The sequence below is a fragment of the Argiope bruennichi genome, chromosome 8 (assembly GCF_947563725.1).
Source record: "Argiope bruennichi chromosome 8, qqArgBrue1.1, whole genome shotgun sequence".
Taxonomy (NCBI): Eukaryota; Metazoa; Arthropoda; class Arachnida; order Araneae; family Araneidae; genus Argiope; species Argiope bruennichi.
Genome location: NC_079158.1, coordinates 117,179,134 through 117,289,057, shown reverse-complemented (window position 1 = coordinate 117,289,057; position 109,924 = coordinate 117,179,134). Strand labels below are relative to the sequence as shown.

The window sequence follows — 109,924 nt, the reverse complement described above, 5'->3', positions numbered from 1 at the left end:
ATGGATGTATGGTGAAAAATCCAATAAGCTCAGTAACGGATAACGATGCTTTGTGAATGGAGATGAGGAGGGAACATGGCTTGAGTGGCGAGGTGTTCATCGTAGGGATTAGATAAATGCTGGCGTGGAGTGCGCGCAAATGACCGACCTAAAGAAATGGCATGCCACCAAGACACTGGCGTGCCATGAGTATAAATGGCCGACTTATGATGCAACATTCCGTATACTTATTAGATTCTGCTACGGAATCCGATCTTGAAGACCAAACTTTCGGTTTCAAGGATGTTTCTCTGCCACCAGGTCTGGGAAGTCTACATGTGTACATCTAGAGATTACATCTTTTAGGTTGCGAGTTCGAACCCCGCCGGCCGAAGATTCCCCGCATGCTTGGTGGCTGACGCGCGTTAAATCTGTCGTGGTCACAAAGTTCTCCATGTCGAGAGTAATACCACTGGGGGTACTGGATCAGGGGTGATCGTTCTCTGATTCAAGTCTAAATTACGATCTGCGAGTAAATGATATGTGTGAATGAAGTCCGCCCCGTAAAAAGGGTTGTGACGAGTGTGTAGCTAAGTCGTTCTCTTGGCCCTAGATGGCGCTACTATAGAAACAAGAAGTTCTCCCCCTCAGGCTAAAATCGGCTGTCTTCGAACAGCGGGCTTGTCCATGGCAAGTGCCATAAGAAACAACATGTTGCATGTTTATTTCACTGTAGTATCATTGACATTTCTCAACGAAAATCCCAATCAAAAATTGTAAAATTTCCAGTAATTCATTACGGTATAAAAATTAACCGTTATTCTTTAAAACAAAAACAAAAAAAAAAAAAATCTAAAAAGAATAAATAACACAATTGTACAGAAATGAATTCAAAATCTAGTCAGCACATTTTTTACTTTTTATCAAAAACAGCATGTATTGATAAGTTACATTTACACGAGTCATTTTCGTACATAGTCATATAAGGTAAAAGGCTTCAGATGATGCTTCCATTATTGAAATATAATTCAAATTTTTTTAAAAAATGTCTAAATTTGTGAAAGTGAAATCTGAATAAAACAGAAGAGCTGAAATCGTACTTTAGAAGATTTTAACACAAACAGAAAGGTTGTTTAGTGCCACATTTTCATTCACAAAGGTAGACTGGATTTTAGTTACACTATTGCAATGAGCATCAGAAAGTACTAATGTTGAATAACACTGTACAAAAAAGCAGTTATTTAGGATGAAAAATTGCAGGTTTCGAAATTTTAAAATTCTACAACACTGAGAGAAAGGGAAAAAATTTATTATTACAACTGATGGTCAAAATAAAATTCTACAAGAGAATTTTCACTCTCAACACTTCCTGCTTTTGCTTGCATTCTTCTTTCTTTTTTTAAGCTTTATATAAGATCAAAATGATGGATGGTTGGAATTAACGTAATCTTGTTCACAGTACTGTAGAAAGAAATAGCAATCATAAAAATAAAATAAAAAAACTTGGAGGTATATATGAGTAGCAGAAGGAGAGGTGGGAGGAAGAGATCAAGAGACTTAATAAAAAATTATTTTCTATTATATACACTTAAGTGCTTATTTTAATAATTTTCTACTTTTTTAGACTTTATAATTCCTTATTATAAACTACCAGATGGTACCACACATATGGAATTAAAAATTTAATTAAACTATTTGATAATTAGGTTTTTAAATATTAAAGTATTATTTTAACATTACAAAATTTCAGAACTAATACATCAAAAAGTGAGAGAAAAATTGAAACAAAATTTTATAATTATGGAAGAAATAAAATTAAATAAAAATATGTAACGATTTTTAAATTTTTTTAATTACGTAAGATGATCAAATATTTGGGCGTTTATGACAATACTTATCATGTATCCCAAATTTATACCATTTACAATAAATTATTTATAAATAACTGAATTAAATTTTTAACAATTTTTGAAAAAATTGAAGAAAACTCATGTCTTTATGATCTAAATTTATCATTAAGGTTTGGTGTTTTGAGGACCAATGGTTTTTCTCTACAGAATTATGAATAAAGATACTTGAATCTTAACCATCCTTTATTTTTAAGAATGCAAAGAGTAAAGAATTGGGCACTTACATGGTATCTTATTGCCTTGATAGCAAATTTCCTATTTTGATGATGTTGATCAATACGGAAATAAAAAAGAAAAAAAACTAGTAAGCCTATGCGCTTATAATAGCAAAATCATCTTACTAACTCATGCATTCATTGTAAAAGGCACTTGAGCACCTTCAAAAGTTCCAGATATTTTGCAACATTTCTATTCACAGAATATATCTGTTGATTTATGACAAATAAGATTCCCAAACTGCATCCATAAGGACCACAGAATTTTATAAATGCAATACATTATAGAGAAAAAATAATTGAACTACAGGAGGGGGGCTCCAAATGAATTTTCCCCCCTATATCTCATAGAAATATTGCAAAATTCAAGAACAGTTTCAAAGATGTCCAATTAAAGGCATGGGTAGTAAACATACTATGTTTAATCTACATTATTATTATTTACAACTCTTATCTTCCAAGTATTGAATTTTTAATTTATTATTAAAAATAGTTTCAACCTAATATTTGATTCACAATATTTTTCCCAAACCAAAATTAGAAAAGTTTAAAACAACAACTTAGACAACAGAAATAACACATTATCTCAACATGTCATAATATTCTGTTATAACAATATATCTTATATAATAAATTTTGAAATGATCAATTAGTATTATATTAAATTATGTCATTATTCTTTTAATAAATTAATCATACACAAATTATTAACAATGAAGCACAAAAAAAGTAGCTTAAAATTGAATAATACTCAAATATTTATATTTTACTCTTTTTTTAATACACATTTCTAAAGCTTGAAATTAACTTTTTTTCTTTAATTCAGATATTTTTCCATGATATTTATTTCATTCCACATTTTAAGTACAAAAGAATGCATTCTCACAGACTTCTATAAAATATTCATTTAACAGATTAAAATGAGTGATCACAGACTACACAGACAATAATATTTTTCTATATCAAAATATTCTGTAAATGGCAGTCAAATTCAAGGAATTAATGCACTCCAATACCACTCATCATTTAATCTAATACATGCTTGCAAAAAATGTGCTCTGTTTTAACTGGTGTCCTACCATAGTTATTCTGACTATTTTATAGCTTAATCATTTCTGTACTAAAAATTTACCATTCAGCAATTAAGGAAACATAAAAACTGCTTTAACAGTAGCTAAAATTTCAAACTGATATAGAGCTGAGAGAGGTTTGTAGAAATTCTAATTTATTTATTGCATTATATTGAGTTTAAATAAAGTTTTAATGGTTATACAAGACTTGGATTGTATTTTAACTTTGCATTTAACTATTATTGTTACTTACAGAAAGCATTTTACTATTAAAAGGGATGAATAATTTTTTTTCATATTTTTAGAAAACATTCAAAAAAAAAAAAAAAAAAAAAAAGTGCAAGAATTTTAAGAATTAAGAGAACATATACATATGTTCCTTCTTAATATATCATTCAAAATTAAACTGTTTATATTTATTTCTGAATTATCATAATTAAAGGGAAATACATTTTAAATGCAACATTTTGGAATTTCAAAAATATTTATTCGATGATAATTTTTGTTGAGAATTACATACGAGATCTCTTAACTTTGTAACAATTCCAATTGTTAATAATTAATAATTCCTCTTCAGTGTCAAGTTATTTGAAAACGTTATAAATGCAAAAAAATACAATCTAAAATTTTCAATTTTATTTTTATATTAAATGATACTCACAGAAAAAAATTGCTGTATAAATGACAATACTGCCATTTTATAAGACCTAATATTATTAAAACCAAAAAATTCCACACTGCTTAAGAGTTTTAATTTAGTTTGAGAGTATCTGAAAAATCTTCTGTAACTTGATAAACAAATGCATTTTCCCCCCACTATTCACACTTTTAACTCGCCTAATAGAATTCTATCATTCAAATCTAAGTAACTCACCATTTGAAGGAATAAGAGGTTATTCTAAGATTATCTTTATTATTTAAACGGCTATCAAATCTTAAACAGTTTAAAGTAATTCTTTAAAAACAGATTTTTAAAAGTCAATGTGTGTCCGATATATGGATATTTCATATCAAAGCTTAAATCTTAAAAAACAAAGTTAATATGGAATCACAATATATTAATTTATAAAATTTTGAAAACATTTATGAACTATATAATGAAAATATATTAATTTTTGAATCAAAATTAAATTGATCTTTGTTCAATTAGCAAAAGGCAAATAAATTTTTTCAAACACTATCAATAACAAGCAACAAAACAAAGGATAAATACAGAGGCCTACAGTCTTTAATACCATAACAAACAAAAGCAATTATATCGATTGCTCAAATCAATCTCAATTTGCATAGATGATTTACGAACATTGTCTGATCACTTCATCAGAAGACACACATGAGGCCTATGTTAACACATCCACAATTATGAACTTGGTTAACTTACATACATATACATTTCATCATGATTTTTCTAAAATACAAAGATATTGTGGATCATTTACAAACCTTTCCAGCTTAGCTTATACATAAAATCGAAATAGTATTAATCTCTGAACAGCAGATAATCGCAAATTCTCAAAGACACTGCAATGGTAAACTTGGCACAAGACTTAAAAAGCATAGCTGCAGAAATAACATTTTGTTCGCGCCTACCGGCAATCGTCGATTAATGAGCATTATCTAAAAATATAGCTCAAATATCGAACACCAGTTGGTGGCATATTATATAAATACAACAGAACAATGTTCTGAAGGCTTGCTTCAATTTTCCTCATTAGAGGATGAAGAAGTATCAGAATGAAGCATTTTTGATTAATTATTTGAATCAATGTCATAACAGAGCTGCACAATGGGCTTTCACCACCATCTTACAATCTTGAGCAAAGAAAAGAAAAGGAAAAAAGGTGATATTAAAGATCTTATTTAACAAACCTCATCACCATAATAAAATCCAGATATTAAAACCACACGTTAAAACTAAGCTAATTTTACAGACACAACAATCCTCAATTTTTAAGACCTGTCTAATTTTGTTCCAAAATTCAATTCATTAAAATTTCATCAGAAACAATTCCAATTAGAAACAGCTATTAGATTTCAGAGTGTTTTTTTTTTTTTTTTTTTTTAATTTTAGGCTACTAAAAAATACTGCAAAAGTAAAGAAATTCTTTGTGTCATGTCCAGTATTCCCCGGCATCATATCTATTGCCACCAATAAAATCAGATTACTAAGACCGTGACATAATAGTTCTAAAACTTAAAAAACCTCTCTTTCTTATGCTGAAATGTCATAAAATCATAAAACGATTTCATAACCCATCAAAATGAATAATGATCCACTGCTACAATACACATGTGTTGTTGCATCAAAGGATTAATAAAAACTGATCAGGCATGCCTATGAGATAAATGACCAATGACAACCATAAATACTCCCAAAATTTCTAATGAAAACTAAATTTTAGCTGTCTGCCCAAAATAGACTACTGAAGGTTCAAACTAAAGTAGCCACCAACAACCTAAAGGAGTATTTATGACTAGCAAACAACGAAATGACAACTGAAAATTTCTTATTTAGAATGCTTGTTAGTATGAAAGCATCATGTTAACAAAATTCCATGAAATGTTTAATGAAATTAGGAACTATAAAAATGTTCATAAAGGAATGAAAACAAAATTCAACAATCACAAAATCAACTATCCTTACAAGTAGCACTTCCCTCGGTCACAAATTCATATTCAGGGAAATAAATGTTACCTCATAGAAACCAAATCATTTATTTACATATATTAGGATCATAATATGGTATTAAAATATTTCATCAAACAACCTAATGAAAATTTCAGCCAGGAATAAAAAAACATTGAAAGTTTGAGATTGTAATTTCAATTTTAATATATGAGGAGCACAGGTATTTTTTAAATAAGAGAAAAGAGGAAGGGGGGAATTCGACAAATATACCACATTCTAAAGACTAATACAATGTTAAAAAAAGCAGGGGGTGGCAAAAAATCAACAATTATAAATAAATTACAAATACAGACTAAAACAAAACATAACAATTTTATTTATACAAGAAAACGGTGCAAAGCATGATACTTATATGAAATGATGACAAAATCTAAAATGCTAGGAAAAAAATTTTAAAAACTAAATTTATTACATAAAGAAAAGAATGTTTTTTTTCTTTTGTTTTAACATTCATATCCTACAGATTTTAATGTATACACTACAGATTTTAACTTTTCTTAAGAAGTGGCCACTGTCTTAGAAGCAAAAATGTCTTGCATCAATATAAAAACTATCATAAGGTAAAACTATAAAAAGTCTTTATGGTTTTAAACTTTTTATGGGTGATTATTGTCACATTTTAATAAGGTTAGAAACTGTATCATTTTTTTCTGTACATAATAACACAGATTTTAAAATTTTGATCAAGAGAATAAGTAGAATAAAATGTAAAGACAACAGTCAAGTAGTTAAGTCTTATATCTTTATTAATATAATTTAATTATTGCAGTTGAATTTTAATAGGCGCTTTACACGGAGAAATGATCTCCATTGTTTTATTTGTTTCTACAAAACAATTTGTTTCAATAGAAATAAATGCATTCTAGAAAATATTAAAGTTCAAGTTTAATTTGTTACGAAGTGATATAACCAATAAGCTAAAAGACGATGGCTGACATATAAAATACATAAATCTGCATGTTCCAAGATACATCAAATGTGCATGATTCTCATGCTAGAAAAATAATTTGAGAAATCAACTAACAAAGCTCAACAATAAAAATTTCCATTTATATTTTTTAAATGATAGACAAAAGAACAATTTCTCTTTAATGGAATATATTGAAAATATATGGTTTTCATTTCTAAATTCAAAACCCTCAAAAAATTTTGAATAATTTAAAAGGAAAATGCTCTAAGCATATTTTTAGCCATTAAATAAGGAGTGAATTTTAAAATAAAAATCCTAAAATACTCAAAAATAAAAATTACTATTACAAGAAAAGCCTGATGAAATTTTTTGCTGTTTCAATAAATAATGAACATTCTTCCACTGATTAATTTTATTACAGGAAGAAAATTAAAATCTAAAGCATTTTCCACATTTATATGGGTAATTTTTTTTTAGTTCACACTATATGATAGAGCAAATTTAATATTTTAGCCAAAAGTTGTTAAATTTATTTTTGGTAATCCAATAATTTCTTGCAAACCCTTGACAAAAACTATAATTACAGAAATATTTTCCATATCTAGGAATATTAAAAAGTACCTTGATTTAGCAATATATGACTAAATTTTATGCAATTATTGGTGTTTCAACTCCCCGAGTCCATTTTAAGCATTCAGAGAACCATGCACTAAACAAATGCAGCTCATGCAGGAATCCTGTAGATTTAAATTTTGATTCTTCAAAGAATTTCCGAACCTAGTGAGAAATTTGTCCTTCGAAAGCATAGACTGTAAAGATGGGAGAAAAGCTATATTAAAAGCATCTGCATTGATTCTGACATAAATAACCTAGACATTATTACAGTTCCCTAGAGAGTCGTCATTAGAAGAGTGACTAAAGAACAAGAATTGTTCCAGAGTGGAAGGTGCACCATTTTCAATTTGCTAGGTGTCGTCTTTCTTCAGGATGTGATTCGGGGTAACATGCTAAACAGTTTAACAATCATGGAGACAAAAACAAACCACAGCTTGCGAGCACCGTCATAGCGCATAAACACTAGCTTCCACATCAGGAACAATAACATAAAATGCGCTGCTTTTGTGTACATGTATATCCTAAAAACAAAAAGAAAAAATTGTCAACATTCCAAATACAGACAAAGGTAATATATAGAATGCCTCAAGAATTTTTATCCAATTTCAAAACTATTACATATACTCAAGTTTTAACACAACTGAAAAGAATTTAATGTTCTCCGAGCAACTGTACTAGTATAGAGCCATTTGAATCCTCAAAATTCTTGCATACTACAGCGAGCAATCTGGTTATGGTATAGAATCATTTACGATTGACGCAATTCAAGTTTTTATTTCTTCCAAATTTAGTGAAAGGAGTAACATAAATGTAATATTTAATAAAACCTCATAAAAGATCATTAAAAGTTAATTAAGAGAACAAGCTGGAAATGCTGAGCCATAAACCCACCTGCTTATTAGGAAATTCTACAAAAGAAAAAATTATGGTGGTGCTTATATTTATGTATATATCAGCCTGAGTGAAATGCAGAACCATAATTAATAGGTTGCAGTTATGGAAAAAGCTAGTTTTAGCATTTCTAAGTACATGCAACTAATTAAAAATCTCTTCAAATGGAAATCAATCATAAGCTGGTTGTTGATTTTCAAGGAATACTTTACTCATGAAATTTTGAACATTGTTACATCTTGACAATTCACAAAAATTATTATGCCTTTCAGTTATGCCTAGAAAGTGTTTAGGAACAATGAAATAAAATTCTTTAATGCTTATGCATGTTGTTTACTTGTGATCAACAGTTGCAATGTTATGGCATTTAGAAGAGCTTAGAAATAATTGAACGTTTCATGCAATAATGTTGCAACTTCAACCAATTCCAATATTCTACCGACTTTTAATACACGAAGAATTAAATATTTAACAGGAAATTTAAATATAATTTCATAATTTATTCAAGAAAAATTAAAATAATGATGTTTCAAAATTACTAGCAGGTTTTTTTTTTTTTTTTAAATATAGGAACGTTTTTGCTACAACTTATTTAAACACTTTTTGGCAAATGTTTCCTACTAACAGTTAAAACATGTACAGCCTTCTAACTTTTTAGATGCCTTATATTTTTTGACATTGAATAATTTTAAGTCTCCAATGCTTGGAAATCTAAGTTTGTTGACAGCATCATATGAGCAGAATCCCCCCCCCAAGATTTTATGGACACTGTTCGATATTTTATATTTTGTTTTGAATATTCAAATAAACCAAAAACATGATTTTTCATTAAGTTCAGAGATATCTTTTAGTAGATCCAAATATGATCCTGTGTATTTTCGAACCTGTGTATTTTCATACCATGATCTCCAAGTATGCATTTAAAAACAGATGATGGACATGCAAAGCTATGATCAAGATGATTCATTTGGTAATGGAATTATAGTTCACTTGATTTCTAACAGTTTCAATATTTGTGATTACAAATGCCAAAAATGAAATCAATTTTGCACATTTAAAGCCAATTGAGGTGACAAAGACGAGCCATTGTTCTTATATTCTATTCTGTTGCACAAAGTAGTATACTATACTATATTACTTCAATATTCAGTTTCTATACTTTGAAATATTTTTGTAATATATAATTTAATTTAAATGATGTCCTCAATTCTCACAATTACATTAAATATTATACTTAGTGTATGATTTGAAATTATGCAAAGATTTTAGAATAATTCCAGATACTACTAATCTCTTAACAAAACACTAAAAAGGTGTTCACCTTTTGAGACTCTTCCTTGCCATAGGAAGGGAGGAGAGATCTTCCTTCAAAAGGAACTGACGAATGCCTAGGATGTAGTCCTCTAGATACGTAGGCCAATGCAGAGCCTTAATATCGAAGTTGAACATCTACAAAAAAGAAAAAGATTACATTTTTATAATATACATGTTGTCTTTCAGTTGCCAATTTAACTATATTAAATAAATTTCTTTAACATTTTTACAGTTTTTCAGGAAAATTCAACAGATATCTCTTACAGATATGGATTTAATTAATAGATTTTAAGAAAGCATTCTATACTTTGATATTCATTTTTATTGCTATTCTTTCATCTTTTTTTTAGCATGTGCTGATCTCAAAAATTCTATGCTTACACTGGATTAAAGATTTGATAAATTCAAATATTAAAATGATATACATATATTCATATTTTCAATAATACAATAATGCAACAAAATTTGAACCAAGAAAAAATATATATATATTCTGCTATCTAATTTCCTGAAGTTATCTATTTATTTGGTCTGTCATTGGTTAAAAAACAGAAGAAGCTAATTACAACTTTTTAAATTCAGATTCTTCAATAATTTGAATTTTTCCTCCAATCTCTTGAATTTCCTATTTAATAAAGCACTCATGAAAACTAGTTTTGTTTAAGTTGAATTTAATTCAAAAAATACAAGTACTGAGTCTAGGCTAATATAATTGATAGTATTCTTTTTAGAATTATTAATTATATTTCTATTTTAACAATTATCAAAAAAATACTTGGGACAAACCCAAATATTTATTATCATTTAATTAAATATAAATTTGCTTATTTTTCTTAGCAACTTAATTTATAATACAATTTTAAAAAGAAATGAGTAGTTGCTTCAAACTACTTCAAAACCAATTCAGTCAGTATTACAAAGCAGAATAATCTGATACAAAAGTATTATGACAATATAACCTAGTTTAATGTCCTGCCTTGGCTTTTTTTTTCATTGAAAACATGTATTTTACCCCAGGCCCTTTACCCCATATAATGGTTCACATAACACTGACAAGCTGTCATGTTCTCCAATATTAATTACATGAGTAAAACATTTATCTTCACCCACCCATCAATCACTGTTAAAAATAAAACCATAAATGCATTGTCATCAATACCTTGTCCAAAGAAACGAAATCTCAATTTGGAATCATTTGCATCGGTATAAGCACAAGCATAAATACCCACTGAATACCTGGTTTCATTACAATGAGAAAAGAAATGTATCAGTTACAAAAACATCTCATACAATTATCAATGCCGATCTGTATTTGATACAGCAAAGCTGGGTATTAATCCAAATTTACAATCTAATAAGATTTGTCTACATGAAAGAAACTTTTTTGAAATAATAATTTAAGACAAAATAAATAATAATAAATCATTTATCATATTGTATTCAGTTTATGCATTATATTTTATATACTGTCCTGATATTTGATGCAATGTAAATTTCTACCTAATAATAAAAATGAATGCGAGCCTGCCTATATGTGTCATAATTGTTGTATGAACAGGCATTCTTGTGGACTACAGAAATTTAATGGAATTCATGCTTCTGTGATGTGCATTTCCCTAATTCATATGTAAAATTAATTGCACATCTGCTATTCACTTAATTGTAACAACTAAGAACATTTGTTTTCCTATGACTTAAATAGTTAATTTTTTAAATTAGCACTATTTAAAAATAACACAAATAACAAGCCTAAATTATAATAATATTTGATGAATTTATATACCTATTTAATTGATAGTAGTTTTATTAGATTATTTTTCATTTTTATAAGTTAGTTTATAAATATTCCCAGTGCCACCAAATACTGAAATAAAAGAAAAACAAAAGCTTATATCCAAAAGACCAGATTACGATGCAGTTTAAAGACGTTCTTTTAAAATTTTTACAGTAAATTCTTTAAATAAATTATAAATGCTTGTAAAACATTATTTAATAGATATGGCTTTCTTGATTACATTATAACAGCCAAAAGTTGAATAACATTTTTCTGCTCAAAAAAATTTCCACAAAATGTACACACAGCATAAGGATTTAGATATGGTAAATATGCAATACAATTCAGAAAGTGATCATATAGTTGATGATCAACACAGTTATGTAAACACATCATCATCTAAATAGATTTCATTATTTCCAAGCGAGACAATGAAAATGAAACATTTGTTAATATATGCATGATAATTTTTTAAAATTATTGTTTAACAATTTATTTTAATTACCAATAATAAATTTTCCTTAAAAAATATCCAAAATTTTTGGAAAAAATCTCTAATTCATCATGTTAGATGAATGCCAGAATTCTACATCACAGAGCAAGTTTATAAAGGATCATAAAACAGGAATATATATATTCCAGTTTAGAATCATCAATTATGTAGGGAATAAGAATGACTAACTATGCAACTGCTACATTACATCATACATTCTCCTTTAAAGTTTATGTAATATGCTCTCATAATGTCATCAACATAATTTATTGATGAATAAAATAAATATTTGTTCCAGATAAAATTTTAGTAAAATAATGAAAATTTGCACTTGTAAATATCAAAAAACACCTAAATTTCCAGCTATATTTATCCCTGAATTTGCATAATATGGTTAATTATTTTTCTAGAGATAAATATTAGTATGTCAAGATTGTTTCATTAAATATGACTAATAGGTGACAGAATAAAAATTTAGATTTTAAAAATTTTTTAGCAGTACATTAATTCATTCAGCAATAAAATACAATTCTCCACATCATTTAGAGAGACATTTTTTTTTAATGGAAGTATATGCTAATTTGAAAGGCTTTAAAAATTTATTATTGTATAACAATAAGAGTGGAAACCCAGTGTTTATACAAAAAATAATAATAAAATAAATCTGCTTCTTTCATTCTTTTTTTTTTTTTTTTTTTTTGTATTTACAGTTAATTATATTTGAATATTTAAAACTTTTAAACACCATGCATACAAAGAGCCATGTCTAGAAATAAAATTGATATTAATCACAAATTACAAAATTTGTATTCACAAGCATAATAAAATTCCTAATACAGATATCAGCCCCATAATTGGATTATAACTAGCAAAAATGCTAGAAAAACTTAGAATCTGATAAGAAAAGATTTGAGAAAATCAGCCAACCTGTTTGTCTTCAGGAGCGACTTTCTCTAAGAGCATCAGCACATTATTACTGCTGAAGGCCCACTCGTGAGTCGTGAAGTACTCCAAGCACTGTATTGCCCTATGTAACTTCCTATACAGGGGAACGAGTCTAGAAAATTTTAAAAAGGAATTAAATGTCAAAATAAATAAAAGTGATATAATTTAAGCAAAGAAAAATTACATTGAAACCGCCCATTTCTGATAAATATGCATTAAATTTTCAAATTATATAAAATAGTTTAGAAAATTTTCAACATTAACATTTTTTAACACTAAAAGTGTTAATGTTATAAAATTATTTTACAGTATTTAAATTAACATTCCAAAAATACTGAACAAAAATAATTCAAGCTAAATGTTTTCAGCACTGATCAAAAGAAAAGAAAACTACAACATAACAGCTATTCTGTTCTATTCAAAAATTTCAGTATAAAAATATGTGCAAGTTAAAATGTTGTAGCAATAGCAACAAAACAAAAATGCAAAAACCAAATTTAGAGACTTCTATGCAAAGAACATTAACAAGTAAAAACTTTAAGAACAATGGGAATTTTAGCTGCTTAATATACGAAGTACTGAGAAATCACTTTTGACGACCCCACTGATATGCTGAAATTAGTGCATGCAAAAAAATGTCAATATTTTATATGAATATTATATATATTAGTAATCCCCAAAGAAAATTTTTTAATTTCTAAAGAACATATACATTATTTTAGGGGCCTTACAACTATTCTCTTCATTATACCAAGTATGTGCCAATTCTCTTTACCGGTCACCTAAAATTTCAGCTTTAATCTGAAGTAGGAAACAATTAAATTTCAATTAACTCAGTAATACTTAGTAAATCAAAGCATGTTTATAAAATATATTTCTTAAAAATTTTTCATGGCAAGCTGGAAGGAAAATAAATATTTCTCACTATCTAAATTAATTTTTTCAAATTTCTTTCAATCCTTATGCAAAAATAATGAAATATTACATATTGAAGCAAACATTGATAAAGTTGCTTTATTATTGATATTATTTAATTCAACATTTTTAGAAAAATTAATGTTTAATATTATCAGTATTGCCACATTTGGAAAGTAATCAAACGCATTCAAAAGAACTAATGCAGCTTCGGAAATCTAAAGCTGACCATTTTTTACATTATATTGCAAGTAAATATTTGCTTCTTTATTTTTTAAAGCTATTAAACCTTAATATATGTGCATTTAAACAATTTTAAACTAAATAAAGGAAATAAGAAGTTCAGACATTTTATTTATTTAAATGTGGCAATACAGATCTTGTTAAAAACAATCAAAGTCAGGGATTGACGAGTACTTTTCAGCCTGTATCTTCTAAGCAATTGCAACTATAGAAAAACTTTTAGTACAAAAGTTGTTCATCTTAGCAAGATGCTAATTTATCTAATTTAATTTATTTTTCTATCTATGATCATTAAAAAGGTAAATAAGGTAATATATAATTTTTGAATAGAGGATGTTTAGTGTTCTTAGAATCACAATCAATATAGATTTATAGAACTTTCCTAGAAGTTCTATCATGAGAATAATTGTTATAGTCTTTCTATAAAGAATTTACCTAAAAGATAATATATGCATCATTCAGCATCAATTTTTTTTTTTTTTTCCCCCTTCTTAAAGCTGAAGGTTTTGCAATATTTTAAGATTTTCTTTTTATTACTGGATCAATAAAAGTTTTAATATATTGCAATAAGAAAACAAAATTTCAAAGATTGGCAGTATATTTTTAAACATTTAATTAAATGACAAAAAAACAAATTAAAAATTAAAGATTACATATACAAATTAAAAAATGAAATCATTTTTAAATTTAAATCTTACCTGTTATTACTACAAAACTATATAAAAAAAAATCAAAATTTTTATTAAAATCATGCTTTAAACAAAAACCTACTAAATATGCAAAATAAATAAACAAAAAAGCCAAAAACATTCATACCTGGGCTATAAACAATAGAAGAAAAATCCAGAATAAAATATTTGTAATTACAAAGAAAATATTTACGTGAAACAAACTTAAACCTATTTTAAAAATTTATTAAATTCAGAGAACAAATTGCATAGCATTAAAAAAAATTGTGCAATAATATTTATCATTGTACTGAAACCAATGTTGCTTAAATTCTAATTTAAAATTGTTTTGAGATGCACACTTCTACTGAAGTATGCAAAGTTTAAAGTACAAGTTTTGCAACTTAAGATCCAATAGTTGGGCCTGTACATGGAATTGATTCTGCCTTAAAATTATTATAAGAAATTGAAAAACCAAATGTCTCAAAAATAACATTTTCAATGAAAATACAATGAAGCATGGAATTTATAAAGCTCAAGTGCAGATCTTTTTATTTTGCTTTTATATTATTTTCATATTAATCTGTCCATTAAAATAAACTATTTAAGTCTGTGACAATGTCTACTTTTGGAACTAATTTGATTATGAAAATAACTAAATCAATCAACTCATTTTCTTTTCAAACTATTAAATAGGACTTAATTCTGTGTTGCAGAACTTGAGAATTCCACATCCATGTAGGTGATACTTAAGAAAATTTTTTACAATTACATATTATGATTAATACTATATGATTACTGCATATTATGATTTCTATAATTTCAAATCATTGATATTTAGAAAAAAAATCATAAGAAGGTTTATACTCTATTAGAATATGTATTTTAAAATGCGATAAAAACTATAAAGTATTTTTTTTTTAGCTATTATTCAAGAAAGGCTAAAACTCATTGAATATAATTTTTTCTGTTCTGAAGGTATAAAAGGGGATAACAATTTTATAATTACTATTTGGAAAATGCTAGTCACCACTGACTAATAAGTAAAAAATTTATTTTGAAGGCATAAGGCTATTTTGAAACTGAACTTATTTTGAAGTATAATCAGATAATGTGGGCTATACAAAAAAATGAGGCATTTCTCTTTAGATTTTATAGAAGAAAAAGGGCATTTGATCTTGACAGATTTTTAATATCCATTACAACCACAGACACAGCAAAACTTTGATGGAATCAAACCAATTCAGATTTTCAAATCACTGTATATTAATCGTCCAACACAACATTCAATAAAAATACTCACTGAGGCCTGTGTCCAGTGATCACAGCAGCCAGATCAAGAGCATAGGCAGGAAGGCGATGGTAGAGCAACACACACATCTGGTTCCAGAGGCGAGAATCGGTGAAGCTGCCATTGGGGTAGAAGAACACACCACGGCTGGGGTGGCGTAGGATGAGGGGGATGGCCAATCGCTCCACCCCACCCCACGTTAAATGGTTGGTGCTGCCACTACAACAATTGTATACCAGGAGACTATTGGGTCTAAAAGAAATTGAAATTCTTAAAATTTTATTGTTCCCATATCATTTAGTACAAATACAATTAATAAGAACAGTATAGAAATTGGCACACATTTCAAACTCACACAAGTAATACAACATGCAATGAACAGGAATGATAGTCTTAAGAACTGTCAAATTTTTAATTTAAAATTAGCAGAAAATAAATAGAGAATCAAAATAAAGACATATTTAAAGTATTCTAATCCTTTTATTTATTTTTGATTTTGAAATGGTTCTTGATGCACATTTTCAAAGATCTACTATCTTATAATTGTAATAAATGTCAAATTAGAAATTGGGTTAAAAAACACAGGAAGGACAAAAAATATCAACTTCAGCATTTATCTAACTTTACCTATTTATCTAAATTTTATTTTAATATTAGCCCCTTGAAACACAGAACAAGTTAATTAAATAAACTTGTTTTCCTTACTTTCAATGTCTTTTCTGGGTTTTTTTATTATTTACACAACTAAATGACACACTGATAATGCAATGATTTGCAAATATTACAAATGCAATAATTACAGATAAATCTGCATATTTTCTAGAATTAAGTCTATTATTTTATCTTATTTTTTATTACAAATTTTAAATTAGAAATAAATGCAAAAGTTCAATGAATGAATAGAAACTTGAGTCTAGTTAAAATCAAAGACATATAAAAAATATATTTATAGATACATGTCTTAACTAATGACAAACTAATTTTTTTTTTCCAGTAGGCAATATATTTTAAATAAGAGGAAAATAGAAGAAATAAAACTTAATTTCATTTTTTAACCTTGAAAGTAAATTTTAAGAAATTATAGTTAAATGTCCAGAAATCTAAACCTTACAAAGGACAATCAATTGTTTAAACATCAAATTTAAATATATTGAAATAGCAATGTTAAATTTTCTACTTATTTTTTAAATTAGGCAAAAATTTTTTACCTGTGAGTGGCAGTATACCAAGCAACAGTGATGACTAGATTTATTACAACATCTACAGGTATTAGATCAGCTATACTTGACGATTTACAATGCATAGAACGTAAAATGCCTTTACTTGTCTAAAAAAAATTACAAAAAGATCATAAACATTTGGAAAGTTGCATCAGTTTCATAAAACAAGCAACAGCATAATACAGTATTTACACAGCTCATTGAGAAAATATTTTCTTTTCCAAAACTGCCAGTACAAGAAATATTTGCAGAGTTTTGTTTTTATTCATTTTAACAAAATATATACAAGCTGTATGAAAGCAATGAATCTAAAAGATGTGGTTGACTTAGATCATCTTAAAAACCTAAAAGAGCAATTATCCATGCCCGGATATGAAAATTATTTAAGTCTGTGATTTGCTGAAAATTTATTTTTTAGGTGAATAAGAAGTTATCTTAGGCAAATAAAATAAAATATTAATCATGAAATTACAGCATACTTATAGAATCAATTCAAATAAATCTTAAAAATCACATTTAGTTTATCACATAATTTATAGCTTACTTAGAGATTATTTAAATTTAATATATGACACAAATGTTTTTTTTCCCACCAATCCTCCTTTTTAATATACAGTAATCAGCAGAATTAATTTCCTGGAAACTTTTTTATATATTCCTTAATATGCATGTTACCCCCCTCCCCCTTCATCTGAATGTTGCAGAACTTGGAAAAAGTGATGAATGCCACTAGATTTACTCCCCTTCCCCTTTTCTTTATCTTTCTTAACTCGAGAAATCAGATTAGGCAAGAGAGAAACTTCTTTCAGACAACTTCTTTTCAACCTAATTGAAACAAAATTTGATAAATATATAATTTTTAGTACCATTTCAAATACCAAAATTAATTTATCCACATTCTTTCATTTACATCATACTTGCATACAGTCTAATAACATAGACCAAAAAAGAGACATTTGTTGATGAATTTAACACAAAATTTGATACCAATTTGACACTTCAAATTGCTAAAACTACATATAAAATTTTATCCATTGAGTTTTTTTTATATTTTGTAGTTATGTTCAGTTGCACTCAAATGGATTAACTATCAACAGATGGATTGTATCCAAAATCTGAAAAAAAAAAATCTATTATTTAGTATAAACATCATACATCAAATTTCATCCATTTAACTCAAAATGTTTTGAATTGTTGTGTTCGCAGACAAAATTCCAAAAATTTATTTTTTGAATTGGGAGAGAAAAAATGCAATGATTCATCAAAGTCTCAAGGTCCAATTTTTGGACAATTACAACAATTTGCATACAAGAAAATAAAAGTTGAAAATTATTTATGCTATATATCGTATGTATTATTTATTATTCATCTAATTATGACATGCAACTGCACTGAAATGAAAATTAAATATATATGTATATATACATAAAAAAAAGAAAAGAATACTTACAGCAACTATAAGACCAGTGGGTCCATTAAAATTATCAACCCAACCCTGAAATTAAAATTATAAAATCAGCAAAATGGATCATTTTTTAATGCATTTACCAAAAACTTATTTGATTGGAAATAGCTTTTCATAATTTCCTATTTGTTATAATGAATGAAAAAATTAAATATATTTCTGTAATAACATTCCTTTTTAAACAGGATTAATAACAGAAGCAAATTTTATTTCATTAAGTATCACTAAAGACAAATTTAAACCCATTTTTAACTTTTGCTTAAGTATTTAAGAATAACTTAAAATTCTATAATGCTACCAAATATAAAACACATAATTTTCATTCATTGTTGTAGTATTGAAAAAATGCAAAGCTGTCAATAAAACGGTATGTGAAATAAATGAAACAAAAACTCCTAACTGACAATGATACATGTAATTATTTTTTAATGCTTTCCTGGGTCAATGAAGCAAAACCTTTCATATTATAAAAATAAATTAAATACCTTCAGTTTAGGTAAATTAACTTATTTCTTGATATGCACAAAAAACTTTATTTCATAATAGTTAGATATCATATATGTTAGCACTGATTTTTTTAAAATTCTATATCAAATATAATTTTCATTAAAACTTTTGACAATTTACATGGAAATACTCAAATGCAATTAATACGCAACATGTTCACTGCCGTTTAATATCATACTACTTCCGTGACTTTAGAAACAAGTTAACACACACATTTTAATTTTTTTTTAAAATTCAGTTAAAAAATTATACAGCATTGTAATAGCAATTCATTAAATGAGCATTTGTTAATTGTTGCATATTAAGTTTAAACATGCAAAATTGTTACAAATATAGTCTAACTGAAATCACTTGTTAGACATTAGTGATTATTTTATATATTTAGTTAAAAGCATTGCAATTTATATTCATATTTCTCAAAAATAAATGATGCAACATTAATTAATAATTGGTAAAAATGTAGTAATTCGATACATAGAAATAAAAAGATTCAAACAAAGACAACAACAATTCAGTATCAGAACTGAGAATAACTGCTGTTGAAATTTTTTCAATTCTCAATAAAAGCATTCTTTTTAAAATCGGAATTTATTATTTTGTTACATTCCTTAAATTTACTATATGGATTCATAAAACCTTTGTTGAAAAAGTATACTTGTTTTATAAGATTAAAAATGCTTGAGAAAAGTAAATCAAATACAATAAATCATTTTGCATACAGGAAAAGGTTCTTTCCAGGCAGCTGTGACAATGGATGGTCGCACAATGGCAACTGGCAGGGCTCCACTCTCTTCCACCAGGAGTGTCTCTGCAAGGGCTTTGGTATATGTATAAGTATTGGGACGACCCTTGATTAGATGAGGAGTTAGAATGCTCACAAGATCCTCATCCATCCATCTGGAAAAAAATGCATAAAAATTTAGAAACAGATTACAGATATTTAATTACAGCATCTTAATTTTTGGGAAAATCATCCATCAGTATAATTTGATAACTTATGCAATTGAATCATAATATTTGATTAAATTTCTGAAATAAAAGTATTGTGTAAGGGTAAAATGAAAAAAAAAATGGACAAAATTTTAAACCATTATCGAATTGCAGGAATAATATCTCAGAAGCAATAACTGTTTTCCAAGTTTCCACGCCTAAGCAATATAAAGATACTTGGTGCACATAAAATCTGTTATAGGCCAACTCCATATGCATAGCAGATTTTAGTGGAATGAAACTTGGACCTACAATCCTCATTGAGGTTTATATCATGCAAATTTAAATTGTTATACAAATAATGTATAATCTCTATAAACTTTCTTAACTCCAAATAAATCATATCATGAAATTTGACCTATAAATGTTATCAACAAGACCCTCTTCTTCCTCAAAAGAGAAGAAACTACAAATAAATGAAAAAAATTGAGATAAAAATGAAGCAAAGATATATACTTCATTTAGAATTATAATAATTTTTTTTTTTTGCATTTAAATCAGAAAATTTAAGAAAAATTCATAATTCTATCTTTATTATAAATGTTAAAATCTGGAAGATGGGAAAAGCATTCTAGGTCAAAACTAAAAATATTAAAATTCAACATACTGTTCATTTTTGAATACACGCCAAAGTTTTAAGTACCAAAAATCAGACTACCTAATTTACAGAAAATTGGTTAATGCAGATTTCTAATAAAAAAAGATGAACACAAATCTTCAGTTTTTTTAAAAATTTTGTTAGAATGGGGGGGGGGGAGCTAACCCTCCCTTCTTTACAAAAAGGACAAATACTTTTACAAAAACAGCAAAAAAGTTTCATTGTAAAAATTACATCAATTACCAAAATGAAAAGAAAAGCAATAAAGTAAGTTACTGTAATTTTAATATAACTTACTGGATGGTGTCGATAATCTTCTGTGGAGGCACAGGGGGATCGTAGACCACTTCATCAACTTGTTCCCGATCACAGTTACAATAGGCTGTGGACACATGGATCAGGGCCTAAAATATGTAACCAATGAAAAATGTATTCAAACAGAACAATAAAATTCAAATTCAGAACAATAAAAAATTACCATTCACAATTTTAACCATTTACTAAACTTTCATTAAGAAAAGCAAATATTAAATTATCAAAGAGTATTTAAAGAAAAGCTCATAATCCTAATTTATACAAAAAGTACAGCTTTCACATGAAATGAAATTAAATGCAAGGATAATGTTTTTTCACTAGAATAAATTCCAATTAAGCTTTTATTTATAAATATTTTTTCTCAACCAGATTTAATATAATAATAAACAAAATTTCATAAACTGCTTAGTTAAAAATTGATAACACTATAACCCCCTGTCATAATTTTTAAAAGTTGGAATAGTGGTGTAAATTGTGAGAAAATATTAATATTAATTACTACTTAAACTTAATCTGAAGGGATCAATAGAAGTATTATAAATGATGAGAAAATATTAGGGTAATGCACTCACAAACTTTAGATGAAGTTTTTGAAAAACATAGAAAAAAATTTTTGTAACTATGAAAGTTACCTACCTCCAAGTGAGTCATTTTATGGCACAATTCTACAAGGCGCCGTGTTCCTAATACATTCATATCAACAGATCGCCTGAAATTAAATGCAAATATGCTTTAATTTAAAATTTACAGCTGATTTAATTTTGATGGTGAAGACAAATTATAATGAGAGTAAGCTTCCAAATGAATTCAATTTATGAAAATTTGACTATAGACACCAATATAAGAAAATGATTTATCAATTATTTTCCAGGAATATCTTTAATCAAATATCCAATATTTATAATAAATTTTATTTAAAATATGAAATATGGATTGTTAAATGAACTTAAAGAATGAAATTGTTTCAGATAAATAGTAAAACTAACAGACAAAAATATTTATATTAAACATCTTCATAAAAAAGAAATTCTGAAATTAATTTTTTTTACTCATTTTCTGATATGCTAAATTCTTAAATTTTGTACAACTTCATATTCTTAATAATACATCATGTTAATATCTTCAGAATTTATTCATGATCTAATTAATTGAATTTTGACGTTGCATCCTGCCTGACATTACTTCATAAAGAAATGAGAAAAATTCATTTCAGTAGTTCATAAGATACATAAAAAGGTAGTATAAATATAAAAGTATAAAATAATTAAAATAAAAAAAATCATACTTTTTATACACTAATAAAAGTGTGTTTTCAAATAATTTTTATTAAATTTAAAAATATTCTCAAATATCATTCAAGCATTATTTTCAATTTTAACCCAAGCATATTTTAATAACTATTTTTTATTATTTTCATTACAGAATTTATTCTCACCCATGTGTGGCAATACCAGGGGTGTTTGTGGGACCCCAAAAAATCCCCTGAAACTTTTACGGACTTACTACCGACATTTTGGAGTTTCGAGAAGGGGGGGGGGAGAAATGAAAAATTACAATTATGAAGTATTGAATGACCTAATTATAAAAGTTCAACGAATTACTTTTTTTGCAAAATTAATAACCATTAATTTTGCAAAATTAAGACCTTTGAACCCAGGTCACGTGATCGCACATCTGGCCGAACGAAGTCTCTCCCTTTTTTTTCTGCCGCGCCTACTTGCCGAAAAGAATCCAGAAGAGAATGTCCGAGAACCGGGGGAATGAGTCATAACCTGCAATAAGGAAAGAACAAAAAAGAAGTTTTTTCCCCCTTTTCACGCATTATCACTGCCTTTGGAGAAAGAAAGGAAAAGTTTTCACCACACACACTGACCTTGCGTTTTCTGCTTTCAAAGTAAACAAAATTACCCAGATCAAAATAAATAATTCCTTATTATTCCTACTTCCTTTAGAACGACGATCCCCGGAATTTCCGGGTATCGAAGTTCAAAATCCCCGGAATTCCGGGGTTTCCCCGGAGCACAAACACCCCTGCAATACTAAAAATATATTTATGTGTGTTATTGTTATTAGGTAACTTAGAGAAATCTTTTTAAAATATAGCTAAGATCATTGAATCAGGCCTAAAATACTACCTTGTTATAAAGTATTCAAATCTCTTAAATTTTTTCACATGAAGTGATGCAGTTATTAGAATGTTATCCACATAGGAAAATGAATTTCAAACATAAACTAAAACAACTTCCTAATCACTAAGAGGAATTAGCTTAATCTTATTTTTTCATAGTATCAGCCAATTCAGTGATTTGATATGTTTTAGCACATATATAAATTTGAGCCTCAGGCAATTGTAAGAAAAGTCTATGCATTAAAATAAACTAATTTTATACATATATTATTTTATTATTTATATATATACAAAATAATTATTAGGGGGAAAAAACTCACTTGAGGGGTTCATCAAACTTGACAGTGGCAGCTGAATGAAAGACAATGGAGACAGTGGATATGAGCAGTGACTGGTCAGAGGCACTAATACCCAGTCCAGGGAGAGTCAGGTCACCATGAATAGGAACCAGTTTGGAAGTGCATCCGGGTTGTTCCTTCTTTGCACGCTCAAAGATCTGCAAAACAAATGAATCACTCTTATTACTTATTATATCTATTTATGAAGAATTAAATTGACATTTTATCCGATTTTGAAAAATTATAAAATGAAAAAAATTAAGGCAATTATGATCAGGTAAAGATAAACAAATTTCAAACTAAGTTCAATTTAAAATCTATTCACTACAAAGAATATTTTAATATGAAAAGAGGGAAAAAAATAAGTTAAAAAAATGCCAATATATATATATAATTCCTCCTATAAAACAAATATTACAATGCTTGGAAAAAATATAAAAATTAAGGTAAAAGTAAGGAAAACTTTTTTAAACTACATTTTTTAAGTGCTAAATATCCAAACATTTATTGAAAAATCAAATATCTACCATAATCTATTTATTCTTTATCTAAAAGAGAGGTGGCAGGTACGACAACTATTTATTAAGAAAATTATCTGAACCGAATTGTTCAATAATAAATTATCTAAGAAGAAATCAAAATTCTCAGTTATTTTCTTTGAGATGAAACTTAACAAGCTAATGAAAAAAAAAAAAGTTAAAGTACTTGTACAAAGCCAAAATATACAAATTAATGGAATTCAGATCATCAATTTATAATTTGGTTACATGATTCAAAATTTAGAAATGTGGATTTTTACAGTATAAGCAGATTTTTTTTGAAATTTATTTAAGATTGCCATGCCAAATGGGTCTAGATATTGATATATAGAAAACATTTCAAATATAAGATGTCCTAAATATATGCATACCCATTTTGAACAATTAGCACACAAAAATTAACTAAATGGCAACTCCATAACAGAAATAGATTTATACTTATTTAAAAATTTCTCATTTGTCAAAAATGTTGGAATCTTTTTTTTTTTTTTTTTTTTTTTTCATTGTTCAAGATTTAGAAAAATTGAGAGATTCGAATTTCTAGCCTGCAGTTTGATAATGCTTTAGGTCAGATTTTAAAAAAATTCATTAAGCTAACAAATAAATTTATTTAAAATTACATAAACTATATTAGAGCTAAATATTAATAAAAGAACTTTCATTTCATTGTATCCATTTAATTGATAATTTGTGACAATAGTTCATATGTAGTGTAGTATATTTACAGGAGATTCTTGTTCCATATTACTACTTTCTAATTAAAATGTTATGTTGTATCTACTTCCTCAAAATAATATTTAAACATAATTCTTGCCTTTTTTTTTTAGATAAAAATTGCATATTTTATATCCCTGTTCTTTATATTATTGCAATGAAATAACATAACAAATAGGAATAACAAAAATATCAATAAGTATATTACATATGATAAAATTCTGAAAAAATAATATTATATAAATATAATATGGTTTGCTTATGCATATTATAATATTACAAGGTTAATCTATACTATTCATTCTTGTATTCAAAAACCCTCTGTGTTTTTGTGCATGTGTAAAGAGGCATTTATTAAATTAAAAAAAAATTTTAAAGTGAGAAGAGAAATGGACGGGAAAGATGTTTACACTGAGCAGCAGGATGAAATGGGAATTTTTTGCATAATTAGAGAGGAGTAACAACTGCTCATCTTTATGTATACACATCTTTAAAAAATGCAATTATTGAAAAGTGCTAGTATTAGGCTTTTCAGATAAACAGTATATATAGATAAGGGAAAACTTGTGCATGTGTCTCTCGGTTAGCAATTAATGATAAAATTATCATGAAATATACGAGGTGGTTATAATTAAAGTGCAAGTGTTTGAAGGACTGTAAAAGAAAAACTACTTGAAGTAAGTTGAAGAAATTTGGTGTATGTTATATTTACAACATGGGGAAATGAATTACACAATAAAAGAAATTAGTTAAACTTTTTGTTGTAGGTGGCACTTTTTAATGACAATATTTTATACAATATAATTATAAAATTTTTCTTTGTTAAAATATGAAATGCGTAATGTATTATAATTTTTGTCCAATATGGGATCCTTCAAGTCCTATCAAATAATGTAGATGCAAGATAGTGTGATCCACAGCAGCACCTAATGTTTCCTGCTGGATTTCTAGGACATCTCTAGTAATGCTACTTTTTAAAGCAACAATAGAGTTAGGTTTGTCCTTGTAGACACGATCTTTTAAATATATGCACAGCCATAAATCGCAATTATTCAAATCAGGTGAGCGAGGTGGCCCCGCACTTTGGAAACATCTGCTAACTATACAATCCTCACTAAAAGTCGGTGAAGCAGTTGTGTAACACAATGAGAAATGCGAGATAGTGCTCCATCTTGCACGAATATTGCTGAATCGTGGCAGTTTCTGTCTTGCGAAGTAGGGATCACATTACTTTCTAAAATTTGAGTGTAACTAGTGCCTTTTATGGTGTAGCAAACTAAAATGCTGGTGTAAGATTTTCGGGGGGAAGGGGGGGGGAGAACCAATAATAAAGTCAGCAGTCATACCACATCAAACTGCAACAAATGTTGAATGCAAGGGTTTCCCTAAAACAGTATGCAGGTTGGATGAGCCCCATATCCTACAGTTATGGGTGTTCACTTATCCGGATAAAGTAAAATACGCTTCATCAGTCCACAAAATCTTTCGAATCCATGATTTGTCATCATCAATTTTGGCAAGAATGATGTTGGCAAAATCAATTCTTTGTTGTGGATCAGCTGGTTGCAAGTCCTGCAAAATTTTAATTTCATACAGCATTTTAAAATGTAGCACAAGACTTTGCGTACTGTCGTCCATGGTTTTGATAAAGTCCTTGCTACACTTCAAGCGCTTACAGGTCACTGATCCACTAACCCTGAATCAATTGCTTCCCTAATCTCTTCCATACCTTCCAGATTCACAGATGATCTTCCTCTAGTTCCAGAGAGCACTCCAAATTCTTCTGTAGCTTCAAATTTATTAATCATTTTCTTTAAGCCATTCACAGGCATTGGTCCTTTTCTCAAATCTTTAAGACGACGATATTCTTTCAAAGCAGCACAATAATTGCTATTCTTTTAGTAATAACATTTTACTAACAGAGCACATTCTGCCTTTGACAAAGTCATGACTATAGCTTAAAGATACATGACTTTTATCAATAACGATTTTAAAATTGAAATTAAATATGAATTCATTTTGACATAGTACCGAGCAAAAAAATGTTTTAATAATCTACAGCGTCATCTATTGCAAAAAAATGAACTAAAATTTTTTTTATTGTGTAATTCATTTCCTCGTGTTGTAAATATAACATATACCAAATTTCTTCAACATACTCCAAGTAGTTTTTCTTTTACAGTCCTTCAAACACTTGCACTTTAATTATAACCATCCTGTATATCTTACAGCCACAAAAATCTACATAGTTTGACCACAAAAATCTACATGCATTGTGTCATAATGGTGACTCAATGCACCTCAAATCCTGCATTTTGAAATTTAATGTTTTTTTTTATGATTTTTTTTTGCACCTATTTCCTCATTATATGATTAGTAACTAATAATGGCAGAAAAAAAATTCTTAAACCTACAAAAAGAGCAAAAAATCGATGTTCTAAGAAAGTTTATTTAAGACCTTTGACAAAATATACTAAATTTTAAAAATGTTTAAAAATGTGTAACTTTATTTGGAAAATCATAAAAACTGAAACTAAATTTCTACATTCAATATTCTACTTCTATTATTGTTTCATATTTTTGAGAACATTATTAAAGCATTTCACTTTAATTAAAAACACGAACAATCAAAATATCTTCAATAATGAGTAATTAGTTAGAATTCACCTGGAAAATTGCTAATTATAATTTAAGTTATCAACAACTACTATGACTATTATTGCAACTATTATTGCAATTGAAGATACTCTTGACAACTAATAGCAGATACTTTCAAAATTTCCATTTGAAAATTTATTGTCTTTAAAAATACCGCAGCATTGGAGAAAGCAGAAATGGAACAAAATGGAATAGGGTCTAGAGTCAAAGATCATGAGAAAAAAAAAATGAAGCGATATTTGCTACTATAAATTGTATCACAGGCAGCGTCATGCAAGTGTTGTTAGTAAATATTATATAACAGCTACAAGGACAAAGAGCTATTGAAATTCATGCCAAAGGCTTACTCATCAAAAAGTGTTTAAATACATTCATTTTAAAGCCAATCAATTCAAGGCTTCACAGTTAGTAAAATACAGTGAAAAAAATAATGCACTTGGTAAAAGACCAACCTTAGTTTTTAGCAGTTCATCAAGCCTTTGCTTGGGCTCTTGTCCTTCTTTTGGCCTTAGGAGCAAATAGATAGTCTTAGACTGGGAACAGGATCTTAGAAGCTTTTCTACAAGAACCTAGCAGAAACAAACTTTCCGTTAAAAAACCAAACAATGATATACTTTTTTTTAAAAAAATTTCATACACTGCAAACCTAAATTTGAAAAATTACATTTAAAAGCTACTAATTTTTCTTGCAGCCCAACTTATATTTATAAGCCTAGCATATATTTTTTTAACCAATTCCTTCCAATCAATAATGCACATTTTTAATAAATCATTTCAGAATTTCCCCCAAATTTCAAATAAATAAAACTGAATACTGAATTCATTAATAAACAAAAAGACTGAATGGACTGATTCTGAAGCTTAACTATAATAATGCTATAAAAAATGCACTTTAAAGGATAATAGGCCAAGAAATATAATATCAGAACTGTTAGCACATCACAAAATGTTTATTATATAAAATGCAATAAACATTTTTTTAAAAAAGCTAAAACCATTTCAGCTTTCTAAAGCAATGGAAGAAAATGAGAGTTCTGGAATCGCTTTATAATGATAATCATTCTAATTATAAACAATAGTATATCCACTAAATATCATTTTTTTACTATTGTTTCTAAAAAATTTTTAATACAAATGTTAACTTGATTAAATTTATAAATAATGAACCAGAGATAAAAAGTATTAGCTGTCATGATTCAAAATCAGATTTTCACCAATAATAACTTCATTTCTTTCTTGATTTACAATAAAAAGGTAAATATTTACAAAAGGATAAATAAATTTTAATAAAAATAACATACATCTGGGAAGAGTTAGTAATATGAACTAACCATATACCTCCAAATTCTTCACAACATTCAAGAAAAATATTATCACAATATATTTTTATAAAATTACTGTCTACTAAATAGTTGATTCTGAAATAGCGATACATAAAACTAATATAAATTTTCAATTAAAAATCCTTCCAGATAGAGAGGACATTAAATTTTTTTGAAAATTTAATGCACTAGTTTAATGTCTGATAAAAGTTCGAACAAAGAAAAATTATCTAGAAAGGATATTTGAAAATTATAAAAATAAAACAACAGCATTCAGAATAGAATTTTAAATAGAACCATCCATGCAACTTGATTTTTAACACAATACACAAGTTTTAAACATATGTAATCAAAACAATGAAAAATAATAAATTTAGAAAAGAATAATATCCAGAAAATATACATCAATCATCACTGACTATTCAATAATATTTTTTTTTGTATGAATTTGCATGTGTTTATAATAATTTGCAAAAATCTAGCTTATTGTAAGGAAATAAGGCAACAGATATATCCAAAATTCTTCTTGAAAACAGAGAAATACATTCCCATAACTTCTGAATCATGCAAATTTAAAAATAGAAAACACTTTTCAGCGGGGTACCTTTCCCATGAAGCCTGTAGCTCCAGTGATTAGAATGCTCCTTTCCTTGTAGAAGTCAGCAATTGGTGAAGAACGAGTTTCAACCATAGTGGACATACCTGGGGGAGGAAAAAAAAAAAAAAAAAACACCACATTAACGGCCAGTAGCAATTGCTGAGAAAATAAATTTTAGAAATTGATATTTTTAAAATGGTTTACCAAAACAAAAGAAATCTAAAAATGTGAGAAATATTAAGACAACAGACAACATGAAAAGGAGATTCAGTATTTCACATTTACAGCCGAGTCTTATATTATATATGTATATATAGAAAGCTTTACATTTATCCATACATAAAATTTCTGATACTGATTATATTTTACAATTATAAATATGAACTTCTATAAAGAGTCAAATAAAAATTATCTTTGAACATTAAAATAGATTAAGAAAAATAGTGGTATTAAATTATTGAATTTGTATGCACTACTGAAAATCAGTAATACTAACTATTAGGAGATTTATTTTCTTTCATTTTTTGATTAAAACAAACTCGCCTGCCAATGCCAAACTATCAAATTCCAATAAATGACAAAAATATTTACCACTGGTCTGCCAAGTAGTGAAAAAAATGAAGAAAAAAATAATGTGTAACAAAAAAAAAGAATTATTTCCTTTAGCCTAAAACAATCATTCATTAAAAAGAAGTCTAAAAGCATATAATCCCATCAAAATAAAAATATTTATTTTTAAATCTAATATTTCATTACCATTATATGATATAATTTTAAAACTTTGGAGCTCAAAAAAAATTCTAAAATTAAATATGCTTGATTTATTTTTTATTACCTCCATGTATTCCAACAAATTAATAAGTTAAAATATAAATGCTACCAATAAAACCATTGAATTTTAAATTATATTTTTACTTTTCATATAAAACTGCTTATATAATGAGATAAAAAATACAAATTTAATAAAATATAGTATATTATAGCAAATTATTTTACACAGTGAAAGAATTCATCATGAAAAAACAAATTATTTTATGGCTTCAATTCATTTATATTATTTAAAAGGTTTGTCCAATAAATAAAAATGTGCTGTACTTACTAAACAAAGCCAATCAATAATATTCCACACCTTGAAGTGATTATATGCAATGTTTCAAAGTTAAACTAAACTGACTAGTTGAAACCGTTCCATCTTGTCTATACTGAAATAAAAAAAAATATTTTAAACAAAAAAAAATTTCAATTTCTGTCACAACAATTTAGCATGACAATGTAGAAAATTCAAACAATGTCATACAGTTACACATCACAAATAACTCACCCTATACAATTTTAAATTCACAAAAATGCCATCTTTTTTTTCTCTCTCTCTCTCTCTCTCTCTCTTTCTCATAAAATGTGATGGTGCAATATATAATGTGCTTACACTTATTTCTTTAAAAAACAAAATGTGGAGATGATTTAAAAAGAACAAAACAAAATTTGTAAACAATGTAAATCACAGTTTTAAAGATTTCTTACACTGTGGTCAAATGATACATTACAGTACTTTGGGACGTAATTATTTTTACACAAAATAATAAAATGATTGTAAAATGATTCTTTTGTAATCTTTATTGTTTATATAATATGATTTCAATCCTCTCCCTTTAAATTAGCTCTGTAATTTTTATATTGGCCATATTCTAGTTTACATCTCTGGCATTAATACTGAAATGAATAGCAGGCCCAATAAGTTATCTTGACAATTCGTAACATCACTAAGTTCGTTTTTTCCCCATATTTTGTACTCCGATAATTAACGCATGCATGGTAGAAGGCCGCGGTGGTCTGAAGGTGAAATCAGGACTGGAGGGATTCCAGATTCTTAATCACATTCCACCAAAAAACTGATGAGTGAGCGCGTCGCATCCGTTTTACATCACATCGTAGAGGTCAAATGTCCTCCAGTTAGTATGGTGCTGAAGTTGGGAGTGGAAATTGTCAGCTCAGGTGTCGTCCTCGTTCATCTGATTGCTACTCAAAATTACAAGATCTATCCCAAAATATCCTTGGTGGAGCATTTTTTCAAAAATAAGCGTTAATATAAACTAAATTGATGACAATATGTATATTTTTAATGATGGTATTACGATAGTACATATCTTTTCTTTTTTATTTATGTTGACACAAAATTTAAAACATTGAGAACTCCTTATGATAGAGATATACAGATGATTTCATGAATACAAAATTTTACACAGAACATTCCAGTGAATTAAAAAGGATTTTAAAAAATCCTGACGTTCGTATACAAGACATTTCGTATTCAAAAAATATATAAATAAATGTTCTATATTTGCATACAAAAATGTATCAAAGGTCAATTAATAGAATAATTATAGAACATACAACCCAATGAACAGTGGTTTTTAGAGCTTGGAGAGAGCTCTCGGCTTCGAAGTTGAAAGACATTTGGCTCGATATCTGAATCCAACAAAGAATTGTAATGTAAAGGTCCTGGGGTATATTAAATCAATGTGGGTTAAAATTCTCTACCCCACTGGTGTATTATAATACCAAAAATCAAGATTATGCTATCTGACCCAAAATAGCCCTCCTGTAGCTTCAAAACAGGGCAAATATAACTAAAATGATCTAGACAAAGATTCTTAAGAAAAAGAGCAATTCCGCATGCGAATCCCATATGAATTACCGTTCGATAATAATTAGAGCAGCACTTCCCATTTTCTCCCCTCTCTAAACGGAATAATTAAAACAGACAAACGATATGCACATTAAGTAAAATAAAATCTTAAATTTGGCACAGCACATATAAAAAAATACGTTTCAGCAAAAGCAGTAGGCAAAGTTTAAAAATCTTTGTCATGTAGAAATCATGTTAATTAACGATTCAGTTTGCAGAAAACCTATAGTAAGATTCATGTAAACAAATCCTTTCTTTGCTAGAGCGTTTAAATTTATTCACAATCAACAAACAAATCAGAAATATCCATAATTTCATATTCAAAAAAATGAGCAATCACACTAGTTTAAAGGATTATATTATAAATTCAACAATCTCAAACAAAATCTGGTGATAGAATTGTGGAATATGCAAAAATCGTCTGCTTATCCATGGCGAGACTAAACATTGTTTATATTTAACCATTTCCACACCAAAAAGAAAAATCGCCAAACGATACAAATAAGGTCACTTACCCCCTAATCATAACTGCTGAATCTACAATCTGACTCTCTCTCGTCCCATCCGAGGCATCAACGCGAAAGAAAAATTCGAACTTCGATCTCGAATATGAAGTGGTTCGAATATAATCGGCCTCCATTCTTAATAAGCCCGATAAAAGATTTCTTAGCACACACTTGAACCTTGACCCCCGCATTCAAAGAAACAGAGAATGGAGTAGCAGAAGAAAATGTTAAAAAGTTTTATTCTTTCTTATTCCAGATAAAATACTCATTGATTGATTGATTGATTGAATAATTCAAACTAACTAATCAAAATGAAAATAACTTTGAAATGCTTGATAACATGACAATAATCAGCAAATAACACCAAAGATATCTAGAATGTAGATTGTTATATAGTAAAATAAGATTGGAAAGATCTCATTCTGTATATTCACTATAATTTAAAATACGACAATTTAGTTGCAGTTTTTATTACAAATAAATTATAACTATTCTAATTCTTCAAATTTAACGAGATGGAACAAATTTATCAGGAGCATATTATTGGATGCATACATGAAAAGTGTGCATACGATAAATTATCTTATGCAACAGTTAATTAGGATTCAACTACAAGCAACAGTTGAATCCTAATTACTATTCCATTCGTAACTGGAGTTTTGATCCTTCTGCCATAAAATGCATATTTTGTATTCCAAAAATAGCAAAGATGGTAGTAAACATAAGATGCCAAGTGTCAGGAGTGGTCTTCTAAAACTCTCTCGCACTCTCTCTAATGAAGGTGATTTTGTATTTTAGATGCATTTTTTTCCCCAATCGACTGAAACGAAAATTTGACACATTACAACAATTGCAGTCACAAAACCACCTACCAAATCTGATATTTTAAATCACTGCGTTTTTGAGTTATCGCGTTTACATGCTCCTGAAGTACAGATCGATAGGCATTCAACCCTTTGTTGGATTTGACTTAAAATTTGGTAAATGTCCCGAATAAAGATACTAAATTTGTGTACCGAATTTTATCCATCTGGCCTCACTTCGTTTTAACAACTTATATTAGAACAGCTGGGCAGACTGACTTCCTCTGAATAGATTTTGCTCAAAATTTGATAGAAATCTACAAATTTAGTGTAATGACTCTATACCAATTTTCACCCGTCTAGCTCAAATCATTTCTGGGTTATCTTTGTCACGTTTTCATTTCTCATTTTCATTATTCTCGAAATATAGACAATGCTTTTTGGAACTCAGGGATTTCTAAAACGTTGGAAATTCATCCATATCTCGAGTCCGAATTTTTTGACGATTACAATACTTTCTCTATACTTCGCACATGAGAAAAAAATAACATTACCATTATTCTTTTTTAAATCATGATTTAAATAAATAACTTTTTTTAATAAAGTGAATCATCACCATCACCTTAAGACGAACATAAAATAAGACCGCTTATTTGCCCCGACTAGCGTTTCAAGTTTGGCAAGCGCTAAAAAAAACTAAGGCTTCTAAATGCTGCTAGTCCCGAAACGCAAAATTTTAATGAATTACCTAATGATGAGTAACTAACATATCATCCGTTTCCAAGACATTGAGTAGAATTTATTAATTAAAACGAATTAAAAAATCAATTCAACGGTTTCATATTTCCTTTATCTGAAGCAGGTGTATCAATGACAATCATTTTGAAAATAAGAATGAAATGCGATTTAATTACATATAATAAGGCCCAGAAAGTGGGGGGGGGCACATTCTCAGATTTGCAGGAAGGAGAAAAAAAAGGATGACCTCGAGAACGCAAGCAGTCGGAAGCAGTCGAAGAGGAATTTGCTCCGTAATCGCATTCATCACATTCCAACGCTTCTTAAAGCACTTACAATAATTCATTTATTCATTCATTTATTTAAACATGGGAAGTACACTAGGAGTACCAATAATTCACTCCAGAAATGCGAAGAAAAGAATCGCCAAAGAGATAAGAAAATGCGGCTATTTAGCCAGTTAAGTTCAATTCGGGACTTCCAGCTCAAGGGTTCTCGACCTATAACGCATGAATAGGCATCCCTTTAAAATGTATACATAAGCTGCTCATTATTCCGAAACTAATGGCAAATACCTATTGCTTTAGAAATATGTTCTACATAATTGTATAAAATATTTTTTTTTATGTTGGGGGGGGGGTAGTCTTTATATTTAGATTTACACAAACACATTTTTTTTTTCAAATGGCAACACTTAATTTCGAATATATATTCGAATTCTCCAAGTTAAAATAGCTCGAATGTATATAGTATTTCGTAATTAAGAATAAACTGTTGATAAGTTATAAACAATTAAAATTTTGAGCTCCAATAAACATCAAGGCATAGTGACAATTTTATTTCACTTTAAAGTACTCGACATAAAGTCAAAAGTTATGTATTTTAAAGATATGAATTTAAAAATTAATAAAAAGTACTTTTATAAGTTGAAAATTTTTGAATAAAAACAAAAATTTTTATGCCAATCGAAGGAGCTAAGACTAAGTATCACTGTTCGAAATCTTATTCGCTTCCGTCAGTTTTTTTAAAGGTATGAAGAAAGAAACAAAAACTTTCAGAGTACCAAAATATAATCTTTGTTTTGGGAGCATTTCAGCTTTACAATAGTAATCTCTGTTGGGACCAAAACATCGCTAAAGTGGGAGGTTGTTGTCTTTGTTGTTTTGCTTAGATTTTATATATATATATATGTATATATATATAAATGTGAAAATAAAAGAAAACGTCGATACATGTAACAAATTCAAAATCTTTTGCATTGTAGGCGAAGTTTGTTTAGATCAAATAGGTCCCGATTATAACTGTAGAAATAATTTTTGAGATCTTTAAACTAATGAAAAAATAGCACAATATCAAAATTTAGTCTATGAATTTATACAGTGTTAAATAACGAATAAAACATTACTGAATAAAAAGAATGAATAAAACATTATTGAATAAAATACAAAAGACGCAACACATAGAATATCGATAGATTGAATGCAGTGTCACTAGACTTTTAAAAAATGAAACAAACGCTTCATTAAGTCTTAACTATAACAAAGTAAAGAGAACTAAGAATATAAAATATTCTTAGTTAATACTCTTTTTGATAAAATGAAATTAATCATAAAATAATTCTTAAAATTATTTAAAATATCGTTTGGTAGAAATCGGAAGGTGCAAATCAAAAGCATTATGCAATTTTCTTCAATTATAAAAGGAATAGTTCAAGAAATATGCATCTTAATTTTCAGTAGCTCCAAAAACTTTTTAATTTAAGTTTGTTTTAATAATTGCCAAACTCAGAATATTTGATTATACTAAATAATATTTTTCAAGGATATTTATGCCATAAGTATATTTATAATATGCCTTAAGTATTATTTATTATAAATAAATATGCAAAACAAAAACATGCATTTCGGATTTTTATTAAGTTTCAGCATTCCTAAGAATAAACTTTAAAAAAATCTTTCTCAAACAAATAAAAATGTAACGGGTCGACAAATTTGCTTTCTTTACATATATTAAAAGAGACCTTTAAATATTTTTTTCTCTTGTCTATATCCACTTATTCAGAACCAATTTGCTTAAAATCTTATATCTGTGAATTTCTCATTTTTCAAACTCAATTTATGGGAGGGTTGTGATTGGAAACTTTGAAGATTGAGCAAATATAAATAAATTGATTATTCTTATGTGAATGCAGATGGCTTCCTTTTAAAAAGAACGTATTTCCAAGTTGAATGACATTTTTTAAAAAATTATGAATAAAAAGAAGGTTCTAGATACATTTTTTTTTTTTGACGAACTATATCACTAATGATAAATTGTATTGTTTTTTGGTGGTGAATTAAAAAAAAAAGATTAAAAAATGCAAAATGATAACACTTGACTTTGTTTTAAAATGTATTAATGATAAACTTTGGTTATGTTTATTTTATTTGCCCAATATTTTTGGAAAACTAATGAAATTAACTGTAAAGAGTAAACATCCAATATAATTATGTTTATTTTATTTGCCATTTTTGGTAAACTAATGAAATTAACAGTAAATAATAAACATTCAATATAATTCTTTATGTGATAAAAGAAAGTGATTCTTGATAAAAACTAAAATACATAATTAAGAACGTGTTACCTTTCATATTCTAATATTCACTACCAACATTAGAAGATTTGTCCAGGAAAATAATCTTATTAATCGAGCAACTAATCGAAAATATTTTTAAAAAATGCGTAAAAAAATAGTTTTATTTATACTTTCCTGACAATTCAGAAAACGATAATAAAGATAAATAAAATAAAACGATAATAAAAAAAGGATGGATAAGAGAATTATTTTCTATTTCGGATGCTGTGTCATATAATATTTCAATTCAAAATAGACATCCATTCCCAGATACTTTATGTAACAGAAAAAAGACATTTTATGCAATTTTTGGTAGAAGAGATGATATGAGCATAAATAAATATATTTCCGTCAAAGCGACAAATTTTAATACCTTTCAACACATCATATCTTTGCGAAATCGTACCTTCAACCAAAGTATTAAACGAAAATTAATGAAGATAAAGCCAAACATATAAGAATTGGTTAAATAAGAACAGACTCAATCGTTATATATTATCAGATATTAATTTTATCTTTACTTAAGATAAGGATGACTTCTCTATTTTTAATTAAGATTAAGATGCCTGTGTTGGCGCAGGCTATACCATCTAACTAAAGCTACTAAAATTTGATACATATAGTTGGACCCCGATTTAACGAACAACTATTTACTGAATATCTCGATTTAACGAATTTTTCTTTTTTTCCAATTAAATTGAAGGAAAAAAGGTTATTTAACGAATAATAAAACCCGATTTAACACATTATTTCAATAGCCGTTTTTTGTTGTTAGTTTGGGTAAGAAAAATATTGGACTACATTTCAAATAACTGCAAAATCCACATTGTCTGGAGCAGAAGAGTAATAAGTGCTTGCAGATGAGTATGTCGCGCGAGTTTCATGTGGGTAGGATTAGAATTTCTTTTTCTTATCGCTCCCCTCACCATAACACAGAGAAGTGAGCTTATTGGACACTCGATTTTTCAGAACATTTGATTTCTGAAACACTATGAAGCATAAACCTTTTCCTTTAAAGAAAAGCTCGACATTTTTCGCGAATTTGCAAAAAACCTTGAAATCTCCACGTCGACTTAGTTACAATTGTTAAATAACGAACAAAAATTTTAAAACGCATCTATAGAGTGTGGTGAAACATCGCAGTAAATAAGAAAGGCCCTCTTCTTTCTGTTCTTGAATCTGAACTATTGAAATGTTTCAACATAATTTGTGCCAACAAAATACCCATGATTAGACACCTAATAAAAAAAAAGTCCTCCAATTTGTCGAAAAGCAAATTATGAAAGAGTTCTCTAAATTCGATGGTTGGATCGGCCGTTTTAACCAGTTAGCTGCAGAATTTACTTAAGTCCCTCAAGTCTCACTTTTTAAAGGCAAGCGAAAAAGCATATTATGTACATGCCAAACCCAATACAACTGATTGTATCGCAAATTTTGCATACAAAAAAATCATAAAAGGAAATCTAATTCGCTTTATTATTTATTTTTTTATTCGCATAAAAAATTACGCATCGGTTGTAACAAAATGTAGATTTAGGCTGACGAATATACATGTCGAACGCAATTGATTAAAAAAAATACCTCATACTCCAAAAGAAAGTGTTAGGGGAAAAGGCTCATGTAAATGAGAATGCAGAAGACGAAAGAAAAGTTGTTTAACATGATTGAAGGGTATTTATTCGCTAACCAAGATTTACAATGCAGATGAAACAACATTATTTAATGACTTACAAGCGAGCAAAGACTTTGCTATAGAAATGAAAAATGCTTTAGCGGGGAAGAAATGAGGATTATAATTTTGCTTGCGGTTAATGCAATTGGAACCGACAAATTGAAGCCATACGATATAAGAAGAACAGTAAAGACGCGATGTTTTAAAAACGAAAAAACCTTACCAACAAAATACACAGCAAACAAAATATACTGCATTTTTTTCTTCTCTATTTAGACTTTTCGGCATCTTTAAATAAGTATATAAAGATACAAAAGAAAAAAAAATTCTTTTATTTATTGATCATTATCACGAACATTCTCCAATTTTCAATTTAAAAAACGTCAAAGTCGTATTCTCCACAGAAAATTACACGCGTTATTTAGCCAATAAAGCTTGATATGATTCGTTCTTCAAAGTTAATTATAAAAGTTAAATATAAAAATTAAAAATATCGTAGGACGAAAATGCGGAAAGATGAAAATGTTTTGGATGCTCTATACTTTGTGAAACATTCTTGGGAACTAATTTCTAAAAATACAACTGAAAAAAAAAAAAAGCTTTCAGAATGCGAAATTTCCAGACCCACAAGTGAAAAATGATGAAAATAGTGAAGAAGTCAGCTTTCCATTTGATCCTTCAAAGTCATATGGGAAGAAACTGCTCCTCTGACAGACAAACAATTATGTTACACGAGATGATGGATTGTGCTAGTGAAGTTAATGAAACTGTTGATTTATCGGAACCAGTAAATAATGATTCTGATGCAAAAATCGATACTGAGAACTCCCATTAAAATCGTTACTTTTTCTGATACTTTTATATGGTTTGGAAACTGAAAACACTCTAAAGTAGCAGGATGTAAATGACGCATTTTATTCTCTCTATAAAGTTGAAAAAAGAATTTGAGTCGGAAGTCAAAGAAATTGTCAAACATCATTCAGCACAAACTTTCGAATTTAAAATTAAAAATTGCATAATTATTCGCTGCATTTTTTGCTACTGAATAAAAAGTGTACTATTTCTAACAATGGATATTTTTGCGTGGCTGCGTTTTAGGGCTATTATATAAATATAGAATTTTCATTTTATTTTTGTTTTGTTTAAAGTTTAATCACTTCCACTTCAATTTCATGCTCACAAATTTTTAGGAGCTGACAGAAAATTAGAGATATACGTAATGCAATGAATAGAATGGTTTAAAATTTCTATTACAGCATGAAAATATGAATCAAAATTTAAAACTTAAAAATATTTTGCTGAAGAAAAAATTAAGTTACATTTAAAGTTAGTTCAGTTACCAAGTTACATTTTAAAAAAGTGAAATTACAAATTACATAAAACTGAACATTTTAGCGATAATTAATCCCGACGAACCAACTGGTCACCATAGACAGCTAGTCAATAATAAATCTTAATATTTGCTATTACGTATTTATTATTCCCAATTTACTACAATATATAATATTCATACTTTATAATGATACACAATTTTGAATGATTTATGTTTCGATTTTGAATACTGCAGTTCAAATCCATTGATTTTTTTTTAATCGAAAAAGGCTTTTTTTTTTTTTTTTTTTTTTTTTACGATACATATATTCTTATTCATAATTATGTAGAACTAAATTTAAAGTTGGAAACTAGGAATCAGCAAAAAAAAAAAAAAAAAAAAGATTTCTTGAAATATTGGATTCTAATAGGGTTGAATGTTAAGTAAAAAATTATGAATTGAATTTTCAGTTCGCGCAAGCAGCCTACAATCTGAAAGAAAAAAAAAATGACAGACAAATTTTAATTTAAAAATCTGCAGACAATTTTCTTAGTTTTAATAAGAACTAAATGTTTCATTTTAATAGTCTGATAACAAAAAAATTATTTAAGCATTTATTTAATTTATTAAACTTAACATTTTAAGTTCGAGCACTAATGCTAAAATTTTCGCACTTTCGTGAAAAATTAGAATTCTACTAACATACAGCATTTTATTAAAAGACAGTCTGTCGATAAGAAATGGACGTCTCACAGTAAAAATGGGAATATGCCATGATGATAGAAAAGGCAATGTTATCTTTCGGGAAGCCAAAATAAAATGAGACTGGTGAGCGATGTGTTGGTTGAATCACACTGGTGAGAGGAGTCGGAGTAAAACTATCAAATACAACTGATGTAACTGCAATAAAAAAAAAAGATATTGATTTCAATGAATTGGAAGCGATTGATCTTCATAAGCACAGCAACAAACGCAGGGTAGAAAAATTGTGTTGTCATCCGCAACAAAGAAGTTACCTTCAACGCCCATTGCTGAGGTTCATTGACTTCAACGAGTCAACAATTCAGACATTAATGTGAATACTTCGGATAGATGAGCCAGTTTTCTATAGAGAATTGGAGAAAATACCTATAGTAAATTCCGAAGCAATTAAATGCAATCAAAGCATATAAAACTGAACTTTGTAAAAACCAAAATTGTCTTCCAAATAGTATCCGAACAATTCAAACAGAACAATGCACTCCAAACCTGGCTGTAAGAATTCCTGAAGCTGATTTGTGCTGATATATGTGTAACAGTTTCTAATTTCAGAAACAAGATCTAAACTCGAACTCAAGATAGTTATAAACATATGTCTGACATTATATTTCTGTCGCCCAACATTAAGAGATATCAATCTATGAAATAACCCTTAAATATATTTTGAAGGTTGTTCTAACAACAAGATTTAGCCCGATAACAAAGAGGAACATCGATCCTGCGATTGAAATGCGTTCTTCAGTTACCCAAAGAACATTTTATTGACACGATAGTGGATGAGAGACAAGAAATCAAGAGAATATTAAAAGCAAGGACTCCAAATCCCCAATTTGTAACAACTTTTAGATTCCCTTGAATTCTGATACTATGGACAGCATTGAACTGTAAGAATGGCTAAAATGTAAACTATGTACCGCTTCAATGATAAACTATTTCGTCAGTTACGCAAGATAAAAATTCTTTAAAATTCTCCCGGCCATACTTTAGCCATATTAAATGCGTCAAAGTAATTACAAAATTTGTAAGAAAAGTGTGTGGACAGATGGTTACAATATATTACTAATATGATTCGCTCTCAAGATCCAGCGTCAAATATAATTTTAAAAAATTGTATCTAAAAGTCAATGCGACTACATTGACATAATTTAACACACACTGACTGATTTATAAGAAATAGGCGACGCTTGAAATGCAATCACTAATCGTGATCAGTTGTGGGTCATTTCATGAAATAGTATAGAATCGGTTAAGAATAGCAAAATTATGCTTTCTTATGAATGTAGAATGCATAAAATGATTAACATTAATTAAATTTCCAGAAAGCTACACTTTTTAATTTAAAATAAACTATATATCTATTTGCAAAATATTAAAAAAAAAATCGCCAAAAGTCTAAAATTGTTGGGCGAATTCAATATGTTAAAATATCCCGTTTTTGTTAAACAACTAAAATAAAGTATTTAACAGGTATTAAAAAAAACAGTCATTTGTATAATTTTAAAGCAAAAGTTAACTGGGAGTTTATGTATCTCCGAAATTTAGGCCCTTTGTACAAACAAAATATAATTTTTTACAGATAAAAGCAACTTAAAGTAAAAATTAGAATTTAAACAGCATTTTTTAAAAAATTACAAAACAAGAAAAGTAAGCCATAAAAAAATTATGCATAAATAAAACATAAAAAGAAAAATTTAAAATTATTTAGTTTTTTGATAGGCATTCATTCACATTGATTATTATCATATTAAAAAGAAACGTAAAGTTCAAGATTCCGTAATCATATGGATAAGATATAGTGTGAATGATTTATCACGTTAAGCAGCAACCACACAAACTATTGAACATTGATTGCGCAAAATATTTAATGTCTTTAACCTGTAATGTAAAAAATTTGTTCCTGTACTTCTGATAGATAAGCAATGTTATAAATGTTTACATTTATTTTTCTCTCCCTCCCACCCCCCTTTTTTATGCTAATTCATTAAGAAAATGGTTTTTTTTTATTTATAAAACTCAATTAAAACAATCCAATTCTCTTCATTATATCTTATTTTGTTGAAATTTGTGGACCCTTAAAAATCGAACGAGAAAAACTACTAACACCAGCCTTTTAGAAGTAAAAGAATATAATTTTTTTTTTCTGAAATTTTTAATGAATTTATTCTTAATGGAGAAAATAATTAAAAATATAGAAATTCAAAATTAAATTGTAACTATGTAAAATTAAATTAAATTGTAACTTAATTCATTATTAAGAAAATTTGAAAGCAAATACATAAACACAATATAGATACTCTCGTTGTTAACAAGGTTGTTTGATATCAAAAATGCATGTTAGGTGAACCTACATTAACCGAAACAAAAAAAAAAAAAAACTTGTAAAAGAGAGAGGAATACATTTAAATATACTATCTTTTCCACTTTGTCATTTCTGATAACTATTAATAGATGTTTTTTTTTTTTTTTTTTTTCAAAAGAGAAAAAAAAAATATATCTTTGTCCAATAAACTTCTTTCAGCTTTATGATGCCTCTCTAACAAAAGAATGTTACTTTAGGTCGTTTGCTTTTATTTGAGAGATCTTAATACATTTAAAGCCATAGATTTGCTTCGCTTTCGTACAATTATGAATTATTATTTTTAAAATCAAGAATAGTAAGCCAATTTTTTCCCTTTTTCAAGATAATCAAAATCTCATTCAAGATGAAAAATCTTTTATTAAACCACACCCATAAGCAAATAATATTTTCCTGTGTTAAATTTATCAAAATGTTGAACCTTTTTAGCATGACCATGTTGTCTTTTGATAGAAATAATTTCCATGCTGAACTTTTGATAGAAATAATTTCCATGCTGAATTGTTGCAAGGGAATTGTTAACAACTTCTAAAGAAGGACGTTAACAGTTTAGTCTACTGCGATAATTTAACAGATAACATGAATCAATGTTAGCCAGACCTAGCTGCGTTTTGCTCTTTCATAATATGCGATTACATATATGAATAAACAGAAGTAAGCAAAAAATACACGCCGATTTCAACACAATCTGCAAGAACGTTATTTACTGCGAGAACGTTATTTCGCCGTTTCACACTTTATTCCTCGACAAATGCACTCGCCTATCTGAGGTCGAATGCTAGTCAGCGAACTCAAAGTCGCGCTCTACTTGCATTGTGGTTAGCTCTATAAAACTTCACCTCAGAGTTAACAAAACTCTTTTAGTTTAATAACTACCATTCGTTTATACGACCAACAAAACTATTACAAATATCTAAAATCTATCTGTTGCTGTATGAGTGTTCTTTACACCATTTTAATCCAACACAATGCGCAATGGATTCCAAAATGTATTTGGCGTATCCGGCCTAATGTGGTGGAAAGGCAGACCGGATAAGAAAGCCGGATAGGCCGAAGTTCTGTGAACTCATTTCTTTGACCACCAATACTAGAAGGCAAGGTTTTTATACCAAAACTCACTGTTATAATACGTATTTTCTCACTTATTTAATACTAAATCCTCCATTTATCTCAAGCCACATAGAATGTGAACGCAGTCGCAGTTGAATCATAGAAGCCGTTACCGGTAACATGCCGAGTTAAAATAGAAGTATCTGTACCGAATGAATGGTGGTGGTTAATGGAGAGCCCGCTTCCAGAGAAGCTATCTCCTGTAGTGGCGAGAAGTTGAGGTAAAGTGACTTGGCTTTACATGAATGCCATGGGCTTGCTATGTTCTTTGGTGCGAGGTGGTTGAAGTGGAACTGGCTCTACTCTGCGTAGCAGAGTAGAGTAGTCCCCTTCATTTAATACTAAATCCTCCATTTATCTCAAGCCACATAGAATGTGAACGCAGTCGCAGTTGAATCATAGAAGCCGTTACCGGTAACATGCCGAGTTAAAATAGAAGTATCTGTACCGAATGAATGGTGGTGGTTAATGGAGATCCCGCTTCCAGAGAAGCTATCTCCTGTAGTGGCGAGAAGTTGAGGTAAAGTGACTTGGCTTTACATGAATGCCATGGGCTTGCTATGTTCTTTGGTGTGAGGTGGTTGAAGTGGAACTGGCTCTACTCTGCGTAGCAGAGTAGAGTAGTCCCCTGATGGAGAGGAGTATCTGTACCGATAGTTTATATATATTTATATACTGCACTGCAGGTTTCAAGAATTTATTAGAGAAAAAGTAAGTTAAAGGATATAAACTGCATACATTTTAACATAAATTCTGTAATGCTTAACTTAAATGCACGAAACAAACAAAACATTAACGTAAATCGTAGACCTAATTCTTATGAAAATTGACTCAAACGATAAATGATTACAGATGTGAAAAGGTAACCCTAAGAGATAAGAGTCAAAACTTACAATTTTTAGTTTTTGAATACTGTATGTATTGAGCAGCGGCAACAATCGAGGTCCGTTACACACGGATGAAAATATGAACAACGAGCAGAACGCTGCTCTTTTCATGTCACAACTAGTATTTTGCACACAACACGTAAGAAGATCGTAACAGACGCCCTTTTCCAATTCCTTGGCAATGTTGCCAATGCAACGCCTTGCCTTCCTCATTTAATTACGATAAAAGAAAACTAAACCGAATAGTTGCGAACCCGATATTCGAGAGTGTACTGTATTCTAATTTTTAATTATTCCTGGATTAACCAATAGTGATGATTCCAGGAATATATATCATATATATTCTACATCACAAATTTTATCTGCAAGGCAGTTTGACAAACAATACTTTTTTCTAAGTTCCACCAGGTCTTGGGTAATCATTCTCTTCTACCGCCCACTCTAAATCAAGAAACTCTCTAGTTCAAATGGGTGGGGTGAAGTAAAGTGAGCTTTCGTAGCTTATTTTAATTGCATGAGGCGGAAAAGAATGCGCCATTTCCACATTCCACTCAAGAGATGAATAACCACAACAAAAAAAAAATCTTGGTGCATCAAAAGAGACGATTTCAACTCCAGCAAGTAGAACTTCCTTTATACTTGAGTGATCGTCACACAAAGACATCCTACATTTAAGGTTTATACTTTAAAGGTCAATTTTCGAGAAATAATTTCAGTTAAATATAAATGAATTAAACAATTGAATCAAGCATAACTTTTAATGCGATATTTAAAAAAAAATTAAAAGCAGAAAAAGCATTTCTATGTGGTTTAATTCATACATGGAGAGAAAAAGCACGAAGACCTTGGAAGATTAAATTTCGCAACCAGGCGAGTCGCTTATTTCCTGGTAAAGCTGTGATAGGATATAAAAATTTTCTTTAACAAGGAACTTTTTCTCGCTGTAAATTGAAGAAGACACAGAATGAAGTCATCAAGACTATTCTAAGACCACGATGCTCTGGTGACCACCACAATTTCTGAAATGCGAGAAGCGGTCTGTGAAATGATTTCAAAGATCCGCATCAAATCTCTCCCTGCTGTTACAAATTAAAATGCAGAAATTTAGTGCGGAAATACTGGCTCAGAAGGCATCCTCGTTATCTGAATAATTTTGACCACTATTCAAAATTAGTGGGTTCCTCTGATTAACCACAAATTACTTCGAAGAGGAATTTTAATCTAATAAATCAAATCAATCAGCGAATAATTGCCGCAATAGCAAACAGAATAAAAACTGCGTCTTTTACCGAAAATTTTATTGTTCGTCTTTTATTGAAAATTTTATTGATTGTTTATTGCGCTGCTGTAGAAAATTTTGACTGCAGTACAAATCAATAATGAACCAGTTTCTAAATTTAGCAAGGTTTAGAATGCTATAAAAGTTTCGTGAATTTCAATCCTTATTTTAAATATTATTGCATATTACAAAATTAATTCGCGTGATAATTATGGCACACACAGACACACACACACACACACACACACACACAAAAAAAAAAAAAAAAAAAAAAAAAAGAACATTGCAACATTTGATAGTTAAATAATTGTGTATCAATTTTTTAACTCTGGTGAATTTTGGAATACTCTGAACCAACGATATCAGATAGAACTGTTATTGATTATACATTCCAGAATGCCCTGAAATGCTCAATATCGCAGATGAAGAAAATGAGGACATATGCATATCAGAAGGATAAAGAGCAACAGGAGGTGGGAAAGGAAGCAATGTCAATAACTCAGCTTTCATTACAGCATCAGAAATCATCAGAGTGAAGACCAATCAACGATAAACAGTCATTTTTATCGGCCGACGATCTATCAATGGGTGTGACGACTTATACGAGCCAGTTTGGAGTACGATAACTTAAAAATGAACTTTACGTCGGCACTTAACGCGGGAAAAATCACGCGCCAACCACAAAGGAAAGGCAGAAATTCTGTGATGGCCTCAGCCAGAAGGCCACAGAGAATCTTCCGACCAATGTACATAACGTCGGGAAGGGAAGATTCAATACGTCGAGTCTAAAAAGCGATTTCTGATACAAGAGTTCTCAATCTTTTAAATTTTCTAAACACACACACACTCCATCATAGCAATCTTTTCTGATCGAGAATAAGAGCATCCAAAATAGAATGTTTATAATCAAAAAACAAAACATTTTAAATTTTATTAAATTATATTCGTAAATAATAGTTTTATACCATACCAATTTAAACATACTATATATTACAGCAGAGAGAAAAATTTTATCATATAAAAGCAAATACCAATATTTGATGAGGATTAATGCGACGATTGAATCCATTTCATTCGAATCCATTTCGAAAGACCCAACTTTATATACAGTGGCTCAAAAAATTGAGAGTACACCTTACTTTTACTTCATAAATCCGACTTTCAATATAAATAACACATTAACGGGAAATGCAAACATGATTTTATTTTTACACATAACAAATGGTTTAATTTAGAGTAAAAATAAAGAAAAATCAACGAAAAATTTCTAAATTGAATATTTTCAGAAGCATTTTAAATAAACATACACAGAATTTTGCCTCAAAAAATTGAGAATACACCAATGAAATTTTTGCAATATCACGCATAGAAATAAAGTGTCACTATTAAATTGCATGTCTTTTGGCTCTTATAATGGCCTCTAAACGTCATGGTACCGATTCGACCCATTTTTGGTGGTATTTAAAGATATTTTACCCCATTCTTCTTGCACCACTTGTTTTAAATGGGTTTTGTTTCTAATTTTGTGTTTTTGAACCCCTTTTTCGAATATGGCCCACGAATATTTCAATAGTATTGATGTCGGGGTACTGTGGTGGTGTGTGTAACTGCTATTTACAATGAAAAAGACACCATATTTTGAAGTTACGTGTACTCTGTTTTGGGTCGTTGTCTTACTGGAAAATGAAATTTCCATCTAAACCCAAATTTTTAGCACTTTCCTTTAGATTGCTGCGAAGTATATCCAAGTAAACCGTATCATTTATAATGCCATCTATAAAAATTAAATTTCCTACCCCGGATGAAGCCATATAACCTCAAATCACCATGGAATCACCATCGTGTTTAACTGTAGGACGTAAATTTTTTGGATACAAAGCAGTATTAGGCTTTCTCCATACAGTAAGATGGTTGTCACTGTCAAAAATGTTGAGGTTTCTTTCATTGCTAAATATAGATTTCTTCCAAAGGTTATTGGTCTTCAATTGATGAGTTTTTGCAAACTTCAATTGCTTTTTCTAAATTTGCAAGCTGATGAACGGTTTCTCTCTAACAATGCTACTTTTATATCCAGCTTGTTTAATGGCATTTAGCACAGTTTCAGCACTTACACTTCTGCCTATGATTTGAAAAGTTTCTGCAACAAGTTGGATGAACCATATGGTAGCAGCAATCTAAAGGAAAGTGTTAAAAATTTGGGTTTAGATGGAAATTCCATTTTCCAGCAGGACAACGACCCAAAACAGAATGCACGTAACGTCAAAATATGATGTCTTTTTCATTGTAAGCAACAGTTACACACACCACCACAGTACCCCGACATCAATGCCATTGAATATTTGCGGGTCATACTCGAAAAAGTGGTTCAAAAATACAAAATTAGAAACAAAACCCATTTAAAACAAGTGGTGCAAGAAGAATGGGGTAAAATATCTTCAGATACCACCAAAAATGGGTCGAATCGGTACCATGACGTTTAAAGACCATTATAAGAGCCAAAAGACATGCAATTTAATAGTGATACTTTGTTTCTATGCGTGATATTGCAAAAATTTCATTGGTGTATTCTCAATTTTTTGAGGCAAAATTCTGTGTATGTTTATTTAAAATGCTTCTGAAACTTTTCAATTTAGAAATTTTTTGTTGATTTTTCTTTATGTTTGCTCTAAATTAAACCATTTGTTATGTGTAAAAATAAAAACAAGTTTGCACTTCCCGTTAATGTGTTATTTGCATTGAAAGTCGGATTTATCAAGTAAGAGTAAGTTGTACTCTCAATTTTTTGAGCCACTGTATATTAAAATTTCAAACTTAAGTCAGGTGCAAGTCGGAATCAGTCATATTTTTCTTAATAAAAAGCTGAAAAATCAATTTTATGAAAATACTGTACATTAAAATTATTCAAAATTTGATTGCCTTGATGGGTTCATCTTCCCTTTTTTTTAATCAAAAATAAAATTAATCGTTTTATTCAATACTACGGAGCTGCTCAGAATCCTATTAACGCTCGCCAAATCCCGGAGGATTGCATCACAATCCTCTAGGATTTACTCGCTTCGCTCGTTACAATGTGGAAGCTGCGTCCTAGCACAGTTATTGTAAAATAATTATAATGGTTGAACTTAATTCATTAGTTTATAATTCCTTAATTCAAATCGGAACTGAATAAAGTATTTTTTATTTCAAAATGTTCCTTTTCTTAATTTTTGTAAGTATTTAGAAGAGGACTTGAAATTGGCAAAGAAAAATATGAAAGTGCAAAATAAAGGAGATAAGAGTTTCAAAATTTATTTAAAGAGAGTTCATTAAACAAATTTAGATTTAATAATAAAGAACTTGCGTGACAGCACAATTATAAAAAAAAGTCAGTTTTGAGAAACAATAAAAAAAACCTAAACTGATATCCTTTCGAAGTCGTCACTTTCATCAACATAGAATCAAATTTTTGAGCTAAAAAAGGTCATTTTTGTTTAATGAAAATATTATGAAGACAAATGAAGCTAATCTAAAAACATTTTAAACGCTGTACGAGAAGAATGTAAACCTGCTTTCCAGACTTACAACATGCTTCCAACTAAGTAATTAATCAATATATCGATGTCTCTTAGAATTCATTATAAAAATTATAGACATTTAAAAAATTAATAATCACAGGTAAAAATATAAATTACATACTAAATCTACCTCATAGATTATATGAATGTTCATAGAACTTCTCTATGAACACAACTGTACATCTGTTGTCCAAATGACCCCTGGAACAACTTCACTAAACACACTTCACACAATGAGTCCCAGTATTAGTAAAAGTCTTAGTGGCCATCAAAAATGCCAAATGTACATGGGTTTTCCCCCCTTTCTTTTAAACCTAAATGGCGCATTATTCTCTGATGGAATGAATGATATTCTGGGAATTAGGAATGTTTCTTTTGAATATGATATGATAATATTTCAAAATAGAAATTTCAAGTAGAAAATAACTTTCGGTGAAAGTAATTCAAATTTCTATAACACTGATTAGTATCAACCTTTAAAAATTAAGCCATAAATAAGTAACAGAACATTAAAAAAGCCGAGGCGGTCATTACAGAAGACATGATGATTACAAATCACCCAAAATTATTCACTTCATTGTCTTCATTTGGGTCATATGACAAGTTATTTGGTCAGATGCCCTGGTTTAGAGCAACAAATAAATCGATTATACGAGACATATTTATCATGCAAAAGTGTACATCTTTTTATTAATGAAGATATTTTCACTAATCGGCGGACAAGAAACAAAGCAAGGAAAGATTAATAATGATTCAAGGATATTTTTTTACAATTTACATGAATACTAGTTGAAAAAGCTTACAGCCCTGAATATAAACAATATGCTATTAAATACAAATAAAATATAATTTATATCAATTTCGAGTTGTTTCATAATATTCTTCAAAGAGAGTGACAGGAACCCTTCGAACTATAAAAAAGTACATGACAAACACAATAGCGATAAATCAATAATAATCAATAAAATCCTCACACCTCAATACATTCCAAATATTGTTCTTCTGTTTTATTTATCTTCCGTTCTTGGACTTTTGGCTAATCTATGCCAAGGTACCCTCAAATTCTAGAAAAAAAAGTGGTTATTCTATAAACATTTCATCTGTACTAGGTTACGTCTGCAAACTCTGTAAAAGTGTTTTCTTTGCATGCATTCGCCACTTGCAGGGAAGTACGCCGATGACTTCCTTATCAACTTCATCCACATTATATAAATATGGAATTCAACTAAAAATAACCATCACTATTTGTACTTTAAATATATAAAGAACTAAAAACTGTATAACTGCCAAGAACGAAAAAAAAAAAATAATGACGTGCAACTATAGTTTCTTACAACAAGTATGTGTAAACACTCAAAACAATCATTCAAGGAAGCATTGTCTGAAAAATGCCTTGAAATAGTGTCATTCCTTCCATTCTAATCTCGGTGCGCGAGTGAGTGGATGGAGGGTGGCAAGGAGGGAGGGAGGTAAGCAGGATTTCCCATTGTTGAGTAACGTCTTTTATCTTCGCGCAAGAAACGGAAACCGGACAACATCTTCGGTGATAATTCCAGACCTTGAAGGTGGAGAATGTAGGTGAAATATCGAGCCTCTTAATCAGATTCCAGACAACTCAGACGATAGATTACCCATTCATTAGTCGGCCTACGCCCGTTCTTGGAACCGGAACGTCTCTTAACAGGTTCATTAAAAATCTGAACCGGAAGAGTGAATGTTAATTGTAAGAAAATCTTCCCATCATAGTTATTTAATAAAGAAAGTGATATTGAAAATTTAAATATTAATGTAAATTGTTACAGAGATCCATATACTAAAGCTGCATTATTTGATTACGCGTTATACGAAAAAACAATTTAACAGCTACATGCAAGGTTTAACGGCATTTAATGGCTACAAAGCAAATACAAAATGTTCTACGAGACACACAAAAAAAAAAAAATACAGAAAGGCACATTTTAAATAAAAATATATACAATACGATTACAAAAAATATAAATATTTTTATTAAATAAATAAAATAAATAGAAAGGTGAAAATATTTTTACCCCTAGCTAGGTAATTCCATAAGGAAATAAATAAATCCTATTTCTTTTGAATTTATTTTTAAGTGGCATTCAGAATTAAAGGGAGGGGGGAGTGTATTTTGTTTAAGAGTAATTTTCTGCGTAGAAGTTATATATAAGCAAGTTGAATGCAAAGGATTACATTGCCGAAAGACAAAGATACTTTAAACATTGTTATTGGTGCAAATTAAGAACATTTGGTTACATATCATCTATGTCAGGGGTCGACGAATTTTTTCCCCTTCTCCTTATCATTAATAGCTATCTTTAGAATTACATTTATTAAAATGAAGAAGATTCGTACTTCTAGACTAAAATATTATAATATATGTTTAAGAATTGATTCATCCATCTTCATAATACTTTTAAAAATTATATATGCACACAAAAAAAAAGAAAAAAAAAAAAAAAGAATTTACTATCATTGCAATAAGCATATGTACAAATGCTAAACAAGTATCTAAACTAAAACAGTACAGATTTTGTAGTAATAAATGCTTACATTTTTTAATTCAATAAAATTAGAGAGAAAAATCATATGAAAATAAAATTAATATCAGTGAGTTCTTTAATTTTGAAAGTGGTGTAAAAATGGTTATCTGCGCAATGATATGCTCCGAAGTTCATTGAGGGAAAAAAAAAGTCTAATTTTCAATCATTTTTTTAATAATAAAAATTTACAAAAACTTTTTCTTAGCGGCTACCTATTATCCAAGAAATAATTATCTGCCAAATTTAGTAACTGTAGGTGCGAATTTTATTTACACATTTTTTTCATGCAAATCGCAATTTAAAGATAATATGCCTATAAACATTATCAAGATAAAAATCAGCGGAAGTAGTACTTACTCACATTAATGAATTTACGCGTTATTAACGACATGCCAATGGTTAACAATAATTAAGAAAAACTCATTAGTGTGCGATTATCGACGATTAAATGCTAGGAGGCATGAAGTTAATACACAAGTACCCAAAAACCAAATGCATATTTCGTTTTTTTTTTTTTGTTTTTTTTTTTTTTTTGTCCCTGCCCGTTTGAAATCAAGGTCATAGCATTTACAGACTTATGAAAGAATAAACCGGCAGAACCCCTAGACAGATTTAATTACAAATGTCCATATTTTAGATTACACATCTATGTACCAAATCCGTTTAGCTCCCTTTGTTTTATAGTTATTGAATTAACATATTCAAACAGGCAGACATCTCACTGTATAAATTTCATTCAAAATTTGACAGAAATCTACAAATTTGTGTTAAAGACCAAATATCAAACTTCGTCTATCTCAGAGGATTTTCTAATTCTTGTTCACAGATAGACAAATAATTACAATCAGCTGGAGTGGTCTTCCAAAAACTTTCTCACATACTCTCTAATAAAAGTATTATCCCAGAAATTGGCTTGCATGGCATTGGCGGACAACCGTTACGAAATAGTCACCTTTGGCATGAAATTGGCATTTTTACTGAATATCTTGTCATCCTTGGCGACATTTTCGGTGATTAATCCTTGGCATGCCATTAAAAATATTCGAAAATTGAATTTGATTTCAAACGTATTTTTCCCAGCCGACTGAAACAAAAACTTAACACAAAATACTTGTAGTCACAAAATCCCATACCAAATTTGATATATTTGAGTCGTTGCGTTGTGAATTATCGCGTTTACATGTTTCTAAAAGTACAGATCGACAGATGATAAACTCCAGGTTGGATTTGGCTCAAAATTTGACAGGTATCTACACTGCAAATGATAATTCTGTGTACCGAATTTTATCTATCTAGCTCTCTTCATTTTGTAGTTGTGTTAATTTATATGTGAACAGCAGGACAGACACTTTCTCAGAACAAATTTTGCTCAAAATATAATAGAAATATACAAATTTGGTGTAAAGGCCGCGTAGTCAATTTCATCCGTCTAGCTCAAAGTGTTTTTGAGTTATTTTTGTCACAGACAGATGGACACTTTTCCAAAAATGTGTTTTTCAAACTCAGATAGGTCTAAAACGTGGAGATTCATCAAAATCTCAAGTTCGAATTTCTTTGACGATTACAATATTTTCGCTCCATTATACGAGAAAGTAAAAAAAGTAAAGTAAAGTAAGTAAAAGTAAGTAAAAAAAAAAAAAAGTATACGATAAAAGCGGATGTTCTGTCCAAGAATTTAATACACATTATATTCAGAAGATATTTAATCTTTCATTAGCAATATATCGCTAAAATCGTCAATCAAAAAAAAAAAAAAAAACCCTTGGATGGAGGTTATTGTAGCTTCCTTATTTTAATTTTCTGTCTAACTGTACAGCTTTAGTTAGATCAGTGGTTCCCAATGTGGGTTCAACGAAAAAATTTAGGGGTTTCGCGTGCCAATTTTTCTTTGATTAAAAAATATAAGAATGTGTTTAATATATTCACATTTTCCTCGGAAAGTTTACAATCGACCTCCAAAATGTATGTTTTTTTTTTTTTTTTTTTTTTTTTTTTTTGCAATATACCGTTGTATGGATGTTTAACCGGGATCAAACTTTCGATCCTACCAATAGACGGCCATAGTGGCATATTCCAAACTTCTTTTCCAGGTTACTACTTTGTTGATTGTCTATGTCCCTTGGCTTCTTATGACCGCACCAGTTGATCCATGCAAAGCACGTTTCTATTTGTTTTCATCATAATCACTGACATGCCTGCATTGCATATTCTTAAATGACATCAATTAAATAAAAAATAAAAAAAAATTAAAGTAATGTGTAAAAAAATAAAAAACTGGATTATTGAAAAAAACTAAACAAAAACGGAGCCTTTTCACACCATTTCCAGTAGAAATACATGGAAATACGGAAGAATACACCGAAAGACTGGTAGGAGGGCTAGTTTGTTTATAAATAAAGTCGGTTAACCATCCATTTGCGCTAATGCTATTGTGCCCTTTTATTATTAACGGTAACTGTAATTCAGACCGTAAACAACGTTTCAATATCAAAAGAAATACCGTAATATCTAAAACACAAAAATTGCCCTTATAATGGATCGTTGGTTAGAAAATGGGTCGCTAAAGATAACTGACGTTGTTAGTAGAAATGCAGAAATCGCGGAATCTACAGATACAGGCATTCTGGAACCCGCAATGACATCGATTTCTAGTTCCGTGCAGCTACAGCCTCATTTTAAAATTTTGGAAGGTGGTATCAACGAAAAGACGTAAATATGATACTACTTACCTGTCGTTTGGATTTACTTGTACTGGTGACGAGGAGGCCCCAGATGCGGTTTGTTTGCAGCGATGGAGCAAAAGCAATGACAGGAAAAGTGAGTGGTTCTGTAGTACGCATTAATAATGTTGCAAAAAAAAAACCTGTAACAGTACTGACTGCATTCTTTACAGATATGCATTAGTAACAAAAAGGATTTCGTCGACATTTAAACCTGTTCTAGACGAAACAGGAAAGATTAATTTTATCAAAAGTAAACCATTGCAATCACGTATTTTCAAAGCCATGTGCGAAGATATGGGTAGTCTTCACACCACTTTACTTCTTCATACGGAAGTTAGATGGTTATTGCATGGTAAAATGCTTGTGCGAATATTTCAATTGCAAAAGGAACTGGTGGCTTATTTTATTGATCATAAATTTGAATTATCAGACAGATTAAATAATATGGCTTGGCTATCTACACATGCATACCTTTCTAATATATTTGGAAAATTGAACGAAATATGTTTGCAAAGAAAACAAGTCAACATATTGCAAACAAAAGATAAATTGGTTGCCTTTTCAAGGAAAACACAATATTGGATTTCAGCTGTGGAGCAAAATAACTTCTGAGTGTTTCCAGACGCTTAGTGATTTTCTCGAAGAATCTGAAGTAGATTTAGATATGGAAATCCGTGATGGTATAAAAACATATTTGTCCAGTTTACAGCAATCACTCAGTAGTTATTTTCCAAACCTAGAGAATCAAGATAATCACTAGGTACAAAATCCTTTTAAAATAAAGGAAAAACCAAAAAGGATTTCATTCCATGGATTATGAAAATTTGATTGAATTGAGTTCGGATACACAATGAAGCCAAATTTAGAACAGTTTCATTAACAATATTCTGGTCAGATGTATTCGATGAATATCCAAATTTAGCAAAAGAGGCTATTCAAATTACACTGCCGTTTGCAACCACTTATTTGTGTGAACCTAGGTTTTCAAAAAATGTTGCGATAAAAACCAAATACCGTAACAAACTTGATGCCGCACCAGATATGCGAGTTCAGTTATCAAACCTAACACCCAATTTTAAGAGAATCATGGAATCAAAGAAGCAGGTGCATTCTTCACATTAAAGATTTTCCATTTATTTTAGTTTATGTTTTGTATTTTTATTAATTATTTCTATGATGAATTGTTGTTTTTTTTAGTTTTATTTAATTCAATAAAATCTGAAATACCAAAATAATACTTGTTTCATTTAATATCAGATATTAAAATATCAGATAAAAAAATATTCAGGGTTCCGCGATCATTCGCAACAAATTTTGGGGTTCCACGACCAAAATAGTTTGGGAATCCCTGAGTTAGATCAAGAATGGAAATGCTAAAACTAAGTTTTATTCAGTTATAAATACATAACGGAACCAATTGGCTGACATCACCATACCGGAAAGAGTTCAACATTGGCGGATTTGCATTCACTTGATTTATAAGCTATCCTTTCATTTGAGGGCTTTTCCGATGAATGTTTATTTCTAAGACAGTCAATTTCAGTATTGCAAACGAATGACAATTTCTCCTGCACTAGGTCACTGATATGGTTTATTGTATACTCATTCGAAAGCTAATGAAATGTGCAAGTTCTTTGGTAAATTGAATGCATTGCAGCTAAAAAAAGTACATATTGTATTTAACATTAAAGATTTTGACGACAATATTTTGCATTTCGCCGGAGTTTCGGAGCTTGAAGCTCAGCTTTAAATCCAGGTATATCATCAAAATGGCGTCATTTTATAAGTTTTTTTTTTTTTCTCCTCAAAATATGTGTTTATTTTACGTGTAGGTCTATCAGAAATATTGTAAATTATGACTTTTTCCTGACTGGTATCGTGCACTTTATCCAACATAACTTGCAAACAATAAGGGATATATATAATAGGAATGCTGTAGCGTTTTAGGATCTACTCGGATTCTTCTATCATCATCTTTCGTTTGGCATATTTATCGTTTGGCATATCAAACTCAGCTTAAATAAGATAATTATTTTAAATGCAATTGCTGAATCATGACTGTCGGCACATCAATATAGGCTGCTTTTTAAATTATTTCAATCAAAAGGTAATTCACTTTAAACACCGAATTGGAGTCACAAATTTGAAAAATAAAAATCTATAATCATTTTAAAATCTGTTGCTTTCAAATGAACCGGTGAAATGACCGATGCAAGCGCATATGGCAACTTTTTATCTTGCTTATTATTCTGAATAAATTCCTTATACAGATCTAGTAAAAGAGAGTAGTACTATACTAATGTCCTTTTAATGGTTTCCATGCATGTTTTAAATTTGAGTATAGAAGAATCCTGTCCAAACTTAAAATTTAATTAGCTTGGAATGGGAATTTCGAACTACTGCAGTGATCAAAAAGTATTTGGAATGCTTCATTTAAAATACATCAATAGTAGATACGATCTTCAATATTTTAACAAACATTTTTACAACTTTCATAAAAACTTGGTAACAATCAAGAATTAATTTCGTTTTATCGTCCGAAAATCAATTTGTTTACAAAGAGATATGAAGGTCAATTTTCCAAAAAGGCGATTGTAACTGAATAAGGAATATGCATTAAAATTTATTTGCACAAAGCAATTCAAGCGACAGAAATATTGCGAAGTGTCTTTATAAATAACTGCTTAGCAAAAACAAAAATGAATCGAATAAAATTGAGTGAATCGAAGTGAGTTTGTCAAGCTCTGGAAAACCCTCCACTTCATCTTATTCTCAACATTGTCGATCAGATCAGAGAATTGGCGCTAGGTGATCATTTGACAGATTACCATGACGGAGCAGGTTCCTTTACAGAAAAAATCAAAAGAAACAAAAATTGCGGAGGAATCACTCAGACTTTACAGCAAAATGATAATGCGTCTTTCCCAATGCCATTATTATTCAATATATTTGAGAGATAAAAAATCATTAAATAAAGCTCCGCAAGTTCCCTAGTCACCTATCATTGCATAGTGTGACTTTCTTATTTCCATGGTAGAAATTCCCTCTTTGTAATCACCGTTTTTAGTCCATTAATTAGATAAAAGATCTTTCACTGCAAAGAAGATTAAAAGGAGATGCAATAAATTTTGACCATAAATTCATTTTATGCCGCCATTCGTAGAACTGTTCCTGACGCTTAACCAAATAAATAATCCAATAAACATCACTTCGGTCTTTGGGCTTAGAAAATAATGGCTGAATGCAAGATTTAAAATTTATGTTCAACTAGCTGATATATCAAGAGAAAAGTCAAAACATTAATCGCAATACTATTCTAATCTTTCATAGTTATATTTTCATAGTAATACCATTTATTCTGAACTTCAATCGTGAAATGAAGTTCAAAATGAATCATTTTATGACAGTAAAAATATACAAACAAGTCGGAAAGATTCGTACTCTGAGCAACCGAATTTAATATTTGATTAAATATCGAAAGTAGGTTACAAAGGACAAGAATTACAAAAGGTAAAGATTTATATGAAAATCCTGCAGAAATGAGTAGGATGTATGGCACTCGGCTAAATAACAAAATTCTGTAACTTTTAACTCCCTAAAGATTAGTACATTGGACTTATTTTATAATTATTTATTAAATTACAGCCAGTCACTCCGTTACTAAGCCGCATAAACAGGAATTATTGTGGCTGGCTGTAGGCTCATTAACTATCCAACTTTCGCGTAAGAAAACAACGGCCAACAAAAGTTTAAAGAATCTTCGAAATGTCGTAAAAAGCTAGAAATATTTTCCATCATTTTTTTTTAATTTTTAAATTTCCAGGTTATTGTAATATTGTATTAAAATTACTATCCATAATGAGTTTTCCTCTAATTTCTTTTCAGTGCGACACATTCAGTTATGTAGTGCTGAACTGAGCCTATTTTCCTACATAGTACAATTGGCTGGAATCACTTAACACAAGAAGCAGTTTATGGATAAATTGCGACCACCACAACCAAGTAAATAACATATCGTCGCTTACCAAACAGCATTACTTAACTTTATTTTCCTAATTTTACAAAAGGTAGGGAAAAAAAGGGAAAATTTTTCAATCATTTTTTTTTTTTTTTTTTTCACATTCGGCATGAAACTGTGGCTATGTGTTTATTCCAGATGTGCAAAAAATATATATTCATTATCGTTTACGAAAAATTTAGTTCCTTTATTTATTTGCAAATCCGGAAAACTGAGACTATACAATTTTAGAACATTTTATAAGCGACGACATAATTTTAAAACACGTCATTGCCACCAAGCAAATGACGAATTGAATTATCATATAAACATACATCATTCGAAATGAAAAAATATATGCAATTGCTCGACGAAAGAAAACACAGCATACCAATATCAACTTTCACAAAGGCTTTTCCCACCATCATTGAAATAACCATCTTCCGGATATCAATCAATCAATTTCACTTTCACTAGGAAGCTGGCGATATGACCGACTCATATCTCCTATTCTAAAATCCTTTACACTGGGTTTTCACGTAATTTTGCTTACTACTGAATTAAGCCTACTTTCCATCATTTATTTATATATTTACCTAAAAAGATAAGACAAAAAAATTGACTTCCAGATTTTGATGAGTTTAAATTTTTAAAATAGTGAGAAATGGCAATTTGTTCTAAATCTGCCCCTTAAAGATTTATTAAGAATATTAGAATAATGATATTATGTGTAGATTATGCAATGGTCAAAGGATGTCCATAAGTGCCTCTACTTCGCCGATCATTTAACGATGCGAGTGTTAAAAAAAAAAAAACTGCGACACTATTTTTTAACCGTTGGAATTTATCCAAACGGGAAACATATCATTAAATAAAAGCCTTGGTTTATATTGGCTTTTAACTGCAGTTGATTAAATTTAAAGAGCACGCATGCACACACATATACAGATAGACACAAAACTAAACAAAAATCATTTTTCGTTTTAAACTCCTACGCAGATTTCAGTTTTGAAATTAAAAATTGGAAAACGAAAAGTCGTACATAATACGAACCTAAGCATATAATATAACATGAATAAAGCGAATTGCTGTTATTTTGAAAAATTTGCTTTTCATCAGTCTTTTTCCTATTTGAATTATTCTGACTCATAGAAATAAACTTTCAACAGCGAAGATCGGCAACACATTTTTATGAACGAAACAAATAATGTATTCCAATGATTTTTTAAGCCAGGAAATTTCTAAATCATATTCGCTCCATTCCCAATTTTTCCACAAAAGAGATTATCCATATTTTAATTATATGATTTAAAAAAGCTTTTAAAATTCCAACAGTGCCACTTGAAATGGAAGTAAAAACATGTGCCTTAAATTTATAAAAACCCAAATCTAGAAAACCGAAACAAAAGCCACACGTGAAATGACTAAAAAGAAGTTGCTTGTTTAATCAATACTTGGTTCGAAATATGGTGTATGGAAGATATTTGATTAGTTTCCTCTAGGATAGTTAAAATAATCAAATAAAATAAAAATATCTAGAATTGGACCTATTGTAAATACTGAATAATTGCACACAAAACAAGATTTATCATATGTTCTGAAAATTTTTATTGAGACCAAAAAAAAAAAAAAAAAAGGGGGATAACTTGCAGGAAGATTAAATTATTCACTATAAATGACCAAAAAAAAAAGGTATTATTTTACTGCTTCCTCAATATCCAATATTTTTCAACCATTTTTTTTAAAGATATATTTCATGTTACAAAGAAAATCATATGTTTGTTCATAAGATTTGAGCAAATTTTAAGGCATCCAAATATGACAAAATCCTAGCTTCGCTAGAGAACCGAAGATTCAAGGTATGACTTCACAGCACGGTTGTGTGTTTACAGACTTTTTCGCGTTTAATCACGATTTAATACGTCAAGGATCAAACATCCTTCTGCAAGCGGAATTCAATGAGGAGTTTACGGCTAATGTATCGTCTTCGTCATCTGACCATGATTCGAAATTGCACGATCTATCCCAAAGTAGTATTTCTATAGCTTCAAAATGGGAAGTCAATCTAACCAACTAAACTATATCTTTTAAATCTTTCAGAATCTACTGAAGATCAACGAAGAACTAGGATGTTTCACATTCGTATCACATTGAAACTTAGGAAGTGAACTGTCGGCTTTAGCATTCGATCATGAACCCGAAGTCCCTCCAAAAAAGCCCCTTGCATAAGGGAAAACAAACCATTAATCTAATAAATCATAAATTTGAATCATCTGACTGATTCTACTATTCTACTCGACTTTTCAAAAATAAGTTACATCTGGAAGAGCATGAAAAAACATTTCGTTACTGAAATTCGGTTTAAAAAATTATGGATATCTGGATTTTTTTTTAATTATATAAATTCCTTCTACTTTCATCCATTTTTGAATTAAATAAGTTTTACTGAATAACGAAATTCACACAGTTCCTCCACTCAAAATTACCATAACAAAAAAGGCGGGAGGGGCAAAATTTTGAAATTCGTTCTGAAGGAAGTTTTTTGTTGGCACACCTATGCCTGCCTGCATGACAGATTTTCAGCAGAACTGGGATTCAAACTCACGATCCTCGTCAGATTTATCAACAGCTGTAAAGGAAGTAGAAACCTTTAAGCACGGATCGCCTGTATTTGATGGTAATAAATATGATATTAAAAATTTCCTGAAAAGAAATGGTAATTTTGCGGTATGCCTTGGCAATATTTACTGATAGTCTGCAATATTCTTATCATTTACTTTAATGAAGGTCCCCCTCCCTGAACTATTCGAGTTTGTATGTATGAAAAGCGATAAGAAAATTTTACTTAAAAACGTTTTCATGGTGACAGAAAATGTTATCAATACAACGTAACAACAACGTTATCATATATAAAATATTGTAAGAATGACGTAACCATTTTTCTTGTTACTACCGACTGATGGTGGCCCGAATTTAAATCACAGAAATATTTGCATGCAATCGGGGACTTAGGTGCACGTCATATTAAATATGTTTTCCACTAAATTGTCATTCTGAACTCTTACATTAATTTGCAGCAGATCATTATAAATAATTAAGCATAAAAAAAAGGTAAATACAATTTTCGATATCCATTTAAAAGTAATTTTAATAAATTAAACATAAATTTTAATAAATAATTGAAGTAAACTACTTATTATTATTTAAGTTAATTTTTATTATTCAATATCCTGAATTAATAATATGAATTTAAATTTACTAGTAATTGGATGGAAAAATTTATTTCAACCACCCAGAATGAAACAATTCAAACATAGAAATTTCAATACAAATTTGTTTTGTAAAAATATGAAATTCATAAACAATATTCATTTCCAATCTATTTTATAACCTTAAAACTCATCAGAACTAATTATTTAACACATTTTTTTTTTATTCCATTGATAAACCTGTTTATGTAAAACAACTCCAAATCATATATACGTATATATATTTTTAATGATCTCCATGCAGTTATGAACCTATAAATTCTAACTGCTAAAGAAGGTTGTGTAATTTTTAAGAAAAACTTCATGAATTATTCTTTAATCAAAAGCTATCAAGAATTATTTAAGTTGGATGTTTATTGATATTTTTATAAAATAACTATAAGTATATATTTAGAACATTACATAAATAAATCTTATGTGTATATATATAAGTAGAAGCATGTTTCTGGCAGGCAACGATTCCATACTGAATTATGGAGAAATATAAGTAACTGCATAAAATACTATACGACCTTTTCACAACGTTATGTGATATTCAGAATGAGATACATTATTGTGAAAGTACAACATGGTCAAACTATTTGAATAAAAACTTATTTCCATCAATTACCTAAAAGTATCCTTTTTATTTAAAATGGTAAACATTTTTTTTTTTTTTTTACAAACTAATTTTTTAAAAAATTTTGTGAATAAATACTCGAAATGCAACAACTCAAAAAAGAAAAAAGTACAATTTTTCTTGACTAACTTTAGTTAGTAGCAATCTGACAAACAATAAAAACATAACTGCCCAAATTGCAGATAAAAAATATTTGTATTTCCACGAATCTTGGAATTATAGGGGAAAAAACCATACATTTCAATTAACAGTATAATACAAAAACAAACCATACACAGCATACCAAATTCTTTTCATCATTTGTTTAAAATCAAATGCTGATCAATACATAAACTAATTTTGAATACATTACATTTATTATTAAAAACTATTTGACATCTATACATAGTTTCTATGTTTATTTTATGATTATATTTTTCAAAGTGAATTTATATTTAGTTTAAGCATGTCAATTACGTCAGTTTTTTCAGATAAGGCTAAAATTATATAAAATTTAATCTATTTTGAAAAATGAAATATTAACTATAAAAACGTTATAAATATAATCCCCCTTCCAATATAAACTATTAGCAAAAGCACATAAAAATAACCTTTTATCTAAATATATGTTTTAAAAGAATGTCACCATCTGTGGTGAGTAAAATGAATTCTTGAGCTCTAACGTTTTTAATCTCTGAGCATTATAACTGCTAGATGAGAGTGAAATTGCAAATATAATTACATAATAAATCTGGAAGTGTCAACTTTTTTAACACAAAATAATAGTTTATGTAAATTTAAGTAACTATGGGGGGAAAACATTTAAGAAAGAGAGAATACAGTAAAAGTTATGAAATTCTGTAATTTTTTTTAAAAACCGAAAAAAAAAACTGTATAAAATATATTATAGTACTTGTGTATTAATCATGTACAATAACCATAACATCTTTGACAAATTTTTTTGGTGATTAATCACATGCATGTAATTAATATAGAAGCTTCTAAATGATTATAATTTTGAAACAAATAACCTTCAACAACTATCAAAAATGAATCTGACCTTAACAACTAAAGAAAAACTTCAAACAATAAAAGTAAATAAATTGCAAAATAAACAAAAAAAATTAATAAATAATATTTTTGTTGCCTAAATCAAACATGACAAAGGTTTGAAAGAGAAAAAATCTAAACTTCATAAAATAATTAATTGTGAAAAGAAGTAAAATACAATTAGCTGAACAATAAAATGAATAGGTTTATACAAAAAGCATCTCAGATTTTAAAAACATTGTGAAATTATTACATCAAAAAATTAATCTATCTCCAGAAAAATAAAATTTTAATCCAAACATGCTGAAATCTGAATTTCCATTGAAATGCATCATGTCAACTAAATAAGTAGCTACTTTTAAAAAGATTAAAATAAAAAAAAAAATAAAAAAACTGAAAAGTCTTTAATTTCAACATGCATCAGAATCCAAACTAATGCTGAGTAAAAGTTTAAATTAATAAATTAAATCTAAAGCTACTAGAAAATAAAAAAGAAATTATTTGTTTTAACTTATATTTAATCTTAATCCTTATTCATGCTATTTGTTAACATTACAACAATAAAACAAATAGCATGAAGCAAGAGTGAACTATTTAAACTAAAAAGAAAATCTACCATATTTCAAAAAATTCTAATAAGTGTCAAAAAGGTCAATATACAAATTGTATGCCAAAATTTTAAAAACTGGTAATAAAATTAAAAATATCTCAACATTCATTCTAACAATTGGATAAACCCTCTTCAAAAATAAAATTTATTAAAATTAGAGAAAAGACACCTATTTAAGCACTATTTTAAACAACAAATTTTTTTTGTCAAATAAATTTTTAAGACGATAAATTATTTTGGTTTTATATGTTCTTAAAATGTAAATTAATAAAATTTTCATAACAGTGGAAATTTTGGTTACATTCAAATTATTATAAAAACTAGCTTTTTTTATATTATTTGAGAATAAAATTTTGAAAATGCAGTTTATTAGCTGACTAAAAATTTATCAGCACATTGAGGATACATTTTTCAAGTAAGCATAAAATGTTTTGCAGCCGATTTGACATTTCTGAAGCAGCTACACAACTAACAAAATTCAGATTTCTTTTATTTAGTTGCTCATACAACATCAATTTTTATCCTGAGAAATAAATAAGAGTATGCGTATTAAAAATAAATTCTAACCACAATATTTTTTAATTTTCAAAAGAATTGGTAAAAAGTCTTACATTGCTAATTCTATCAGGTTCTACTAAAACAATTTTTTTTTTTTTTTATCATTTATTAAAACTGGTTGGTATGTTAACCGAAAAAAATTCTGATGAATAAACCACGAAATGATTTTTTTTTTTTTTTTAATGCAGAAACCATCATGAAAGTGCTTTCGAAAAACCTCAGTTAACAGATTTTACTGCCTGCTTATACGATTATTAATAAGCAGTTACTTTTCGATGACATATTTTCTGTCAGCCTTTACCGTATTTGTAAAGGCTGACAGAATTAGCATGAAAGAAAAATTTTTTAATCAAATTTGAAATCTTTTCTTTAATTGTTATTATCGTTTCAATTATATTTTCTTCCAAATTTGAAAATGTTAAATGTTTTTCTGTTAATTATATTAATAGAAAAAAGCATGTTTAAACTTGGTACCAATTTTGTATGAAGCTTTCAACTGTGTAGGAAACTAAAACATGCTTTCAAAATTTGATTTTAATGCTAGATATTTTTTTAATTAAAAAAATTTGTGTATTTATTCTTATTTCTCATTTTCTTAGAGATCAGAACATAAAGGATTCTAAAAAAGTATGAAACGATTTATATAACAGTCACTCAAGTAAAAAAAAAATAGTTTCCCAGATTTCTTTCAACTTATTTAGAGGTGAATTTGCAGCTCATTCCAAAAATCAACGATATGCATTTAGTTACAAAACAAAAATGTTAAATGTGATGTTACAGTCGAGTCATAGATATTTATTAGTTTCTTAAATTTCTTATAATCCAAAAAACAATATGACAAAAATGAAATATTGCAAAAAATAATTACTTTCCAGATTTTTTTCTTTTTATACATGAAAAATATTGACACTCTTAAGTTGACAAACATAAAAGTGTAAACATACGTGTGATAAACCAAAGATTTTCATAATGTAAAATCAAATATTAATATTTTTAGGATTTTTTATTTTTATTTTCATAAACATTCTATAAGGAAACGAATGGAAGAACTGCTGTGATTAGTAAAAGATAAATATATTTAAAATGCTACAAAACACTTCATCCTGTTTATTTTAGAGTTAACTTTGTTACATTAAAATTTAAGATATAATTCTTTATTAATAATACATGCAGACATACACACACACAAAAAAAAAAAATCTTTGGACCACAAAAATAAATTTTTAAAGGACTTTCTAAAGAAGAGAAATATTTGCATATAAAATTTTTATTAACTCAAATACATATATAACTAATACATTATCAATAAATAAAATATTAATTTAAATTCATTAATAAAATCTAGTGTTGAGATTTGTGAAATTAATATAATACAGATATATAAACAAAAACAAAAAAATACTTTTTGCAGTTCATTAAAATTTTATTGTTAGTTGAAAATTCGTAATTGCAATTATTGATTAACTTAATAATATATGCACATTTTTTACTTTATAGATCTTATCTACCGCTTGCGCATTTTTCTTTAGACTTACAGAATTGTTATTAACTTTTTTGACAGCTTAAAATTACGAAAACAAAATCGAATTTTGTTCTCGTCTATTTCAATGCATTTCGAATTTTCGCCATTCGAATCTATTTCACAAATCATAATTCAAAAGATTAAGAAAAAAAGAAATCCTGCTATTTCAAATCCAAAGTCATTCCTGAATTTTCACTTTTTTCCTTTTCCACTGCAAACATTTCCATAAAAAATAATATCCAATTTTTCAAAAAATGATAAATAAGAAAATCGCAACGTTAAAACGAGCAATTCATAGTATTAGAAATGATAAAATAATAGCAGGAATAAATAAAAATTAATAGCACGCTTTTATATTAAGTAACATTTAAATACATAATTAATTGCACCATCAGTGATTTGATACCGAAAATTCTCTCTGCGGAAATTAATCCATGCTACTCGTATATTAAAATACACATGACACATGCTGACTGCAGAGAGTTAGATCAGCAATAAAATACTAAGTTTATCGCTGGTGCATTTAATAAATTATACATTTTATTACTATTTACATATATGTATAACAAGTTATAAATTATCTTAAGTTTCATTATTCGACCGGCTGGTTTGCCGCTATTTTAGGCTTGACACATGGAAAATATCTAACAAATATATAATTCGAATCCTGTTCAAAAGTAAATTATTTTTCTGAATTAAAATTACTTTACCTTTGTCCAGAAATAAAATCTTGCTTTCCCTTTGTAAAATAATTAAAGTAGTCACCAGCCTTTTCCATGAACAGACATTACCATACAGCCGTTAGAACCAATTGCCGACCGTAATGTTGTGTGCCTCTCCCATGAAAACCGAGATGCCAAATTCGCCGGTAAAAAGAAACCAATCCTGTACGACGCAGATGGAGATAACTGACTGCCGGTAATGGAGTGGTAGCTTCAAAAGTGAAAGGAATCAACTCCGCCTAAATTTCTTTCGAATTCTAAGATATAATAACAATTTAGTACCAAAAAAGAAATAGATTCGATTTGAGTAACTCACATAAAAGTTAAAGAATATGCTCATAAACTAACAAATGACATCTTAAACAAAAATTTGAAAAACATATTTGTAAGCCCAAAACCCTTTAGGTCGCTCAGACATAAAGGGAAATTGAGAATTTTCAGTTACACAATGTTATACCTAATGATTTTTTTACAAATTAATCGTTGTTTTTTGTTTGTTTGTTTATTTGTTAGCTGTGAAATGTAAAAGGGAAGAATAAAAATAATAAAAAAAGAAAGAAAGTTCTTTATTTTTATAAGTAATATGGCAGCCGGAAGAAGCATTCTGCTGTTAGATGAAAATCGCACTGGAACCCCGCAGAACTAACAATCGAACTAACGTGCAATGTTTCAAATGGTTTATAGATAGTTCAGAAGGCTAAACATAGGTGTAGTTAACAACAGAGGAGCAACTGATGTAAGTTTATTAATCGAAAAACATTTGATTACTTTATTTCAAAGACAATTATATAAATCCATCTTGCTGTTGTGAAAAGAGAAACCTTTAATGTCAATCAAATCGATCTACCAGGTTTATATCCAGGGTCTTGTGAGATTTAATACTGAGACATCTCTTGATTAGATTAAAAATTGTTATAAGATTATGAAATCTGTACAAAAAAAAAAAAAACCTACAAATTTCCAAACCCATGCATACACAAAAAGAGAAGAAATAATAATAAAAGTGCAGATATTTGTTTAAAAATAAATGCTATATTATTATTAAAAATAAATTTCAGTATGGAAAAGCATATACCGTATCCGATTGCGAATACTGCTGCATACATTCGTTTCCATTTTTATACGGTTTTTAATTGCGTATCAAAAATATGATAATTTTCTCTGACAGGAAGAATGATTCAATTCATTAATCGATTTTATAGATTGAAAAATAAGAAATGGATATATTGAAGAAATTAAAACAAGGAAAATAAGGTTCTATTATTCTAGTTTTCATTTTATATTAATTTTATATTATTATTCCAGTTTTTCTTTTATATTAATAATAATATGTTAAAATTATTTCGATAAAACTAACTAGTGTAAGTGTTGGGTTTTTTTCCTTTGTATTAAGGATTTTATTTTTATTTTTTTCCGAAGTCATCATAGACACTTAAAATATTATTTGCCAACGGATTCTAAAACCCTCTGCGCTTCTGCGCATGCGTTAGGATGGTTTTAATTCGTTAAAATAGTAATGAGAGAAAAGATTTAAAGAGGAGATGTTTACATTTAACAATAAAATGAATTAGATTACTCGGACTAAATTAAAATAAAATAATAAGGTCAAAAAAGACGCAATACTAACATACACGTGAAAAAAAAAAAGTGAACGAAAAAGTATCTATTACAGCGGGAATAAAGGTCAAATTCCGGAAATGTGCGATTTCACTTCTTAGTGAGATAGAATCGTCGAAAAGTGGTTGTCTCAGGATACTGAAACAAAGAGTATAAAAAATGACTGATGACTCACTCATTAAGGTTGCAGACCTGCAGATTCCCTACCCCCTCCTTTTGAGATTATTTTCTAAAGTTGCATTTTCACTTGCCATTCTAACTTTCAATGTTTCAATGTTCTATGCTTTTTTTTTTTTTTTTTTTTTTTTGCTCTGAAAAACCAATGTTAACTTGAAGAAAAGACAGAAAATGACCAACAAAGGAAGAGATACGCAGGGAGGAGGATATCCTCCGGCAGCCTCTCAGAGCCCAGTACACATGCAAATATCATTTGAAGATTAAAAGTAATATTTTAAATTTAGATGAACCAGATACGGCTAAAAGCATCGGCAAATGATTTTGGTTTATTGAATATTCATTTTTTAAATTATTATTACTATTAACGGTGGGCCTTCTAAAAGAATGTGCGCATATAATTTTTTAAAATGTTATTTGGATGAAAATTTTTATTAATTGTACTAATAGTCAATCAATTCGGCAATTAATTAAAAATTTAATCGTTAGATCAATTGTCATTAATTATTACATGTAAAAAATGGAGAATGTTGCAAATGTATAAATAATTCTATTTTCACAGCGTTCTCTTTCAGCATTGCTGAAATTCTCCAAGCAGGAAACCTCAGTATTAAATTTTCACAGCCAAATTTTTTCTTAACATGTTAGTTATATGACTGCAATGTAAAAAAAAGAATTATTTTACTCCCTATGTTTCTTTATGATAGAGATGACTCATGGACTATTTTTGGTTTGAATATCTTCTTCTAAAAGTTGCAAAAGAATAATAAATGGTAATTTACAGGTAAAATAGTATTTTTTTTTAAAGTTCAATATTTTTATAAATATTTTGGCATCACTCGTAATTTTATATGGCTGTGAAAAATATTTATCTTTATTCGCATTGCCTATTTGTCACCTTCGGAAATTAACTTGTTCGTCGATAATATTTTTTTTTTTTTTTTTTTTTTTTTCATTTTTATTGATTCTCATATGCATAGTTTGATATTCTTGGTTTTGTTAGCTAATTTGAAACTTCGAATCGCAATACACATTTAATCCCATTATTTTTCAAACCTGTTTTGATCATTATTTGCAAAACGTCTCTAATGGAGTTCGGTACTTGTTCGTCTCTTTTAATTTCTATCTGCACCTTATTTTGGCACCAACTTCATTTTCTTATTCCACCAGAAAGATATTAATGAGACTTCCAAAATTAATTTTTCATTCAACAGTATGTTAACGCAATTAAAAAATGCCAATAAAAGGAATTAATCGGATCAACTATAAACTTTGAGTATATCTGATATATTTTCTAATATAATATCTTAAAAGAGTGGTTTGCAGATTACATGTGAAATTATTTAAAATATGCGGGTTTCCTAAAATCCGCACTTTGCTAAAAAGTTTCGAAATTTGTTTTATTTTTTTCATTTAAGGGCTATGTATTTAGCAATTCAAAAATGTTTTAACTTCATTTTTACGATTATTAGATATAAAGTTATAGTATAAATAATAAACCGGACGTGAAACTTTTGAAACCAGAAATGGGCATTTAAAGACCTATGAAATTGCAAACAACTAAATTTAACAACCATTTTCTTATTCTCAAGCAATATATTTTTTTAAAACATAGATTCGCTTTATTATTATTATTATTATTATTATTATTTTATCTGTTTGTGGGAACTATTTTTACTTTCTCTTATGCATGGTATAGAGAAAGTATAGTAATCGTGAAAAAGATTCGAAATCGAGATTTTGTCGTATCTCCACGTTTAAGACCTCTCTGAGTTCGAAAAACACATTTTTGGAAAATGACCGTCTGTCTGTCTGTGACAAAGATAAATCCGAAACGCTTTGATCTAGACGATTAAAATTTAGCGCATGATCTTTACACCAAATGAGCAGATTTCTGTAAAATTTTGAGTAAAATCGGTTCAGAAGTCCGGCTGTTCGAATATAAGTTAACATGATAATTACAAAACAAAGAGATCTAGATCAATAAAATTCGACACAAATTTAACATCTGTAATGTATACATATGCCAAATTTTGAGCTAAATCCACCTAAGAGTTCCCTGTTTGTCGGTCTGTTCTTTCAGAAACATGTATACGCGATCATTCAAAAACGCAGTAATCTATATATATCAAATTTGGTAAGGGATTTTGTGACTGACTACAAGTGCAGTTTTGTGTCAAATTTTGGTTACAATAATTTCTAGAAAACATGTTTAAAACACAAATTCGATTTTTGAATGCTATCAATGCATGCCAAGGACTGATCGCCAAGGATGACACTATAGATTCTGGAAAATTGCTAAATTCACACCAAAAGTTAAAATTTCGTAAATATTGTAAGCCAAAGCCAAGCAAAGCGTAGTCTGACACGACAAGTTTATTATAGAGTATGTTAGAAAGTTTAGGAAAAACCTCTTCCGCTGGTTTTAAATTTATATTTGAGTTTAAAAATTGAAAATCCATATGTCATAAAATGGCTGTATCTCAGTTGTTTCCATTAATATTTTATAATTTTTATATTAAGAAGCAATGGTGGAATACTGTAAAATATGTGAAATGAATATTATAGGCCAAGTTTTTTTCTTAAAACAACAAAGAATTGTTAGAAATTACGGATATTCTTGGAATTATTTAGATTTTTCGGAAAATCACTGGCAAAGCGAGAACTGTAATACATAGCATATTATGGAAATAGTGATTCTACAGCTCTTTTCGTAATGAAAAATACTTGCGAGAAAACAATATTGAAATGATAATATATAAGACGTATACAAAAATAAAAGAGCAGACTCATTTCTCATAAAATTAAATGAGATTACTTAAAGGAAAAGATCCACAATAAACTTAGAAACAAGTTGCAAGTCCAAAAAAATGTCCTCGAAGTCTAGAAAACAGGCAATTTACTGTAATAGCAGTGTTTTTCTTTTCTCTTGTTGTTGTTGCAATCAAACTGGTAAGATTGATATATTTACACCAGTAAACAAGATAAATATCATAACACGATGAAAAGCAGTTTTCAAAAAAATTCGCAGCTGGAAAAACAAATCAAGTCAACTTACTCAGCACTTTGCAATAAAAATTTGTTTTGGAAAATCATATGATTTTACAGAACAATAAAAAATTTTTAACAACTTCTTATGGATTATTTTGTCAAAAAAAAGCTTTAGTTTAGCTGAAATGAATTAAACAGCATATATGCACCGTTCTTATTAAATTAATGATGTAAAGATGTATAACCCATTCTCAAGATTTTTGAAACATCGAATGATTCGCTGATCTTTAAAAAACTACATTTGAATTCACAAAGAGATGATTTAGGTATAGAGATGTCAGTCATTTCCTATTAAATATAATACAAAAGCAATATATAAAACTAAAAAAAATAAAATCGACTTGAAATTAAGAAAAAGAAAGTTTTACCTGCAAACATGTCGAATTTTAATATTCTAAGGAAATAACAAAATTTTTTGTTTTCTTTAAAAGCTTTTAATATTTTCCGTTATTTTCGTTTGCAGGGAATATCCTTTCAGAAAATGGTTATTAGATATTGAAATGAAATTTTGTCAAAATGTTTTGTTTGTTTCTAGCTATGAATTAGAATCTAATCTTTCGGTTCATATTTGATTATTTTATCTAACTTTCTGTGAAAATATTCAATAGTTTTTTTTAAAAAAATTGTGAGTTTCTTGCAAAATTGGGAATATTTTTAAAATTTTAGGAGTTATAGGAAATTTTTTAGTTTATAACACAGCTAAATATATTAATTATGTATTTTATAAAAATAATTGAAGTATATTCATTAGAAATTGCTAAAATATCTTTGGTGTAGCTGCAAATAATCATTAAAATTTAGCTAAAATTCTCTTATAATTTCAAAAATTAATAAAATTTCCACTGAAATTTCACCATAATTCTAAGTTTTATTCTCCAATGTAATTAAAAATATGCTTGTTGTATTAAAATTTTATAAATTTCAAAAGCAGTACTCCTATGATAGGCACATATTTTAAAGAAAAACTTTAAAAAAAAAGCTATATTATATTACCAAAGAATATTAAAAAATAAGCAGAATCTTTATTCCTTAGTTTATAAAAATGAAAGAGAAAAAGAGAATTAAAACTTCATTTCAATAAAGATGAGATTTGTAGAAACTATGCATACAAATATTTTTAAATATTTGTTGAAATTAGAGGAAAAATTGTACATCAATTAAATTATTTCCCTAAAATTGATATTTTATTTTAAAATTCCGTATAGTATGAGAATCAATTTTGTGCTACAATTTTTATCAAAGAAAAATACTAAAATTTCGCTTACTTTTAGTTAAGGCTTTAATATGTGTGTAGGTAAAAAAAAATTCGAAACACTGTTTCCAAAGGTCTACCTTCTAGAGCATCGAAACACATAGATATTAATAAAGACGAATGTGCGCATGCGTGTGCGTAATGTGTTATCTGTGTTCTATAGATCAATATATATATATATATATATATATATATATATATATATATATATATATATATACCTGGAAGGTTAAAATGTGTATCTTGAAGATATTTTGCTTAGAAATTTTAAATAAATTTTTAATTATTTAAAAATTAAGTTGAATTTTGACATTTTATAACCATTTGACGTTCTATTATTACTGTTCTCAAAAAAGTTCTGCAACTTTAAAGAAATTTAAATAGCATCAGAAATATAAAAAATTAATTTTTAAAACATACTTTTATCAGTTACTAAAAAGTAGAAATTTTCAAATATTCAGTTTTAATTATTATTTTTTTACTCTTTAGTCTATAATTTATTAATAAATAGTATGGAATTCTGAAATTATTTTTTTCTCTCAATTTCATTATTTGATCAGGTCATCTATATGGAATAAAAATTAAATTAAATTAATCTTTTTAAATTTAGTAACTGATAATTAAATTTTAAGTTAATTTGAAAATTTTTAAATGATACATAGTCATCCAGAGCTCATTACAGTACAAATTCTAAAACCTCTTGTATATCCAGAAAGAAATGAAAAATCTACTACAAACTTACAACTTTACAAACAGATAAATTTAAATAAATGTGTATAGTAAAAAAAGTATTAAATAAAATGTTAGTTTTTCTAAGAAATAATGGAAGTGAATAATATTACATTCTAATAGCAATTTGATTCTTCTTAAAAATTTCTTAAAAGACACTCACAAGTTCAAAAGGAATATTTAGTTAGTGGCAAAGTAAAGACGCACACAATTGAGTATCTGTTGAAAAAAGAAATCGGTATCTCGAGTTCATTTTTAAAGAAAACTCATCAAAGTTACAAAATTATATTCAACGAAGTTGTTTACGATCGACATGATTTAAATAGTTCACATAATGGAATTCACAATCTGAATATGTGACTTGTGAAGGTTGTAAAGAACTCTGTTTAGTTTAGTTTAGTTAATTATTTATCTTAACTTCCCGTTTTAAAGCAACACTAGGGTTATTTTGGGACGGACATGGTAATTTTGAACCGCGGTCAGATGACGAGGACGACACTTGTGCTGGTACCCCCCCCCTCCAAACTTCCACACACACTCGCGGGAGGAGCAAATTTTGTTGCATTGCCTTCGAAATATGAAAGGGACAAAATCTTGTCATTAATTACTTAAATAATTACCCATATTGTGTAAGTCTTTAGAAAAGTAAATCAAAATCTTCACTAATAACAAAAAAAAAAGGATGGAGTAATTGCATGTACAGGGCAGTTCATTTGATCAAGAATATCCAAATTTCAAATAAATATACTTTAAAAGGCATGTGCTCCTCAGAGCTATATATATATATATATTAAACTTTATTTAGAAGTTTGTTATTTAAATATTGAACAAGATTTTAGTATTTTCAAATACAAGGTGATCAAGAAATAACAGGAGGTGTTTGGATCCCTGTAGCGTATTATGTACTGGACGAAATATAACAAAATTTGGCCACCATACACATTAAAGTATACGATTTTGGTTTATTAAGAAAAAAAATTAGTATCAAAAAACGTGAAAAGAGGAATCCGGGCACTTGCAAGTGCAAAATATGTGGAAAAAGAATACATAACTGCCAATGGAAACAGTAAATAGCAACACACCAAATACGAATGAAAAACATTTATTATAGCAACTTATAAATTTTGCTCAAAGTGACCATCAACTTGATGTTCCAATAATTCCAATGCGGTACACGAGATTTTCGACGGTGGCTCGCAGCATATCGGCATTTATTCGTCTAACATGTAACGTTATTTGATCTCTTAAAGTAGGTATGTCAGAAACATGTTCTTGATACACAATGCCTTTCAAGTGAACGATAACCGCCCCACAACCAGAAATTGCCCAGATTCAGATCAGTGTCATCAGTTAATAGGTGTTATCTTTACCACAGACAGGCAGACAGACATTTTCCAAAAATATGTTTTAGAATTCAGGGAGGTCTAAGACGTGGAGATTCAGCAAACTTTCGAATTCAAATTTTTTTGACGAGAGAGAGAGAGAGAGATGGAATAGATTGATATAAACCAACGGTATATCAATTGATTGATATACCAGATTAATATAAACCATAAAACTTTCTCGCATACACTCTAATAAACTTGTCGTACCAGAGACAGTGGCTTACAACAGTTACGAAATATTAACTTTTGGCGTGAATATAATATTTTTATTTTATCATGGTGGCGAAATTTTGGCGATTAATCCCTGGCATGCTGTTAATAGCATTCGAAAATCAAATTTGTGTTTTAATCGCGTTTTTCTCAATCGATTGAGACAAAGATTTGATACAAAATGCACTTGTAATCACAAAATGTCATACTTAATTTGATATATTCAAGTCATTAGGGTTTTGAATTATTGCGATCACATGCTTCTGAAATTACAGACTGACAGACACTCAACCCCTTGTTGGATTTGGATTAAAATTTGATACACTATAGATGCCAAATTTGTATACAGGATTTTATCTATCTTCGTTTAGTTTATTAGTTCGTTTTGTAATGAACAGAAATTCAAACAGCCAGATACACAGACTTCCTCTGTGCATCTTTTACTCCAAATTTGACAGAAATCTACAAATTTGGTGCAAAAATCGTATACCAAAGTTCAACTGTTTAGCTCAAAGCGTTTTTTGAGTTATCTTTGTCACAGACAGACAAGACGGTTGGTTGGTTGGTTAATTCAGGCTTAATGGCGCAAGAGCCAAAGCTAGGCTATACCGCGCCAACCATATGGTTTGAGATGATATCACGTGAGAAGTTTAAAAGTACATTAAAAGATCAGGTCAGTAAACGGCAACAATCAAAACATGACAGATTAGTTAGGTAAAACAAGTTTATAATCGAAGAACATCTATATAAAATGATAAAATCCAATAGCTTTTAAAAAGTTAAAAATATACTGATGGGGAGGTTCTTCCACTAATTCTTGTATGTTAAGTAAAGTTGAGTTAAAATATTTCATGCGCTGAGAATTAAAATTGGGGCACTCAGCTAGGATATGCGCAACAGATATATACAAATGATAGACATCTGGGCGCTCTCTCACCGAATAATAGATATTTGTCAGTGAAACCGATGCGAAGTCGAGGCAGTTTCACGTCGGCTTTTCTTATGGAAACAATGGGCCACAAATGAATAGGCGGTTTAATGAAAGTAGCTTATTGTGAGTCTCCAGATACCAAGACTCCTGCCAAAGGGAATGGATATAATGAATATTTCTAAGTTTTGAATCCCGATATGGAATTGATGTCTGCCATAAACTAGAAGCGACAGACAAGACGGATATTTTCCAAAAATGTGTTTTACGAACTCGAGGTTTAAAACATAAAGATTCAACGAAATCTCGATTTCGAATTTTTTGACGATTACTATACTTTCTCTATATTGCGTATACGAGAAAGTATAAAAAGCGCTATAATATATAAATGGCGTGAAAATTAAAAAAAAATTTCTCATATAAAATTTTGATACTGCTAAATTTGGCATTGCGCAGACATCTTGAAATGCTTCGCTTTAAAAACATACACACGGAAATGTAATTCATCATCAAAAAAATGTCAATTTTCATTCATTTTTATTTTTCAGTGTCCTTTACTAACAATAAAGAAAAATTTAGTCTTTGTATGAGTGTATTGATGTTCCACGGGCCAGATTCTGTGATCAAAACCAACTAAATTTAATCATTGATTCTTTTGAATATTTTTTTTAATTTTAATTTATTAAAAATTAAGCGAAATTTTTCGTAATGACTTTTAAAAATATTATTGTACAATTATAATTTTTTCACCAATTGCACATTTATGAAATTATTTTCTAAGATTCCAATTTAGTTGTTCTGCAATTTTTTTCACTAATTTAAAAACAGTTTTTTTAAAAAGTACTTTCTTCCATAACTTCCAACATTTTTCATTGTTGCAATGCAATTTAACTTCATCAAATATTCAATTACTTCGTCAAATATTCAATAGCGTAATTTTCATCCATTGTTCAAAATTTTCGATGAAAGATTCTGTTCATTATTTGCGTAGTTTCCATCTTTACCTTTACCTTTACTTATACGAAAGATGAATGTGTGTTTGGGTTTGCGTGTATTAACGCTTTAAAAGCCCGGCCGTTTGAATTACAGACACAAACATATTTTGGAGGATGGGAATGTGCACTTCGGGAAGATTATTGGTAATTATGAGAGGAATTTTAATTTAATAAAAATTAAAGGAAATTTTGGCGTTTTTTCGAGGCAACTTTCGAAAACATCAGAGCATGAAAATGAATTTTTCATCATGTTTAGAATCAAAAAACTATCTTTCCAAAGATACCAATGTGTTTATGTGATTTTATTATTTGTCATTTTTGTTCTAATTTAATTATTTTATTTGTATTTTTTATTCTTTGTATACTTATTCATATAGTAAAAATTAATACTGAACATAGATGGCGCAGTATGCTCTAAACCATATGTATGTTTGGAATGTGAGGGAAGAGCACTTAAGTTTTTTTATTGTAAACACTTCAATCTGAGAGTTGGTGTGAAACGGGTGCAAGCAGGCACCGCTCGCTCTTTTGTTAACGGCAAAAAGAATTATTCGTTCGCTCTTTATTAGCGGCAATTTTTACTTTTAAATGTATATATTACTAGCCGTCTTTGGCGACCAGCCGGTTCGCCAATCTTAATGTTCGTTAAAATTTTAATAATTAAATATTTTATACAATTCCTACTTTAATAACTTCATCATCAAAATATTTTAAAACTTCAAATTTTGATAGTCATATAATTTACTCATAATATTATAAATGCCTTCAGTCATAACGTAATATGTATTTCTCTAAGTTTCTGTTAGCTCCAGTAGAATTTATGCTTTAAATTAAAGTGGAAAGGGTGAATCTGCAATTAATATAATAATATTTTTTACTGAAACATAGCATTTTTTTATAATCTGATTACTGAAAACAGAGTGACTGAGCGTTTAAACTTTATGGGCACTAAAGAATATATATCTTAATTTATGTAATATCTCAAGAATTAGTTAACAAAATTTTCTCAGATTCATCATGAGCAGATCAATTAATTAACAATGTTTAATTTTAAATGCATCAAACACATAGAAAATAAAATGAATCGTTTTAAATAATCGGTCGAAAACAGGCTTAAAAAAACTTCTTAAAAAATGATGTACTTAAAACTATAAGCATGTACAAAAAATATATAACTAACATAAATAAAATTTAATTACAAAAGCATAAAACTAACCAAAAATAATTTAAATCAAGAATCATCCGTTGATAATATTGTCAACAATCAGAACACAATGCGCATGCGTGAATTTTCAACACCAGTTACGGTAACGCAAATGCGTGAGTTTTTCCACGCCAGTTGGGGTAACGCTATGCAGATTAGAAATTTTTAATTTCCTTTATTCTGTGTTATTTTAATTCAAAAGTACTTCAGAATGAATCTGAAAGACCGATTAATTAACAATGTTCAATTTTAAATGCATCAAACATTAAGAAAATAAATTGAATCGTTTGAAATAATCAGCCGAAAAATTTTAAGCCTAGCCTCATTACTGTTGGGAAAAAAAACTGAAGCCTTACTCATTTGGCGGTGGGGAAAAGAAAGATTTTTTTGGCGAGAAAGTTAGTTTTTAATTAATAAATTTGTAAATAAAATAATATTGCGGCTATAAATTGAGATGTAAGCTATCGTATCTTTTAAGTTAGATCAAACTTAATTATTAAATCAAAATTATTAAAATTATTAAAAACTTATTCTTATTTTTTATCCATTCAAAATATACATCTTATGTCAATAATAATCAGTTCAATTCGTTTCAGGATTTCATCAAAGTGGTCATAATAGTGGCGTCATCCATTCTGGCATTTATTACACTCCTGGAAGTCTCAAAGCAAAACTATGTGTAGAAGGCCTGGAACTTGCTTATAAATATTGCGATGAAAAAAATATACCTTACAAAAAGTGTGGAAAGGTCAGCATGGTTTATTTATTTGTTTCAAATTCTTATTTATACAAATTAATGTTTTTGATTTCATTACTTTTTTTTATAGAAGATTTTTAAATGTTTGATGATTACAAATAGCAAAGTGATATGAAACTGCTACAATCTAGCCATCTACTATTGTTAGAAAATCAATCATTCAAAGCTGTACTTTGAAGAATTCCTTTCACCTTCTTACATCAGACTGCGTAGAAAGGGCATTTTCGGCTATACAATATGATTTTGCAGAATATGTTATAAATTAAACTGATGTCACAGTCCTGGTTTCGCCTGCATTTATTTGTTTTATATATATGTACGAAAAGGCAAAATATGTATATTTTTTCGACGGATTGTGTTCGAATTCTTATACTATGCCATGTGGAAGTTTGAAGAGGAGGTGACAGCTCAGGTGTCGTTCTTGTCATCTAACCGCAGTTCAAAATTAGGTATCCTTCCCAAATTAAACTAAACTAAAAAAGAACAAAAAATAATCAAATGTTAATCTTATATTCTTACTGAACCTATAAATGCGCTTCATTGATGAATGTAATTGAATTGAAAGAACATTACAAAACAAATGCGTATGTCATCTAATTATTTATCCAACATAAATAAAATGGTTTATTAAGATATAAGTAAAATTTTAAAAAAAGCTTTTATAAATTTTTTAAATTAACATTTTATGAAATGTATATTTTTTTAGTATAGACAATTTTTTCTTACCTTTCCTTTTCTCACATTTCCTTTCCAAAATCCAGAATACGACTGATTTTTTTATTAATATTTTGTTTAACAAAAAGATTACTTTTTACAGAGAAACAAACAAAAAACGAACTAATAAACCGGAAAACCCGGTTGAGAAATTTAGATGTTTTTTTAACTCTGTAAATGATACTGTTATTGAACAGATGAAAGATAGATTTTAAAGTATTTCAAGTTAGTCACTGATATAAACACTCTAGAAAAAACACTCTAAAAAATTGTAATTAAGTGATGACAATGTAGATGAAAACCTAATCCAAATAATGGTTTTACTACGGGATTTGATTTTGAATGAAAGAGATGTAAATAACGCTCGACACGTATTGCAATATAGACTAATTAATAATTATAATGATTTATTTCTAAATGTATTAACTGTGTTAAAACTTTTTTTTTACATTGCCAATTGCTATAATAAATGATGAGCGTTTTTTCAACAAATTAAAATTAATAAAGAATTGTCTACAATCAGCATGTGTGCATAACGCTTATATGCACTTGCAACACTTAGCAGCGAAAAGGAAATTGCAAAAAATTGTAATTTTCTGGAAATAGTAACAAAAATAAATTAACTGAATTAAATGAACATGCAATAATAATATATGTCCGTATTTGTAGGTTTTTTTTTTTTTTTCAAAAAATTTAGGGTCGCAAATGATTTTTTTTACACCTGGGCCCCTTCGTAGAGAAGGCCGGCTGTTTCAGAACTGTATCTAGAGAAGGAACAAATAGTTTCTGAACAATCATTTCTCTTACCACCCTGGAAATTCTAATGGTAGCTAATACTTGAATTCCTTTCAACATTTTGATAAACAAAACACTGCTGATATCATTTATCGGCAAATCTTTGCTGACCATCGTCAAAAATATCATCCATTTAAACCTAATTTTACAGATGGCTCTAGAGGTTTCGATCATACTTCCTTCGCTTGTATTTCAAATTCTACAATATCTATAGAATTCGTTCATTTTGTTCCATTTTTTACAGCAGAAGTAACTGCTATTTTAAAAGCTTTATCATTTATTTCAGGTTGTTCTGCAGATATCAATAAAATGCTCAATTATTCACTGAGTACTCTGGAATTTCTATCATCTTTACAAGCTCGCAGCTATCTTTTGCTTTTCAACATTTTAAACTTGTATGACAAATTTATCTAGAAGAGCTCTTTTATGTTGGGTCCTCGTACATGTGGGAATTCCGAGTAATGAAAAGGCTGATATGGAAGCTAAATGGGCTACTACTTTCTTGACAACACAGATTCCTCTTTCTGATTATAAGAAATATATACTGTGTCACATTTTGTATTCCAAATGACAAACTGAATGGGGCATACAGATTCGTCATAAGCTTCATACAGTTAAACCTCAATAGATCTCTGGCCCATTTTACACAGCAGAAAACTGAACACAATTTTAACTAGGTTGAGGAGTGGGCACACTCGATTCCCCCACCGAAATTTGTTGATGGAGGACCCAAAACCATTTTGCTCAATTTGTGACAGTCCTATGTCTCTTTTACACATTCTTGTAGAATGTCCACGTTTTCTTTACAGCGTCTTATATATTTTCAGAAATCTCACCCTGCTTTGGGAGAGCTGTTTTTCAAAACTTCACATGTTATCCTTTTCAGTTTTCTAAAAAATATTGGTTTTTCTTCATTTATAAACATTAGCCGCGCTTTTTAATACAGTGCCATTTCTTACATCATTGTTACGCTTTTTCATGGCTCACATTTTTACGCTTTTAGACATTTGGATTTTATAGAGATTCCATGTTTTGAATTTATTATAAGTTGATACAAATATTTTAATTTCATAAATGGGGTACAGCTTAGGCAAAGATGGCTTTTGTACCATAAAAAAAAACCAACTCAAAGTTAGTTACAAGCAGGCAAGAAAAATGCTAATTCTCATAGATGCTCTATTAGTTGAAAAACCATCTAGTACTGACGGCTTAACGCTGATTGTACAATACCAGACAACAGGTAATCCCCGACCTAAACCATTCCCATTTGTACTACTGTTCATTCAGTTCCCTACCCTTCAGGAAGGATCGTGACAACATATTGACCTTAAGGTCTTTAATCTGTTTTGTCATAACCAGCTATAAATATATGGCGGCGAATTATGTTATGAATTTGTAAATTTTTGTCACTATAATTTTTCAAATTCAAGTCATTATAAGATTCTTCCATCAGATTTATGATTGTCAATGCTACTGATTTTCTGTATGTGTGAGTTCTACAACAATTCTTTGTCAAATACATATTTTAAATTATTTTTTCGTGACAAAAAATATATAATTCTTACGTATATCTAAAAAACATTGCAATTGTTGCTACCATAAATACACGTTCTGCATGTTCTGAATTTGATGCTTGTAGTGAAATTTTGTGGCATTAAAACGCAAAATCAAAAATTAGGTGTGCAGTTTTGGTAGACTAAATAATAAGGTCATTATTTATTTGTTTTCACTCTTTAAGTAGCCTCTTAGCCGATGCAATTCTAGAGAACTGCACCGTTGCCCAGGGAACACCACGTGGAGGTGGGCTACTTTCGTTCCCCGCCCACCCACCCTCCATCGCTGCATCCGAAGACAGTTCTGATCTGAAAACTGCATCGGGCAGCTGACGACAGTTTTGATGTTAAACTTCGTCCTTCTGCGACCGGTATCTCACTGGAATATCCAAGGCTAAGCAGAACTGGTAGATCGCAAAGGATTCTACAACTGGCACTCCGACAGGAGCCATCCGTGCAGGCAAACCCAGAGCAGAACACAGCTTGTAGACCGTATAGGATTCTACAACAGGGATATCTAACTTCTGGGTTGCAGATGGAGCCAGTTTCGCTGGAAGTTCTAAAGCCTGGCAAATCCTAAATACCGTGTAGGAGCGAACCACTGGGACGGATTCTACTCTAGTCGCAGGTGGATCAGATGGTATATCAACATCTTGATCCAAATCGGGATCGAAAAACAGATCTCCGATTGAGGGTAAGTGAGGGAACATGTAATATTTCAACAGTTCCCAGATCGTCCAAAAGACGATCCATCCAACGATGGCCGTAGCCTCATTGAAATGTTCAAAAAACGCACTAAGCATAGCTCAGCAAAAAAAGTCACACAACGATCAGTTGCAAAAAGAGAAATGATTCTTAACAGAGCAGCAGAAGGTGGATTCATTGTTTCATCTATTATATTGTTTGTATTTTGTCCGTTTGTTTAACATCAAACAGTAATATTTCTGCTAACAACAGTAATGAGAGTGATTGTTGAAACCTTCTACGTCCAATAACAATTGAAGTTTAATCAATGAATATTACTAACAATGGAATATATCTAATAATGCAGCATAGAATATTAGAGGGAGCCAAAGATTAATTAAATTATGTGGGTTTTAATGTATATATTTTTTTCGAATATTAACTAGATTTTTCATGAGGGATTTAAAACGAATACTATCGATCGAGATTGAAATTGAATAAAATTTGTAAAAAATGTATTGAGTAAATTTTGAGAAAAATATTTCCTTTTCACTTAATAATTTAAGAAATAATTTTCTGTTCTATGCTGTTTTTCAGGCAAATTATCATTTCATATTATAAGTATAAAAATTCCTTAATAAAAAGAAATGGAAGATAAAAGAAAAGTGAAAGTAAAAAGAAGAAACACCCAAAAATATACTGAAAAATAAAATACACGCGAAACTAATGCACAAAAAGTTGCACATTTTTAAAGTCTCGTACATGAGCGTTTAGTGCTTCGTTGTATAATGGAGAAAAAAGAGTATGCATTTTGGACTTCCACTTGTCAACCAAATGAAACTCAAAACTCCACACCAAACTATTTTAATAATAAGATCAATTATCAAATCCGATAATAGAGTGGATCGGATCCACTCTATTTATCTAAGTGGCTGTTACCACGTTTAGACGCTTGTGAACGTGCAGACCGACAGACGACCAACCCTTTAGCGGATTTGGCTCCAAATTTGAAACATATCTATACTTAAGATGTTAAATCTGTGCATCAGATATTACTCATTTAGCGTTCTTCGTTTTGTTGTAATCGTGTTAAATTATATTCGGACCACCGGATTGAAAGATTTCCTCTGAATCCATTTCGTTCAAAATTTGATAGAAATTTAAAAATCTGAAGTACAGACCATATACAAAATTTCACCCATCAAGCTGAAAACGCTTTTGAATAATTGTGTTCATTCATAGGCGTAATCCTTTAGAAAAACATGTCTCCCGGATTTGGGGAGATCTAAAACGTAGTAAAATATGGAGTTCGATTTTTTTTAAACTATTGTAAGTGCAAGCTATAAAATTATATTTAAACTATTATATATAAACTATATTTTTTAACTATTAGAAGTCAGGGCTAGGCACCCCGTCAACATATTATGAACATAAAATACCGCCATTTACCTCACCTACTAGATTAAATTGTATATATTACCTTGATAATTCATATTATAATACTAGCCGCCTTTGGCGACCAGCCGGTTCGCCAATCTTAATGTTCGTTAAAATTTTAATAATTAAATATTTTATGCAATTCCTACTTTAATAACTTCTTAATCAAAATATTTTAAAACTTCAAATTTTGATAGTCATATAATTCATTCTTAATATTATAAAGGCCTTCAGTCATAACGTAATATGTATCTCTCTAAGTTTTTGTTAGCTCCCGTAGAATTTATGCTTTAAATTAAAGTGGAAAGGAGGAATCTGCAATTAATATAATAATATTTTTTTACTGAAACAAAGCATTTTTTTATTATATGATTACTGAAAACAGAGTCACTGAGCGTTTAAACCAGACGTTCCCAAACTTTTTTTTCTCGCGGACCACTTTCAAAGTTTTACTATTTTCGGTAGACCCCCTACTGCTACATTTCTACTGTATTCCCAAAACTCCTAAAAAATATCACCCTAAATTGGGGGTGTTAAGAAGAAAAGAAAAGTAGCACATTTTCTTGTGTCCTATTTATTAAAATAATACTTGTGGTTATACAAAATTATAAACATTTATTATTACAAACAATCAACAGTTGACAAAAAATCAACAATGAACTCTGAAATGTAAATCAACAATAAAAAAAGTCTCGACATGTGGTGTGCACTTGTACTATTATCTATTGTTCTATTCAATTCTGTGTTTCAACTGAGTTTCGAATATTTTTGAGTACCTACCTACCTGTCTACGTTGATAGGTAAATCCAAGCCAAAATTTTTGTTCTTTATTATGAAAACCAGAAAATTTTTCGTGGACCCCCACTTACAACTTGTGAACCCCTGTTTTCTTTTCACGTCTACGTGGACCCCCGTGTGGTCTCCTATGGACCCCTGGGGGTCCACCTGGACCACTTTGGGAACCTATGGTTTTAACTTTATGGGCACTAAAGAATATATATCTTAATTTATGTAATGTCTCAAGAATTTGCCAACAAAATTTTCTCAGATTCATCATGAGCAAATCGATTAATTAACAATGTTTAATTTTAAATGCATCAAACACTAAGAAAATAAACAGAATAGTTTAAAATAATCGGTCGAAAACAGGTTAAAAAAAACTACTTAAAAAACGATGTACTTAAAACTATAAGCATATACAAAAAATATATAACTAACATAAATACAATTTAATTACAAAAGCATGCAACTAACCTAAAACTAAATTAAATCAAGTCCGCATCCATTAAAAATAATTGTCAACAATCAGAACACAATGCGCATGCGTGAATTTTCAACGCCAGTTACGGTAACGCAAATGCGTGAGTTTTTCTACGCCTTTTCGGGTAACGCTATGAAGATTAGAAATTTTTAATTTCCTTTATTCTGTTTTATTTTAATTCAAAAGTACTTAATAATGAATCTGAAAGATCGATTCATTAACAATGTTTAATTTTAAATGCATCAAACATTAAGAAAATAAATAGAATCGTTTCAAATAATCAGCCGAAAAATTTTAAGCCTAGTCTCATGACTGTTGGGAAAAAAAACTGAAGCCGTACTCATTTGGTGATTGATTGAAAAGATTCTTTTGGCGGGAAAGTTAGTTTTTAATTAATAATTAAAATTCTAATTAAAAATTCAAAAAAGGGGCTATCGTATCTTTTAAGTTAGATCAAACTGTACACGGTGTGCAAATTTGATTAAAATCGGTTAAGTAGTTTAGAAGTCCATCGCGGACAAACAACGTGACACGTAATTTATATATATTAAGATATGTTTCCTTATATATGTGTGTGTGCGAAAATAAATAAGAAAAAGACAAGAAAGCATCTTTCCTTGGATTAAATACACACAACCAGCTACACAATGTTTTAACCCTAAATAAAGTTTGCATTTTAAATGAACTTTTTAAAAATATTTTTAATCATATTTTCCGACAATTTATTTCGCACAAAAAAAAAAAAAAATCACCTGCACGAGTGTTGCCATCACGTTGACAAAAACTCAAATTAAAAAATTAAGTTAACTCTTACTGTTAATTAAACCTGGAAAAGTGTAACTTACAACACGTGTCTGTATAAAACGAATACAAATGTAATATTTTCTAATAAAATAAATGCAAGAACAATATTTCTGTGACCTTTTATAACATCTACATTGCTAATTCAATAATTTAATTTTATTTAAATCAAACATTCACTGAAGCTTGTGAATATCCATTAAATCTGACTTTCTGTTATTAAGGAAAGACAGTCTTTGCTGCCAAAAATTTTCAATTTTTCCATTTCAGTAATAATAATAAGCCAATTATAGTTTAGGATATATATTGGATATCCACTCTTATAATGTTCCAATGGATAATTTTCAAACAGTTTATATTAGGCATTTACATGTAGGAAAATAATTTGAATGAATTAGCAACATATAGTAAAATTAATGTGAATGAAGTAAAAAAAAATTATTTTATGCAGTTTGAGTCCATAAATATTCTGATGAATGATTAATTTTACATTTTTATATTAATCCTTTGTTCTGCGAGTCATATTTCGTAAAATATTCTTGGGACTATACTATTTTAAATAGAAAAATTTCACTCTTTTGCTAATAAAACTGACTGAGTTATGAAAATGTGGATATCTGTATTTTATAAAAACGGCCGATTTTAGACCTCTCCAACGACCGTCGTGAAAAAAATACGCTATTAGCACCCGGAATTTTCCAAAGACTGATTGGCCTACAATAATGAAATTGTCGATTGTCTTAAAGTAATGATATTCTAAGCTTTATAACTCGGTTAGATATGATCGCAGATGATTAAAACATTAGGTTTTCAAGATTATTTTACTCAATATGATATTCTTAGAATAGAAGGACTATATAAAATTTGGTCTTCATTATTTTTAAAAATGCATTTATTGACTGAAATAAAATATTATTATTTGCATAATTTAAATCCCTTTGAAGGTAAAAGTGAAAGCTAAATTTTGTGATGAATCAGAGAATTTTTTTATCGAATGATTCTTTGAGATATTGTATAAATCATAAAAAATATTTTATGATTTATACAATATTTTATACATAAGACTTCAGTGTTGAAGAATTCGATTTTCTGTAGTCATATTTGCTTTTGGATTTATTAACGTTTAACTACCTCCGCTTTAATTTAAAGTTAACATTTTATGAGAGCTGACAAAAAATTAGAGATACATAGTACAATGAATAGAATGAGTTAAAGCTTCTTTAATAGTGTGAGTTATACGACTATAAAATTGAATTGAAGCTTTTAGACATTCTGCTGAAGAGAAATTCAGGGAAATATTTAATTGAAAATTTTAGCGAGTATTAATCCTGGCGAATCAGCTGGTTGCCATAGGCGATCAATGAGGAATTAAAACATAAAATTGCAATATTGCGAAAGATAACATACAACTGAAAGATTAATTATTGGACAGTTATATTATTAAGAATATTTTGCTGTCATGAGAAATTTTCAGGCTTCATTTGGGAAGTTCATGTACACAATAATAAGAACTAGTGCAAGGCTATTCAAATAAAACGGTTTTAATGTCTGTCACAATTTGATGATTAAAAATAGTTTTTGAAAGAATCATGGATATAAAGTCATGTATAAGAGATTTCTTCGAAATTAATATTCCTAGTTGGTCGCTAAAGGAGGCTAGACTGAGTATCAAAGATTAATTTTAGACTATTGTGCATTCGTATTAACTAATTAATAGTCAGAAATTCGGTTGAATCAACTGAAGGAACTGGCAACTAGTTTAAAATATACGTTAAGACACATAAAAAAAAAAGAACTTACCTGGGTAAATCTAACTGGTTGAGGGCTGTCAGCAGAGAATAAGTGCACATGAAATATCTTGCATTAATGATAACAGTGCTATTAACTTGTAAAGAAATCTCTTTTCTAACTACGATATTCTCTTTTTTTCATACCTTTTCATCCTATTAAACTCCACCCAGTTCTAGTACAAATCATATGATCCACTCCACTTAAGGGCTGACAGTTCATCAATTAACATAATTTCGAAAATTCTCCTTTGTAATTTGGCACGGAATCCCTAATGCCCCTTTTTCTCCTCCAGCCCTCGTTAACAATGAGAAGAAATGATTACGCATTCCTCTCGTATTAATCTAACGCGGAAATTACCGGCAAATTGAAGTCAGTGGGAGGTTGTTTCCACAAATGTTTCTCGTATACTCACTAATAATGATGAATTTGTTCCCCCCGTCTCCAAATTTGATAAAAAACATTGCAATTGCAGTCAAAAAATTGCGTGCCAAATTTGATATATTTGAATCAATGTGTTTTTTATTTATTGCATTTATGTGCTTATGAAATTACAGATCGATAGACGGTCCACACTTTGACAGATTTTATTCGAGATTTGATAAGAATGTGCCTTTTAAATACTAAATTTGTGTACCAAACTTTATCAAACCAGTTTTCTTCATTTTGTAGTTATCGTGCTAGCTTATATTCGAACAATCGGACAGACAGACTTTCTTTGTGTAGATTTTGCTCAAAATTTGATAGAAATCTACAAATTTGATGTAAAAACTATATAACAAATGTCATAGATCTAGCTCAAAATATTTTTGAGTTATCTTTGTCACAGACGGGTAGACTGATGGAAGAACATATTCCACAAATGTGTTTTTCGAACTCAGGGAGATCTAAAACGTGGTGTTTGGTCGAAATCGCGAGTTCGAAGTTTTTGACGATTTCCATACGTTTTCTATGTCTTATCTAATATATAAAAATCTCGTGTCACGGTGTTTGTGTTCGTACTCCTCCGAAACGGCTCGACCGATTTTTATGAAAATTTTTTATGTGTATTTTGTAGGTATGAGAATAGGTCGTAAAGTATATTTCATAACACTAGGTAATTAGGATGTACCTATCCACGTTCAACTACGCGGATGAGATCAATGCTTGCTTGAAATCATCGCCAAAATGGCGTAATGTTGAAAAAATCCCGCTAAAAATAAACATGCGCGTCCAAATGCTACAAGATCCATCTAGTGACACATTCTCGGACCAATTGTTAGATATCGGCAATGGAAAAGTTGTTGTCTATGAAAATACTGGATACATAAAATTGCCCACTCATTTTTGCACTATCGTTGATTCGCAAAATGCTCTCATTGACCGCATATTTCCCGATGTACGCACAATACATAAATCATGCGTGGCTGGCAGAAAGAACCCTTTTGGCAGCAAAAAATGTGGACGTCGATGATTTAAACTTCAAGACACAGCAGTCGTTGCCAGGCGACTTGGTATCATACAAATCGATCAATACAGTTTGCGATGCTGTAAATTATCCAACATAGTTTTTGAACTCTCTGGATTTGCCAGGCATGTCACCACACCTTCTACGACTGAAAGTTGGATCTCCGGTTATTTTACTTCGGAATTTGAACCCACCACGGCTGTGCAATGACACGCGATTGGTCATTAAAAAATTGATGGAAAACGTTATCGAAGCCACCATTTTGAATGGTAAATTCCGAACCGAAAATGTTTTACTGCCACGAATTCCAATGATTCTCACAGACGTGCCAATCGAATTCAAACGCGTTCAATTTCCTATTAGATTGGCACTTGCAGTGACAATCAATAAGTCGCAAGGCCAAACGATGTCTGTTTGCAGCTTAGATTTGGGCACACCATGTTTTTCACACGTGGCATGTTCTCGCGTGGGCAAACCATCGAGCTTATATGTGTTGGCTAAAGACGGACTGAGAAAAAATATCGTACACTCAATTGCTCTTCGAAATGAATATTGATTTTCTTTATTTCATTTTTATACTTTAGGACAAAAAATATTACTTTTTTCACTTTAGGTTTAACTTTTAACGAGATCAAACAATGTATATGTTCGTTACGTTAATGAAATACATTGTATTGAGAAAATGAATGGTTGGTGTTTTTTTGTTTTTATAGGCGATCATCGTCTACAGTGCTCCATTCCTCTTTCTGTCATAGATCCCATCCCCACACACTCACAATGCATTCGTTAACAACCAAAATATTCAATAGAAATAATTAATAATATATAACAACGTCTGCCGGGTCAGCTAGTCTTCTCTACATATATCTTTACTTTTCTGTTTTGTGAAAGTAAAAATGGAAACATCAACTTCCTTAAAACTTAGTGACTGATTAAGCTTCAATATTGACTTAATGAAAATATTTTAGGATAAATGTCTTCAGAAAAATAAAGATGTTATCATGTTAATTGGCTCAATTAATTAATCATGATATTTTTTACTATTCATACCTCTTTGACAAATAGCTTAAAAGAATTAATAGATAATGAAATTTATGCCAATGAAAAAGAATTTCAAATTAGAACTTATTCGACAATTAGATACGTATTCAAGAGACATTTGATTTTAAAAAATTGGTTATTGTTTACTTTTTAAAACTAGCCTTCTTTGGCGACCAGTTGGTTCACCAAATTCATAATTGCTAAAAAAGTGAATTACATATTTTATGTAGCTTTCTCTTGATATTTTTTTAATTTAAAGTTTAATAGTCAAATAATATCTGTAAAGCCTTCTATTCTAAATGCAATGTATTTCTTCAATTTTCTGTCATTTCATTTAAAATGTGAACTTTTAATTTCAAGAACTGAAATGTTTTAACTTCAAATAAGACAAAAAATTTCGTTGGGAAATTAAGGATTTTTGTTTATAGTATAAGAATAGGTAGTAAAATTGTTCAGAATTGAATTTTTTATTAGTATTACAGAATATTTTTTCATAATTTCTTTAATAATTCAAAGAATTATTCAATAAAAAAAAATCAGTGCACGAAAATAAGAATTTTTAAACGGTAGCAAGGATAATATATTCTTATTCATCCAATCATATTACATAAAAGCTTGGTAATGATTAAAAACGGACTTACTTTTTAAAAAAACTCATCACTGTTTACTTATGAAGTTTACAGTAAATTGTAAACACCAAAAATTTCAAAAAGTATATTAAAAACATATTTTAAACAGTAACCATATTTTAATCAGAAAATTATAGAAAGTAATCACAAAGTAATCATAACTACATGCATTAATTTTCAACAATAGAGGGGAAAAAAATAGTAATTCCTCTCGACAAACTGAAAAGCAAAGGTAGATTCTTTATTATCTAAGTTATTGTTTTCAAATTTCTTTCAAGCCTTAAACAAAAACAATGAAGCATTATATATTGAAGGAACCAAGGATAATGATTTCATTTCTTTCGCATAATTCAGTACCTATTGCAAAATAAATAATATTAAGTTAGCAAATAATATACAAACTGGCTTGTTATAAAAATTATATTGCGTTAACACTTTGAATTTTTAAGCCAATGATAAAAGATAGCATCAGTTTGTAGGAACTAAAAGTTTTTCGTCTGTGTTTTAAACGTCTTTATGACATTTTATGAATTTACAGACAAAAAGTTTATCGTCTGTAGAAATCAATTATCATTTTAAGTTTTTCTTTTGCCATTTATTTGCAGAGAATATCGTTTTTGACACAAATTAAGAATTTATAGTCTCATTTTTCAATTAGATTGGGGAGAAAAATCATCTACTTTTATTAATTTTGGGACTAAGTTCTTATCTTTTATTCTTCTGAATATTTCATTTAAAACTATTAATTGTAATATAAGACAATACATCTAGAGAGTCAAGATATATTTAAAATATACTTCTGTATTTGTGTATTAAATGCATGTTATTAGCCTGTGGTGGCAACTCATCGTATTAGACAAAATCAGATTTGATTCCTGAAACACTAAAGGAATTGCGAAGATATTTAGGGATTATAAATTTTTATCATCAATTTATTTCTAATGCTGCGGAAAATCAAGCTATTCTAAATGAGTATTTGAAAGGGAAAAAGAAGAAAGACAATAACAAAATCCGCTGAACAGAAGAAGCAATTCAAGCATTCGAAAATAGTAAGCAACAGCTATGTCATGCAACGATTCTAGTTCAGCTACCAGAAAGTGCGCACATTTCCTTAATGTTTGGCGCATCTGATAATGGCATCGGAGGAGTTCTTCAACAACTAGAATCTGGAATCTGGAAACCTCTTAGTTTCTTTTCCAGAAAGCTGACTGATGACAGAGAACTACTGGCTGCATATTCTTCTGTGAAACATTTCAAACATTTTTTGGAAGGCAGAAACTTCACAATTTTTACCGACCACAAACCACTAACCTATGTTTTTCGCCAGAAGTTAGACAAAGCAGTACCTCGAAAGCAAAGACATCTGAAATATATTCGGCAATTTACTATTGATTTTCAGCATATATCGGGAAAGGACCCATCATCGCCAATTCACTATCAAGAATAGACGTATTGCATCTTCCATCAGTTCTTGATTATGAAACTATATCTACGGCGCAGAAAAGAGACAAGAAGTTAAAGGAAATTCTTGCTTCACTGAACTCCTCTCTAAAGTTAGAAAAAGTTCCTGCATTTGGTTCCAGCTGCTACATTATTTGTGACTGTTCCACAAAGAGAAAGAAGCCTTTCATATCAGAAACATTCAGGAGAACTGTTTTCAATAATGTTCATGATCTTGCACATCCTGGAATGAAGGCTACCACCAAAATATTGACATCGAAGTTTGTACGGCCACCGATAAATAAGGACGCAAGAACTTGGACTGTCTACAGTGTCAAAAGTCCAAAGGTATACAGCATGTATAAAGTTCTTTTCAACAATATCACAGTGTCAATAAATGTTTTACAGAAATCAATTTAGATATCATTGGCCCCATGTCATCATCTGAAGGATTTTGATATTGTTTAACAATCGTAGACCGATACAGTAGTTGATCAGAAGCAATTCTATTGAAGGATATTCGAGCAGAAACAATAGCAGACAACTTATTAAAAGGCTGGATTTCACGTTTTGGAATTCCATTAATCATTACCACCGATCAAAGTAGGCAGTTTGAAGCACAACTGTTTCAAGAACTGACAAAATTAATAGGATTTAAATGAAATAGAACTACATCATACCATTACAGGCAAATGGGTGTATAGAACACTAGCATCGTACACTTAAAATAAGCATAATGTGTCACGCAAACGAAAGTTGGACTAGATCGTTTCCGCTAATATTACTCGGAGAGCTGATTTCCAATCTACTCGAGCAGAACTTCTTTATGGTGAAGCATTCGTTTACCATACGTTTTCTTTGAGCATACCAAGTCTCAACACCAATCAGTTATTCTGAAAAGGCTTAAGGCTACCATTGAAGATGTTAAACATATTCCATTTTCATACCACTGCAAACAGAAACCTATTATCTTCAAAGTTGTTCTCATGTGTCGTCCACACTGCCAGCGTTCGTCAGAACCTGCAACCACTATACCATGGACCCTATTAGGTTATTAATCGAACTGACAAAGTTTTCACATTTCTTAACGTTAATATTTAATAATGTTAATAAACGTTTTAACGTTAATAAACGATAAAAAGCAAAGAAACTGAAACCATGTTTCTCCAACAATGTTTCTGAGACGACACCGCACCCAAAATGACGTAAAGTCAAATTGATAACCCCCCCCCTCCCAAAAAAAAATGGTTAAAAAAAATATCACGTTTGCACCATTACCCACTGCTCCCTCAACCAACCTGACAAAGACGAGGTCACGAAATTCGTTTACCGGCACGTTATCAGCGAGATACATTTTTGTCACAGTATCTCACATAGACGGGGGGACTAGTTGTGGTTGGAATTCATCGTACTGGACAAAATCAGATTTGAATGTCAGAGACAACTCAACTTTTGTTTCGAATCTTGTGTAGTCAGTTTATTTTTTTACTGCATAATATTGTTATTGAGGCGCATCAGCTGTGAATCCAAATATGTCTGCATATAAATAGTTATGTATATGAGTGATTGTGTTGTGAATAAGGATAATATTTTTCTAAATCGTCTCATCAAAATGGATACGTACACAACACATCACCTCCATAAGCCAATTTAATCCTTAACCACGTGCTATTGGCACATAAAATCAATAGATCAACATTACATCTTTGGCGACTTTTTTTGGCGATAAATCACTTTAATGCGGTTATTGCAAGTATTCATACTTCAGTTAAAAATATAATAGTTGTCTTTTTTTTTCTTTCTCATATGCGTAATACAGAGAAAGTATAGTAATCTCAAAAAATTTAAACTCGAAATTTTGACAAATCTCCGCGTTTTAGAACTCCCTGAGTTCGAAAAACACATTTTTTGAAATTGTCTGTATGTGTGTCTGTGTCTAAAATAATTCAAAAATGTGTTGAACTAAACGGTTGAAATTTGGTATATGGTCTTTACACTACATTTGCAGATTTCTATCAAATTTTAAATAAAATATGTTCATAGGAAGTCCATCTGTCTGGCTGTTCGAATATAAGTTAATACAAAACGAAGAGAGCTAGATTTAGAGAGAGATATAGAGAAGATTTGGTATATAAATTTAACATCTGTATTGCAAACACTTGTCAAATTTTCAGCCAAATGAAACAACGGGTTGATTTTCTATCGGTTTGTGCTTTCAGAAACATGTAAAGGCGATATCTCAAAAACCCAATGGCTTAAATATATCAAATGAAGTATGGAATTTTGCGACAACAAGTGGAGTTTTGTGTCAAATCTTTGTTTCAATCGGTTTAGAAAATTGTGTCTAAAGCACAAATTCGATTTTCGGATACTTTTAACGCATATCAGGAGATTAATCACCAAATAACTCGCCTCAGAGTGGCGGAATAGATCCAATAAAACTGTTGAATTCACGCCAGAAGTTAACATTTCGTAACTATTGTACGCCAATGTCATGCAAGATATTCTCTGGCGTGACAAGTTTATTAAAGAGTATGCGAGAAAGTTTTGGAGAGAAAACTCTCAATGGTTGATTATATCAATTTAATAGTTGTACAAATTTTTTTACACAGCATATTATCAGTAATGCAGTAAATATCAAACCGAAATGCCATTAAATAAACAAAGCTCCAATAGAACAAAGTTCATTAAAAATAATTTCATTAAAATAGCAAAATTTATTTTATTGCACAATATTTGCAATATTACTCTGCATGTCATGAATATTGCAAAATATACTTCAAAATTTGAGCAGCAGCTTATTTACAAAAATGTAATAAGCTGCTTTTGAGCAGCAGTTATTTTTACAAAGATGCACTGTGCACATGAAATAAAATCATTGATTAAAGTCACAAATCATTATCAGCGTTCAGTGAAACAGAGTGTGCTCAAATTGCTTATTTTTTCAACATTTTCTGGTTGATTTTCTGAATTTCTCGTGATGGAATCGTCAGTATAAAATGTAAATGCTGGCATTTTCTTTATGGAATTCGAAATTCAAAAACAATTTACTCGATTTTCCTAGAGAAATTCGAAGGAAACAAATACGCATACGTAGAGGTATCTTCACTTATTCGCAAGATCTGTATTAGTTTTCCTACAGATCGTTTACTATGTATCTTCCAGGAAGGATAACATCCTAGAATTGTGAAAGATTAGATGTCACAGGAACTGTGAAAGATAAAATGAAATAAATTGTTATTCATTATTCAGCTCATTTAAATATAGTGAAAGAAGATTCCATGACTACGAGCATAATAAAAAGCTGATGCTCTTGATAAATATTCAAATGAAACAATAAAGGGATGAAATGACTCATAGGAATTCAGAGGTATATAGATGTCTGTAGAAAAAAAAATATCTACTATTATTTTTAACTGAATGAATTCGATATTCTTTTGACAGTAATAATAAATTAAAATATCAATTTAAGCCAGCTACAATTTTCTTTCAGAATCAAGCAATTATATCAGTTGTGTTTTTCTAGAAACCTCGTGAATTAAAAATTATTCTTATTGTCGCTTACATGATTTAATTTAAACCTCTCAACTTAAAAATTTCTTATAAAAAACGCAAACGATAATTTAAGCAAATTCTTTCAGAACTCTTTTTTTTTTTGTAAATATTAGTTTTATTATAATTCTTTTCTTACAACTGTGAGCGGTATTTTGTCACAAAAAAGAATTTGTCTAGATCCATATCAATCTTACTGATTGAAAGAATCTGATGTTCCAGCATTTTGGTAATTAGAATTTTATTTATAATATTTTATTGATACTAAAGGCTGATGCAACACGTATTTCTAATCGGACATTTATTTGCATGACATTGATATTAACAAAGGCATCATGAAGATATTTTCTTTTAAAAATCAGTTCTTTCACAAATTTCTTTGTTTCTTTCACAAATTTCAGTTTGTTTCTTTTAAAAATTTCTGCATACATTGTATATTTTAAGTAATCAGGAAAAGCCAAAGAGTCAGACTGCCAAGAGTCTGCTACTCTTTCGATTTCGGCAGTTTTTGTTTCATATGGAAGCTCATGACCTTCAACAATGTCATCAATAGTCGCTTGGTCTCTGCACTTTCTATTTAAGAGAGATGTTTCAAAAACATTACTTATATGTACATTCTCTATAGAAGAACGCTGTGACAAATGCTCCTAACACTATAATTACTGTGTCGATTTCTAAAATTTTTATTTTATATGAAAACTTTTGACCACTAGATACGCCATTATTGATCTCTTGCCGCCCTCAAGATTTATGAGAAATTTCTAAATAAAATCCTCCAATGGTAGTAACTGGACAGATTTCGCGAATTTGCAGAAACTGGTGTCTAATCAGAATGGTCTATATTTATTCCTTGTTTATTTAAAAATATTATTATTGTGGTAAATTAACTCCACGACAGGACTCTCTGCATTGTTCGGTGATAGCCAGCAGTCAGATGGCAGAGTTCAGAGTTCATCAGAGAAGAGAGGAGAGACGGACGTCAGCCGAGAAGGGTGCGACCGAAAAAGACATGATCCTCTGAGAAAGTCTGAAACTGGAATTCTTGCGTAGAAGAATTCCTCTGCAAACGCCCAATATACCACGCGTAGGTGGGGAAGATCCTTTGAACAACATCAACTGTCCATCTTCATATAATATAAATTCCTTCTTCATCATTGAATTCTCACTTGTAAAAATCATCATAATCATCCTTTGTTAATCAAGAAATAAAACGATAAAGCTAATCCAAGTGGATTGATGTATTAAAACCCATCACGCCCACATTATTTTTTATTGTAATATAATATAGTGCGTTAAAGTTGGTTGTTACGGCTAGATTAATGCTATTAATATGGTTGGCGAAAAGTTGGTCACTGAAAGCGGCTAGTCTGTGTATTTAAAATAATCTGGAAAACTCTAAAAAATCCCAGCTCCAACCACTAATCTAATTTCGCCAATATGGTCTTCGGTTTATACCGTCTTCCATCTACGAGAGAAAATTCAAAAATACTTGATGTGAATTTTGTATTTTTACTAAATCTATCGTGCCATCCTTGGCGAGTTTTTCGGCTATTAATCCCTGGCATGCCGTTAATAGTATCCAAAAAACGAATTTGCGCTTTAGACACGTTTTTCTCAACCGACTGAAACAAATATTTAACTTGAAACTGCACTTGTAATCGCTAAATCATGTGCGAAATTTGATATATTTAAGACACTGCGTTTTTGAACTGTCACGTTTACATGTTTCTGAAAGAACATACTAATAGACAATCAACCCTTTGTTGGATTTGGTTCAAAATGTGACGGTGTTTTCACTATAGATGTTAAATCTATATACTGAATCTCATCTATCTAGCTCCCTTCGTTTTGTAGCTATCGTGTTAACATATATTCAAACAGGCGGAAAGCTATCCTTCCTCTGAGCTGAGTTTACTCCAAATTTGATAGAAATCTTCAAATTTGATGTAAAGGCCATACACTGAATTTCAACAGTCTAGCTCAACGCGCTTTTGAGTTATCTTGGTTACGGGCAGTTTCTAAAAATGTGTTTTTCGAACTCAGGAGGTCTAAAAGATAAAGATCTCGAGTTCTAATCTTTAATGATTATTATACTTTCTCTGTACTACGTATACGAGAAAGTAAAAATTCATATTTGTATCTTTTATTGCATTTTTATAAAAAGGAACTTGGATTTGTACCATTTACCAATATCAGTAATATAGATCTTACTTAAAACAAATTAAAAACATGAGTTGTAGCGGTGTTTTTCTGTTCTTTTCTCTTTTTTTTTTTTTTGCCCACAAACTGATTAGGTTGGACCACAAACAATTTGAATGAATCAATCAAAAATATGCATAGTATTTAATTCTGCAAATAAAAATATGAAAATGAGATGGACATATTACACTCACTTAATGATTGCTTTCACTTACTTTAATCTTGAAGTGAAAAGTAGTCATTAAAATGAATTGATGCTGAAGTTTGATAAAGTGTATTATTCCTCTAATGATCAGCCACTCATGCTACACAACGATTTATCTTACTTCAGATGAAAGCGTTAATGAGCCTTGTGCTCAAAAAAATCTAAACCACACAAAAAGCTTTTTTTTTTTTTTTTTTTTTTTTTTTTTTTTTTTTTTTTACTATTGAAAGAGTACAAAACATTTTCCAAGCATATCCGAACAAACTCTAGACGAGTGAGATTAAGAGATTCTAAAGATTATTGCATGTTTTTGGGTGTTCTATTTTCAAAATAAGTGGTCAAACAGTGATTCTAAGTGCCTTTAATTGTCCTACAACTCCTTATAGCTACTAAACAAAAACGCAGAAGCGCAACAGAATGTCTTTGCTTCTTCAACTGGCACCAAAAAATCTTTTTTTGTTTAAGTGTCAGTAAAAAAAAATTTAAACATATATATTTAACTAATATGAAAGGTACCTCACCAAAATTTCCCACTTACGCCCTAATAAAGGTGAATTTGTGTTTTAAATACGTTTCTACCAGCCTATTGAAACCAAAATTTGAAACATAACTACAACTGTAGTCACAAATCATATACTAAATTTGATACATTTGGAAAGTACAGACCGACAGACGTTCAACTTCTTGTTGGAGTTGGATCAAAATTTGGAAGGTGTTTACAATATAAATGTTAAATCTGTGTACCGATTTTAATCCATCTAGTTCCCTTCATTTTGTAGTTAAAGCGTTAACGAGACAGACGGACTTCCTGTTCATAAGTTTTGCTCAGAATTTGATAGAAATCTAGAAATTTGATTTAAAGAACATATACCAAATTTATCCTGTCTAGCTCAAAGCGTTTTTCAGTTATTTTTGTCACAGACAGATAGACATTTTCCAAAAAATGTGTTTTTTGAACACAGGGAGGCCTAAAATGGGAAGAGTCGACAAAATCTCTCGACGAATTCTCGAATTTTTTGACGATTACAATACTTTCTTTATACTTCATATACGAGATAGTAAAAAGCTTTAAAATTACAAAAATATTTTTAAATTTTTCAAACATGCATAAATACTTTGCGTCGTTTATTAGGCATTTTAATATTAAAAAAGCGAATGTCTTTATATCTTGAATACATTTCAAAAACAGATGCCCTCATTTAGTATTATGAATTCTAAGCTTTAAGTGTTCATAACTTAACAACTATTTATTAAAAATTTAAATTTTAATTAAATTTTATCTTGAAAAATTGAATATACATCCGATAGAGGGTTCTGTTATTTGAAAGAATTTGAATTTGTGTAAATATAATTATGAGGAAAAAGGAATGAAAATGTTTGTACATAAATACAGCTTTTTTGCAACAATAAGCATTTACAATTTTAATGCCAGATAATTAGTTCCTAAATAACAAAAAGAATTACGCTATTTTTTTGACGAATTATATGACACGAAATTTTAAAACAGTAGTTGTCATTTTTGTTTATTAAAATTCCTAGAAAAATAGATGTTTTACTCTGCAACTTTTCTTCTCTCCGTAAACTAACAGATGACGGCAAATTTTCTAATCTTGAAAAGCGGCTTTACTTCAAAGTAAAATGTTTCGTCAATATTTACAAACTTTGTCCGGAGAGCGTGTTATACTTTTCCGATTCGCATAAACATAACATAATGATATAGATAAGAAATAAAATTGTTTTGCTACGAAAGATCGATAACAGATGAGTCAAGATATTAAAAATGTTACTTATCATTTAGATGTTTAAATTAATACTAGCCGCCTTTGGCGAGAAGTTTGATTCCTCAGATTATTGATGTTTTAGATAATAAAGCGATTAATATGGAATATAATTTTTTTAAAAAAAATTATCGTATTATTTGATAGGGCTGAATGACATGAATGTAATTAAATCAGCCAAATACAAATTATAGGGGTACAAATTGAAAAGTGTATATTCAATGAAATAAAAACAAAAACCTTATTTCAGAAATATCCAAAGAATGTAATCTCTCTATATATATTTCTTTTTTCAGTTTTTCAGATTCTTTCTCAGTTGACGAGGACGTCAAGTTTATCAGGACGGCCGATTGTGGTGTACGGAGCGTCATCACTCAACAGAAAATAAGAAGCTATCTGATTCCCGCCATTAAAACTGTATTCAGTGCTGTAATAGCGTTTATCCATGTAAAAGCTGCCCAGCCGTTCGTCCAGTTCATTAAATTCGTTTATGTGAAATTAGTGTGTGATTCTTGTCATATGAGCCATCTCTAAGCATTCATCTCAACCGGGCTTTCCCCTGGGGCCCGTGAGAGATATTTGATTTGATATATAATCCGGTTAGTAGAGGCGTGTTTTTCGAGCCAGAGATAATATGTCTCTCTACACACACACACACATATATATTATACCGGTGTAATTTTTTTAAACTTTCATTTTTAATTTTTCTTGCTGGGAAACAAAGTTTTGGAGCTCGACCGATTTTGATATGAAAAAAACCATCGTTTTTCTAAATATCGACGCATGCTGATAGTCTGGTAATTGTTTAAAACTGGTTAATGACTTAAATTAATTAAGACAATTCGTAAGAATTCAGAAAATAAATGATTTGGAAATCAAGTTGTAACTTTAGTTGGCGATAAATCGCCAAATGTGACAACCTTCTGCATTATTTTCTAATAACCCTAAAAGCGAAAAATTGATGCCTCAAAAGAGAATTATAAAGAGAATATACTTTAAATTTAAAGAATTAAAAAGAATATACTTTAGCGAAAACTTGAGTATTTATAAGTTATATCAGAAAAATAATGTGATATCGAACAAGAAAATTAAATTCTTTGCTTGCAGTTGTGTGCACGATATTCAGTTTTCCGAAGGAATGGTGCAATGCAACAAGGAGGAATGCTTTGAAATGTTATGATTTATACTGCATTTAATTGTAATGCTGGTTTAGCTGCAAAAGAATACAGCAATCATTTTTCCGATCCCTGATATCTTGATAAGAAATGGATCTGCAGTATGTTATAATAAAAATAAAGGAATTGAAATTCTCTCATTTCTCAAATTATCCTCATGCTAGATATTGTAAGAAAAGGCAGTTTTATATTCAACAATACAAATATCAAGAATACTTCCATATAATTACTGGTATTTATATAAGCTCATATTTTATTTGTAACTGGCAAAAGCAGGATTGTTTTATATTTATTATTATTGGAGAGAGAATGTCTACGACGGAATGGCAACATTTAGATGTTTTTTTTTTTATAAAAAGTAATAATGTAGAACGCATGTTACGATATGTAAGTTATTTAATAAACTTTAAGTTTTCAGGGGGTTTTTTTTGAAGGAAAAAAAAAAACGACTTATGAATAATTTAATTAAATATCTAAAATGCTGTATATGTTTTACAAGAAATAAAATACATACAGCATTTATGAGCTCCACGCATAGCTTCAATATTTTATAAAAAACAAAATTAGTTGAATCGGAGTAGTGATAATGGCTGGTTCTTTTGATATTTCTCATTATTTTAAATGTACAAATATTCACTAGAAAGACATCTTTAAATTCGTTAATACTTCGCAGTAATTTCCATGGCCAAGACGATAATTTTGAAATTTTGTTTATCCATGATAAAAGTCCAACTTGAAATATTCCCTGTCGTGAAATCAAAGGCAAAAAAAAAATCGCTCTCAGGCTTTATGTACAAAAAAGGGGGGGGGGGGGGCTATCGTTTGAGAAGTGGAACTATAGAAAATTCCAGAGTTTTCAATTCTATGGGGATTTGTAATATTATCAGTACTGCCAGATCGATACCGACAGTTCAATTTATAAAGAAGCGTGAGTAAAAATCAAGTAAGCGTGAGTAAACCTGCACGATTCAGAAGTTCGCGTTTTTATTTTTAAGCGGGGAAAAAATGAAATTCCATAGAAAAAGCTAAATCTTATTTATTACATTGATGTTTTTGAGACCATATTCAAAATTCGAAACTTAGTCTACAACTCAAAAATGGTAAACACAGAACAAATCATTTTCTTGATCCGCAGGCGTGGATGGAATGTCAGGATCATTAAAGTCAGACATCCATACCATGACGATGGAGCGGTTGCAAGTCTTGGTTTTAGAGTGTACCTTGTTCGAAAATAAACACAGTATAGACGGACTTGTTGCACTCAATCGCCGCCAATGTCTTCCCCGCTGGAAGCTTATCGTTTCAGGATATCGTGCAGTCATCATATCATAGTTCATAATTGCGAGTTCCATTTCAAAATAGACCTAGTAGTGCTTTAAAATGGGACGTTAACTTAGCTAAACTAAATCACATTACTGGAGTGGAAACACACCAAAATTGATAATCAAAGAGAAAAATCATTTAAAATTGGCATGACATAGACTGGAAGATTCTATATCCATCTCGTGCCCTTTCGATCTAAGGCTAGTCAATGCCAGCAGAGATATGAAACGCATTTTAATAAGTTGTACATCGAGAGCTAAAAGGAATGCTGGAGTGATTGTAAATAACAGGCTTTATGCTTAAATAAGAAAAGCACGATCAGATTCGTTACACTTTTTCTGTATAAGGCCAAGACCTTTGATAAAATTTGACACCACAGCTTACTTTTTAAACTTGATTCGATTTTTGGAACTTCCGAGTAAATGATTCAAATTTTACACTCGTACTTATTTTCTTGTAATGTCATAATGCGAGTCAACAATATAATTTCCTTCTCCAGATCGATCCCAAGTGGCTGTGCACAGAGAAGTTTCCTCTCTTCAACTTTGTTCAATATTTATGCCAATGCCATCTCTAAAACTGAAAATAAGTTATTTAGCAATATTTGCAGACGATACCGTAGTTCTCATTCAATATAAAAATCCAGCTACAGTCATTGAAACCATCCAGCACTATGCAACCATATTACAGCTTCGGGCTTATCGACTAGAAGATAAAAGTCAAGCCAAACAAATGTGCATACCCCCTCCCAATCTCAGTCCTATCCAACCCATCCCCAGGGTTAATAAATATAAATATTAGGACTAGTTCCTGACACAAAATTAATCTTTAATAGTGACTTTAAAGAGGTCCTTATCAAAGCTACATTTACAAAACTACGATGGAGTAAACTATGGATTAAATTCAAGCTTCTGTTCTCTAAGTCAATTATAAGACCTGTCATAATGTACAGTTCTCAGATATTGGGAACCACCTCTGCCAGTAATATTAAGAAATCACAAGTTTTTCAAAACAAACCATTGATAGAGATTGTAAATGCTCCCTGGTATAGAAGAAATAAAGTAATACACAACCTTCAAATTGAGCCAATTTCAAAGCTTAAAAAATAAAAAAACTTCAAAAAATTACCCCAGATTCACAATGAGTTGCTATGAAAACCAGTATATGTTTCTGCTGCACTCAGCTCTAGGAAGAAAGCTAGAGTTGTAACTGATATTGTTTATCCTATCTTTAAAAAGATCGAAAATCCACTGAAGCATTGGTAATCAGTTACTTTCCGTTTCGAATCTCTGTAATTATGATGTTCTATGTACTTGGAATTTCTAAGAATATTTCAACCTTTTTAAAATAGTTAGAAAAATTATTGAAATCAGTCTTACAATAGTAAGGCATGAACAACATAAATCCATTAAATCTATCTTTCCCTAATAGCTTTTATAATATTTTAATAGGAAATTAATTTTTTAAAATGCATGGAACCAAAGTTTAAATTTATGCACCAAATCTTTTGAACTGAATCCAAGTCGAGCAAAAACAAGCGGAACGGCCACCATCCTTTTCTCGAAGCAGTTCAGGCCATTTTAGACTCTCTATAACTTCGTTGTGGATAAAACTCGAAGCCTGAATTTTTGGTAACCAAGCAGGCATTATATAAACACGGTATATTTCAAATTTCATTAAATTTGAACCAGTAGTTTAAGAATTATAACTAGTCAAAGTTTGGGAATTCTGTCACTGACTGACTGATTGACCGATCATCAAAACTCTAAGGCACTTCTAACAGACATAGAAGCTTCAAATTTAGAATACAGTTAGTGTTTAGTGTATAAATCAAAGAAAAACTAAAATATGCGTGTAATAATGGATGGATCGATAAATTTCTCGAAGTTTCGAGTATTATCCATTTTGTCGGCAAATTCGTCGCCAAGCTTCTGGGATCACTGACTCGGCATCCGACAGCATCCAATACAGATTACTGTTAAACGGTCTTTCTTATGATGACACTATTCTTGCTGGGAAGCAAATTTACAGGTTTGTAACAATATCTAATTTGAAATAATTCAATTTGAAGCTGTGGAAGCTGCAAACGCAATGGGTGACTTGCAGAGAATCACTCTGGTAGAAGAAGAGCAAACTGATCTTCAAAGTGTGATCGCAAAACTTAATGCCGATCAAAAAAGAGTCTTCGATATAATCACAAATAAAATGGACACAACTGATAATAACGCTGAAGTTATACGCTGTTTTATGAGTGGAACTGGTGGTAGTGCAAAGAGCTTTTTAATAAAAACTCTTGAAAGTTTGGGTTAAGACGTATTTAAACAAAAAAGGGGCAGTTAGTGCTCCAACAGGAATAGCTGCATTCAATCTGAATGGATTGACTATGCATAGACTATTGCAGCTGCTTGTAGAATACAAGCAAACACCGAAGTACAAGTCACTTTCTGATGAAGTGCTCCAAGTTCTGAGATCAGATTTGAAAGAAGTAGTGTTGTTTATCATAGACGAAGTGTCGATGATATCCAATGTTACTTTAACATATATTCATTTACGCTTATCTGAAATATTCGACACAAGCGACGATCAGAATGAGTGGTTTGGAAAAAAACATCTTGTAGTTTTCGGAGATCTCTTACAGCTTCCGCCGGTAAGAGAAAAGTCACCTTTTGAAAAACTATCAACTGCTGAAACTAATAAGTTGTTAGGTTCACTCAGTATATCGAATCTGTGGATTGAACTGTTCGTATACGATAAACTTACATTTAACATGTGACAGCTCAATGATTCTGACTTTGTTGAAATGCTAAACAGAATAAGATTAGGTGTGACTACACAAAAAGACCGCGACTTACTCTCGACTAGATTAATAACTCTCAAATCCATTTCAAATAAAAACAGATTAATTGAACACCTCTCGAAACTTCCTGATGGTACCGTTTGCTTATTACCTACAAAAAACATGTGTCAACAATTAAATACTGCAATGCTTAAATCTCTTCCACATCCCGATATAAAACTTTCAGCTGTAGATAGCTTAGATTGCCCCAGATACCTAACAAAAGGAGCTCGTGAATGCATAAAAAAATATGAAGACGATGCTTCTATGACTGCAGGCCTCGAAGAGAACATAATTATAAAAATAGGAGCAAAAGTCATGTTAAGGCGAAATATTGACGTGAGTCTTGGTTTAGTTAATGGTTCTATCGGTATAGTGCAAAGAGTAAAGGTTGATCCGGAAAATAAAAAAATAATTAAGAAAATATACATCACATTTAATAAAGAACATGTTTACGAGCTCAGTCCGGTCAAAACTAAATTTGAAATTATTAATAGAGCTTATGTTCATCGCGAACAGTTTCTCATATGTATAGCCTATGCACAAAAGTCAGGGCCGAAGTCTAAATAATGCACTGATGGATATCGGTTTTGCAGTATTCACATCCGGTCAAGCTTACGTGGCACTTTCGAGAGTTACAAGTCTGTATGTATTAGAAGTATTAAAGCACAGGAATCCTCAATTTGTGAATACAACAGACTAAGAAGCAGTTACTGTCCAGACTTGTCAAAAATTGTAACATCAAAGCTTACGAGAAAAACCCATAGAGACAGGGAGTGGGCTTTGAGAAAAACTGTAGCTGAAGCTCAAGAAGTAGTACCGGAAAAGAAAAAGATTACATACAAAAATAAGAAAAGGACTATCTACAAAAAGAAATGAGATGCCATCAAAAACATAACTTGTAAAAAAAAACCAAGTTTCGCAACTCAGTTCTATCGTAAAAAGTTGTGAGATCCATGTAATACCATGTCGGTCAATTTATTCAGTCCCTACTTAAGGGTCCTTCTATCTTAAGTTATTACGTCATTAGCTAACCTAACAACATCTTATAGTGACCATATCAATATTAAAAATCTTTTATGGTTTAAATAAATAGATTGACTTGGCCATCGCATGAAAACACAATGTATCTTTACATTAAATTAGATTACATTAACATATTATATTAAATTAGATTGTTTAGTGCGATTGCCAAGTCAATCTATTTATTTAAATCATAAAAGATTTTCAATATTGATATGGTCACTATAAGATGTTGTTAGGTTAGCTAATTGCGTAATAACTTAAGACAGAAGGACCCTTAAGTAGGAACTACTTAATAAATTGACCGACATGGTATTACATGGATCTCACAACTTTTTACGATAGAAGAACTGAGTTGCGAGACTTGGTTTTTTTTTTTTTTTTACAAGTTATGTTTTTGATGGCATTTAATATTTTCCTTAAACTACAAATTAAAAATTACTATCCCAAATTATGACGTGACTACTTTGGGCCTGTAGCGGAACTCCGAAACATTACAAAACTGCCATTACAAAGATTATTGGAATTTTAAAAGAATGCTTCAAATGCATCAATAATTCAAAATGTATTAATCCTTTTCTTGGCTGCTTACTATGAAAATTACAACACAAGACATCCCCATGACTTGTTACTGATTATAATTCATATTATATACTCTGTCACTTAAATCATCAAAACTTTTTCTGGGATACGTAACATTATCAGCACCTACCCAAGGAGAAGGTATTTATCCTACGAGGGTTGGAACTTTAATAGTGGCAACATTGCTGTAAAAACGCCACGCAAAAAAAAAAAAAAAAAAAAAAAAAAAAGAATGTCACGTTCACTACACGTTAGCTACATACCTACCTTACCTCTCAGCAAAAAGACTCGTGCTTCCTACGTCACGCGCATGCGGAGTGACGCGAAGAATTGATACTTGTATTAACTTGCGGTCTAAAGTAAGTGTTGTGAGGATGTTTTCAAAACAAGAATAACGAAGTTGAATAAAAATTGAATGTGCCAAAGGTCGTACAGCACGACAATGTCATCTAGTGCTTCAAGAGGCTTGCGGGGAATCTGTTTTGCCTTACAGAACTGTGGCAAGATAGGAAAAAGCCTTCAATGAAGGACGTCAAAATGTGGCCGACATGCATCGGCTATGTCGTCCTAGTGTCAGCGAAGCAGAAGTGATTGCTGTTGCCGCATTAATTGACAGTGATCGATGCCAAACCATTCGTGAGCTGGCCCGACAGACAAGATTTGCGCATACGACTGTGCTGCACATTCTGAAGGAACGCCTGGGCATGAGAAAAAATGCTTCACGATGGGTCCATCATTTGATGGAAATGCAGAAATGGCTACGATGCTGCTCGAACCCACCTGGAGCGCTATGAGCACGAAGGAGAGGCTTTTTTGCGCCGTATCATTACGCTGGATAAGACTTGGACCAGATCGTACCAGCCAAAACTGAAACGATAATCAAACGAATGGCGTCATTACGGGTCACCACGAAGTTCGAAATTTCTTCAAAACCCCAGCAATGTGATATATACTGATTCCCGAATGCGACTGTCATGGTGTCATCCTAACGCATACCGTTCCCTCACAGCAGAACGTGAATGCTCAGTATTACTGCTCATTTTTGGAGCACCATCTCAGACCAGCTTTGAGAAGAGAAAAAAAAAAAAAAAAATCGACAATTTCTGCAGAACGTCTCTATCATTTTGCATAATAATGCTCGGCCGCATGCAGCGCAAGCTGTGGCTGATTTGTTGGATCGATGGCTCTGGGAAGTACTTTAACATCCACCATACTCCTCAGATCTAAGCCTTTGTGACTTTGACTTAATTCCCAAGATGAAGGAACTACTTCGTGGCATTCGCTTCAAAACTGCTCCAGAGATTCTTGCGGCAGTAGACCGGTCCATTCGAACTATCAGCAGAACAGACGCTGCTTCCGCATTGTTGGAAACAGGTTGTACACAATGCTGGCTACTATATTGAAGGACTGTAAAACATGGTGACGAGAATGACTTTTGTATTCCATATAAATAAATAATTGCCACTATTAAAGTTCCAACCCTCGCTAGAAGATAAATATTAGCCAAATAAAAAAAATGTCTTGAACACTCAAAAATTGCTCATAATATTAATAGAGCAGCTATCAAGATATAATGCCTACTATTCTCAGTTTTATTGAGTCAGCAGTTCCCAACATTCATTTCCTCCCTTGCCTTTGATCAGTCGATTTTTTAGACATTTTCTGTGGCCCACCTAAAATACCATTTCACACACAGATTCTATTAATAGTTGCAGATTTAATTAAAATACAAAAGGCTCAAATCAACTAAATTAAATAGCTGTACAAAACAAAGCGGTTAGTGCAAGTATTCATACTCGAGTTATAATAATAGTGTTGAAATATAATAATTAGCTTTTTTTACTTTCTCATATGCGTAGTACAGTAATCGGCAAAACATTCGAAATCGAGATTTTGACCAATCTCCAGGTTTCAGACCCCCCTGAATTTGAAAAACACATTTTTGGAAAATGTCTGTCTGCGACAAAGAATACTTTGTTTTGAGCTAGACGGTTGATATTTATTATAAGGTCTTTTCCCCAAATTTTGAGTAAAACATGTTCAGAGGAAATCCGTCAGCCCAAATGTAAATTAGCATGATACCTACAAAACAAAGAGAACTAGATAGATAAAATTCGGTACACAGATTTAACATCTATAGTGTAAACAGCTGTCAAATGTTG

General features: G+C 29.7%; 1 protein-coding gene and 1 long non-coding RNA gene across 6 annotated transcripts; one reads left to right on the top strand and one right to left on the bottom strand.

Moving 5' to 3' along the window:
• Nucleotides 1-877: 877 nt before the first annotated feature.
• LOC129981755 (putative fatty acyl-CoA reductase CG5065) lies at nucleotides 878-67,346 on the bottom strand. Of its 5 annotated transcripts, none has more exons than XM_056092737.1 (14): nucleotides 67,186-67,345; nucleotides 30,414-30,516; nucleotides 29,321-29,418; nucleotides 27,847-27,963; nucleotides 23,466-23,641; nucleotides 21,654-21,726; nucleotides 21,000-21,106; nucleotides 19,834-20,011; nucleotides 18,593-18,637; nucleotides 17,131-17,249; nucleotides 15,935-16,174; nucleotides 12,788-12,917; nucleotides 9,601-9,728; nucleotides 878-7,909 (listed from the first exon to the last, which is right to left on the bottom strand). In XM_056092737.1, the coding sequence occupies exons 3-14, from the start codon at nucleotides 29,414-29,416 to the stop codon at nucleotides 7,756-7,758; spliced, it is 1,563 nt and encodes a 520-aa protein (XP_055948712.1). In that variant the 5' UTR covers nucleotides 29,417-29,418; nucleotides 30,414-30,516; nucleotides 67,186-67,345; the 3' UTR covers nucleotides 878-7,755. The 5 variants fall into 5 exon arrangements, with proteins under 5 accessions (XP_055948712.1, XP_055948715.1, XP_055948714.1 ...); XM_056092740.1 differs by having other exon boundaries at nucleotides 30,414-30,511; nucleotides 67,186-67,344; XM_056092739.1 differs by lacking the exon at nucleotides 67,186-67,345 and adding an exon at nucleotides 54,878-55,180.
• Nucleotides 67,347-67,813: 467 nt separating this feature from the next.
• On the top strand, nucleotides 67,814-101,274 carry LOC129980511 (uncharacterized). The gene is made up of 3 exons (XR_008785243.1): nucleotides 67,814-67,933; nucleotides 79,339-79,490; nucleotides 101,120-101,274. It is a non-coding gene; the product is annotated as an uncharacterized LOC129980511 (long non-coding RNA).
• Nucleotides 101,275-109,924: the final 8,650 nt, after the last annotated feature.

What these genes read in the sequence shown, in the direction of transcription:
- LOC129981755 (XM_056092737.1), bottom strand. Translation starts at nt 29,416, where the DNA reads ATGTCCACTATGGTTGAAACTCGTTCTTCACCAATTGCTGACTTCTAC. An exon ending in ATAAAATGACTCACTTGGAG is followed by an intron (nt 21,107 to 21,653) that starts GTAGGTAACTTT and finishes TACATATTTTAG; the next exon opens with GCCCTGATCCATGTGTCCAC. An exon ending in ATCACTGGACACAGGCCTCA is followed by an intron (nt 12,918 to 15,934) that starts GTGAGTATTTTT and finishes AAAATTTTCTAG; the next exon opens with ACTCGTTCCCCTGTATAGGA.